This window comes from Peromyscus leucopus, chromosome X, assembly GCF_004664715.2.
Source record: "Peromyscus leucopus breed LL Stock chromosome X, UCI_PerLeu_2.1, whole genome shotgun sequence".
NCBI classification, from domain to species: Eukaryota; Metazoa; Chordata; class Mammalia; order Rodentia; family Cricetidae; genus Peromyscus; species Peromyscus leucopus.
The window spans coordinates 29,173,724-29,317,902 of NC_051083.1; the positions used below are offsets into that span (position 1 = coordinate 29,173,724).

General features: G+C 39.1%; 3 protein-coding genes across 4 annotated transcripts; 2 read left to right on the forward strand and 1 right to left on the reverse strand.

Annotated features, from left to right (window-relative positions):
* The first annotated feature begins 34,301 nt into the window (after positions 1-34,301).
* On the forward strand, positions 34,302-35,818 carry LOC114702920 (tumor susceptibility gene 101 protein-like). Its single transcript, XM_037198761.1, is given in 2 exon segments — positions 34,302-35,123; positions 35,125-35,818. Coding segments are annotated over 2 exon segments (1,266 nt in total). The 3' UTR covers positions 35,569-35,818.
* Positions 35,819-40,166: 4,348 nt separating this feature from the next.
* On the reverse strand, positions 40,167-61,166 carry Fancb (FA complementation group B). Of its 2 annotated transcripts, XM_028883527.2 has the most exons (9): positions 60,815-61,166; positions 56,894-57,901; positions 52,628-52,780; positions 51,612-51,704; positions 46,796-46,924; positions 45,692-45,855; positions 41,444-41,874; positions 41,096-41,330; positions 40,167-40,639 (listed from the first exon to the last, which is right to left on the reverse strand). In XM_028883527.2, exons 2-9 carry the CDS (start codon positions 57,830-57,832, stop codon positions 40,231-40,233), a joined length of 2,553 nt encoding a protein of 850 aa, XP_028739360.1. In that variant the 5' UTR covers positions 57,833-57,901; positions 60,815-61,166; the 3' UTR covers positions 40,167-40,230. The 2 variants fall into 2 exon arrangements, with proteins under 2 accessions (XP_028739360.1, XP_037055328.1); XM_037199433.1 differs by lacking the exon at positions 46,796-46,924.
* Positions 61,167-61,280: 114 nt separating this feature from the next.
* On the forward strand, positions 61,281-101,129 carry Mospd2 (motile sperm domain containing 2). The gene is made up of 15 exons (XM_028883528.2): positions 61,281-61,393; positions 61,543-61,612; positions 75,060-75,215; positions 77,415-77,501; positions 79,274-79,428; positions 82,565-82,625; positions 84,852-84,890; positions 87,966-88,090; positions 91,838-92,014; positions 92,715-92,827; positions 93,731-93,827; positions 94,565-94,661; positions 95,084-95,213; positions 97,830-97,932; positions 98,579-101,129. Exons 1-15 carry the CDS (start codon positions 61,385-61,387, stop codon positions 98,714-98,716), a joined length of 1,557 nt encoding a protein of 518 aa, XP_028739361.1. The 5' UTR covers positions 61,281-61,384; the 3' UTR covers positions 98,717-101,129.
* The last annotated feature ends 43,050 nt before the right edge of the window (positions 101,130-144,179 follow it).

The following is a 144,179-nucleotide window of genomic DNA, read 5'->3' on the forward strand; positions in this document are numbered from 1 at the left end:
TGCTAAGACTAATTAGGATCACTCTTCAGTCTCATTATCTCTATTTGTAGACAGCATGATTCTGTTTAAGATAAAAGACTCCACCAGAAAACTTTTAGACCAGATAAAAACTTTCAACAAACTACCAGGATACAAAAGCAACATAAAAAACTAGTAGTTATGAGTGTGGGTGTGGTAGTGTACACATTTAATTCCAGCACTGGAGAGAGACAGACAGATCTCTGTAAGTTCAAGGCCAGCCTGGTCTACGTATTGAGAACCTGTCTCAAAACAAAACCAAACAACAACAAAATCAGTAGTTGTATATGTACTAATAACGAGTATGATAAGAAAAGGAATTGAAAAAGAGAGTAAAATATGGAAATTCTTTCCAATATTTAGTGATAGAAATAATTAATATTTTGAAAATGGTCATATTACAAAGAGGCATATACAGTGTTAACACAATGTACATCACAATTGCAGTGAAATTCTTTTACTATTTTTAACTTTGCATACAAGTAGCTAAAGTATGACATTATCACACAGTTTGTTTTTATTGACTGACTTCACTGTATTCCTCTCATCTAATCCCTCCCTTCTTAGCTAGTAGGGTAACCCCTAATTCTGGGTTTATATTGTAAGAATTCTGTTACCCTCTTTTCTCCTTTTCCTGAGGACCTCCTCCCCCCTTCATGGTCCTCTCATTTTTTTAATTTATACCAATAAAATATCCTACACATGCATATATGCATATATAAAAATTTGAATCTTGGGTCTGCATATGAAAGAAAACAAGTAATATTTATCTTTCACACTTAATATTAGAATTTCCAGTTCCATTAATTTTCAGAAAAATGTTATGACTTCATTTTTTGTTAAGGCTGGAAATAATTCCATTGTGTATACCCACATTTACAAATCTTAAAATAACAATCTCAGAATTCACATATTTAAGGATTATATACATTAGTGATTAACTCTGAGTCACCAATAGTGCATTGATGTCACATTAAGGAAATAAAAACACTTGAGGGAAGAAATAATGAAAGCATTTCCCCTTGGAATTGGTAAACCAAGAGTGAGTCCAGATTTGAATTCTCTACTGTATGCTCCCTGTGTCTTCCATCCTCTGTCTGTCTTTTGGATGAGTCTGAACCTGTGCCTGCCTGAAGGCTGTCTTGTGTGGGACTGCCGTGTGAGTGGTGTCTGTCTGTGTTCCTAACAGAGGGCTTCACCCTGTGTTTATTAAACATCATAGAAAGCATCACATGGGGAAGGGATGGGACACTTTACAGACATCTTTAGCAGAGTTTTACAAGGGCTTAGTAACTGGCTCCAACTGTTCCCAACTGACCCAGACAACAAACATCATTGTTTATCATCTAATACCCATAAATGGATGCTTTCAACCTTTATGGAAGATTTTCGGATGTTGCTTTCACCTTCTGTATTTGCTGCTTTCAGTAAATAATACACATGCATTATCTGAGTCAGGGACATGGAGGGATATGTAACTTAAGACTGCAGCTACACCTTAGCTTAGGTTGTAAAAGCTGATCATATGGGAAATCCAAGGCAAGTAAGGTTGGTTGTTACATTTGTTCTCTTAAAGGCACATTAAACAAACAGAATGCACAGTAAGCTAGCCATCCTAAGTCAAGTGACCTCAGGGTGTATTATTAAATTTGGCACTGAGGTTCAAAAGTTTCAGTCTCCTAGAACGTAAGAGATAATTTCATCGTATTGCACCACCACACAACTGGAAACTAAAAAGAGCTGCAAAAGTTATAGCAATCCAGAGCAAATAAAAGTAATGCTTAACATATCACAATACCAGATTTCAAATTATACTACACAGCAACAGAAACAAAACCAGCATGAGATGGGCAGAAAACAGGCATATGGATCAATGGAATAGAATAAAGGTCCTAGAAATAAATCCCTGCAGTTACAGGCACATGATTCTTGACAGTGTTTCTAAAAATGGACACTAGTGGAAAATGGCCTCTTCAGCAAATGGCTCTGTAAGAATCAGATAGATGTCCATAAGTAGAAGAATGAAACTAGATTCTATTTCTTAGAATGTACAAAAAATTCAATTCAAAGTGGATCAAATACCTTGATGTAAGAGCTGAGATTTAGAAATTATTAGAGAAAGTATTTCAAGACATGGGCATAAGCAACAAGTTTAAGAAGATGCTAATAGTTAAGGAAATTATTACTGATAAATGGACAAATGAGGTTGTATAAAAATTAAAAAAACTTTTGCACAAGAAATGAAATAATTACCAGAGTGATGTGACAACTTACAAATCAGAAAAATTTCCCTAGCTATTCTCTTAATAAGTTATTAATACATAAAATACATAAATAAGTCTAAAATGTTAAACACTAAAAGAACACATAATCGATTCAATAAATTGGCAGATGAACTGAACAGATAATTCTCAAAAGAAGTGCAACTGGTCAATAAATTTAAAACTGTACCATATATTTGGGGACTACAGAAATTTAAATTAGAACTGTACTGAAATTCCATCACACTCTAGTTAGAATGACTATCAACAAACAGTAACAAATATTAGCAAGATTGTGGATGTGGGAAGGATAATTATTATTCAGTGTCAATGAAAATATAAATTAGTACAGATATTATAGTCATTTCCTCAAAATCTAAACTTAGAATGCCCATATGATCCAGCTACACCTTTCCTGAGTGTGATGGCTTGATTGAAAATGACCTGGTAGAACTGTTTGGGAAGAATTAGGAGGTGTGTTCTTGTTGGAGGAGATATGGCTTTGTTGGAAGCAGTATATGACTAGGGGTGGGTATTAAGTTTTCAAAGACCCAGCCGTTCCCACTGGGCTCTGCCTTGTTCCAGTGGATCAGATCTAAGTTCTCAGCTACTGCTCCAGCATCATGCTGTCATGTAGCAGTTTCCCCTGAAACTGCAACATTCATTCATCTAGGAAACTCCTTAAGACAGAAAGTAAAGGACCCAAAATAGCTGCAGAAAATCCCTGAAACTGACCAGATTCACTAAAGCGCTCTCTCTCTCTCTCTCTCTCTCTCTCTCTCTCTCTCTCTCTCTCTCTCACACACACACACACACACACACACACACACACACACACACACACACACACACACACACACGCACTAGAAGAGTAAAGAACAAATGCTACAATGGATCACTCTCGGACAAGCCAAGCTGCAAAACCAAAGCTGAGACTAGCCTGGAAAGAAGCAGAAACCAAGCTGCCTAGAAGAGGTTTAGGGCAACCGAGTCACATAGAAAGGACACTGTCCAACCTGTTGAGCGGCCTACAGGCCGAGCATTCTGCTCCAGGATCCCGGATTTTGTTAGCTGTCACCCATGCTGGGGTGGGGTTTGGTGATACAGCTGTATTTGAGTCATTTCTGGTCCCCTTCACTCATATTCCTGTAAGTAACCCTAATAAAACCCATTGGGTATTCATACATCAGTCTGTCATGGGCTCCTTATCTGAGGTGAGTAGATGTGTGTGTTGAAGCTCCACAGTAAAAGTCCTGTCACCCAACACATGCTTGCCTGTCTGCTGTCAGGCTTGCCACCATGATAGTCATGGACTCTAACCTTTTTTGAACGTAAGCCCCCCCACCCCCAAATTAAATGCTTTCTTTGATAAGTTGCCTTGGTCACGGCATTTGTTTACAGCAATAGAAAAATAACTAAGGAACTAAGGCACTGAGTATATATCAAAAAATCAGTCAGTATACAATAGAGATACCTGCATCTCAATGTTTATCGTAGCATTATTCATAATAGGCAACTTATGAAATAAGCCTATGGATGAATAGAAGAGGAAAGTGTGAGTGTGTGTGTGTGTGTGTGTGTGTGTGTGTGTGTGTGTGTGTGATCAAGAACAAAGCCATATTGTTTGCAGAAAAAATAGGCAAGACTGAAGATCTTCATGTTTAGTGAAATAAGTCATACTAAGAAAAACAAATGCCATATTCTTTTCCATATGTGTTATCTAGATTTAAAAGATATGAAAGCAGAAGAGGACTATTTGAGAAAAAGAAGGGGACCAATGTGAGGGAGTAGCAAGGACAAAAGTTGTTAATGGGGGAGCCAGTGTGATCAAATTTTATATTATATATGTATAAAAATATCATAATAAAACCTAATGGGTACAATTATTATATGCTAGTTAAAGCATTAAAAATACAGATTCCCCAAATCAGAACCTAGCTTTAATTTGTTTTATTCATGTATATGTATGTATGTGTGTGTGTCTTTGTGTGGGTATGCACATGTGAGAGTAGGTCCCACAGAGGCTAGAACAGGATGCCAGGTCCACTTGAGCTAGATTTACAGACGACTGTGAGTTGTTCAATGTGGCAACTGGAAGCCGAACTTACGTCTTCTGCAAGAGCAACAAGCACTCTTTGACTGCTGTGTCCTCTCTCTCCAGCCCCAGAAAGTAGCTTTTAAATTCAACCATATGCAACGCTGGGCGTTGGTGGCGCACACCTTTGATCCCAGCACTCGGGAGGCAGAGCCAGGCGGATCTCTGTGAGTTCGAGGCCAGCCCGGACTACCAAGTGAGTTCCAGGAAAAGGCACAAAGCTATACAGAGAAACCCTGTCTTAAAAAACAAAAGAAAAAAATTCAACCATATGCAATGCATGATGAAAGCAAATGAATATATCTAACTTCAGAAAACATGTACACTGGATTAAATTTGTCAGTGGATGTTTGTACATGGTGTGAGATAAGGATCAAATTTCATTTTTCTCCTTAGGTATATCCAGTTTTCTGAACCCATTTTTTAAAAATAAATAATACTTCCCCTGTTGTGTGTTCTTGGCACCTTTGCATATTCTATATTTCAAAATTGTTATTTAAAACTGAGATATTGGTCACAATTCTCAAGAGAAAAACGACAGAATATTAGGGGACTAGATCACAAAGGCTGTAAGGTCCCATGAGTGGCCATCTGCAAATTGGAGAACTACATACATATATACCAAAAGTGACAGAAGTTGGCAGTATTGACCCATCGAAGAAACCTGATGCCTCAGAACTAGAGGGACAGACAGTAAACTCCCTAAAGTGTGAACCCAAAGACTTCAAACCCTGAGAGGGCCACTGGTCCATCTCAGAATCTATAGTCTGATGTCCAGGAATAACAGCAAAAGAATTAAAACCTTCTCCAAAAGGAAGAGCCCTATTTTCCGTTTTCCCTTTTCTATGCAGATCCACTCTGCTCTATTGATGGAATGTGCATAACCACATTGATAGTGGACTTCTACTCTCGGATTGCTGGATGTTCTCCACTGCTTCATATATTTCAATACTTGGTCCTCAATGGGTGGTGATGTTTGGAAGAGGTTGTGTAACCTCTGTGTGTCTAGCACATGGAATGGCTGGTTTTTAGGTTTCACTTGTATTCTTGCAGGAAAAGTAAAATATTTCTAAGTATTTTCAAACATCAAAAACCATGATACTCCTTCTTCCTACTTGCCCCCCCCCCTTTTTTTTTGGTTTTTCGAGACAGGGTTTCTCTGTGTAGCTTTGAATCTTTCCTGGAACTCACTTGGTAGCCCAGGCTGGCCTCGAACTCACAGAGATCCGACTGGCTCTGCCTCCTGAGTGCTGGGATTAAAGGCGTGCGCCGCCCCTTTAAGCCGACTCATTGGAGGGACACTATGCACGTGGCTCTGGCAAGCTATGTCCTTCTCCCCCATGCCCTCTGTCTTGCTAAAATTGCTAGATGCCACCAAGGTCTGCTCCCTTGTTTTGACCACTTCCTCCTCCTGAGGCTGATTACTAAGGTCCAGCTATCAAAATAATGAAATCCAGCAATCAAAAGCCCCTTTTGGCTCACTTACTTAACATGCCCAATTAAAATTGAACACCTCATCCTAAGACATGGTTTTTCATTTTACCTTTATAAACTGCCATTTTCCTACATGCCATGTCTGTCTCCTCTCTAACCAGAGGCAATACTTTGTCCCTTGGGGACAAATACCCATTCCCCCTTTCTTTGTCCCTTTCCCCTTATCCCTAGTCCCCTATCTCCTTTTCCACAGCATCCTAGCCCATTCTAACACAGACCTCTCCTTCTTCTCCTCTTAAACATCACACTTGCAAGGTCATTTGCTGTTCTTTTTCTGCCTGAGTCAGAAAGCAGCCATTTAAACTCCCTTTCCTGCTTAAAATAAAGCATCTCTGTGAAAATGGGAATGGCTTGTGCCTAATCCTGGTCTAAGAGGAAGCCCCTGCTGTGAGGGGATATCCTTCACTCATCCCTGGGATAGTCAAATTCCCCTCTTCTTTGCAGTTATTGGTTAACTGTATTCTGTGTCTAGAGGTGGACTGAGTCAATGTTATCTCTTCTACCCTCCATGTAAGCATGGCTGTTGATTTTCCATTGTTCTGGTCTTGTTTAGGCAGCCTTTTCTAAGAGAGACTTTTTCACCACAGACTTCCTGGTAGGTATTCTGGCTCTTAAGAGTCTTTCAGCCCCTTCTTTTATGATGTTCCCTGAACCATAGACGCAGGAACTATGATATAAATGTATCTGTTGGGACTGTGTCCAATTGTCATCTTCTGTGATGGTCTCTATTTGCTGTAAAGAAAGTCTTCTTTGATGAGGGGTGGGGACTATACCAAACCTGAGGCTTTGAACCAAGGAACCACAGATGAAAGCAAACTTGTAATTAAATGATCAATTTTTGACACAAGTCAAATTTAACATTTCTGCATTGCTCTATATACCTTACATTAGAAGTCCAGAATCAGGTGAGCTAGGAAGGAGGAAGGTATTGATATGGGCAAAACCGGTATCAGTTGTAAGAAGTGACAGTGACAGATAACAGTCTGACATTAAAAGAGGAAATTAAAGGGAACACTTTAATTAGAAATAAAAGCCACATGCTCTGGAGAGGAAGTAGCTTTCCACATCACAATAGCCCCCCTTAGCTGCATTATTGTGTCAGTGAATAATTGACATTCCTAATAATGACTGTGGCATTTTTTTAAATGTTAATTTCTGTTCAGTGTGTTCTATTTAAAAATTCAGGGTGGTGTATAAGGGATTCAAGCAAGATTTACATTGTAGACTTCTAAAACATGTGATTTGCAAATGTACCTTAGGGATTATCTAGTCTGTTTTCTAGATGAAGAAAATCAGTTCAAGAAAGGGGAAATACACTTACCTAAGGTCAGGCACTCAACATGCACAATTAAAAATAAAAGCCTTCCTTTGCTGACTAGATGTCATTTTTCCACTATTGTTCATCTTTACAGACATAAATATGTAATTTGAATGTATTAGGACTGACAAGTTTAACATTTATCATTTTAATAGGGTATATTTCAACTATTTAGAATTTTCCCTCACTGACTTATTATTATCATCTAGTCCTTACTGAGTCTGTGTTGTTCAAAGAAAAACAGTAGATCCGATATATGTGTGAAAGAGATAAGAATGCCCTTGCCTCAAGTGACTTAAATTTTGAGAAGAGAGGGAAACTTTACATGTAAGAAGTCAGAATGATATAAAGTTTTATGAGTGTAAGTCAGCATGCATAGCTTTTCACACTAGGTGCTCTGGGAATCAAAAGAGGAAACAGCGAACCAGAGCAGATCAGATATGGGCACTTGGAAGTGGAAGCTCAGCTAAAATGGACTCAAATGTTTCTGTAGGCTTTATAAAAGAAAAATCAGAGGCTCCAGATACAAAGAACAATATTAGAATACATGAGGATAGACTGGGGTTATGGTCTAGAAGTAAAGTATTTACTTATCGTGAGTGAGGCCTGAGGCCCTTTGTTTAATCACTGGTATTAATAGAGAAAGGGAAAAAAAGCTAGGATAGGATAGAAATTAGGATAAGTCTTTATAAACCATGTAATCGAGCATATTATTTAAAAATATTATTCATGAAATTTGAGTACAATAAATATTAAGATTTGAGCCTTCACTGGAAAATCATAAAATTAAAGGATATGAGAATAAGGAAAATTGTCCAACTACTATAGAACAGTATTCTATTGCAGAAGTATAATGCATATCAGATATATTAGCTACTTTCTAGAAGTCCCACTAAAACAAGGAAAAATTTATATGGCCCACCCCTTTGGGGCCACCACTTCCATTGCCAGGAGCTACTGCCACCACTGGTGTTTACTCTTGTGAGCTGTCCAGATACATCTAAATTAATTACTATACCTGCCTCATCATTAGAATGGTCCCATTTCCAAATGGCTCTCAGAGATAAATGGACTGTCCTAAGCCTCTGTCACAGGCACTTAGTGAATACTCATCAATTATAACTGAAGAAGCTATAGTATATATGGTACCCAGCTGGAAACAAAATCAATAGAGCCCTACCAACTTAATGCACTAAGATACAGCTTCATCTGGGCTTTTTGTTATAGAGATTTTTCTTTTGTTATTAATTTAACCTCATAGTTCATTAATGGGCTGTTTAGACCCTGTCATTTGTTGTTGCTGTTGTTTAATTTTGGTGTTATATGTACCCAGATACTTATTAATTTCTTCTAGGACTTTGTATATGTTTATATATAGTTAATCATAAGTCTTTAGTGATTCATTCATTTAATATTAGTTGTAATATCTCTGATTTTACTGACTTATCAACTACATACTATACTATTACAAAAATTCTCAACAAAACACTAGCCTAAGCAAGTACAGCAACACATCAAGATTATTATGCACCATTATGAGTGGATTTATTCCAAAGATATTTCAACAAATGCCCATCAGTAGCACATTAAAACACATCAAATGACTAAAAGATGCAATTGATGCAGTAAGGTATTCAATACTATTCAACACAGCTTCAGGATAAAACCTCTGAAAATTAGATATTGAAGGAACATACATCAATTAAGGCTGTATATAACAAAGCTATAGCTGACATGATGTGAAATTACCTGTCAAATATAGATATGTCCACTTTTACCACTCCTAGTCAACATAATATTACTAGACTTCTTAGTCAGAGGAAATGGACAACAGAAGAAAATAAAAGTCTTCCCAGTTGGGAAAGAGGAAGTCTGTTTGCAGTTGACATGAAAAATCTAAGGACCCCCCCCCAACACTTTGAACTGATAATCAAATCAAGGAAAGTCTTAGAATGCGAAATAAAATTAAGAATATGAAATAAAAATTAAAAAGGCTACAGCAATTTTACATATGAGTGACAGATTGGTTGCAAAAGAAACTGAAAATTAATACTATTCACAATAGCCACTCAAAAATCAAATGCCTAGGAATAAAATTAACCAGGGAAGTGAAAGATTACTTATAATGCAAATTTTAAAACATTGATAAAATAAACTATAAGATACAATATGGAAACATATAATCATGCCCTTGAATTAGGATTAATATTTCTAAAATTTATCTACTACATAAAATGATATATAGACTCATGTAATGTGTATCGAAGTACCAATGACATTTTACCTGAGCTAGAAAGAACAAATGCAACATTTATATGGGACCAAAAAAGGTCTCAAAATAGCCAAAAAGAAATTCTGTGGAAGGGAGATGGAAGCATCATAATTGCTGATGTCAAAACATACTACAAAGCTATAATAATCAAAATAGCATAATACTGGTATAAAACTAAATTAATACACCAATCTGATACACCAGAAAAATCCAGAAATTAATCCATTAATAACACCTAGCTGATTTTCAGTAAATATGTCAAGAACATACATTGGAATAAGTCTTTTCTATAAACGAAACGATACTGAAAAAACTAGATAAACATAGGCAGAATTATGAAACTAGGTCCCTGCCTCTTATCACATTCAAAAATCAACTCCAGGATTAAGAACCTAAATGTGACATATAACACTGTGATATTGCTGGGCAAAAATGTAGAGGAAACAAAGTTGTTAAGACAGGCAAATATTTTCTAAATATGAGTCTAGAAGTACAGGCAACTCTAGAGAGACAGGACTATATCTAACCCAAGAAGTTTCAACCAAGCATAACAAAAACTCAACAGTAAATAGACAACATACAGAGTGGGAGAAAATTGTAGGGAGCCGCCATTCAAAGATGGCGCTGGCCTCCTGGTAGCCTAGTTGTAAACAACTCCATATATGGCTATGCTCTCGGGACTACTTGTCCTGTGACCTGCGCATGCGCGGGTATGGTAATCGACCTTATGTCCTCAGCCTATCCCGTGGCTCCCCGTGCTTGCATTCTGGTAGGACCCAATCACAGTACGGCACGTTTGCCTGATTCCCTATATAAGCAGCTGCAATTTAGTTCTCGGGGCCCCTCACCTCCCGCTCTCCCTTAACCAAGAGGCACTCCAATAAAGTGTGATCTGAGAAGAATCCTCAAGTAGTGGTCGTTCTTCCTCGCTGGCCGAGGAGCTTGCCGCAGAAAATATTTGTCAACTGTTCTGACAAGGAACCAGTATCTAGAATAGATATAAATAAAAATAAGCAAGTAGTCCTACTAAATGAGCAAACTATATAATTCTACATTTTCTAAACAATTTATATATATATATATATATATATATATATATATATATATATATATATATATAGTATTATTCCTTATCTCCCTTAAAGGCCAACCTATGCTTTGTTCTGAACGAGGCTCTCACTTGGCAGCAAAGCCTGGGCTAGAACTCACTGTACAGCCCAGGATGGCCTCAAACTTGCAGCAGTTCACCTGCGTCATCTTCCCAGTTGTTGGGATTACAGGTGTGAGCCATGACAACCAGCTTTACGGGCAACATATTACACAAAGCGCCATAGAGTTCTGCCATTTTAGATGACAAAACCTTTCGTAATTCACTAATATAACTTGCCGCTCACTTGGTTAGGCCATAGCTTTCACCCGTGTTATTGCTGCCTCCCTGGTATTCCTCCACTCCAATCCATGCTCCAAATGGTAGACACAGAGCTCTTTCCCAAACACATTTCAGAATATGTCACCTCTGTGTTGAATACAAGTCACAGGCTTCTGTACAGAAATTATGTCAATTTTGCAACTCTTCTGAAGCAACTTTAAAATAGTCCCAAATTTAAATTGCTGTTAAAATGCTTTTTTTTACATTCTCTCCTCAGCTACATAATCTCTTTTTTTTTAAAAAAAGGAAGAATTTCACAAAAATGTCAAGACAAATGAAATGAAAATCTGAATATTTTCCAAACCAAATATTAAGGATTTCAATATCAACATATACACACAGAACCTAAAATATTGTCTTCCTCATAGTACTAAATGTCATCATGAGTTTAGTTTATCACAACTTTTTCTTACTGCTATGATGATAAAAGCTACAGAAAGGACAGGTTTTGCCATAAGCACATTTCATCCTAAATATTTCATAATGATTATAATGACTAAAATAATATTTTAGTTAAGTAAGCTGCCTAGTCAACTTAGTTGAAATAGTAATTCTGCCACATTTTAGTAACAGATTGTGTCTCAATTACAGAAAATCTTTGTGAGAAAAAGATAAAATTATATGAAAAGTGAAGCCGCATAGTGAGGACAGAAGCTTGGTAAAAGGCAGTTAAGTAGGGAAAGGTCTATCTAATTTTGTGTTTTAATTATATTTGAAAATATCTGGTCAGAAAATTCTGCCCTCTAACTGCCAAATGTGCCCTCAGTCGTACAGCTGACAAATAATTGTGACATATGCCATGACAGGGAACCTAAGAGCATAAGACAAAATATGTCATACAGTTTGTGACATGTATAACCTAATTATTTAAGCAGCTGATCTTTCTGCAACTAATTCAGAGGAGGCTTTGCTTAGTGTCTTAGTTCTGCTAAGCTCCCAGGCGCGACTTCATAAAAGGCAAACCAACTGGTTCAGTGAGCACCACCTACCTCTATCATGTTTAAGAGAAAGCCAAGGAGACTTACCAAAATGAGAAGTGAAAGCATGCTTGTGTTTTGTTTTGTTTTGTTTTTCTTCCTTGTGTGGACATTCTCTTCCCTCATGTAACCCAAAGGGCAAGCCACAAATCCTTTGGAAAGAGGGATGACATTCCCCTCAAAAACGAAGGGCATTTCACTCAGCAAATGGAAGTTTGCTAGACTTGACATACCCACAGGACTGTCCTGTGATACCAGAGTAGATGCAGCGGGGTTCTTGGGGAGACCAGGAAGCAATCTCCGACTTCTGAGGAGCACCAGCCCTAATGGCTATGCTGTCCTTTGGTGACATCGGAGTAGCAAGTATGAGAAGAGTGGCACGTTTTCTGCAGGCCACCTCGATGCTCTGGAAGGGAGCCAGCTCCAACCATTTTGAAATTATCTGCCTTCCAGAACAGAAAAGTGCCCTAAGAGATGGAATGCCAGACGTTAGAAGCTGGGGGGTATCCTGAAATCACTGTGACCTTGGGCATAGACTGCACCAATACTAAGACCTCTATAAGGATATTTGAGGTTAGATAGCTATGAGATAAAGACTCTGCAGCTGAGTATTTGCTGATCAGTTGCTAGGGTCACTCAGGAATTGCTCTTTGCCTCTAATGTATGTACATTTCAGAAGCTAGCCAGAAGCACTGGGTGGAAACTAAGCTTTAGAACAATCTGATCTCTTTCTTAATTGCTGGTCAGGCCTGAGCTAAGAAGGGGCAAATGGTTGGGAGATGTCTCAGGTAAGTGCTTACATGTTTGGATACTTAGCATCTACATAACAAGACAGACATGGTGGTGCTGTTGTGGGTCATTCAAAGATTCACCAGTCTGAGTTGACTTCTGGTTTTAGTAAATTAGAGGCTTTTATTAAGAAGAGATTGGCCAGGACCAAACCAGAGAGAGTTCTCTAGGTAAGGTTCTGGCTATTGTTAGCCCAGGGATTATAAAGGAAAAAAACAACGAAGTTATAATTTGGGGAGCCAAATTAACTCATATCTTGTCTTGATGTAGGTTTGATTTTGTAACAGATGTCCAGCAGGTGCCTCAACCATCCAAGCAAGCAAACACTTCATACAGAAGCAGAACTTAGCAGTTAGCCTGTTTAATCCTGTGGTGACCCAATACCTTGTAGGAATAGCTGAGGCATGGAATCTTTTGCAACAATCAGCAGTTTTGTTTAAGAACGGCACAACTGCACAAGGAAGGGGTCCATCTTGGACTAGCTGTCAGGGTACATTGAGGGTAGGAGCAACTAAAAAGAGTTTTGTGTTTACAAGCCTAGCACAGCAAACTTATCCTCTAAATACAATGTCCACCATCATAGTGCACACCTGCAGTCCCAGCACTGGGAAGGTGGAGGTAGGAAGATCCCCGGGCTTGCTGGCCATATCAGTCCAGCCAAACCAGTGAACTCTAGATTCAGTAAGAGACCCTATCTTATAAAGTAAGGCTGAGGAAGATACCCAGTGCTGAGGTGTTTTCTATGTGCGTGTGAACATATGTGTGAACCCCTGCTGTGGATATCACTCTGTATAAATAAAATGCTGATTGGCCAGTAGCCAAGAAGAGAAGAGAATTCTGGGAAGTGGAAGGCTGAGGCGGAGAGATGCTGCCAACCACAACCATGAGAAGGTGTTAAGATACCGGTAAGCCATGAGCCACATGGCAACTTATAGACTAATAGATATGGGTTAATTTAAGATATAAAAACTAGATAACAAAAAGTCTGCTGCAGTCATACAGTTTGTAAACAATGTAAGTCTCTGTGTGTTTACTTGGTTGGGTCTGAGTAGCTGTGGGACTGGCGGATGAGAGAGATTTGTCCTGACTGTGGGCCAGGCAGAAAAACTCTAGCTACAAACCCTCCCACACACATACATACACATTTGTTTTCAATTGAATGCGATGACATCTTTAACAGTTTGAATTTGAAATGTTAAGTGCGTCTATTTTATTTGGTAAATAAGACAACACAAAAAGATAATCAATGAAAATTCCTGGTCCTGCCTCTGTGTTTCAATCCCCCATACTTCTGCCAAAGAGGTGAATATTTGTATTAGTTTCCTATGGGTGCTGTAACAAATTATAAAGGGTGGTGGCCTAAGACAATAAGGAATTTATTCTCTCAAGTTTCTGGAGGTCAGAAATTTGAACCCAGTACAACTGAGTGAAAAGCAAGGGACTGTCAGGGACATGTTCACTCTAGAGGCTTGTCTCTTTTGGCTTCTGGAAACTTGACATTCCTTGACAAATAGCTGCATGACTCCACTATGTGCATAGTCTTTCTGCCTCTCTGAGGATACTTATAATGGCACTGAGACTTCCTCCCACAATACCACATAGCATGATCAATTTAATCATCTTTTACCACATAATTTAATATTTATACATTCCCAAGAATAGGAAGTAGATACATCCTTGAAGGCTGTTATTCAGCCTACCATATTTTCTTATGCATATTTATAAATATAAGCAAATGGAAACAGATAAAAAGCATATTCATACCTTTTACTTTCTGATAAAAGTCATTAACAATACACTATTCTGTGCCTTGGATTGCTAATCTAATAATATATATTAATGATAGGCATAGTGGCTCATGACTGACAGAAAGATTCTGGTATAAGGTCAGTCTGGGTTATATAGAGAGTTCCAGGCTACCCTGGGCTACAAAGAGATGTCCAAAAACAAAAACAAAAACACAGCTTCACAACCTCATTCTCTCTCTCTCTCTCTCTCTCTCTCTCTCTCTCTCTCTCTCTCTCTCTCTCTCGTGAGTGTGCATGTGCGTGCGCTTGTGTGTGTGTGTGTGTGTGTGTGTGTGTGTGTATCAGTGCAGGAAAAACATCCTCTAGTTTTACAGGTACATAGACTACTTATCACTAAATGGGTGTTTATGGGTATTTGCATTTTGCTGATTTAGTTCCTTCCATTATTTTCAATTTTCCATTACAAACAATGACAAAACAAACAAGTGTGTATGCATGTATGTACAAATATACGTTCAAACAAATTTAACCACAATTTTCCAAAAGAAGAATCTCTTTGTGGAAGTTTATATGAATTTGTAGTTCTGTATAGATATTGCCAAATTACCTGCCTAAGGGATCTATCCATCTCTACTCCCACCTGCACAGTATGAGAATACAAGTTCCCCATGTCTTTGACAGCAGAACATATTGTTAAACAAGACTTGGATTTGTGCCAACCTTAAAGTTGAAATATATTATCTTGGTAAATTGTTTCTGTATATGTGAACAGAATTTTTAAGACTTACAGAATATTTCATCATTTGAATGGTACAAATTCTAAATATCTTTTCCTATAGTCAGACATTTCATCTTTTGTTGTTTGAAATAGTACAATATCTGACAATATATCTTTTCTTGCTTCCTCAGAATATATTTCTAGCAGTGCATTTGCTCAACAATCTTAAGAATCTAAGGTCATGGATACATACTGCAAAACAGCCTTCTAGAAAAGTTTTACCTGACTTTCACCAGTAGTATGAGCCAGATATCAAAAAGTGGATTTTGATTATTTACAAGAATTGATAGTGTTAACCCTGGGAAGATGACAAGAATACATTTATTAGGGGTTTACTGCATGCTGTTTTCATAAATGTTTTATATATGTTATTTTATTTAGGAACTCCATTTTATAGTTGAGGAACCAGAAGAATCCAGCTCTTAACCAGAAATCTATGTATATAGAGTTTTGGGGCCCAACTACACAGGATTATAAAGGCTTTAGTTGGTAGGCTTCACCAGAGAAAGGAAACCATCTTCCCCACATGCATGCTGCAAAGTCTTCACCCTTCAGGAAGTGCAGTCAAGACTCAGATGGCTTTGTCAAGGCCATGGAGAGAAGGAGAAAACCCTGGAGTTACTTTTATATTCTTAAATTTACTCCTAACTGACTTACTTCCTGCTACCCCTGACCCTTGGGACAGGAACTTCTTGTTTGGGATATCTCAATGGTGAGATTTTCTCTCCTCTTTAGTGAGGTAGCTAATCTTCCATCTGTACATCACTGATTCCACAGAGGTTGTGGTAAGTGGTGGAGAACTGGTGGGGGGGGGCGTGGAACAGGAACAGGAAGAATCTGGCTCTTTCTCTGATTTCGTCTTCTCTTGCATTATGCAGTAGGCAAGCCAATGCTTACTTAGATGTTACTTTCATTTTGCTGTGTCTTAACCAACTACTGTGAAACTAGGCAGCTCGATTCCCTCCAGGCTGAGCTCCTGAAAGAGCTAATTTAGCCTAATGAAGGTGGAATAACTAGCCAGATGTTCCTAGCTAGTCAGTGCAGGGTCCCAGATTTGAACTCTGGTTGCCTATTTTGAAACTAATATTCTTTATAATACACATGATTGTTTGAAAGCCATAAAATGAGCTATTGCATGCAAAGTTCATAAAATGCTATACTTTAAAGTAAGACTTGCTACACATTACAAATAATACATAGGTATATGTGCTGTGGAATAATCCTTCTGTACACTGGGAATATGTATTACTCTCATTGATTAATAAAGAAGCTGATTGCTTATACCAAGGCAGGATAAAGTTAGGTGGAACAATCAAACTGAGGATACTGGGATGAAGAAGGGTGGTGTCAGGGTAGATGCCAGGCAGCTCCTGAGGAAGCAGGACATTTAGAAAATGAGGTAGGAAGCCATGAGCCATGTGACAAAGCATCAATAAGAAATATGGGTTAATTTAAGTGTAGGAGTTAGCTAGTAACAAGTCTGAGCTATCAGCCAAGCATTTATAAATAATATTAAGCCTCTGTGTCAGTTATTTGGGAGCAGGTGGTTAGGAAAGGAAAACTCCTTTTACATATATGGTATCAATTTTCCATGCGAACTCACTGGAATTGAGATATGTGGTTAAGAGAAATAAATTTCTCCTGTATCTATAATCTCTAGAAAATTCCCATTAATTCTATTTATAGACTCGCTTCCCTCTAATGACTTAAAAAAAACTGCTACCTGCTCCTTTTGCCAAAAAAGATCTTTTCTCACTAATCTGAACATGGTATATTTTGATTGTAAAATAAGGTTCACATTGTTTGGCATTAATTTTATAGCCAGGCATATTTAGATGCTTATAAACAGGTTATAATATGGAAAAATGATTCACTTCTTACTGCCTACATATTAATATCACTATGCTAGGGCTTTGGAATGTATGTATGTGCACATACCTGAGTGTTAGACAGCTTACATTGCATGTGTAAGGCCCTGGGTTTGATTTTCAGAACCACAAGTAAAACACACACACACACACACACACACACACACACACACACACACACACCACTAGCCTTGATTTAAAGTTTGCATAATATATTTTGTCTATACTATTACTTTCTACCTTTCTTTATTGTACTATTTAAAGCATATCTCATGTATATAGTACAAACTAAATGAAAAATGATACAAATAATATCGATAACCTTTCTTTACATAGAATATTCATTTCTTTTACATTTAATGTAAGTATTGATATAGTAGGATTTATATTCATCATCTTGATATATGTTTTCTATTTTACTCACCTAGTCTATGTCCACTCATTCTTTGCATTTTTGATTAATAACATTTTTGCTATTTTTTAGAATTCAATACATGAATATTATATTTACATCATTTTCACCCCTTTGTCTCCCCCCTCCAATTCCTCCTGTGTCTCACACTCTGTCTCAAATCCATGGCCTCTTCAGTTATTGTTTTACACACACATACACACACACACACATACACCTTGCTGAACCTATTTAGTATTGCTCATATGTGCATATTTTACATATTTGTCTGGCAATGGTAGTTGGTCAACAATTTAGCTACAGTTTACATAAAATTATGTCCTCAAAAGCCACTTCATATATCAGTATGGAGTATCATCAAATAACCAAAAATCATTCTACAGCATGACACAGCTATACAACCCCTTAGCATATGCCAAAAGGACTTGACATCCTACTCCCCAGATACTTGCTCAGCAATGCTCATAATTGTTCTATTCACAATAGCTAGGGAGTGGAAGCAACCTAAATATCCATCAATAGAGAATAGATAATGAAAATGCAGTACATACAATACGGAATGATATTCAGATATAAAGAAAATGAAGTCATGAACTTCTCAGGTAAATAGATGAAACTAGAAAAGATCATATAGAGTGAGGTAACCCAGACCCAGAAAGACAAACATTGAATGTCCTTTCCTGTTGAAGTTTTAAATCCTCAGATGTGAGTGTAAACCAGGAAAGTGTAAAGGGATCATGGAGAGGAAGTACTTGACAGGAGAATAGCAGAATACAGGTGATATAAAGTGAAATGATGGGAGGGGGGCTACAACTGGAGAGGATGAAGGGAAGTCAATCCAGAAGGAGAAAGAGGGTAAAAGAACAAATAACACCAAGGATGTTTCTTAAAACTTCAAGGAATCCTATTATTTTGTATTTCCCTAAAACTGTTCATAATACATACACACAGAAGTCTACATTGATATGATATAAATACAGATATAGATATGTATCTTAAAAGAAGTTATGCCATCAGGGCTGACAATGCTCCCCAAAGAACTAGAGAATACTAAAATCCCTAGTACCATGCACAAGAAACCACTTTTTCAATGGTTCATAAGGGCAGTCCAAGTGACTCTCAAACAACATAGACTATCAATGTAGTCCTTGGTTTCTTCTCAGGAGTTGAGGGTGTACCCTTACTGCTGAAGACACTGCACACTTGGATGATTATAGGTGGATCTGACTCAAAAACTTTCTCAGTGCAGTCTAGCTTCTATGGTTTCAGGAAATATTATGCAAGCTGCCAAGGAAGGAAAGAAATTAAACAGGTCTCCCTGTAGCTAGAGTTTTCCTGCCTTGCCCACAGTCAGGACAAATCTTTGTCACCCACCAGTCCCACAGCCGCTCAGACCCAACCAAGTAAACACAGACTTATATTGCTTACAAACTGTATGGCCATGGCAGGCTTCTTGCTAACTGTTCTTATAGCTTAAATTAACCCATTTTTATAAATCTATACCTTGCCACGTGGCTGGTGGCTTACCAGTGTCTTTACATGCTGCTTGTCATGGCGGCAGGTGGCAGTGTCTCTCTGCCTCAGCCTTCCACTTCCCAGAATTCTCCTCTCTCCTTGTCCCACCTACTTCCTGCCTGGCCACCTACTTCCTGCCTGGCCACTGGCCAATCAGTGTTTTATTTATTGACTAATCAGAACAATTTGACATACAGACCATCCCACAGCATCTCCCCTGCTGTGACACCTATGAACTAGAACAATTATCAGCATAGCAAGATATCCATAAATTTACACTAACATGTTGGTGGTAACCAACAGCTATTTAATTGAATCTAAGGCCCACTCAACAGGAGGGCAATCATGCCTGGTACTGGAAACCTAGCCAGCTTTCCAGGACTAGTGAGGCTATAGACCTTAGAAAAGAATCTACTACAGTCACTTCACTAGACCAGGATAATCCCTTACTACCTTCTAAATCTTATAATACCTACAAATAAGTGTAGCTATCATTCCACATAAAAGAATCCTCTCCTTACATCAAATCACAGAAAACCACAAGTGTACACAATACAGGGCTGAAAGGATCATGGTGAACCCAACCCCAACAGATATCTATATCACTGCTCCTGCATCTATGGCTCAAGGAACATCATGGAAGAGAGGATAGAAAGACTGTAAGATCCAGGGGACCAGGAAGTTTGTGGTGAAACAAGATTTTCTAGATATGGCTGTACAAACAAGACTAGAACATTGGCAATATCAGTGGCCATGCTAATATGGATGGGGAAATTTTTCAGTGGATCATACCCATAGACAAGAAACTACAGACAACTAATGACTTCTGTGAAAAGGAAAATTAAACACTTCCAAAGATGAACCATGTTGGTTGATCAATTCAGAGTGGTCACCTGAAACCATATACATACAAGCAACAAAAAAGGACTAGACAAATCATATTTATATATTTGTTCATATATATGTATATACATACATATGTAACAATAATAATTAAAGAAAAAGAGACTATAAACTTGAGAGTGGGAGGGGCATAAGAAAGATTAGTCAGATAGTACTTGGGATGGGCTGGAGGAACAAAAAGTAGGTGAAAAAGTGATATAATTTTATTTCAGTTAAAAATTAAAAAATAAAAAGTTATATTGAAAATAAATACCCTATCAAAAATATTCAAACATCAAATAATATATTCATGTGCTCACTTAAAATTTATGTGCATAGATTTTAAAAATATAGTTTGGTGATCTCTGACAACTGCATACACTTTCTAAATTATTCCTATGCAAGATTTTGAATGTTCTATCATCCCAGTTTCCATGCATCTCAGTTACATACTGTTTGCTGAACATTATATAAGTAAAATTGTTTATATTCTTTTTTCTTTCACATATTATGTCTATGAGACTAATACATGTGATTGTTTCTTTTTATTTCTGAGTAGTATTTCATATATGAGTGAATAACACAATTTGTTTATATATTTTCATATTCAAAACATTCTGGTTATTTTATTCAGTAGCTATTATAAATAAAAATATCATGAACATTGATCTATAAGTGTTTCTATGGAATTTTTTTCATGTACCTTGGTAAGCACCTACCAATGCTAAGTAATCCATAGAGAATTCTGTTAACTTTTACTTAAAGATTAAACATGCATTTGTGCTTATTACATACTAATATATGACATTTACTTTTTCTGATATTTCTAAAACTTAATAAGTCTTAAACTTCATTTATCATCCTGAAGTCATTTTAGTGTTGTTACACATTTTTGTTCCACAAATAATAATGCCCTGACAATTATCTTGGAGAGAAATCATCATTTATACTTACATACAACAGTTCATTTCATATTGCAATTTCATGTTCCACTCAGTGTCATTCCATTCTTTTCTGAATAATTTCCTCTGATATTTGTAGAGCATCTTTCAAATTAAAGGAATCCCCTTAATCTTTGCCTGAAAACCCTCATTTCTGATGTACATTTTGCTAGACATAGGTTTTTTATTTCATTTATGAAAGTATTTGTATTGAGGTGTGTGCAATGGTAAATGTTGCAAAGTCAAATGATGACTTGAAGGAGTTGGTTCTCTCCTTCTATAATGTTTGTCCCAAGGATCAAATGCAGACTTTCAGGCTTGGTTGCAAGTGCCCTTTACTCACTGAGCCATCTCTCCAGTCCCCACAGACTGATGCTTTAAAAATAAGCTTAAAGCTATACTTCTATTGCTTTCTGAAAAAAGCTTCAAATGCTTTTGAAAAGCCATCGGTTGTCAGTTATATTATTCTCCTTTGGAGGTTCTGTATTTTCTCTAGCCACTTTGTTTAACCAGCTTTTTATCCTTCATGTGGATAAATGTGGTTTCTTACTATTTTCCCAATTTGGAATTTCCAAAATATAAATCTGAGTTAGTGTATTTCATGAGTTTTGAACAAATTCTCAGCCATTATCACTTGAAATATTGCTTTTGGCCCAATCTTTCCATTTCATTGAGATAAAATACATAATTGTTAAAGCATTAAATACATATCATGACTATTACATGGTAGTCTTTCTTTCACTTTTCCTTCTCTGCTTCACTTTCTCTTATATTGACCAACATCATAATTCACTGACTGCATTTTGTTGTCTGCCATATCTATTGCTAAACATATGCATTGTGTTTCATTTCAGAGGCTGCAATTTTCATTTCTAAGTGTTTTATTGATGATTAAGTGTTCTAATTGTTTTATATTTCCATCTATCCTTTTTCTTCTCTTTTGGATATATTATTTAATATATCATTTTAAAGGTACCTGCTAGTCTCAGTATCAGCTATATCTGGTCTACAACTATTTATTTTTCTCATGATTTTTAGTTTTTCCTTGTTGCATAGCCAAAAAAAATCCATTGTGTGCTAAATGGTGTATATAGATGAGCCATAGATGTATAGATATTGCAGATGATTTTATCTTTTACTAGAGTTGATTTCTCATTATTTCAGTAAGCAATAAGGATGAGTGATTAATCAACTGATCCCAATAAGAAATTGTGTGTTCTGGACTACATTGCCAATTTAGTAAGTATTGGTGAAATTATTAAGGCCACTCCATGTAGTTAAAAGGGAGGTTTATTTTGTGGGATAACTTACAAATGAAGGGATAGTTTACAGGGTCTGGAAAAGGTGTGGTGCAGTCTGGTGGTGTTCTATGGAGAACTCTGCTCTGTCTACCTCCAGCATCCAGGGTCCAGGAACCGAGAGAGCTGGGTCATCTGGAACTCGGGTCTTCAGGATCCTCCCTTGGCCCAGTCTTGTAGGCGTGACAGTTAACGAAGCCTCAATGGGAGTTGGAACTTCCAGATCAAAGCTGGAATGGCTACCTACTACATCTCCCTCTTTTGTCTAAATAAGAAGTTTCTAACCTAATACAAGACTATATACAAAGGAATGGTTATCAAATATTGTCCAAGAGTAATGAGGGATAATGACCTAGATAAGATGGAACTACAACCAATGTGAATAATATCAGGCAAGAAACATACTAAAATCCAGAGAAGTCTAGAGCATAGGTAAATGGCATGTTACAAAGATCATTCCAAAAGGTGTCCTATCCTAAAGAACCTGAATCTAATACTTAATATGTTCTATCTAAGATATTATATATATACTAAGTTGTAACTATAACTGCTGGTCTTCAATCCCATCAAAGACCTGAGAAGGAATATAATAGTACCTGAGAAATGGAAGATGGATACATGCAACTTTCGGGAAACTTGCAAAAGTAGACAGAGACAGCTGGCAGCCTGGACAGTCACCTAATGTTTCTCAGCATTGTTGGTGTATTTAAATTGGCTATAGGCCTAGAGTATCTGACAGACCATTTTTAGAAGCAGGAATTCTGAAAGACCATCTTACCCTGTCTTGGCAGACTTCAGAAGTCACTTTTCCTTGTGTCCCACTTGTCCATAAGGACAGCACTCATATTGTCAGCAGTTGAGGCAAGGGCAGTTCTTTGCCAAATAGGCCATTTTGTGCCAAGAAGACAAACTTCCAAATGGAAATATCTTAGAAGCCCAACATTCTCTCGGGATCAAATTGGTGCTGCCAGGAGCAATTGTGTCTCATGTCAACAGAATTCTAAGTTATTTAAATGCCATATCCTCTAGGTCTATGAAGTGTTTGAAGATTACCTGTCCATCCAACCTATGTATCTGTAAATCTGGATAACCTAACTAGCATAACTCTAGAGATGACAAGCATAGGTGACTATAAACCTATAAGTCATATCTACCGAAATAACCTAAGGACTATTGCTTCCTGTAAACAAGGTAAACAGTCTATAAGCAAATGAACAATAAAGGATGATGACTTCAAAATTGTTACAATACATAAGACATTTATAACACAGGTAGGAATGTATAGTGTGATATGCAATATGACAATAATTTTAAATATATATCAATATACAAAATATCCTAAACAGAAGTACAACATACATACAGTATGATGGATATAAATCTACAGTTGTAACAATATACAAACATTTCAAATAAGAGTAGAAATATATGTACATTATAACAAATATAGTTCTGTGTTTGTGTCAATATACACATTATCTTAAACAGGAATATAAAAATAGTTTACATTTTTGTCAACATATAAGAATTCATTACAGTGCAAATTACAGTGCAAATTATCTAAGGCTGCTATTTTACTAAATTTGTTTACTAGTTTATACAATAATCTACCATAATGTCTTAAGTGTTGTGGATTTTTGTTTGATAAATAAAACACTGATTGGCCAGTAGCCAGGCAGGAAGTATAGGCAGGACTAGCAGAGAGGAGAGAAAGAAAGAACAGGAAGGCAGGGGGAAGACACCAGCTGATGTCCAGGGAGCATTATGTAGAGGCAACAGCTAAAGCCACGGAACACATGGCAACATATAGATTAACAAAATTGGGCTTAGTATAAGAGTAAGAGCTAGACAATGGTAGGCCTGAGCTAATGGCCGAGCAGTTTAAATAATACAAGAGTCAGTGTGTTTATTTTACAAGTGGGCTCCAGGACTGGCAGGGCTTGGCAGGAGCTAGAGAGAAACTCTCCAGATACAAGTAAGCCTCAATCAACATCTAACATGTTACTATTCCTAGATCCTGGAGGAGACATGAGCTCTGGAAGTTAAGAAACTTTTGACTTTTAGAAGTTGACAGCTTAGCTCTTTAGCTTCCTACTTCATTCAGTTTTGAAATGTTGCAAAAGTTTTGACAGGGTAACCAGCCATGTGTTTTAAGTAGAGCTCCCCCAAAGTTCTGTCCTTCAGAAAATTGGGGGCCTGGTGACATATTCTTTGTATAGTGACAGTACTATGAAAATATTCCAAGATGAAAATTGTCTGAATGTAGGTGCTGCAATATTTTAATTTGTCATTATAATACCATACAACTGCTAAAATGCTGCTGATTGTATTCTCAAAACAGAAGTCCTTACTCTTTTCCAAAAACTAGAATGAAATCTAACCCCAAAGAAGCAAAGATCTGGCAACAAGTCATTTGGGGAACAATTCTCACTTTCCCTTTTTTTTCCCTCCCTCTTCATCTATTATTAATCCCAATATTTTTCTCTCCTGGAGAGTTACTTGTATTTCCTAAGATCATCTTTTCTTTCATTCATTTTTTGGACAGGGTTTCATGTAGCCCAGGCTGGCCTTGAATTCCATATGTAGATACAGATGACCTTGCACTATTTTTCGTTTCTCTTATATTAAAAATATTATTTTCTAATACAATATATACTGACTACAGTTTCCCCTCCTTCTGCTCCTTCCAGTTCCTCACCCTTCTCCCATCCATTCAGATATACTCCCTTTCTGTCTCATTAGAAAAGAACAGGCTTCTAAGAGATAACAACAAAACATAATGAAATAAAATATAGTAAGGTAGAGCAAAAACTTCTCATCAAAGATGGACAAGGCAAACGAACAAAAGAAAAAGAGCTCCCAAAAGAAGACACAAGAATGAGAGATCCAGTTGTACACAGACTCAGGAATCCCATAAAAAATATTAAACTGAAAGCTATAATATATATACAAGGGAACTGGGGCAGACCTGTGCAGGCCCTGAACTTGGTGCCGTGGCCTCTGTGGGTTCATATAAGCATTGCTCAGTTGACTGATGGAGTGTTATCCTGGTGTCCTCCATCCCCTCTGGCTCTGACATTCTTCCTGCCTCCTCTTTCATGAGCACTGAGGGGAGGGATTTGATGGAGACATCTCATTTAGAACTGTATGTTTCAAGGTCTGTTTGTCTCTCTGTCTTTCTGTCTCTCTGTCTTCCTCTCTGTTTCTGTCTCAGTCTCTCTCTTTCTTTCTCTGTCTGCCTAATGTATAACTGTGAGTATCCATATTTGTTCCCATCTGCTGCAATGGGAAGCTTCTCTGATAATGACCTAATAAGGCACTGATCTATGAGTATTGCATAATATCATTAGGAGTCATTTTATCAATACTGTTTGTTTTTTTAAGACTTGTAGTATTTAGTTTTACCCTAGGTCTCTGGGCTATCTAGTCTCTGGTTCTTGGTCATCTAAGCAGTGTCAGGTATGGATTCCATCTCATGAGTGGGCCTTAAGTCAAATCAGACATTGGTTGGCTATTCCCACAAGTTATGAACCACCCTACTACCTCTTGTAGGCAGGACAGATTGTAGGTCAAAGGTTTTGTGGCTGGGTTGGTGTTTACATTTTTTTGTATCCTTCAGAGCAATTTCCTATACCAAAGACACTAGAAAATGGGGGTGAAGGTTCTATGTAGACACCGACTCGACAACTCCATGTTCAATGAGTTGGGTGGGTGTTGTCTTCAGCAATGGGAGAGCTAGCTGTTGTCTAGTCTTGGTGTGATGGGAAAGTGCAGGGATTATCTGAAGTCCTGGCTAGAGTAGTCTATGAAGCTAGACCACCTTAGCTAAACACCTTGAAATTGTCCTGAGCAATTTGTAGTCCAAAGATGATCTTTGGGTGGTGTTTGTCAGCTTAGTGGCATTACCACAATCCAGGTGTTATTGTTGTTGTGGAAACCCCATTATCCTTTAAAGACATCAAAGGTCACTGTTATGAATGGTCATGGTTCACTGCAGAAAAATGTAAACATGTAACACAAATTGCCAAACGGTCTTATTAATAAGAACCCAGAGCCAGATATTGGGGTGAAAGCTGAATGATCAGAGGGATAGAACAAGCCAGCCATAAGTAGTTCTTACTGCTAGGAAATCCTCACCCCAAGAGAGCTACTTCCTGTATACTCACATCTATATACCTTTCTGTGCCCTGCCATCTCACTTCATCTCTCTGCCCAGCTACCTCACTTCCTCTTTCTACCCAGCTCTATCACTTCCTGTCTGTCTATATAGACCTCCAGACCTCTATGGTTAACTAGCACTGGGATTAAAGATGTGTGCCACTACAGCTAGCTATGCTCACAGTGTGGGCTTGAACTCACAGAAATCCAGATCAATCTCTGCCTCCCAAATGCTAGGATTAAAGGTGTGTGCTACCACTGCCTGACCTCTATGTTTAATATAGTGGCTGACTTTTTCCTCTGAACCCCAGACAAGCTTTATTTGTAAGAGTACAAATAAACATTTTAAATGTCATATTCAGCAGATCTCTGAGAGGTTAAAGGACAAGAGTCTATTAAATACATGTGGGGAACACAAGTTTAATTCCTAGTTACCTGCTTCAGACTCAAGCCTGAAATCATGTACAGGAAGCTAGATGAAATCTACTTCTAGAATTAGTTAATGTTCTATATGACCATTGATATCACACCAGAAACTTTAACTCTGTGTGTGTGTGTGTGTGTGTGTGTGTGTGTGTAAATCTTATAAATTTGAATTAGTATTTAGACCTTAAAAGTTTTAAAGTATCAAAATAAAACCAAAGTATTATGAGATTAGTGGCAATAGAATAGTCCCTTAATTTTGGTTTTTCTTCTGGTCCCATACCAAGTGGCTCTTCTGACATGAGACAGAAATTTTAGATTTTCCTTTAAGATGCATGCTTGGGTTTAGAGAAGGAAAGAGCTATGCTCCAACTACAAAGCCATCTTTAATTTTTAGTTGAATTGAGACTATAAAAGACTTATTTGTCTATAGAGAACAGCAGAAACAAACATTTGCAAAGATTCATGAAATTTTATCCTATTGGAACTGTGCTACCATTAGGGCAATTTGCTATTTTTCTTGGGGCATTTTCTCTTGATGATTTGTCCTTTGCTTCAGATGTCTCATTTTGTCCAGTGGTCTTCAGATCCCTTAGTTGGATGAATTTATTCTCCTGAACAGACAAAAACAAAACCTGGCCCCAATCCTAACCTTGGGGAGTTGCCCTTTTTGAAAGGTTATATCTGATCAAATGAAAAGCATTTGTTAGTCTTGTAAGTTATTTTAGATTGAATGGCCACACTGTTTGTTGAACTACCACCTCTCCTAATCAAGAGGTCTCTCATGGTTGAATATAATCTTTATCAATCTTTATGGCATCCATAATTTTTCTACTCCTGTGGAAACAAAAGCAAAACTTCTTCCCCAACGTAACACATATCCTAGTTTCCACTCTGAGATCAACACATCTTTAAAGTATACAGGCTGGTTTAATTCAACATTTTTTTCTATTATCCAATGTCTCTCCACATTTGTTGTTACTTTCTCATTAGCATTTAGAAAATTTAAAGTTAGTTTATAAAGTATTGTGCAATCTATCTCTGTGGGTCTTTATTACACCTTTATGCTTATTAAGCATATCTTTTAGAGTTCAATTAGATATTTCTATAACTGCTTTCTCTGTAGGATTGTGTGGTATGTGCTTCATGTTGTAATATGCAAAAAATTGTTTCATTTTACTAGACACATATGCTGGAGCTTTTCAGTTTCATTAGGTTCCATTTATTAATTGTTGCCCTTAGTACCAGTGCCAACCGCGTTCTATTCAGAAAAATCTCCTGTGTCAATGAGTTCAAGGTCATTCTCCACTTTCTCTTCTATCAAGTTCAGTATATTTTGTTTTATGTTGAAGTTTTTATCCATCTGGACTTGAATTTGGTACAAGGTGATAAGTATGGATCTATTTGAATTCTTCTACATAAGCTATTCAGTTTGAGCAGCACTGTTTGTTGAAGACATCATCTTTTTTCCCCAGTGTGTTTCTGGCCTCTTTATAAAAAAAAAATCAGATGTCTATAAGTGTGTGGGTCTTCAATTCGATTCCATTGATCAACATGTTTGTTTTTATGAAAATACCATGTAGTTTTTATTACTGTAGCTATGTAGTAGAGCTTGAAATTTGGGGTACTGATACCTCCAGAAGTTGTATTATTGTACAGGATTGTTTTAGTTATCCTGGGTTTTTTGTTTTACCATATGAGATTGTGTATTGTTCTTTCAATGTATATAAAGAATTGTGTGGGGATTTTGATGGGTATTGCATCGAATTTGTAGATTGTTTTTAATATTGTGGCCATTTTTGCTATGTTAATCCTACCGATCCATGATATCTTCTTCAATTTCTTTCTTAAAAAACTTGAAGTTTTTAATCATACAAGTCTTTCACTTGCTTGGTTAGAGTTAATCGAAGATATTTTATATTATTTGAGGCTATTGTAAAAGGAATTGCTTTTCTGGGATGAAGCCTATTTGATCACGGTGGATGATCTTTTTGATGCTATTGCATTTGGTTTGTGAGTATTTTGGTTTGTGAGTATTTTGTGGAGTATTCTTGATTCTATGTTCACAAAGGTAACTGGTCTGTAATTTTCCCAAGATATACCATTTACCAAAGTTAAATCAAGATCAGATAAGCAATTTAAACAGACCTATAAGCCCTAGTGAAATAGAAGCAGTCATTAAAAATCTCCCAACCAAAAAAAGCCCAGAGCCAGAATGTTTTAGTGCAGAATTCTACAAGACTTTCAAAGGAGAGTTAATGACAATACTCTTCAAATTATTACACAAAATAGAAGCAGAAGGAACATTGCCAAGTTCATTTTATGAGGCCACAATCACCCTGATACCCAAACTACACCAATATTCAACAAAGAAAAAGAAGCAGAGAAGGTTCAATATATGAAAATCAGTAAATATAATCCACCATATAAACAAGCCAAAAGAGAAAAAAAACCATGTGATCATCTCATTAGATGCAGAAAAGTACTTTGACTAAATCCAACAGCTTTTCATGATAAAAGTGCTGGAGAGAAGGGATATACTTAAAGATATTTTATAGCAAGACCATAGCCAACATCAACTTAAATGGAGAAAAACTCAAAGCAATTCCACTAAAATCAGGAACAAGACAAGGTTGTCCACTTTCTCCATACCTATTCAATATAGTACTTGAAGTCTTAGCTAGAGCAATAACAAAACCGGAGGAGATGAAGAGTGTAGCAGGGTCCTGTGCTGTTGTTCCTTTGGGGAAGGGGGGCAAGTAAGCACAGAGTCAAACCACACAGACTCCGGGAGAATGTCCAAACAACAAGCTCAGTTTATTCAGGAAAAGGCAAGCCTTATATACCCTCCACCTCACCCTGGGGGGAGGTCTGATGAATATGCCTCTGTTGGTGTGACATGGCTGCCTCTCATTGGTTCAGGTCATCTCCAAATCGTGTCTCAGCTGCTGTTGCTAAGGCCCTTAGGCCTACCCAGGTTGGCTGTCAGAAAGTATCTTTTTTACTGGTTTGTGCCAGCTGGCCCTCAAGCCTATTAGGGATGAGTCATTCCACCCAAGGGGACCTTGAACTTCTCATTCTCCAGGTTCTACCTCACAAGTGCTGAGATTACAAGCCTGGGCCTGCACATTTGGTTTTATGTGGTGCTGGGGGTAGAACCCAAGGCTTTGACAAATGCTAGGCAAGAACTCTAGTAATTTAGCTATGTGCTGTCTCACCAACTCCATCTTTTCTCTGCTAACGTGGAATGCCATTATTATCATGTACCAAATTGTCAAATTCGTCTGGTCCTATTTATGAACACTCTATTCTATTGCAGTATGCCCAAATGCATGACAGAAGTAAACTTTGACTTACTGATAATTTACTCTGCATGTTAGTACCCAGTAGGGAGATGCTATTCCCTCCATGTTTTTTTTTTCACAAGTTCCTATGGTCTCTCTGCATTGTAGATATTTTCCATAAGAATTTTAGAAACAGCTCGACTTGTTCCTTGTACACCCTACTGATATTTCATTAAAATTTCAAGTGTACAGAGACTGAAATTAGTTACATCTACTTTCCAATTGAGGAAAATGGTATGAACTATTGTTAAGTATTATTTGAAATCTTTTAAAGTGTGTTTTTCATTCTGATCAGAAACATGTCTTATTATGGGCACTTTCTGTTGCTACTATAATTATGATATTTGCTTTATTATATAGTCTTATTTTGAAGACAATAGACTGGATTGAGCTTTTCAATATATAAAAATGAGATTGCTCTCCAGTACAAAGCAAGTGCCAAAGAAGGTACTGAGATGAGCCAGAATTACTGTTTTGAGCATAGAGGAAAAAAGACTGCTCTCTTTGAATGCAGACCATTTAATGAAAAAGTATTCATAGAATTAGATGGATTCTCAAGGGAGTTCAAAGCACTTTTCTTTCAAAATTCTTATACCTTTAATCTAAAATATAAACTGAATTCTTCCTTGTCTAATTCATCTCCTTTCATTGACCATGTATGTTACACCAGAGCAATCATCAGAATCATATTTTTATATGCACATACATGTGGGTACATGTGTGGAACTCAGAGTTCAATCTATATAATAAAAGCATATTTTCATCATCAAGAAATACTTCGAGGCTAGGGATGAAGCTTGGTTACAGAGGGTTTGCTTAACATGTATGAGGCCCTTAAGCTTCACATAAAAATCATCCAAATATCTCAAAAGTGTGATTTATATATTAAATACCTTTATGATGCTCAAAGGCTCTAGTGTAAATTTCCTTGTAAGTGTTTGGTTTTTCTTTTGTTCTGGGATTATTCCTGAATCATGAGGTAAAACACCACCATAATATCTTTAATCTTATACCTACTTCCAACATGAACACTCTCAACTCTTAACAGATACCCAAAAGATATCCTCTTTCTCAAAATGAAGACCTCTTTTCTCAGATTATGCTTCTATTGGACATAGTCCTATAAGGTTGTCCCCTTGGAACACTAGGGATATTTGTTTAGCTTAATCTAGAGTACATCTCTGTGTGATTGTCTCTCCATTAAGAGTGTGTGCTTCTGAAAAACCAAGAAAATTATCTTTGTATCTTCAGCCTTTAGATGTGTACAAGTTATTCAATGAAATCACATGGAAACACAGGACCAAATAGACAGATCTCTTTATATTCTTCCCCTTCATGGTCCATTGGTATTTTCAAAGTTGTGAAATATTTTTTATAGGAATATCATCTGGAAGTATCACAGCAGACAGCAATCGCAAATAGAAAACAGAAATCCACCTCTTTTCCTTTTTGAAAGATATAGTACTCCCATAAAACAAAGACCTAAAGTTTCTAGAATAGACAGCTTACCCCCCCCCCAATTCCAATTTCTCAATTGTAGTGATGACCAATGAATGACAAATACTTCCAATACTGGAAGACTTAGGTGAGTCTCAAAAAGAAGCTACTTAAAGACTTAAAGGTTTGACACTCATTTAAGAAATTCCCAAATATGAACGAGCGATAGTAGTACAATAATTCTGGAAAGTGATAGTTCTAACAAAGACAACTGACAGCAAATAGGGCACTGATAGACTGCAATATAGATATTGCTCGAGGGGAAGTAGTTAAATGAAAAAAAAAAACTCACTGATTCTATCACTGGACTGAGAAAATAACCATTGCAGGATTTATACACAGTCTGCCTTTTCCCTCATATTGAAATTATATTAATAAAGTTACAGTTTTAGTAATTATGTATTTATAATTCCGTCTTTTAAAAATAATAAATAAAATTTGTTACTATAAAACTATCAGGTCATGACTGTTTTATTAATAAACTGACTGAAAGGAGAAAAGCATGCTATCAATAGAGCAAAGGTTATGGTTACTGGAGGCTTCAAATTTTGGCTCTGTTCCTTACTGGCCATGCGACCTTGGGTATATTATTTCACTTGTGTGGGTGTCTGTTTCTTTATTGGTAAACAAGTGTTGGTTAATAGTACACATCTTAAAGAGCACTGTGGAAGAAAACATTATGTGACCATGTTCTATTCTGCACTGAGCAAATGCTAGCCACTAACCCACATGGGACTATTTAAACCTTGTTAGATCAAGTAAGGAACTCAATTTAAATTTTTATTCTGTTTTAACTAATGTAAATGTAAACTGAAATAGCAACACCTTGCTAGTGGCCACTCTCCTGAAAAGCAGTTTTCGGATGAACATAGTATTTGATTCAATAAATGATATAACTACTACCCAGCAGCCCACACCACAGAAAAGTGGTAAGCAGCATGTGTTAGTTTCTGTCGATCTTATTCTACCTAAATCTTACAAATAATTTTTTCCTAATAATTTTGTTTTCTGACTGATTTCCCCCCTTGCAGGTGGCATGGGTTTCAGAAAACAACAGACTGCTCTGCACACCAACCCCCACCTTCCTTGGGAGCCAACAAATATACTACATACTTAGCCTGTTTTTCCACCAGTAATGCAACCAGATCCATTCAGATTCTAACACCATAGTGATTTTACTACTTTTATTAGAATTTTGAAAGTATAAAGCTATAGCATAAATTTCCATTTGGGATAACTTACAAGAGGATTTTTATTAATGCTCTTGACATTACATTGACTAAACAAATTACTCAACCATTCTAAACCTTAAAACATCTAATGGTCCTCAAAAATCACACTAAAACTTACCTTGTTTTATGAAGAGATTAGGAAGGGTTAATGTTTCACACACTACTATATACCTTGGAAAGGGTGTAAGCTCAACATTAATAACCCCGTGTCTATCTCAATATAGCAATGCCACTCTACTTTACAGTCCTAGGACATCAAATCAGTTTATTTTTTCCCCAGCGAAAAGACACAATGAACAATAAAAAAGGATCAAGGTTTCTTCTCTTACCACAGGACAGGAGCCAGCTGAGAATATGAGAACATTTGCTATGAGAAATAACTGAAAATCAGAATTCTTCAGATGTTTTAAGACATGCATAAGACAGAACTGTGTTAGACAGATAGTCTTTCATTTATCATTCTGTATTCTAAACCAGGAGATACAGAGATGCAACTGAATTGGCCTGGCATACAACTCTCCTCAGGGAGGATGGCAGAAAAGAAACTGGTCTGCTGTAACAGGAAGGAAGCAGAGAATATGGGGAGGGGGGGTGGCCCACACATGTGACCTCAGCACTTGGGAACCTAAAGCAGAGATTATTGCCTTTTACTTTAAGGTCACACTGGGCTATGTAGCAAGCTCCATGCCAGTTTAGACCACACAACGAGATTCTGTCCCAGAGGCGGGGAGGATGGATAATTAAACAGTTTTTGAAGTATGTGCTGGTATCAAAGCTGGTGGCTAGGAACAATCCAGCTACAACAGGACCTTTACTTTTTGTCACAAGTACTTTTTTTCTGAAGTTATTGGCAGTGCAGTTTAAAGAGCATTTTGTTTGAATCAGATGTAACAATAAAAATACTGTCTACTTTTAATCTCATTCCAAGGCCTAATTTCCTGTGATTATAACTCTTGGCTTTGAAAATTAGGACTAGCTGCTTCAAGCAGGAGCTACATAGAGTCATTTCCTCCACAGAGAACCAAGTCCCCTCTCAGTCTGATTAAGGCCACCTCCCCAATCACTTGAGCTGGGGGAAAAGGAGCTTTCTAAACAAAAGAAAGTGTGATTTGGAGAAAGGAGGAGAAGGGTATGCATGCGGTAATTAATAGAGCACATGGTACTTTTTTTTTTTTTTTTGGTTTTTCGAGACAGGGTTTCTCTGTGTAGCTTTGCGCCTTTCCTGGAACTCACTTGGTAGCCCAGGCTGGCCTCGAACTCACAGAGATCCGCCTGCCTCTGCCTCCCGAGTGCTGGGATTAAAGCCATGCACCACCACCGCCCGGCAGAGCACATGGTACTTCTAACTTCAACTGAACTTGTAATGACTAATGCTAAGCATTTTGATGACAAGTACTATGCTTTTACTGACCATAACACTATTTATGATTTGTCCAAATTGATTACTACTGTGAAGAAATGGATAATTAAAGATGAAGTTAAAGGTGCGAAAGAACTTCCTAGCTGAACTCAAGGTCATGATGTTGAACAGCCCCAAGTACTCTCTTTTTAAATGTATTCTTCTCGGGGGGCGGGGCAGCGGCGATTGTCAGGTGGCCTGGGGCAGCCCCGTGGCGCTGACCCTCTGCCTGCGGGGACGGAGGCGCGCGTGTCCAAGAGTCAGCTGAAGAAGATGATGTCCAAGTACAAATACAGAGATCTAACTGTCTGCCAAACTGTCAAAGTCATCGCCATGTACAAAGATCTCAAACCCGTATTGGATTCGTACGTTTTTAATGATGGCAGTTCCAGGGAGCTGGTGAACCTCACTGGAACAATTCCTGTGCGTTACAGAGGTAATACATATAATATTCCAATATGCCTGTGGCTGCTGGACACATACCCATATAATCCCCCTATCTGTTTTGTTAAGCCTACTAGTTCAATGACTATTAAAACAGGAAAGCATGTGGATGCAAATGGGAAAATCTACCTACCTTATCTACATGACTGGAAACATCCACGGTCAGAGTTGCTGGAGCTTATTCAGACCATGATTGTGATATTTGGAGAGGAGCCTCCGGTGTTCTCCCGTCCCACTGTTTCTGCATCCTACCCACCATACACAGCAACAGGGCCACCAAATACCTCCTACATGGCAGGCATGCCGAGTGGAATCTCTGCATATCCATCTGGATACCCTCCCAATTCCAGTGCTTATTCTGACTGTCCTTACCCACCTGCTGGCCCATACCCTGCCACAACAAGCTCCCAGTACCCTTCCCAGCCTCCTGTGACCACTGTTGGTCCCAGCAGAGATGGCACAATCAGTGAGGACACCATTCGAGCATCTCTCATTTCAGCAGTCAGTGACAAACTGAGATGGCGGATGAAGGGAGGAAATGGATGGCGCTCAGGCAGAACTCAATGCCTTGAAAGGAACAGAGGAAGATCTGAAAAAGGGCCACCAGAAACTGGAAGAAATGGTTACCTGCTTAGATCAAGAAGTAGCTGAGGTTGATAAAAACATAGAACTTTTGAAAAAGAAGGATGAAGAACTAAGTTCTGCTCTGGAGAAAATGGAAAATCAATCTGAAAATAATGACATTGATGAAGTTATCATTCCCACAGCCCCACTATATAAACAGATTCTAAATCTGTATGCAGAGGAAAATGCTATTGAACACATTATCTTTTACCTGGGAGAAGCCTTGAGGCAGGGAGTAATAGACCTGGATGTGTTCCTGAAGCATGTCCGCCTCCTCGCCTGTAAACAGTTCCAGCTGAGGGCACTTACGCAAAAAGCAAGAAAGACTGCGGGTCTTAGTGACCTCTACTGACTTCTGGTCTCAGCTGGAGATGGATCTCTTCGTAAAGCCTTCTTTTCTTCTTTTCCTTTCCCTCATCAGTAGAATCCAGAATAAGTTATTGCAGTTTATCATTCGAGTGTTAAATTTTTTGAATCAATAATATATTTTCTGTTTCCTTTGGGTAAAGAATGGCTTTTATTAATGCACTTTCTACCCTCTGCAAGCTTTCTGTGCTGTGTTGGGACTGACTGGGCTAAATAAAATTTGTTGCATAAAAAAATGTATTCTTCTCTCATACAATATATTCCAACCACAGTTTTTCCTTCCACCCACTCCTCCCAGTCCTCCCACCCCACATACCACCTCCCTAGAGCAAGTACACAAGTACATCCAGCAAAGCCACTCATAAATGTACACGGCCAATATTCAAACAGTGAGAGCACTGTGGGTGTTTGGCTTACTACCAAAAATCAATATCTAAACAGGACCTGGTCCCACTGAGTACAACGGGCAGGATAGATTCCTGAAATGAGGTCCTAAAAGGTGACCAAGAAACTGAAGCCAGAAGACTTTTGTTTCAGTGGTATAATATGTTATTAGCATCTAAAATGCAAAATACCTATGGGTATAAATTAAGGCTCTTTCTTTAATATACTAATAAAAGTCAGAGGTACTTTGAAGATATGACCAGACTATTAGCATTCCAAGAACATGGATCAAAGGGAAAAAAGTCTTTTGCTGCTGTTGAGGTAGTAAGCAACTCAAATCACAGACACAGATAACCCCAAATGGCGAAAAGAACAAGCCCTTGGAAGAACTCGATGAAGTACAGTTTGTGTGTCTTTCCACTGTACCAACTGTCCTTAAAAGCAAACGTGCTGTGTTCTTCAAATGGGAGGAGGGGACAGGAGAGAGGATGGAGAGAAGGGAAGGAAAGGGTACATGATGTAATTATATTTTAATTAAAATAGATTAGTTTTTTAAAGTAAGAGAGCTGGGTATATATACTTGAGTGGTAGAGCATTTGCTTAGCTGGTATGGGAACCTAGGCTTAATCCCTAATACTGAAAAACAAATTAACCGTCTGTATGCACAGATATGCATAGGACTGTATTTTATGTCCTTCAAAATTACTGGTAGGCATATAGCTATCTGTCAATAATATTATATTTCTTGACCCCTCACTAAATCTAGGCCCAGAGCTAAACAACTGTCACACTTAAGATGTCTTGAAAATTTTCTCTACAGGATTTGGGCAAACTGACAGTTGTCAAGAAAATAATCTGCGTTCTTTTCAAACCATTGACATGCCCAGATCCTTAGTTACCAGGAAAGCATGGGAGCAGTTAATACTTCATGCTTGCAAACATAAGGTGTCACTTTGTGCAATCAGCTTTAGCTCTTTCAGCTAAGAAGACAGTCAGCATCTTAGTCAAAGACTGTAAAATGAAAGGGACCTGCACCTGCCCCCTTCCTTTCTTTTCCAGACACTCTTGTTATTAAGAATTCTTTTTCAGTGTTAGTGAGATGGTTCCACGGATAGAGGCACTAGCCACTAAGCCTGATGACCTGAGTCCCATTCCCTAGACCCACATAGCAGAAGAATGACTCCCAAAAGTGTTCTCTGAAGTTCACATGGATACCATAGCACTTGCACACCCACACACATACTAAACACATTCTTTTACAATTCTTTTTCAGGAAGAGAAAGTAGGTCGAATTTTTATTTCTTTCAAATGTCGCTCACTAGACCTTATATATCAGTTCTTTAATGAATTTTCACTTATTTTAAATTTTCTTTTTTTCCTTCTTTTTTCTTTTTTTTCGGTTTTTTGTTTGTTTGTTTGTTTTTGTTTTGTTTTGTTTTTCGAGACAGGGTTTCTCTGTGTAGCTTTGCCCCTTTCCTGGATCTTGCTCTGTAGACCAGGCTGGCCTCGAACTCACAAAGATTCGCCTGCCTCTGCCTCCTTCTATCTCTACTGAGAGCTATATTCTTTAGTCTAGTTAGAATTTTGTATTTCAGTTTTTGCCTCCAGTTGGAATTTCAGAAGGCATCAAAAGCATTTTCATTTTTTTTTTTTTTTTTTGGCATGGAAAATGTGTGTGCGCGCACACAGGAATATGTGCTGCACACCTTCTGTCTTGTTTGAGATGGAGTCTCTTATTGTTTGCCATTATAGCTATCAAGCTACCCCCTCCCCATGAGTTTCCAGGAATTCTCCTGTCTCCACTTCTCATCTCATTGTAGGAGCACTGCATTTATAGGAGCATGCTTCTGCACCCAGCTCTCATAGGATGCCGAGATCAGAACTCAGGTCCCTAGCCTTGCAGGGCAAATTATTTTATACACTAAGCTCTCTGCTCAGCCCCACAATTTTACTTCTGAGAGTATAGTAGCTTGTGAGGTATACTTAGCCATTTGAGAGAGATGTTCTTTTAAGAAAAATGTCCCAAGTTCTTTGCATTCCTACAGTTGTATAATTTCAGAGTGGCTCTCTAATACAATATAACCAGAGCTTCACAAACTAGTCTTACTCACCACTACATTTAATTTTCCAGAAGGGCTAGGTATATCAAAAAGTGATTTCTAGCACTTTGCTTCTTCCTATTCCCATGGGGTCTTCATTGATCATGGTCTCTCTTTCCTTGTTCTCCTTCTCTGTTCTTGATCCAGCTGGGATCTCCTGCTCCCCTAAGCTCTCTTTCCACCGACCCCTTGCCCTTCCTTACCCCCCCCCTCATGTCCAGTTTTCTCATGTAGATCTCATCCACTTCTGTTGTTGGGTGATCCCTGTGTCTTTCTTAGGGTTCTCTTTACTACTAGCCTCCCTGGAGTTGTGAGTAGCAGTCTAGTCATCTAGTATCCACCTATGAGTGAGTATATACCATGTTTGTCTTTCTGAGTCTGGGTTATTTCACATAGGATGATTTTTTCTAGATCCATCCATTTGCCTGCAAACCTCATGATGTCATTGTTTTTCTCTGCTGAGTAGTTCTCCATTATGTATATGTGCCACATTTTATTTATCCATTCTTCAGTTGAAGGACATCTAGGTTGTTTCCAGGTTCTGGCTATTATAAACAATGCTGCTATGAATGTAGTTGAGCATGTGCCCTTGTGGTATGATTGAGCATTCCTTGGGTATGTGCCCAAGAGTGTCCCCAGATATCCACAAAGATACCTCCACAATAGACTACTGGCAATGGTCGAGAGAAAGCCCAAACTGATGATTGGATGGCCGAACCCCCTAACTGTCATGATAGAACTCTCATCCAATGACTGATGGAACCAGATGCAGAGATCCACAGCCAGGCCCCAGGTGGAGCTCCGGGAGTCCAATCGGCGAGAGAGAGGAGGGATTGTGTGAGCAAGAGATATTGAGACCATGATTGGAAAAAGCACAGGGACAAATAGCCAAACTAGTGGAAGCATGTGAACTATGAACCAATAGCTGAGGAGCCCATTGGAACTGGATCAGGCCCTCTCGATAATTGAGACAGTTGATTAGCTTGAACTGTTTGGGAGGCCCCCAGGCAGTGGGACCGGGACCTGTCCTTGGTGCATGAGCTGGTTTTTTGGAGCCTGGGACCTATGCTGGGACACTTTGCTCAGCCTGGGAGGAGGGGGCTGGATCTGCCTGGACTAAATCTACCAGGCTGAGCTGAATCCCCTGGGGAGTCCTTGCCCTGGAGGAGATGGGAATGGAGGGTAGATTGGAGGGAGGGGGGAGGGGGTGGGGGCGGAGGGAGGACAGAGGAATCTGTGGCTGATATGTAAAATTAAATTAATTTTAAAATTTAAAAAATAATAAATAAAATGTAAAAGAATTTTTTAAAGTGATTTATGACAATCCAATTTAGTTAGTTCATCCATTTGAAGTTGGTTTTTTTACATGCCATGTTTTACTAAGCAGAATACACAAAAAGAAGCTTTTTTAAAAAATAGAGCAAAATATTTTTTACTTAAGTGGTAAATTTAAGAAAAGATTTCTCAAACCTAAATTATTGACATTTTAGTTCTTTGGACTATTGGATTTAGTTCTTTGCTGTGTGGGCTATCCTTGAATAGCAGGTTTCATAGGATCCTGGCCTTAACTCCCTGCAATGGTAGGTTGGGAATGTTACGGGCATCTAGTGGGTAGAGGAAGTCCGAGATGCTGCTAAACTTCCTACTAACATAAAACAAAGCCCCACAGCAAATAATCATCCATTCCAAAGTGCCACTATTGGAATTCTTATTTTGTCTCAGTTCTTCTGATTATATACACATAAACCTTCCTCTACAAATTCTAACACAAAGAAGTCTCCAGGCACAGTCAAATGCCGCCTTGCAATAGAAAGCAGAAGCAAAGGGAGTCAAAATGACAATGTAAGAAACTGCTGCTCTATTGGAAATACCACATTGTGTCATCAGTATTCATCATTGAGCACACACCTCTAATTTTGCTACGCAGGAGGGTGAGGTACATAGATTTCTGCAATCCTAAGTAAGACCAGTACAGGCTCCATAATGAATTATAGGACAGCCTAAATTATAGAATGAGATCCTACATCATACACAAAAACAATAAAACAAAAACAAGTCCCTAGGGATTATAGTAAGTTTTAATCTTTATATTAACAAAGGATAACAAGTGAAACCAACACTTTATGACAGTTGAAACATTTTAAAACAAGATTTTGAAAGTATAATTACAAATTGGCCAGTTTCTCTGCAATAAGGTCTGATTTCAACTGAGTCTCAGCTAATGCCAAAGTCATCTCCGCATAGCTGGCACCATTCACTTTCAGATTCAAGTCCTGTATCAGTCTTTCTCTCTGTACTTCTTGTTTGTGCAGATGGATTTTGGCCTTTTCCTCTGAAGCACTTGTGGCACTATTACTTGTTTTGCTGGTATTATACTGATGCACCAATCCATCTCTCACATATTCAAAGGCAGAAGTAGAAAGGGAACAAAAGGTAACTAGTTCCTGCTCCAAAGTGGATGACAAATGATTCATTAGGTCATCCTCAGTTCCTAATGTCAGGTATTTGAAGAAACATTTTTCAGGGAGCACTTTGAAGAGATAGTCAAGACACTGGAATAAAACTCCTTGGTTCCTAAAAATAAAAGACAAACGTGATACAACTGCAATGGACACAAGAGTCACACATATTTATAGTAACCAATTCATATTCATTCATAAACACTAAGATCAATAATAAAAATGCATGCTTTCATTAATAAAATTCTGACTATATCAGTACACATATCCTGTACTAATTAACTTAGTAGCAGTCAAGTTACTGGCCTGATTATGTATCTTTTGCTCAGTAACAACAGCAACATAGTATTTACTGAAAATTCACTATAGAGAAGGGGTAAACTCTAAAATAGCTGCTAGAGCCTAAAATATATAAAACAAAAAACTAAAGAAAAGACATCAAATTTCTATGCATTCAAGCAATACCAGGCCATGATTGTGACATATCCTAACACAGAATTCTACACAGAGATTATTAGACTACTCAGACACACGAACTTCTCTGAATTGGTTTGAACTGGATATACATTACCTGCAGTATACTGTTAAAATTCCTTCAAATGTTGTTCTTGGCTTCCAAGAGAAGAGTGCCCCACAACTTCGTAGCTTTTTATAAAGGTATATTTCTGTAAAGTCATTGATGATTTCACATTTCATGTGTTTCAAGAGCCACATCTTCATTAGATTCGGGGCATGGGCAGGTGATGTGACAAGAAAAGAGTATTTGTGTAATACTGCAAGAAGTGAGAAAAGATCTTCCATATGTTCTATAAGAAAAGCACATCACAAATCCTATCCTTAAATTCTGTCTACTATCAACCAATTTTCAAAATCTTCCGATTCAATTAAGCATACAACAAAAAATTACCCCTCCAATTACCTAGTGATTGCTTCATTGGGAACGCCAGTAGGTGGTTCATACTAAAAAGATCTTGTAGATTAAAATCAAGGTTGTCACATACAATATAATCATGCACAGTATTTTTGTCACTATCTCTGTCACTAATGTTTAACACTAAAGTGCAACACAATTTGTTAAATACTAAAAGTGGAGAAAGAGGAGTGACAGCAGTAATGATGTATGTAGGTTCTGTCTGAGAGGACTGTTCACACAAAGAGTTTTCTTCTTCCTTGCTCCCAGAGGTCAACTTGATCCTTTTTCTCTTTGCTCCTGTTTCCACTGGCATCAAGTATTCTTCTGGGTGAGAACTCATACTCAACCTGGTCACCTGACTTTGACACTTCATAAGCTGAAAGCTGGACCTGTTGCCTTGATCCATGATCAGTGACAAAGTCATTTCATTAGGAGATCTGTGAAAATACGAGAATTTGGTTTATTCTGCACATTCTTTTAAAAGAATCAAATAAATGATTAAATATTTACAAAAAACAAGAAAATAGTTATTCTCTCCTTCCCTAGGAAAAATCATTTCAATGCAAAATTTTAAAGAGTTGGGAGTAAAAGCCACACAGACTTGAAAAAGGTCTGTGATGTCAGGTACATCAATCACACTCCTGGGTAGTTTCCACACCTAAGAGGAGCTGGATAATACAAACTAGATTTTCTAGGTTTTTAAAAAAGGGAAATAACATAAAGTTTGGTGGGTAGAGAGGTGGAGGTAGATCTGGGAGGAGCTGAGGGAGGAGGCTTAATATGATGAAAATACATTCTATGAAATTATCAGTGAATGAATCTTATTGAAATACATAAAAAGAAATTACTCATTTTTAAGTTCTGGCAATAATTTAGAATAAAATACCTCTGAAGTAAACCTTCCTCGAGTAACTTAAAATCTAACTGTTAAATATAGATTATTTCCTATCTTTCACAAAAGTTTTTGTGATTGATATTTCTCATAATTGACAAATATGACTCAGGTTTATTTAGGCACATTCCAATTCTATCACGTTATCAAGGAATGGTGATGCATACCAAAGATAGGAATTTCACTACTTACTGGGTTATATTAAAGATTAGGCAAAGGATTTTAAAGAAACAACTTGTAATAACCATACTTGTGATATTTTGATTCCATTACTATCATATACAGATTGTGTAATGAAGAAAGAGTAATTTTGTTGGTGTAACTGAGAGCTGGGGTTTTCAGCAAGAGGGGGAGAAACTGAGCTACAAGACTGGTAGTGATAAGACCGTAAAGTCTTTCCTCCAAATTGGAAATATCAGTATGGATTTATGCTAGATTTTACCACTAAGAATAAAACCCCACAGTCAACCAGCCAACCAAAGACAGCTCTTATCTCTGCATATACAAAATCCCAAGAAAGAACAATCCATTGAGCTAGAAACAAGCACCTAGTCCTGACCAGGCTTTTGTTTCTAATTACAAATCACATCATTTAAGGGCATACGTATCTAACCCCTGAAGAACTGTTCTTAACAATGTCATTCTGGCTGATAAATCCCAAAGCATTTTTACATGCTTTCTGATGGGAGAAGGCATTATCTATTCAGTATTCTTTTAATATAAATTCAAACATTTAGTCAATGACTCAGCTTTGAGATCTAACTTCTGATTTAGGGGGCATAAAGGTGACAGCAAAACGTGTTATGCTATACCATGGGATGAATTCAGCAAAGTCTAGCCCATTGAACTTTACAGGGAAAAATGCTTGGTTACTTCAAAATATACATTACAAGAAAAAAACAACATATACACAAGAAAGGAGTGTGTACAGATTATGGGGAGGTATACACAGCCAGGTCCAATTTATAAATATTATTTGGCTTATGTTTTAAAAACTTATTTTAAATTCAAGACAAGACGTAAATGTGAACATTGCCCGAGAGAATTATTGTTAGCCATACACATTTTTAATGTTCTCACTCTGTGCGTGTGTGTATGTGTGTGTTAAAATACTTACAGATGAGACATACTTTTGCTTCAAAATAATCTGGAGGGTTGTGAATAAAGAAGCATATATAACAAGATTAGTAATAATTTGATAATTATTGGACCTGAGTCATGAGAAGATGATGTCACCATGCCGTTTGGTATGTTTGAAATTTTCTATACATGAACAGCATTTAAAAAAGTAATCATGCTCACCATACTAAGGAAATAAAAGCTTGAAAATTATGAGATAATAAAACATGACCAGATGAACCTAGGAAGGGGTAAATAGAACAAATATAAATAAAAACGTGGAATAAACAGTGGACTAGAAAATTGGAGATAAAATTAGTGAATAGACTATATCAGAAGACACGACCTAGGAGCCAATGAGATGAACAGAAGGTACAGAGGTAGGCTATGAAACATGGAATACAGAAGGAACAAGTGTAACACCACTTCCTGAACTGCTTTAAAAAAAGTCAATTCTCAAAGTCTGGAAGTTTAACAGCCTAATGGAGAATATAAAGAAATCCACATCCAATCACATCATGATGAAACAGGTATAAAAGGAATAATAGTATAAGCCTAAAATAGTAAGAAAATGAAGGACTAGAAATTTTAAAAACTAGGAAACAATTCAAAAATCATAAATCATTAAAGCAAAATTATTCGACTGAAAAGTCTAATAAAATGAACAAAATTCTGGAAAATTGCTCATGAACAGACACAAGATTTGGAGCGAAAACTGCTGACAGCACAGTTGATAAATGTTTGTATGTATCACAGCATTCAATTACTAGAAAAACATAAGCAAATGGTTTTTAAGAATAAAATCTGAATTATCCACAACTTTTAGAGAAATTGATCACCAGTTAAGAATTATCTCAAAATTCACTGCTTTCCAGATCAGTACAACCAAATGGCAAAGCCCAAATAATTTGGATTTTATACAATCTTCCATAGATCAGGAAAAACAAAACAAAACAGCCTGGCTTCCTAGGAGGCTGAGCTGACAGGATGATTTAAACACAGGAACTCTGGGCTAGCCTGGGCAACAAAGCAAGACTCGACATGAATAAATGCATATGAACAAATGAGCAAACTGTCACAACATTGGGACTAAAACCAAGAAAATATTATTGAAGGAAATTTCAAGGAGACTTCACTTGTGTTCACAAATGCAAATATTCTTGACCAAACATGAGGAAACCAAATCTATTATTAATGTACCCAAACTATATAATGAATTTGGGTTTATAAAACTCAGGATTGCAAAATTAGTTTTAGACTAGAAAACAGATTCACCTAACTCACCACATGAAACAAAAAACCCCAAACCTGCATGCTCCATCACCTCTAACACCTTAGGAAGTCAGTGAACAGGCAGGCATGGTAATACACTTGGAATCCTGGGGCTGGGATGGCTGGGACACGAGGATCAAGAGCTTGAAGCCAGGCTGGGCAAAACAGAGTGCTACATCAACTTAGGCTGCAGTGAGATCCTTTGTCATGAAATAAAAAGGAACTCACTGAAACAAGATCAAGTAGAAACCCCAAATAACTAGGTAAGGTGTTTGAACTCCACACTGTTACAGTCAAATAAACTAGCAGAGTCTCTCCAACTTGTCTGTATGCACATTTGTGCTTCTCTGTTTTGGTGGAAAAGCTTTTCTCTCGGCTTCAGACAGTAGAGATATTATTTCCCTTTCCATGATTTCAACAGCCCAAGAAGAAAAATCTTCTATTATCAAACATTTAGTTATTTAACTAAACTTTCTCCAGTCCATGCTAGTTTAAAGTTTCTACATGCTCCTAATTCTTCTCAATGCTTTGATAAAATATTCTGTGTGCTCTTTAGTTATCTCCACCCTGAGAATATCATCTTCATTTTGTAAATGCCATGCTCCTCAAATAAACTCAATGCATCTGTATAAAATGGATATTTGTAGAACATTGATGGCCAAGACACATACAGCTACTAAACAGTAGAAACATGGCAAGTGGGAATTAAAACGTGTTAGACAAACCAAATTTCAAAAGCTCAATATGAAAACAAGTATCTCATTAACAGTTTTTACACTGATTATATGTTAAAATGAAACTTTGCATGGAGGGTATCCAATAAAATACTGGAACTAATTTCACTTGCTTTTATTTCAATTTTTAATAGGGCTACTAGAACAATTAAAATTACATGTGTCTTTCATTAATTTCTATTAGATAGGGTTGGTATGCAGCATTTATATAGCATTATTACATTAAAATTTACTTACAGTTTCGAAGATGTGACTTTCATTCCAACAACTAAGTCATCGTCTAGTACACGACACCAGGTCTGCTCTACAATATGTTCTGGCTCTTGAAAAGTCTCTGATGACTTCTCCTCAGGGATATGGACACTGTTTTCATCTTCATCACAGAACGGAACAAGGGAGTCCTTAAAGAAAAATGTGTCAAAACAGGTGACTACAAAAAAATGCACGGAATGAATCAAAAGGTATACAAGGAAGACCAGCTTTGTGGCTTTATAGCATGAAGAAGCATGCTCAGCCCCAAGCCCCACAGACCACAAGCTTTTCAAGATAACTATGAATGTAGCCCAACACATTTATAGATGATATCATGTTACAATATCAAAAGGCTGGACACGACAGAAGCATTTTAAAATAAATTATAATACAGTATAATAATAAATAATAAAATTATATAATAAATAAAAAGTTATAGGTTATACATAACTTATTAAAATAAAATTCATGAAACATAATTATATGCTCAGGTCAAGAATCATGACTGGAAGATGAGTTATCTGATATAGAGGCAGTGGGGACACAAAACTGGATTTTAATACAGTGTGACAATATATTCCACAAATATACTGAAAACAATCCACTCTGGAACTTGCACTGAGCTCAGATCGAATTGTGCTGAAGTTTTATTGTTACTGTCCGGGCCATTCTCATGTCATTACCATAAATATAGAATAACAACAGAAACCAGAGTTAGGGGAAATAACTGTGTTCCTTATTGAATCTTTATTTTTATGTCAAAATACCATTTGTACACCAATCTTCACAATACCCACAGCCTCCTTTGTTGGTTGTATTGTTCTCTACATTTTATAGATACAACTGAGCTACAGAGCGGTGAAGAACTTGCCTGAAGTCACACAGCTACAAAGTGGCAGAGCTGGGTTTGTACTTAAACAGACTAACATTGGCTCCTTGAACAAATGTTTTTCAATATTATGAAAGTCTACCCTGTCATTCTTCTTTTCAATCCAGTAAGCAATATTTTCTACTTTATTATAATTTAAATAACGCAAACAGATTGCACATTGTCAATTGAATAAATGATAGTCACATGATTAACTTTACCTCCTCATCACTTGACGTACTATCAACTTTCCCATAAATTGAGTTTAAAAGAGCCCTCCAAGAGTTTGCAATAAATTTATCCTTAAGTGAGATATGTTTCTGTAATTTGTTAAGAAAAACAAACGAAGCCTGTAAAATAGAAAGAAAAAGTTACCAGAGACACTTTCAAATGAAACTGGACATGTCATTAATTCAGGAAGTACTTTGTGCAAATAAGCTCTGCAGAGAACACTTTCAGAGAAAAGCTCTTTTGTTTATAGATTCTCTTTCTCTTACAAAAGAAGTGCTTTGTGTTCCCAGGAAGACATGGAAGTAAGTGCTGTGGAGTTTACGCACCAAACTGAGCATACTGATACATTAGCATCCATTTCAATGCTGAGTTCAGTAACATGTATCACTATGAATAAAGCTGAGGCCTCCAACAGAACAATGGCCACAATCTGTTTGATGCTTGTTTTTTCCTAGTCAACTCTACTGACAAAGAAATCTACTGAAAACTACTGAAGAAACTAACTTTGGCTCAGAACAGGGAATAGGGCAATTCATTTCTTTTATTGTGCTAGATAATTAGATTTCAGCTCTAAGGATGAAAAAAAATCTTGGAATATATTTTGCTACTAAAAGTATAAATAGTCTTGTTGAATTGACAGAAGTTGCTTCATTTAGATAGACATGTAAGGCTGTTTAAATATTAATCCAGCTTCTAATAAAATGTCTTTCCATATTTAAAAACCTTTTGGGTTCTTTCTTATGAACTAAAGTTTTTTTTTTTTAATCAATCACTAGAAGGTGGAGGAGGGAGACTGAATTATTTACATTACATACCTTACCTCATTACAAAGCATGTAAAGTGTAGCTACCATTTTGAACCATCTCATGGTGGCCTCCTCCTACTTGCTTCACAGTGCTCCTAGTCCATTGTCCAGGTACTTGGTGGCTCGTAATTGGGGTGGGAGTGGATGTATCTATCCAAGGTGGGCTGACTGAAAGTAAACCCTCTGAAATTAGCACTGGCCTCTGTCAGTTCTTTCTCTCTCATGTCCCCTCTGCTCCAGGACAAATTAGCAAATCGCTAGTTTCAAATATTGTGTAGTTTGGTTATTAAACCATAAAACTAAACCAAGCTCATCGGAAGAAATTTAGTCAATAAAGCATCCCCCTCCTTTTCCTATACACATAATCCTGCTTACCTTTCCAGAATTTTGCCATGTATGTTAAGGACTATTTTCGTTCATCTCCTTATAACCAGAAACCCAAGCAAAAACCCAGTATAGGGACAAACTGCCCTGCTTGACACTGAGCCTTGCTACTATACATGCCCCAAATGCCACCATTTGGAAAAGTTTGAAGACTAAAAAAGATGGCAGCACCCACAAAACTATATCCAAGTATATGGAAGCACTCTGGGAGCTGCCTGGGAGGCCTGAATAGTCACATTTTTTTTTTCTAGCCAGAAGGCAACACTACTTGGACTCTTAACAAAACTTCCTTGCTTGTCTTCTGAATTTACCATTTTTTTCTACATGTTCCTATGGAGTGTTTTTAGTCTTGTATGTTTTCTGAACACTTCTTAAATTGAATCATTCTGTGTACCTCAGATTTTAAGGTTGGTTGTGTTGTCCCTAACAGCTGGATATCTTTCCTTCTTGGTGCTTTACAGCACTTCATCTCATGAGCACAGTTCACTTCTGTTGATGAGGATCTGTGTTAATGTCCAGGTGTGGGGCATTACAAACAATGATTATCAGCATCTTGCTACATGCTCACCAGTTTCTTCAAGGTATGCGTCCTCCATTTTCTTCCCTACTAACAACTATGTTGATGCTCTAGTTTTAGCTCTAAGGCACTTAATCTTTCTAGTCTGCATATTTCATCATATATAAAATGAGGAGTAGGGAAGGAATAGTTAATATCTAAAGGACCTTCCTCTTCCCAGATGACCCTGGCTTCTATCAAGTTGAAAAAAAAACTTAAGTGCTGCATGCTGCAGGAATATATCATAAGAACTCAGCTGGTTATGGCAAAGTCACTACCTGGAGGAATCAGGGAATTCCTCCAGAGGAAGCCAAATCCCACAGAGTTTTTGGTGTTACTTGGCTTGTTATATATCAACTGTATTCTGTTATGAAAATCGTGTGTGCCTTCATAGTTTTCCCAATTGACTTTTCCCTAAGAAGGGCTAACAGTGTGGACTGATCACTCTCTGGACATACACATTCCAGGTATTTGGAGAACAGCCTCAGGAAAGGCTTTCTCTGGAATCAGATTATCTCCCCTGGCTACTTTCAAGGACTAGCAGTAATAACAGTCCACATGCAAGTCTCCTGATTTAAGACAAATTCCACAAGGAGACACCGCCTAGGTCAGCTGGACATTAGTAATAGCTTTACACAATTCAGCTCGGACCCTCCTTTCTTACAGCCTCACTAACTTTATAGACCTTTAAAGACTCCTTACCTAACCACTTCTAGGAATATTTAGATAACCCTCTGCACTGACAGCTATGCTCGGCCAGAACCCCAGTTCAAGCCTCCCTGTAATTATCATCATTGGCAGCATCCGGCCAGGTCCATGCCCAGATGGAGGAAAGTACTTTATCAGAGATACTTCTGTACTCTCTAAGAACAGACTTAAGCATCCAAGCTACCTGTTTGAGAAGGCCTGGTGGATGTACCAATTAAGCTTTACTTCCTTTCCCAAACCTTACCTCTAGTTCCAGATCTCCCTTTAACTATCACCAGAGGCATCTAGCTATACACAGGTTGCCTAGCAACTGAGCACACTTTCCCCCACCTTGCAGAAACACAGCAGATAGCTTGGACAGATAGGAGCCACAGGAAAAAAGAAGACAGTTTTATTTTCTCCCATTGACCTAGCAATGTACAGTTTCTTAACATTTTCTACTAATCATGTTTAAGTCTATAGTTGAGCACATAAGATTCCCTCTTCTTAGATATTACCCGAATTTAGCCTTTAGTTAATTCATTTCTCCATTGGTCACTTCCCTTTGGGGTTGCAAATGATAATTAATGGTTATTGCCCCTCAATGTGATTCTTATCACCCCTCCGGTTGACCCTGGAAACCTCGCTATATATACCAGGACTTCCAGGACATGTGGAGGACAGAGAAAAGAGAATGGAAGAACTAGATGGGTAAGAACTTGAGAGGAACAGGAGAGAGAAGGAGATGGGAGAAGAGATGATATGGGAAGGAACAAGATGGATGAGAACCTAGAAGGGGCAGAACTAGATGAAGGAATTAAGACAGAACCTAGAGGGGACCACAGACAAGTGTAGAGAGAAATCAGGTTAGAAATGAGCTAAATATGAGAGCAGAATATAAGCTTGTAACTGACACAGAATAATAAAGTATATGGACTAAGGAGTTTCATGTACATAGATTCATTTCTTCTCATCAAAGATTAATTATCAGCTGGTTGTAGATTCTTCCCGGACCCTGGGAGGGGACTATCGAGGGGCTGGACCCCCATAGTCCCCGATACTTAAGAGCACAGGATCTGTGAAGGTATTTGCAAAAATAATAAACTAAAGGAGACAAGACCCATTCTGGATGTGAGGCAGCATCTATCACCCCATAGACTAAGGGTATGAAAGTTAAAAGGGGAGAGGAGAAATTACATTAACACAAGCACACTCTCTGCTTTGTGGCTACCATGAGATACCTCATGGCTACCATGCGATGCACAGCTGTGCTCTACCACACTCCTGCTGTCACGACATTCTGCCTCATCTCAAGCCCTAAGCAATTGCAGCTGGCCAGCCAAGAACTGAAATATCTTAAACTGTGAGCCAAAAGAAATCCTTCCCTTAGAACAGTGGTTCTCAACCTTCCTAACGCTGCAACCCTTTAATACAGTTTCTCATGTTGTGGTGACCCCAACCACAAAATTATTTTCGTTGCTACTTTATAACTGTAATTTTGCTACTGCTCTGAATCATAGTATAAATATCTGATATGTAACCCCTCAAAAGGGTTGACTTCCCAAAGGGGTCGTGTCCCACAGGTTGAAAAATATTGCCTTAGATCCTGTGTTAGGAACTTTGTCAGTGATGAAAACTAATATAGCTGGTATATTTAACCAAAAACAATAAATCTTTTGCAGAGATTGTTTTCATGGTCTGTCTGAGAGAGTCTCATCTATGCTGGCTTGGAACATGGTATATACTGACCTTAAACTCTTGTTACCCCCAAGTGCTGGGGTTATAGGCATGTGCCACCATGCCTGGCTTTTGTAGAGAAGTTTATTAGGGAAAAATTGAGAGTAGACTGTTATATGTCTGTTAATGTGCTATAACCTATTATACTCACTGCCATTCTAAGAGAGATGCTGTGACATATTGATTCTGTAGGTCAGGATCCTTTTAAAACTGGGCTTCTGTTATTTTCATTCATATAGCTTGTTAACCCTACCAAATCCTACTGCAAAAAGTTATCATTTCTAGACAATATACTTATATGTAACAGCACAGTAGTTTGGGTTATTATTTTTGAGACAGGTCTTGCTCTGTTGCCTAGGCCATCCTGGAACTGTGTAGAGCAAAAGCTGGACTCAAACTAACAATTAGCCTGCCTCAACCTCTCAAGTGCTAAAAGCACAGGCCTGTAACATCACACTCACCTTCATAATATTAATAGTTTTTTTTACAGCAGTGCCCAAACATAGAGCTCTCTGAAATACCCTTTTTCTAAACACTGAGTTGCTGAATACTGTAACCAGCCCCTTCCAATGTTATGTACTTCAGTTAGAACTTGTCAATCACAATGCAGAAGGAAAGAGCAGATCGAGACACTAACTTCTAATTGTGCTTCCAGTCCTGGAAGCACCAAGCAATAATTTTCATGTTCCTTTTCAGTGGAAGAGTCTTCACTGCAATCCAGTGGTTTAGTCTAATAACAGAAAAGATCAAGACAAGCTGTGAAATAAATGGAAAATTCAGAGGATTAAAAAACTACAATCACTATTTATCTAAAGGGCAGTTCTTCATGAAAAACAAAGTATGTATTTTCAACATCTGGGAACTGGGCAAGTATCACTATGGGTCCTACTGCTACCACCTAAAATTTGTAGACTGTATCGCAAATTTGTATACTGTATCATTATTCTCTATAAAACCCTGGAGCAAGCACTAATCATCTTCATTTTACAAAAGAAAAAAATTAGAGAGATTCTACTTCTACTTAAATATGAAACTTCAGGGAAAATCATTTCTCTTATGAAAAAGACTTCAAGATTGTGTCACCTTTTTCTTGTATTTGAAAACATTTATTACATTTATTTTTTTTCTGGGATTGGAAGTGTTCCACAGCATGTGACCCAGCATGTATGTGGAGGTCAGAGGACAACCTGTGGAGGTCAGCTTTCTCCTTCCACCACGTGGGTTCTAGGCACACAACTCAGGTCATCAGGCTAGGCAACAAAGTACCCTTGCCACTGAGCCATTTCATAGTCACTTATTTCCTCTTCTAAGAAGTAGTTTCACTTCCTTTTAGTCCTTAATTAATGCAATATTATTTGTCAATACAAAATGGTATTTCAGAAGCAACAATAAAGTTTGCTTACAGCATTACCATCATTTGAGTGACCCTTAGATATACATATACCACAATACAAGTTTATATGAAAAGCAAGGTCAATTTATATAACGTTTGTTGAAAAGGACAGTGTATACATTTAAAGGAGTCAGTCTATATACTTTTAAAGTTAAAAGTATGAAATCATTTAGATAGAGATACACACTATTTAGATTGAGGATCAAGCTTTTTTAAGTACTAAAATGGCTCTTAAACCATATTATGTAAACAGAACTTACTGAATAGCTTATTCTGACAAAATCTGTTATTGCAAATGAAGTCAGCTGATCTGTGTTCTGAGCATCCTCAAAAATGACCAGTACTTGTTCAGTTCCAACTCCAACAAAGTCATTTATCAGGACTAAGCTAAGTTGTTCCCACTTAGCAACAACCTGAAAGAATGGGAGTGTTACAAGAGGAATACGGAAAGGTAAAATATGAACCAACTAGGAAGTCTTTTTGTTTCATGCAATTATAATCTCTTAAGTTCATTCTTGCAAATGACTGATGAAAGTTGCAAAACAAAAGCTAAAGATACAGCTACTATAGGATCCAAAACCACAAGGAACTATGACAACTTTGTAAATAGCAAGATACTTACGTCATATTTTATTAATGCTTATCTAAAGACTATCACAGTCCTGATTTTTGTGTTCCAATCTTATGATCTATGTACAAATTCAATCACTTCTCATAACTAAAACTAATATTTAGCATGAGTAAAACTCTAGTGAAGATTCTTTATCTAGCATGGATAATTTAAAGATGACCCTATTTCTCATAAGCTTCAGTGGACACGCTGTTTACAATCAAACCAATTCCCCAAGGAATTCAGTAGCACTGGATAACTGAAAGGTACCAGTACATGTTTGAAGAGTTCTCAAAGTAAAATACACTCAAGATGAACTTAACAGCCTAACCCCAGTGGTGGTGGTACAAGCATTGTTATTATCAGGGACACAAAAGGAAATGAATGGATCCTTAACAGCAGGACACCTAGAAGCATTCTAATTAAATAGAATGATCTGTTAAGTTTATAATAGAATAGGAGACATGGAGTTTAAAATAGTTTCCTTAAAGGTCCATAGAGCTAAAGGCTTTTAACACCACAAGTATCAGATCACCTACTGAGGGCAGAAGAGCTACACTTCCCACCCAGAATCCAAGGAACAAAGACACATTATCTAGATGACACAGGAAGGCAGCTTATACTTTGGAAAGAATGCAAATAAGGCGTTTCAATCTACATAATGAAATATCAATCCTGGTCCTACAGGATTAATTTCGAAAGCTGTGATTCTTCACTTGTACAGGGAGACAGCCTATCTGAAAACCTACATGTCTCTCCACAATTATGGGGCATAATGAACTATGGAAAGGAGACACTGGCAATCAAAATTGTTAACATGTTCAGAACATGTTTAGGCAATCATGTTGGTGAGATTTTTATGGGTATAGCTTTTGACATTCTTAGGACATGTAAACATCAAAGAACTATGCATGAATTTACATGCATATTTGTAATGACTATCTTTCAAACAGTGCTATTTAACACAAATACAAGTGAACCAAAAATGGGAAGCACACATACAATTTTAAGTTTTCAGTAGAAATGTAAAAGTAATATAGTCATCTCTCAATGCAAGTGGAAGATTAGCTCCTAAACCCTCTGGAGAATCAAGACTCTGTGGATGCTTATTGGTTTAGTATTTGTATATAATATATAACCAAGCATAGCGGTGAAGGCCTTTAATCCTAGCACTCAGAAGGCAGAGGCAAGCAGATCTGTGAGTTCAAGGCCAGCCTGGGCTATAGAGTGAGTTCCAGGACATCTAGGACTGTTACACAGAGAAATCCTGTCTCGAAAAAAACAAATAATAATAATAATAATTTACCCATATTTTGCCATATACTTTAAAACATCTCTAGATTATTTATAACGTCAAATACAATGAAAGTACAACATTCCATTGATTATACTGTGCTTGTTAGGGCACAGAAACAAGGAAAAAGGTTGTTCATATTCAATACAAACCCCAGATTTTGTCAGATATTTTAAATCTGCTCCTGGCAGAATCAGTGTTTGCAGAACACTTAGATAGAGAGGGCTGACTACTTACCCCAGTCTATTTAACCCAGTATGCCCAGAACATTACCATTTCAATTCGATGTCATCAATTAAGAATCAAAATATTTCACTGCATTTTCACTAACTCTTTTTTTCAAAGACAAGGTCTTACTGGCTCTGCCTTGGTTTCCCCACTGTTGGCATTACAATGTAGCACCATACCTAGCCCTTCACTAAGTCTGATATCTCAGGTCGACTTGCCATTTTTAATATATTTTAATTCAGACCACTCCTATTTCAGATACTGCACAACTTCCTGAGACTATTAAACAGGAAAACTAGAGAACATATGAATCTCTTCTATTGAAAACACAAATATCTGTGCATACCTGACAACGGCCTCAAGTTTGAATGGTCACTAAACAGATTCTTGTCAAAACATGCAGAGACAGTTTCCACTTGAGGGAAACCCTAAGTGAAAATGTAGTCCTATCACTGAATCAAATATCTCTGGGGCTTTTATGAAGAGCTGGTCTGGGAGCACGATAACTTAGATTTTCATTATTTACTTGAATTTATGCCTGTTTGTATTTCTTGTAAGCTACCTCAATTCCTTCTTGGAATGAAACAGAATGAACAGATTCACAGCTTCCACAAAGAAAGATTGTTACTTTCCACATGGGGACAAAACTGCTATTAAAGATAGTTTTATTATTTAATAAAGTATTCATTCTACTACCTAAAACCTCTCAGAGAAGGTCTTCATAGCAAAGGCTCAGTATTCAATACTAGAAATGTTCCATTCCATTTTAAATCCTACATGGTTACTGTTTTGTCTTAATTGCTAAGTATAATTGTTCAAGTATAATCACTTTACTTCCTGTAACTTAAATATTCCAATATGATTACATTAATAAAAATTACAAATATAGTAAAAGACAAATAAATATAATTGTAGGTATATATTTATGTTTCCAAACTCAAAGGCTTTACTGACTTCAAACACCAAGACCCCAAACTATTATCAGGGAGACTTCAGACCACTTCAGTAAAGAAAAACAAAAACAAAAAAATAGTGAAACAGCTACACAGACTAATGCTAAAAACTGACTGACAATATAGGGATGCTTAGAAAGACTAAAAATGGTTGGACGTGATGGTGGCACAAGGGTGTAATCCTAGGATTCAGGAAAGCAGGATGAAAAACTTAAAGCCATCTGAACTACATATTAAGACCCAGCCCTGTTTAAAAAAAAACAAAGCAAACACAGGAAAAGAAAAGCCCAAGCTACCAACTGAATTACTGTAAGATTGAGTGCTGCAGGCTGCAGGAATATATCATAAGAACTCAGCTGGTTATGGCAAAGTCACTACCTGGAGGAATCAGGGAATTCCTCCAGAGGAAGCCAAATCCCACAGAGTTTTTGGTGTTACTTGGCTTGTTATATATCAGCTGTATTCTGTTATGAAAATCATGTGTGCCTTCATAGCTTTCCCAATTGACGTTCGCCTAAGAAGGACTAACAGTGTGGACTGATCACTCTCTGGACATACACATTCCAGGTATTTGGAGAACAGCCTCAGGAAAGGCTTTCTCTGGAATCAGATTATCTCTTAGCCACTTTCAAGGACTACAGGAAACACCACCCAGGTGGGGGCCCAACTTCCAAGGATAACAATGATAACAGCCCACCTGCAAGTCTCCTGACTTAAATTCCACAAGGAGACACCGCCCGGGGTCGGGGGGCACCCAACTTCCAAGGACTAACAATGATAGCAGCCCACAGGCAAGTCACCTGACTTAAGGTAAATTCCACAAGGAGACACCGCCTAGGAGAGGTGGACGTTAAGTAACAGCTTTACACAATTTAGCTCGGACCCGCCCTTTATATACCGAGACTTCCAGGGCACAAGGGAGAGAAGAGAAAAGAGAATGGAAGAACTAGATGGGTAAGAACTTGAGATGAACAAACTGAGATGGGGGAGAAGTAGATTGAAGGGCTAGAAGAGAGTACTAGAGGAACAAGATGAAAGATGAGGAAGAGCCAGATGGGGAAGAACAAGATAAAAAAGAGCCAGATGAGAGAGAAGGAGATGGGAGAAGAGCTGATAGATGAGAAGAACTAGATAGATGAGAACCTAGAAGGGACAGAACTAGATGAAGGAATTATGATACAACCTAGAGGGGACAGTAGATAAATATAGAGAAATCAGGCAAGAAAGGAGCTAGGCATGAGAGCAGAATAGAAGCTGTGTAGAGAGAGAACTATCACAGAATAATAAACTGTATGAACTAAGGAGTCTCGTGTACATAGATTCATTTCTTTTCATCAAAGATTAATTATCAGCTGGTTGTAGATTCTTCCCGGACCCTGAGAGGGGACTATCGAGGGGCTGGACCCCCATAGTCCCCAATAATTGAGATCAAACACTGTACCTTAAATTTCTTTTCTGAAACAGCACAAGCCTTGGAGTTGAATGACACGATGAAAAATCGGTTTCTTTTACCTGAATCTAGAATTTGAACTGAACAAGGATCTAGAAATGGAAGCTGGCATACTCTTACAGGAATGCCATTTTGGAACAAAATGAGCTGATTCTTTTTCGTAAGGGCAATCAGAGACATTCTTAACTGGTTGTTGACTATCTCAGCTGCACAGACATGCACATGAGTTACTACACTACTGTAAGCAAGAGGGATAAGGTAGCGATTGCTTAATATTTCTTGACTTTTAAGAACATATGCGCAAAGGTTGGAATTGGAAAATTCATAATCTGATTCTGAAAGCTTATGGGTACATTCAGCCTCAGGTGGTTCTGCTAGACCCAAAAATACTACTCCAAAATTTTCGATCTCACCTACCCACTCAATAGAAGAAAGTTTAACTGATATATTAGTAACTTTCCCAATTTCAGAAGATATATAGAAGAATTTGTCGAGATATTGCCAAAAAACTATAGGGCCATCAAAGATCTGTAAGCTGTCATCCAATGCATGGTGAAGTTTAAAACTCAAATGCTTTTCAAATTTGTTTGGGTTGTGAAGAAACAGTATATAATATTTGAAAGCTCTACTACTGTATTGTGTATATTGTATCAAAATGCAAGGGAGGTTAACTCTAGTTCTGAAATCTGACACACATTTGCAACACAGAATTTTCATATGAGAAGCTTTCTCCTTAATGTTTAAAAAACCCGTGGATATCAGAATAAATGTTTCTGTTTCTCTGTCAAATACCATCCTTTTGACATATAATACAGATGTATCTGTGGGCACTTCACAATCTCCTTTGGACAAATGAAACACAAGGATTTCCCCATTATAACACAAGAATTTTGCTTGCTCATTAAATGGCATTGCTTGTTTGCCAGCCATTCTAATACATCAAGTCTCTGTGTTGATCCAGTTCCAAATGCAAATGGATTCCAGTTGAGGCCTTTAATCCTAAGGGGGGAAAAAGAAGGACTCAGTGGAACAGGTAGAGTAGAAAACATACTTTGTTAGAAAATTATCACAGAAGTAATCATACATTTCATTTGAAGTAAATACATTAAAACTTCTTTCACAATTGTGACAAAATTCTATGGAAAGAAGTCCTTGCTATATAAAAGACCCTTGCTGTCCCTGCCCTCATAATTCCTCTGCCTCTGTCTCTAGAGTGCTGGGATTATAGGTGCATATCATGCACCTGGTGACAATGCCATATTTCCTTAAACAACTCTAAGACTGTAAATAATAAGTCAGAAAAGATACCTGAATTGCTATCAGCATGGCAAGCTGTATTTTGAAGTTCTATTAAAAGTACCTTCCATCAGGAAGGTATACAAGTGGGAGGACCAGACTTCACAAAGGAAAAAGCAGCCTGATACAGTGGTGTGCCTTGTCATCACAGCATTCCTTTGGGGAGATGGGAAGCAGAAGCAGGAGAACTTCCTGAAAGCCCCCAGGCCATCTAAGCCTGGAGTGTGCAAAGGAGCAGCAGAAACCAGACTCTGCCTCAGCAGGGTAGAAGGTAAGAACTATTCTAGAAAACTGGAGAAACCCCGAGAACACTGAAAAAAAAAATGACTTCAGATATCTTTCTGGTTCAGGAAATTTCTTATGAGTTCTACTTCCCTCTCTGTTACAAATCTACTAAATCTAATTTGGGTTTATATTAGCTTCTTTAGGATGAGATGCATTTAATCAATGGTTTACTTGTCCTGAAACTCAGACTTCCCTAAATATGTTGATTGCTGAATTGGGTTGCTCCCCACAGACAAGGCACTTGGGCCCTGCTTCCTAAAAACAGTTTGTATAGGCTGCACGATGAAAGAAAAAAGCTCACAAATCTCTCTGGAAAAAAACAGAAATACTTCTTACTTTACAATACATTTTTATGACCTGAGGAAAACTATTAGTATTCAAAATAGGAGGAAATTGAGGGTGAATACAACTAACTAAAATGAGCAGAAGAATTAAGTAGTTGTGATCAATCACTTGTGCTTATTAGCTCTGTCAGTTACAATACATGCATTACGTCATTTCAGGTTTATGACTATTCTCTCAGAATGAACATTCTGATTGCTCCTTTATATAAATTCAGACCCTTTTACTGTAATGAAGGTAAATTGTCCCAAGGTTGCAGCATTGCTCCATGCTTACAATACTAATCAGCAATGCTGATTTAGAAAAGAGTCATTTTGCCTCTTGAGCCAACCCTGTTAATCATATTGCCATGGCATGCATGTCTCTATTAAGAACAAACTGCCAATAGGAAGGCAGTGTGAGAGAATGAGTAAAATCAATGTAATCAAAGGAACATCCTCTAAATTCAACAGACATGGAAATCTGTCCTTCTCTCTTGTTTCAGTGGCTATACATGCAGAGCCACTCTTTTAAGTAACGACAACACATGGGATGAATTAACAATGCAGAAATCACAGAATGGTACTGCTCCAGCTGAGTGGCAGCACTAAAATACATGACTGAGGAACAAAGTTCATTAATAGGAGATAATTAATAAGTCATTTATGAAAGAGAGAGGTGACTAGAGAATTTAACCTGACAATAAACTGAAATGTGTATCTTTGGCAATTGCATTTCTGACCTGACCCAAGAGAAACAGACCCACATAAGGAAGGAGACTACTACTCTAAAATATATACTGCACTACTATTTGCAATATAAAAATTACAAATTTGAATGATTACCAGTAGGAAAACAAACCAATGGAACACCACACTACAGTTAAAAGGAATGTATTGCATATCATGATGGTTAAATTTTAATAAGCAAGGGTATCGAAGTGAGAATTCAGTCTAGAGGAGATTTTAGCTATTCAATTTTTTTTTCTTTTTTTTCTTTTTTTTTTTTTTTTTTGGTTTTTCGAGACAGGGTTTCTCTGCGTAGCTTTGCGCCTTTCCTGGAGCTCACTTGGTAGCCCAGGCTGGCCTCGAACTCACAGAGATCCGTCTGGCTCTGCCTCCCGAGTGCTGGGATTAAAAGCGTGCGCCACCACCGCCCGGCCTTCAACTATTTTTATGAATATTTTCAAACAAGTTTTAAACAAAGTGTTCAATTTTTCCCATAAAGATGTAAATATAGGAAACACTGTGGGGGAAAATGCTAAATGCCTTACTGTGGTGAACCAGCTACAGATTAGGGATTTATGAGGGAAGACTTGGGTTTTCCTTTTTGGCGGAGGTAAAGGGCTGCTGGAGACTGAGCATCAGGCCTCCAACATGCATGGTACCAGTGAGCTACATCCCCAGTCCCTAGGCTAACAGTTTTGTTTTGTTTTTACAATTTATACAAGTAGTCTCCAGCATCTGTCAATTTTTTAAGAAAGGCAACATTGTTATCTTCAACTAAACCACCAAACCTAAAGTTTGTTTCAGCACTTTATAAATCTAAGCTTTTACCAGCCTTGGCAATGTTTACATTTTGCCCTGGATAAGCATTGTGACTTGTCCTGCAACTTTGGCGGCATCCCTGGCTTTTACCCATTAGAAATCAGATGCACTTCCATTCCCGAGCTGTGACAACCACAACTGTCACTTACATGGCAGAAATAATAGCCCTATCCCCACCTTGTTAAGAACAAGCACCTCAAAATAACATCTTTCTTTTTAACTTTCTATAACCACTTGAACTCGGAGTTCAAAGGTATTTGCCTTGTAAGCGTCTCACATTCCACAACCAAGAGCGGTGGCTACACCTGTAGTCTCCATCAGAGAGACCAGAAACAGGAACATGTCTGAGAGTTGAGGCCAACCCGGGCTACAAACTAAGTTCCAGGCCTGCCAGCACTATAATGCGAGACACCACAACAAAAAGTCTTAACGGAAATAATCGCCGGATATAGAGAACACTCACAGTCCAAAGTATCCGCAACGGTCAAGAGGAAAAAAACAGTTCTCCAAGGCAGCCTAATCTTCACGTCCCAGAAGCACTAAACGACTCTGAACCTCCCGCCCGCGCACTGCACGCTGGGACACCCGGCCCAATAGCAGAGTGAAAAACTCGGAAGGCGAAGCCTGATGGAGGCGGTTGCCAGGGGAGACCTGAGGGGGCGGGGCCTCCGAGTGGTGGAAGCGAATGACCTGCCGAGCTGTCAGAGGCTGTGCTTTGGGGAAAGCTTCGGAGCGCTCCAGCCTGCTGGAGGCGGGACAGCAGTGCCAGGAGGACGTCGGAGGGCGGAGTTTCTCCTTAGAGAAGCAAGTGGGAGCTGAGCAGAGAACGTATTCCCGCCTCTACCCCCGGACGACAGTATGGGATTGGACAGTATGGAGGCACTTCCTTCTACCTTCCGGTGTCACGCGACCGCCTCCTCCTCCCTCCCTTCTTGGTCTACCTTTGGGCTGGGCTGACTGGTGATGAGATACTTGGCAGCCAGCTGTGGAAGCGGCGACAGCTACAACTACGATCAAGTCCACGATCGTGACCATGGCCGAGGTGAGCAGCACTGAACCACTTCTGGGTCCCCGGACTGGGAAGCCGCCTTCCAGGCCCAGGGCCCGTGCGCTCCAGGTGCAGGTGCGCTGTGCTGAGTGATCATAGTAAAAACCATAAGCATCTAAGGTTCTGTTTTGTCTCCCATCCAGAATAACGCTCAGAATAAAGCCAAGCTAATCTCTGAGACCCGGCGGAGATTCGAAGCTGAGTATGTGACAGGTGAGCTTGCATTCTAGGGGTTGAAGTGGGGTGTTCAGTGAGCATATCCAACTTTTGTTAGAATGTTTGTGGGTGTTTTTGCTGGCAGATGTTACAGACCTTTTCAACCCTCACTGGAAAGATGCTGTAGGTATTTCAAGGGTTTTTGCCATACTGTGTGAGCTGCTTCAGTGAGGCGGATGGTGTGCTCGTTTCTTCCTTTACAAGGTTAATGTATATTAGAAATCAGAATGTGTTCATGGGCCTGTGTGCAGTTCATAGCCTTTCACCAGAAAATAAACCTGGAAACTGTCATTGTACTTTTGCTATATACTTTGTACAAAATTTGGTAATCCAGTTCCTTTTATTTTGCTTAATTCCGCTTCTCAAAACCAAAAGTGCTACTCACAAGTTCTTATTTCATCATGCTCTGTACTTGAAAGTTTCTGTAAGTGCAGAATTGATTTATTGGTTAAACATTCAATGTCTCAATGTCATAGATACTTGAGTTGTCAAGGACTTAACTGATCAGTATTTTTAAACATTTAGAATAAGTTATAAATACGGAATTTAAAAGCTCAAGTTGCCGTCTGCCTTGATTGATGCTAATCTAGACCCTTCCACTAAATAGCTAGCTTACATCTTCTGAGTTCCTGTTTCCATATCTGTGAAATGTAAATAAGGTTAAAGGATTAAGTGAAGAAACATGTATCAGATTGTCAAGTGTGGAACTAAAAACTAGTGGGTTGTCAATACAGATTTTGCCTTAGGCATTTGGTTATTGTGGATGGAATCAAACTTTGGTATTTTGATTTTAGTGCTGACTAGAAGATTCCTATACCCTTATACTGTTCTGTAGTGTACATCAGTTGGTGACCTAGAACAAATAAGGAAATCTGTTCCAAATAGCCTGGTCAGTAAATCTTTTCATACCTCCTTGCCAATTTTCTTCATGTACCAAACTTTGTACCAGAGAGTTGCAAAATCACTCCATTCCCTTTTAGCACAGAGATCTCACTCATGCCTGTTATTATAGATGGTTACAGTAAGAAGATTCTACAATAGCTTTCTATATGAATACAAGTCATAGCTATATGGCGTATAGTGTATTAAGACATAACTCGTAACTAATGAATTGATGATTCTATAATAGTCATTTACTTATGCTCAAGGGATCAAGCAGAAGATAGGTAAGTTATGCAATCTCCAAGGTTTTAAAGGTCATCTTGATTCAGTCTTCTCATTTTTAAAATGAGGGAAGTCAAGTGTAGTAAGATTAAGCAATTTGCTCAGAATCCCTGGTGTTAGAATTTTGGCCTGGCCTACCACTCAGACCTTTTGGATTTCACTATAGTAATCTTTAAGCAACATCACAGTGTCAGATTAGATCATGTCACTCCCCAGCATGAAACCTTTCAGTGTCTTCCCACTGTATGTATTTAGAATAAAGTTCCAGTTCTTTTTGGTGGCCTACAAATACGCAGTCATATATTACCTAGCTCTTGGCTACCTGTCCATCCTCATCTTTTATTTCTCTCCTTGCTTAGTGCAGAGTTGACTACCCCTAGCATTAAGAGGCATACAAATAGCAATCCAGTGCGCGCACGCGCACGCACGCGCACACACACACACACACACACACACACACACACACACACACAAAGTTAATTAAAGAATATTTAGTCTAAAAACATGTGGCTGATGTATTTTCTATTTGACTTCCTTTTTAAAAATCCAGTGACCCACAAAATTGACATCACACTCCAAAACATGACTCACAGTTTGAAAAAATATAGCTACACTGCCTCATTTGTGTTCTTCAAACAGAATGCATCTGTTTTCATCTTGGGACATTTCCATTTCTCTCAGCCTGGGATGCTTTTCCCCAGTTAGTGTGTATGGTTAGGCCTTGTTTTTGTCTTTTCAGGGTTTAAATGTATCTGAGAGGCCTTCACGGGTTATTAAGTAGCTTCCTGTCCTGCATACTTTCCCTCCTAGCCTGTAATTGTCTTGTTTGTTTATTGTTCATTTCCTCCAGTAGATGATAGATGGGTTTAGTTACTAGCAGCAGCCTATAGAAGTTGAAGGCAGAAGCTGTATGTATTTTTCTCACTCCTCAATACCTCTCACAGCATTCAGTACATAATCATTGAATGAATATAGCACTACTTAAAGATGTGCATTAGAAGAAGATTGGAAGAATTGATATTCCAAATTAAGAACTGACTTAACCAGCTCCCATTTCCTACCAAAAGTCTGGCAAAGAGCAGCCTTCACAATGTAAGCCATAAAGGCAAACTTTTTTTTTTTTTTCAGAAAAAGGCACTGTGTATGGTGGCATGGGGTGATTTTACCCTTAAATATATACACTTAGGTATAGGTGAACCATATATGAGTTATCTACACAAGAGTTGTAAAAAGACTCTGGGCAAGGAAAGCAGAAGCCATGAAAGACTTTCTCACCTGGAAGTTGCAGGTGTACCCTGGACTGTAATAAGGCTTTTTAGTTTTTATGTATTCTCCCTATAAGGTTGCTTTTTAGAAATTAACCTTGGTAACACTGGTGTGGTTCTTAATGCATGGAATCCTAGAACTCAGAGGTTAAGGCAGGAGGGCCTTTGAGTTCCAAGGTGGCATGATTTATTATAGTGGGTTCTAGGTAAGCATGTATGAAAAGTGAAATCCTGTCTTTAAAAAATATAAATAGTAGCCGGGCGATGGTGGTGCAGGCCTTTATCTCAGCACTTGGGAGGCAGAGGCAGGCAGATCTCTGAGTTCCAGGCCAGCCTGATCTGTAGAGTGAGTTCTAGGACAGTCAGGGCTACACAGAGAAACCCTATCTCAAAAAAATATAGATAGATAGATAGACAGATAGATAGATAGATAGAATAAAAAATTTTATATAGATAAAATAAGAAAAAGTTAACTTTGTGTTTAGAACATCCACTTTTGTTACAGTCTCTATTGTCATTGACAATACTTTGGTTCATAAAAGGTTTAAGGCATATAAGCCATAATGATATTTTTCCTAAAGAAAAGTGTTTATCATCCACAAGTTTATCTCTTCAAACATTCATTTGAAAACAGGTTCTTGGGAATTCCAAGCTCATTTTTTTGTGCCTATAGAAAATATTGCCAAATATGGGTAGATTTTTAAGCAGACAAAAAGAAAATAGAGGTCCACAATTATGGTACTTTTCTCCATCATTGTTACTGTGAGAAGTTCCACGCTGAGTCTCAAATGAAAACCATTTCCTGTTCTTTTCTTCTTTCTCTTTGTAACAATAATTTATTCAGCTCTGAAAGTACTCATTATCAGTTTAATTCTGTAAATCAGGTTGTCAGAGAAAGGTAAATGATAGAGCCATTTTCCAAACTTGTACAATTTAGTGACGGTGTTAGAACAAAGATAAACTGCTAAGTAAGGTGAACTGGATCACAAGGAGTAAGAACCAAAGCAGTGCCTTGGCATGGTGGTATACATCTGTAATCCCAGAAAATGGGCAGTGAAAGCAGGAGGATTGGGAGTTCAAAAAGGTTAGCCTTGACTACCTAGTGATTTGCAATCTAGCCTAAGCTTCATGAGACCTTTTCTCAAAGAAGATTGATTAAGTGCTATGACAAAGAAAGATACCTACTGCTTGGTGATCTGGTTAGTACTGGGTTAAAAGCAATGTCATGGAAAAGCTCAGCAGCTCCCAAACCTTAGGAAAGCTTGCTCTAAAGCATTGTGCTATTGGGAAATAGCAGAATCTTTAGGAGCTGTTTGCAGCCAGGCGGTGGTGGCATACGCCTTCAATTCCAGCACTCGGGAGGCAGGGGCAGGGAGATCTCTTTGATTTCCAGGCCATCCTGATCTACAGAGTGAATTCCAAGACAGCTAGGGCTACACAGAGATACCCTGTCTTGAAAAACCAAAACCAAAACCAACCAACCAAAAAAGGGCTGATCCCCTAATAAGAGTTCTTGGGAATGGTACCTTTAAAGATGATGATGGAACCCTGGTTCCTTCCTCTTCCTGTTGTTGGGCCTGATACATGCTACCCACCTGATGTCCCTCGCCACAGGTTCAAAAACAACTTGGCCAACTGGTCCCAGACTGAACCTCTAACACTCGGAGCCAAAATAAACCTTTACTCTCTTCATCTCTGATATTTGTTTGGTAACGGAAAGCTGACTAACTCAGGTGGTATTTCTTATGAACTTAGGTGGAACTTGGCCAGGTAGAGAAGGTGATCGAGGTGGTTCAGACAGTCTGAGCAAAAGCACTGGGATAAAAAGGTATGCAGCATGTTCAGGAAGCCTAGGAAGCTTGCTGTCGTAAGCCTCAAAGAGACATGTGCACATGGTTGGAAACATTAGGAATACAGTGTAGAGAACCTTGGACGTCCAGGTGATGTGTTTGTACTTCAGTACATGTGGAGAGAGAACCTGCTGTGCTCAAGGGGTTTGTCTGATCTTACAGCTATAGGAATTTCTTTAAATGAACTTAGTTGATAGCGGAAAAGTAACAAAGCCTCCATACCATCTAGAAATAGTTAACAGTGGTAGTTTTTTTCTAATCTTTTGTCTATATCCTTTTTTTTTTTTTTTTTTTTTTTTTTGGTTTTTCGAGACAGGGTTTCTCTGTGTAGCTTTGTGCCTTTCCTGGAACTTGCTTTGGAGACCAGGCTGGCCTTGAACTCACAGAGATCCGCCTGGCTCTGCCTCCCGAGTGCTGGGATTAAAGGCGTGCGCCACCACCGCCCGGCTTGTCTTTATCCTTATGAGAGCAAAATTAAAAGACGATCCTGATTATCATTTGTATGTTACATTTTTATTGACATGATCTTACTCCCCATTTTATAAAGTAGGCAACATTGTATTTTTTAAAATATTTGAATCTATTAGTAAAAGACAATTGCCATTTCATTTAGGTAATCCCTTTTTGGACATTTAGATTACTTGTTTTTGTTAGTACAACTTTATGAAGCAGTTAAGATTACTTCCTTTTAGACTCATGTCTTGGAATCAAATTATTGTTTTCACAAATAAATACTTGGTACTCATTTCATAATATATATCAAAATTCCACCATACAAGCTGCCCAAGTTCATTTCTACTGGCCCTGTGGGATAATGTTTGTCTCCCACACCTTATCCATATTTAATGTCATCATTTCTTAACTAATAGTTTTTTAGTTTGTGTTTGATTGCTAGTTTGGCTAAACTTCTTTTCATATGATTATATTCATTTATGCATACACTTTTTTTGTTAATGCCACTGTCATTGATTTTGGCAGTTTTTTAATGTATTCAAAATTACCTATTATTTTGTGGTTTCTTCAGTTGCTATTAAAGTTGATTCCTCTCACCCAAGACGTTTCTGCCCTTTTAATTTTTATTTTGTTTTGGATGAATGTTGATTTTTTAATGGACATATCTTTAAAGCATGAAAGAATATGTAACCATGCACTTAATGTTCAGCCAAAGGGTTAGATCCATTAGCTTATACGCTTCCCATATAGTATGATGTTTGGGAGATACTTTCCCTGTATTTTGGGTTACTCATTCTCTTCTTTTTCATTAGTTTTATCCCCTAAGAAATCTCCTCCACCAAAACTTTATTACATTTTTAATTCTTTTCTTACCTTGATATAAAGGCTGAACATACTTTACAATGATTTGCCTCAGTTTGGGACTCCTTCATATTGTGTAATGTAACTAATTTTGGAACTGTGTAATAGCTCATAGAATGCATAAAACAATTGATAAACTTCAGTTTTCACTAGGCTTGCTATCTTCCATACTACTGCTCTGAACATTGCCTATACATTTCTGCATACATAAAGAGATGATGGTCAAAGTATAGAAATATCAGTGAGATAGGAAAAATAAGTTCAAGAGATCTTTGTACAATATAGTGAGTAGAGTTAATAACAGTATTTTATACCTGTAAATTACTAAGGCAGACTTTAAGTACACTTACAATGGAAATGAAATGTATGGAAAAAATATCTTTTCATTAGCTTAATTTATATGTTCTATGATGTATACATAAGAATGCTATATAAATGTATATAATTATTTGTCAGTCAGTTTTTGAAAAGGATCAATTTTTATCATTATGATAGATGTAAAATGACCAAATCTCTGCTTTAGAGGACATGAAATGTGGCTTTTTTTAATTTTTTATTTTTATTATTAAGAAATTTTTTATTCATTTTACATACCAACTACAGATCTTTCTCTCCTCCCTCCTCCTGTCCCCCAGCCTTCCCCCCACCCCCGCCATCCCAACCCCCATTCCCACCTCCTCCAAGGCAAGGCCTCCCATGGGGAGTCAGTAGAGCCTGGTACATTCAGTTGATGCAGGTCCAAGCCCCTCCCTCCCTGCACCAAGGCTGTGCAAGGTATCCCACCATAGGCACTGGGCTCTAAAGAGCCAGCTCATGCACCAGGGATGGATCCCGATCCCCCTACCTCCTCCCTCCCCAAGCTCACCAATTGTCTCGTATATCCAGAGAGCCTAGTCTAGTCCCATGGGGGCTCCACAGCTGTTGGTCCACAGTTCATGAGTTCCCACTAGTTTGGCTGGCCATCTCTGTACGGTTTCCCATCATGATCTTGATGTCCCTTGCTCATAGAGTCCCTCCTCTCTCACAAAGCCTTCATAAACTTGGATGAGAGTGAAGAATTGGTAGATCTGCTTACTTTTTAATCTTCAGTCTCAGTAATGACCCTTTACATTGCCTAACAACTATTCTTTTATCTTTCAGTGGGTTTTTAAAATTCATATCTCTATGAAATTTATCCCTAGTCATATATCCTCATTTTTAATGTTTAGTGACATTTGCAGTTTGAAACCACCTGCTAATGAAATACTGCCAGTTCTAGGATGGTGGTTTTGTTTTAGTCACAGTTATTTTCATAGCTTAGACAATAAGAGTACAATCTGTTTATCTAATTCACAGTGTACTCTTCATTGTTTTGTGGTACTAGGGAGCCCAGGCCCTTACTTATGCTAGGCAAGCACTATACCAATAAACTACATCTCCAGCCCTAACATATGCTCTTAATAATGGGCTACAGAAGTGATTTTTCATTACTGAAAATTTAATGTATAACAATGATTCTGATTTGATAAGTATTTTAGTTTCTACTACTCTGATAAAACACCCTGACTCTGACCAAAAGGCAACTGAGGAGAGAAATGGATTTATTTCACTTACAATCTAGTATTATGGATAAATGGAGACCAGAATTTCAAATAGCAAGTCACACTACATCTCCAATCAAGTGAAGAGAGAAATGTGTGAATATAGGCTCATTTGCTTACTTGCATATGCACCATTCCTCCACTCTTATATAGTTCTGGACTTCTTGTCAAGGGAATGGTGCTGCCCACAGTTGGCTGGACCTTGCCACACCAATTAACTTAAGATAGTCTTCCACAGACATGCCCATAGTCCAACCCAATGAACACAATCCCTCATTGAGACTCTTCCTAGGTGGTTCTAGGTTATATCAAGATGACAATGAAAGTTAACTATCGCAGTAAAATATCAAGAAGAACCAAGTGTGGTAGCTCAGGTCTAGAATCCCAGCACTTGAGGTGAAGATATGAGGATCAGGAGTTGAAGGCCAACCTCAGCTCCGTATTGTGTCTGAGGCCCTCCTGGGCTCCATGGATCCTTGTCTCAAAAGAAAAAGAAAAGAAAAGAAAACAACAATAAAAGATCTCTAGACTTTTGAATAGAATCATAGAAATTCCTAAAGGACTTTTCCCCTCCAGTCACCATTTTACAAAGAATGAGAGAACATAAATTTGATACATTTCACTAAACAATGTAACAGTGTTACAAAATTTATGTTCATTGTAGAACTTATTATTTATATCATTTACTTTTTCTAGTTCGCCATGGTTCTTGTTTTATTATACTGCTGTATATTTCCAGTGAACATGACATTCAACAACTCAAAACTACTTAATGATGTATGTAGCCTTAAAAATGCAACTTCTCAGAGTTAGTAAAGAAACTCAAGAAATCCATAAACATGTGAAGTAATCAATTCTAGCAAATTTCTTTCACAACTAGAACAAAGCAGGTAAAAAAAAAAAAACGTCCTTAAGATTTGAGATTTTAACAGCACAGTGAACAAACTTAATTGTAGAACACAGCTGAGTACATTTGTATATTTGTATATGTGTTTGTGTGTGTTTGAGTGTATACATTTTCCTACCCAACAAATAGAGAATAGATACTTTAAAAATCTATTTTTCTACTTTTGGAGCTTTTGCAAATACTTTTCATGTGATAAGTAATAAAAGAAGTCTCAGAAAATTCTAAAGCAGCTAGATGATAAAGGCCAGGTTCTCACACCATTAGGAAACTATGTTTGGAATCATAATAAACAGATACTTAAAAACAAATTAAATTTTAGGAAGCCAAAACAACATACCTCTATGGATTAATAACCTCCCAGCTATGTGTGTAATTCTTACTTCTGCTAAATAACCCGTGGTTTAATGAGGGTGTCACAATGGAAAGTACCAAAAAATGTTAAAACTAGTTGAAAGCTTATATGGAAAGATCAAGCATAATTTTAGCTGAAGTCAGTAAGCTTGGTTGGTTTTGTGTGTGTGTGTGTGTGTGTGTGTGTGTGTGTGTGTGTGTGTGTTTCAATTCAGAGTCTTTGCTGCCTAGGTATTTGTTAACTTTATTTTCTGTTCTGTAAAATTTTAACTATTCAAAAGGGCAAGAACAATGCAATCTAGTATTGAACATCTGGACCCTGAGAAATGTCAGGGCTGGTGAGGGGTCAGACTTGCACAGGAATAATCATTCTGATTCAAAAATGGAATGTGCATGTATTGCTGGTAGGGATTAGAATGATGAAGAGGTGACTTTCCAAAGTCCCTGAGCGCTTGGAGCTCAGCAGAGTAGAGCACCATTAGCCCCCCCCTCATGCCCTCTTCCTCCTTACACGGGGGCTCTGACATTTGCAGCTGTGACTTAAGGAGCGGGTCCCTTCAAAATGAGTGCTTATCACTTATTTATCATGAACAGTATTTCCATATGGCGTGTGTGTGTGTGTGTGTGTGTGTGTGTGTGTGTGTGTGTGTGTGTGTGTGGTTTGGAGCTTGAACCCAGGGATTCATACATGCTAGGCTAGCACACTACCATTTTACCATTGAGTTGTATAACTTAGCCTTTCTCTTCTCGGGTTTTAATTTGAAGAAGTATCTTGTTGAGTCACCTGGCTGTCCTTGAATTCACCCTGTAGCTGCAGTAGGCCTTGGGCTTGTGACCTTCCTGCCTTGGCCTCCTGAGTAACTGGAATTACAGGCTTGTGTCACCAGGCCTGGATTGTTATTGAGATGGGCCCCACATCCTCCTGTTTTGACTTGGACTAAGAAGAGCAAACACCAAATTGTAGATAATGAGTCCACACCGAAGCCCTGACACAGTTCAGAATATGTAGGAATGACCAAAATCCATTAAGTCTGTTTGGCCTGGATAATTAGCTGGTGACTGTTGAAAATTTAGTCCCTGGTGCTCTTGAAGCAACTGAAGTGTAAAGTTCCACCTTCCCTGCGACTGACTAAAGATCATCCAAGACTGGTTTCCATACAGCCCTCGCCTGAGAATTATTTTTGTTCAGTTTGTATTTTAAAGGGCTTTTAAATACACATACAAGGAATCAGCCTCTGGATATCTGTGTCCCTCAAGGTTTAAGGTATTTACCATCTAACTGTACACAGGGTAGGGTGGTGGGATTACCAAACCCTGCAGTAGACCACGGGTTTACTAATATGGTCCTTACACCAGCTTGCTGATTCTTGGGTCTCCTCCAAAGTTCACTATCGAGGTACGGAACCCAAAAATGCCTGTGTGGACAGCCCTTATTGGTTCTGATGCATGCTAAAACTTGAGACTTGTTCTGTCATGGAAGATCACCTTTCCCTTAGTCTTCCAGATACGAAGAGATTCAGAGTAGACTATGGCCAACTGCTAAGGGAGGGGGGTTTTTCTTTTGTTTTGTTTTATTTTGTTTCCCATTCTTAACTCATCAATAGTCCATGCTTCTCTCCCAACCCCCTGTGAGGACTTTTATCTGATCTATACTAAAGATTCATGGAGGAATCTAAGGCCTAGATATGAAAACAAGAGATTTGGGGGCCAGCAAAATGGCTCAGTGGGTAAAGGGGCATACCACCAACCTGACAAATGGAGTTCAGTTCCCAGAACACACACGGTAGGAGAGAACTGGTTCCATAAAGTTGTCTTCCTCTCACAATCACACATGCCCTATATATGGACACTGTAAATAATACAAATAAATGCATGAATAACACAATGAATGTTAAAACAGTGGATTTTGTTGTACTAAATATAAGTAAGAATGTCCTTTAACTGTGCGATCCAAAGCCATAGAATGCTGACTGTTGACTTTCTTCTCTGTTCTTAGTCTCCTCCTTCTGTCTGCCTTTTCTGTCCCTCGTCTCTCTCGTTGTCTTTTCTCTCTGCCTTTTTCTTCCCTTGGCCCTTTCCCTATTTCCTCTTGTTCTTTATCCCTGTTTCTACGTTTCTCCTCCCTCTCTCTACTGAACCCTACCTCTTCCCCTTTCCAGCTATCTCTTTCTCATTTCTTCCCCCTGCTCTGATTTCATTTCTGCTTGTCCAGGGTCAAATGGTTAAAACAGTAACAACAGTATTTCCTGTGTAAATACATTCCTATTAATAATAACTCTAAATGGAAACTTCTGGATTCAGAGATCGGTGTCCATGAAAACTACCAAAGGAAGAGGGCTTTAAATTTCTAGTAGTGGTCAGTGTCTTGATGATAGCACGACCAGTAGTAATAATATAAATAATAATGTTTCACTGGTTTTGTTGTGGTTACTTTATACTGGCCCTGTGTCACTTCCAAATACTTTCCTAAGAAAGTACTTTTCAGTGTAGTCTGGGACCCTGGGGGATGCCCAAGACTGATCCAGAAGTCTCTAAGGTCAAACAGTTTTTATCTTAGTCCTAAGCTATCATTTTCTCTTTTCATTGTGCTGACACCTGTACTGACTATACAAAAGCAATAGCAGCAAAAACTATTACCTGACTCTGTGACCAGAGCCAAGGAAAGTAGTCACTGTAGTACTTACCGTGTTTGTGAAAGGAGAGAGAAAAGCCAGATTTATTTTAGAAAGTCTCTAATGATACAGCATTTTTTTTATTAAACTTTGACCTTTGAAGACATGTGCATTTAATATCTTATGTGAAAAATGGGGGTATACCCACAAAACATTTCTACATCAGAAGTGTGTTTGACTTGGGAGCTTACTTAGTCCCCCTTTTCACTGACCGCCATTTTTATTTGGAAGAAGGACTGATAAGTAAACTGTGCTTATGCTAAATTGGGTGTGTGGCAGACATTTTCCTGCAAGCGGATGAAGGCAGCCATAATTTTAAGGAAAATATTCTACTGGTACAATGGCCAAACAAAATGATCCCTCCTTAATGAGACAGAGGCTATGTTAACTCTTTTAAAGTCATCTTATGCTCTCAAATGTCATTTATAATTAAAGGGAAAATCTGCTTGGAATACTAATGAATTTTCAAATTACAGAGCTAAAACTGTTTCCTAAAGGTTATGTAGTATGAAGCCACTCATTTTATAGATTAGAAAAATAGAGCCCATATATTGAAATCTACACCCCAGATGACATTCCACAAATGTGTGATTTATGGTCTCATATTTTGCAGTGTTTTAAATTTCCAAGCACTTTCATATATTCTTTTTCATCTGACCCTTACACAGGCCTCTGAGTACATAAAACTGTTTGAAGATGAGAAACTGGGAGACTCAAAGAGGTTAATTGTCTCAATGCACTTTATACTTTCCTGCCCTTTCATCTATTATCTCAAGGCCCTGAACTAAAGGCAGTACAGGTGGAGAGGACGGAGACACTCTACAACTTAGCAACTAAATACTTGTGAAAGAAGAGGAAATGCAGAAGCCAGGGAAATTTCCAAAACCATTTGCTTTAGAACTTAAGAGAGAATGGGTAGTTGAGGAACCAAAAATAAAGACAGAATAGAGTCTGTCAGTAAATGTTGTGGCATCTGCTTTAGAGAACTCTTAAGACGTACAGGCTGTGGACCTGGTTTATTTAGGAAAGATGGCATGCATACCAGTAACTCTAATTCAAGATAAAGATTGTTGAATGCCTCATGAAAACCATAAATGAAAGCCTGTTGCTGCTCACCAAAGACTGACTTTGGTCACGGGAAATATTTGTGAAAGAGTGCTGCTGAATGGTTGAATTTGGATGTGTAGAGGTGATTACACGGAGACAAGAAGAATCCCCTTACAACAAACTAGTGAGAATAGCATACAAGGAGGAATATCTGGTATAGAAGTTAGTGGGGAATTTGGCATGTGTATGAAGACCACAATTATAATTGAATACAATTACTCCACCAAATGACTGGAAATGTTGGCCGCAGAGTCTGAAAGCATTATGATGCTGCATGTTATGATTTAGATGTGAAATATTTCCTGAAAAAGCTTGTGTGTTGAAGTTCTTGGTCCCCAGCTGGTAACAGATGAAAAATGACTGGATCATAAGGGTACTGACTTCATCCATGGACAGATCCATTGACGAGTTCATAGTTGAGTGTTCTATTAGGAGACAGGTCCTTGCTGGAAGAAGTTAGTCACTGGAGGAATGTGCACTTGAATAGTATACCCATTCCCTGCCCCCTTGCTGGCTGTTTCTCTACTTCCTGTCTACCATGATAGGAGAAGTTTTGTTCTCTAGTACCATTCTGCCATGACATACTATCTCATCACAGGCCAAGGAATAACAGAGACAGTTGGCACAGACTAAAACCTCTGAAACTGTGAGCCAAAATCAGTGTGTCCTTAGTTGATCTTGTTGGTCCACCCCTGTAATCCCAGTACTTGGGAGACTGAGAAAGAAGGGCCACAAGTTAGAGAACACCTTATAATCACACACACACACACACACACACACACACACACACACACACACACGCAAATCTTTTCTTCCTTTTTGGATTTTGTCACAGGAAGGAAGAATTAGCTAGTAAACTCTAGCTAATGGACAGTTTTCCATTTGACTTTTTCAAAAAATGATATTCTGTGCCATGTGCAGAAGTGCACACCTCTAATTCTAGCTACTAAGACTAGGGTAAGAAGATCACTTGAACTCCAAGAATTCAGACATCCTGGACAGCATCGTTAGACATCTTCTCAAATCTGTAGTCTTTAGATAACTTTATTCTGCTCTCACTTAGAAATCCAGTCAATTCTTTAGATTATATTTTCACCTGAAAAAACATCCCTATGTGTGTCTTAGAGAAATATGGCTTTGTCTTACAGATTTTCTTCTCCTTTGCCATTATTTTTGTTATTTTTCATAGCAGAATTAACCTGATTTAGATGTTCATTATTGTTTTTTTCCCTAGAAAAGTCAGAAAAATATGATCCACGTGATGTCGAAAGGCTTCAGCAAGATGATAATTGGGTTGAAAGTTACTTAGTTTGGAGACATAATGTTGTGGATGAAGCACTGAAGATGCTTGATGAGAGTTTTCAGTGGAGGAAAGAATTTTCTGTCAATGGTAAGCTATTGGACTTCACCTTGATAGGGTGATATCATCTGTATAAATGTTATTGTTAGATGTTTGTCTGTATTTGCAATCATCATTAACATTAGAATATTACCTTTAGGGGTCTAATCATACTTTCAAAGGGACCATTTATGACAAAATCTTAGAAGGAGAATCATTCATAAGAAAATCAGATCACAGAGAACCGGGTCACTCATTGTCACTAAAAGAATGGTTACCTAGTCTGTGTTTGGTTCAATTCCATTAAACAACGGCAAGATAGTCTTCCATATTAGACCTAGAAATAAGAAGATATTGCTGTCCTGTTTTGTTTTTTCCAGTTGTTGCCCATGCCTTTCCATATCCCCAGAGTACCTCATATTTGTGAGTGTTCCATAACTGAGTGGGGAGCCCAGAATAGCAAGCTTTTCCCCAAGGAGTCCTGTGGCAGCCTTCTCTAAACTCTTCTACTAGATTGAAATTTGTCATCAAATGGGTGTTTGAAATCTTAGAGGAAATTTTATAGTCGTTTTCAGATATATGAAGAACTTTGCAGGGAAGGTTACCTATTATCTCCTTCTAAAATGTTAACAAGAATAATTAGACAAAACTGCCCATTTCAGCTACCTATAAGCATGAACTTGGGAGTGACTGAGTCTAAAGACTTATATAAAATAGTCAACAAATCTAGAACTAATTTTCCCCCTATTCTTTATACTAGAGTCCACAAGAAAGGGCATACCTAAAATCTAAGAAGTCAAGTGATGGGAAATGTAAAAATGTAGGCAGTTTAAACAAGGAAGCAAGTATTAATCAAGAAAAAAATCACATATCTGCAATTTCTAAATCACAGACAGAATAAACTTATTTGGGATAAAGTTTGTTGTGTGTGGCTTTTTCCCCTTTCTTTCTTTCTTTCTTTCTTTCTCTCTTTCTTTCTTTCTTTCTTTCTTTCTTTCTTTCTCTTTCTTTCTTTCCTTCCTTCCTTCCTTCCTTCCTTCCTTCCTTTCTCTCTTTTTTTTTTTAGCTCATAGAGAATCTTGTACTTAATTCAACAATGTGTGTATTCTTGCATAGGTTATGTTTTGGGTGACAGAGCAAAGATCTGAGATGGGCAGAGGGGATGACAGAGAAACCTTGACTGTTCTCTGGGAAGAGCTGGTGAATTAAACAAAAGCCTTCCCTGTGCTGCCTTGCCACACTGGTCCTTAGCCTCCCTTAGAGACTAGTTAGGTCTATTTGGTTTGCCTGCTAAAGAATTTGATCTTTTTTCTTGAATTCGTTTCCACCTACTCTAAAACATTAGCATTTACTGTATAGAAAACTTAGTAGAAAAATACCATCTTGGGGGTGGGGAGGTAGCCCAGTAGGTACGATGCTTGTTGTACAAGTATGACTAAGTTTAGATCCCTAGCACTCACTTGAAAAGTTAGGCATGGCAACATGCACTTGTAATCAGAGGGCTGGGTGGAAATGGGACACCAGGGGCTTTGCTGGCCAAATCAGTTCAGCAAGCTCAAACTCCAGTGAGAGACTTTCTCACAAAAGTAAGGTGACAGTGGAAAGGAAGACAACCCACATCAATGCCTGGTCTGCATGCACACGCGCGCGCGCGCGCACACACACACACACACACACACACACACACACACGGCAGGATAGGGTGCTAGAGAGGAAGAGAGGAGATGGATAAGTGGCATCTTGTTAGACAAAACAGTGATATTTCCCCCCCTCAAATTCTTTGGTTGTGTGAATATTTTATTAATGTAGCTTTTATTTGTTTAGGAGGAACCTAGGGATAGAATCCATGTCCTTGTCTGTGCTAAACATGTACCCTCCTACCACTGAACTACACCCAGACTCCTCCTCCAGGATGAAATTGAATGGTCTCTTAGTGTTAACATGTGTTGATAAGTCAAGTCATTATTTGAAACCCAACCAGAATCTGCAGATATCCACAGAAATAAGAGAGTTTTTCCAGTTCTTTCCATCATCTGTAATTCTTTTGTGCATTGTTTCTCAGCAGGAACTAGCTTTGTATTACCAGCCACTCTTTCTAATTTTTTAACAAGTTACTTTTATTCAAGATTTAAGTTGTATATTGTTCATGTTTGAGTAAGTGATGCTACTATGTAACATTATTTTTATAGTGTGAGTTTTCTTTTTAGATACATAGGTTACTATTATTGATCAAAGTTTATCACTTTCTAGATCTTAGTGAATCCTCTATTCCAAGATGGTTATTAGAACTTGGTGGTATTTATCTCCACGGTTATGACAAAGAAGGTAACAAATTATGTAAGTATATTCAGCTCATACCCTACCTTTTTAAGATTTTGAGATGCATATCTGTGTCTCTATTAATAATCACAGAACTTTTCCATATGTATACGCAATAAATTTCCTTTAACTAGAGGTGTGTGGCTCTCTTTACCCCTGTCAAATACTATCAAAGCATAGTTTGCCTTATTATAAACTAAGCAGTAAACACAAATGCTGTGTTCCTTGTCTATTTCTGTGATAAGACATCATGACCAAGGCAACTTAATAAAAGAGTTTATTTGGGGCTTGTGGTTTCAGAGGTTTAGAGTCCATGACCATCATGGTGGAGAGTATGGTAGCTGGCAGGTAGGCATGGCACCAGAGCAGTCGTAACACAGCCAAAGTCATTTCAGTTATTCATTATCTTCTTTCTCAATTGTTGCTAGCACTCCACCTAGTATATATTTTTATGGAGAATCTTTTGACAGTTGCTAAATATGTAAAATGGACTTTTAAGTCTCTCCTGGTCTCCTCTTAGCTTTTTCTGAAATGTGTGTAGTAATGGGAAGAAGAGTAAAAAGTCATCTGTTGTTCAGATGACTTTCTTATCCTCCTTTCCACTCGCCCAAATCTAGCTTGAGTTGGTACTAAGGGTAGGAGAGCCTATGTGCATCTTCCTTGCCTTTTCGTTAGCTTGTGAACTGCACTGTATTTTGACTTTCCTCTTATCCCTGCCTCTTCTTTTTCAGTCTCCTTTTCTCATACCTCTTCTGCAGTTTGTTCCTGAAACGTGTTTCCCAAAGCCCATTCTTTTCTTGGTTTCTTATACTTTGCATCTGCTACTGTCCCATGGGGTCATCTCAGACACATCAGCTTTGGCAACCTCCCAATTCACAGTGCGGATCCCATGCAATTCCCAAGCTGCTTGTGCATACCCAGCTGCCTGCCAGCTGGTGTCTCTTGACTGTGAGCTGCCTTCAACACTCAACATGATCTACAACTCACACTTGTATCCTGCCATCATGCTCCTTCTGGATGGTCACCTCTGGCTCATTTCTTGGCTCTCCCTATAATTTTAACATCATTTTGGTTCCTGATTCATCTTTACCAGCCACTTCCTCAGTTCATCCCTGTCTACCCTGTTCTCTTATTGTCAGCTCCTTCCCAGGTTGTGACCTGATAGGTTTCCTCCCTGGCCTCTTCCACTCCAACCTCTATGGCACTGCTCAAGCTGGGTTTTGAAAAAGCAAAACCAAAATGACACTAGGACTTCAAAGTCATCTAGCCATCCCTCCCCTGCCTCTGTTCCGCTCCTCTTCTCACCATCCCATTTCAGTCTTAGCTGTCAGCACCCTAAGCTTTCCATGTCCCACTCCCCTGCACGGCTCTCCTCAGGCCTCCCCCCACCTGTCTCTGCGTCTCTTCTGGGTGGAACATATTTTCTAGTGTTTGATCAGACCAGTGGCTTTCCTCTTACGCATAGTGCAGAGCACTTCTGGGTTATTACAAAATGCTGTTTGTTCACCTGCATTCTCTCTTCAGCTCACTTAAAAGTGACGTCTGTTTATTTCCTAAAGGAGAGAAAAGTAGTTTGCCTCTCTTCTACTCTTTAATTTAAAGGTCCCAAGTGCAACTATTTCTCATTTTAAAGAGGGGGGAGATGTTTTTATTTAAAACAAGATGAATTATAAATGAATATGCCAAGGGATATTATAAATATATATGTATATATATATGTATATATATATAATGAAAATGCCACAAATAATAAACAATATGCTTATTTTCATCTGTTGTTCTGCTTAAAGTCTGGATCAGAGTGAAGTATCATATAAAAGACCAGAAAACCATAATGGACAAAAAGAAGCTCATAGCGTTCTGGTTGGAACGATACGCCAAGAGAGAAAATGGGAAGCCTATCACAGTGATGTTTGACATGTCAGAAACTGGACTCAATAGCATGGTAAGCATTCTTCATTAATCCTAAAGTGTGGTTTGTCCTGGTTTCCTCTTTATTTCCTGTCTTCTTGACGTCTAAATATTGTTGTAAGATGAGGCTAGCAGAATCTAAAATGATTATTTTTCCCCTTGCATTGCGTGTGAAGTCAAATGTGGGATAGGGTTTGCAGAGAATTAAATTTGCTTCAGTATTTGGTAGGGATGCTGTATTTCCTAGCGATGTTCCATGTCTGATGATATAGATGGAGAGGTAAGACATGGAGGCTGGCAGGACATGAGTCACTGTGATGAACACAGAACATTTTCAGCATGCTAATATCCACCAGCACCAACCCCCATGCCTAGAACAGAGCAACACAGTCACTAAATAGTGAATAAACACATGCATAACCTCTGTGACCTTATATTTTTGCCTTGTTTTGAGGGTGCAAGGTATTCATGTGAGTTTGCTTCATGCCATACTCTGCTATTGTTGGGCACTTGTTTATACTTCTTGAATTTTTTTATTTGTTTATTTTATCTAGTAAGCTTGCGGGGCCGTTTTTCTTCAGATGGTTTTACCAGCCTGAAAATTTAGTTAAATCACTAGTTACAATAGCAATATACTCTTCTATGTACACCAGTAGCCACAGCTACTTATGAAGCTGAGGTATAAAGATTATTTAAACCTGAAAGTTTATAAAGTTTGTTTAAAAAGTTCATAAAAGTTCAAGGATAGCTTGGACAACATAGTGAGACTGTCTCAAAAAATAATGAGAGATTAGGAAAAAGTCTTTGTGTCCAACATGGCAAAATGGTCAATTAAGGTATACTTCATTGATAGAGTATACATAACTATGTATGTTGGTATTTGTGAAGAACTTGTAATAATATTGGAGAATACCTGTTTAAGATAAAAAGAACTGTTTCACTACAGTTTGTTTGTGGCTATGTAGCCCAAAATAATGGTATCTTAAATTTAAACAACAACAAAACCAGGTTAGAGTAAACAATTAAAGAGAGCTTTAGGGGAAGGAGACAGCAGAATGTTTTCTCACATTAAGACTCTAATACCCTGCATATTTTTAAAAATGTAGTTTCTATTGAGTGGATTTTAAATTATAAAGCAAAACATTTTATATTCTAAATGAAACTAAAGTTACTTAGATAAGTCAACATTCAATAAAGACAGAGTATGATCCTGTTGTTCTTTAGGTACCAAAGCCACCTATTATTACTTCACCACCATGAACAATGTATGTTAATGTTTTCTGTACCAAATATAGTGAATTGATAGGAACTATCTGATGGTTTTTCAAATGACTTACAGAATGTCTTTTCCAATTTGTAAAGAAAGACTATTGGTACTATTACATATTCTAGTCACTGTTAATGTTATATAGCACCTGAATCTTTACTGGATAATTTCTTTTCTTTTTTTTTTGGTTTTTTTCGAGACAGGGTTTCTCTGCGTAGCTTTGCGCCTTTCCTGGAGCTCACTTAGTAGCCCAGGCTGGCCTCGAACTCACAGAGATCTGCCTGGCTCTGCCTCCCGAATGCTGGGATTAAAGGCGTGCGCCACCATTGCCCGGCTGGATAATTTCTTTTTTATATGACACTTTTAGGATTCACGAAGTCAGCTTATAAAGATGCATTAAAAAATGCTTTAGTAAGAGTTGAACTTCAATGTTGACTATAGCCTTTTACCTTCCTAGCTAAAAGAATGGAATCATTTAAAATTATACAAATAGATAGATTTTAAATAATCGATATTTTAGGAGAGGTTTATCCATTCTCAGCAGTTGAACTAGAAAGAAAAATCTTGCATGCATCATCACAGGGTGGACACTTTGAATGATAAAGACACCATTCTGAAAAACATCCTAAGAGATTGTACAACAAGCTGTTTCATGAAGCTATGGTATGTAGTACCCAGTGTAGACATACATCACACCCCCCAAAATTAGCAGTATTCAAGCTTTTATGAACAAGGACATTCAGTTGAATAAATGATTTTATGACTACTAGATGAAGACTAGTAAGAGTATCAGAGAGTGGTCATGGCTTTTAAATTAGGTAACCAAATGTTTGTAGAGCTAGTTTTTTAAGCCCTTTCTCTGGCTCTTACTTACCCATAGATTTTTGAAACTGTGCCCAGTGGATATAATGATTATTTATAAAGGTATTATTATATGCTAGGATTTCTCCCATATTCAATAGTTATAGCTAGGGATACTTACATTCAGTTTACTGCAATTAAAGTTGCTGCAACTCATGCTGGGAATGACTTTATAGGTTGTCCTATCTGGAATCACCAGGTTTTTAGTAGCTGTACTGGATTACAGCTTGTCTGCTTAGCTTTTCAAACTCACAGTGTTTATAAGGTGGCTAAGCAGGATTAATAAAACAACCTGCTAGCATGGAATAATATGGGGAATGAAACATGAATAATGTCCCTAATGACCTAATTTTCTGTTGTTGTATATGAATCAAGAGAACTACCCTGACAGCTGCTTAATACAGTCTCCTAACAATTGGATTGAATGAACAGCGCTTGATTATGAGCAAAAAAACAACAACAACAACAACAAAACAACATTAATCTGGGTCCTTTTAAATAAAAAGTAAACTGGCAGGTCTGATCAGTGGGATCATTGTGTAAAAAAATTAGTACAGTATTTTTATTGAAGCTCTTTTAAGGTAAAAATTAGATTTAGAAAGTAAATACTAAACCATAACCTATATATGTATAGCTACAAATGAGTACCTATATATCATTTCAGTTAGTCAGGTTATAAACAGTACCCTTTTCAATAATTCTTTAGTTGTTCAATAGAATTTTAGAGTCTCTCTGCGGGAATCACTTTTATATACATTGCATACCCCATGGCTCTTGTAGCCTGAAGCATATAACTAGTTTGAAGTAATACAAGTAATTTTTAAAATACCAATAACTGTCTGACTTCTTTCACTCAATTTTTAGAGCCAATTCTTAGCTTAATGACCTAAACCTTAATCCTTGGGGCAATAGATACTTATATTAGCTTATCTCTTAAGAAAAATAGTAATCTCACTTGTATTTAATAATTTATCACCTTTAGAAATGTGTAATTGGAAGTTCTCTAATATGGACAGCCTTAAAGCTTTAATCTTTATTTTAGGACATGGAATTTGTACGCTTTATCATCAGCTGCTTTAAGGTGTATTACCCCAAATACCTCTGTAAGTAACTTATTCCTTTATAAAAACATAATATGTTGAAATTATAGATGATGTCCAAAAATTATAAAGCTTTATATTGCAGAGTCTCATACCTGGACTATTGTTTTCTGATGGAATACTTTAAATGTATTCATAGGTAGACATGTAAATCCTCATCATGGTAGATACATAGACAATTTTTTGCAGTAATTTTCCTTTAAAGTTACTGGTGCAAGTGAAGTTCTAAACACCAAGACATCCTGTAACATCTGACACACAGCTGTGTGCAATTATACATTTATTTGCAATGTGAGCCCATTTTTACTGATCTTTGTCTAAAATTATATTTATTATGTGGAACTTGCTGCATGCAAGAACAGATAAGCAGTACTGATAAGGCACATTGTACGATAAATACATATAGTATGTTACTAATTGCCGTTTTAAAATTGGCACTAAGAAAATACTGAATCACAATACACTACATTTGACTCTGGTATTTAGAGAGTTTTGTATTATTTTGTTTTCTTATGGTGCTGGAGATTGAACCCAGAGCCTTGTACATGCCAGGCAAGTGTTCTACCACTAAACTAACATCCTCGGCCTTGTTTTGTTTGTTTTGAATGGTAACTCTCCCATTGATGACACAAATGATGGACTCCTCATAAGCCTTATATGCTCATTTTTCATATATTTCAGTTTTACAGAACTGGAGTTAAATATATTTGACTGTTTATGTGCAGTCAAATATATTTAACTCCAGTTCTGTAAAACTGAAAGGGCAGGAGAAGCAAAGGTCTATCAAAATGGAAATCCACAGAACTGCCTGTGCATATTCCTGACAGATCCCACAGTTAGGATCTCTTGGGTAACCAAAAGCACAATGGATATCTAGGATCAGCACCACCTACAGCCCTATACTGCAATCCCTTTAGAGACTGTGAATGTTGGTAAAGAGAATGACAGTGTCCAGATTGGGAAACTTGAACGATCTATTGTTCCTTGTGTATCTGGTACACCCTGACTCATTAAGTCTTGCTGAGCAGTGCCCATCAATGGATGCTATAGAATTACTACTTCATGATATTAACCTGCTTCTTTTATGGGCAAAACAAAACAAATGCTTGTTTGTTGAAGGATGTAAAGGACATTGTGGTGAGCCATGTAGAAATAATACTAATGTAACTATTACTTTATAAAATACATTCAGCCTTCCAAAATACCTGTTCACTGAAATACTTAAAAGCATTTGTGATGAGCCACTGAGAAAAAATATAACTATAGTTATTTATCAAATATGTCCAGGATTATTTTGAAAGAACGATTCATGGATTCATATAAAAGTGAATGGTAATATTGTTCATTTCAGTTAAATACAGATGATGTCTGTGTTCTACAAAATCATGTGGTTTTGCAGACATTGGATTTTATGGGCTCTTTAACTGATTGTTTTTCAAAACATGCCATGAGCTATTCTACTTTAGTTATACTCCCACTGAATAACAGGAATACTGAGCGCCAGTCTACTTCTTACTGATACCATGTTTTTTGTGCACTTTACTTTGTGCTAGTTTTGTGTAACATTCTACAGGGTTCTCTGCTCAGAGAAAAATGAAATTACATATTCGGTTCATCTGGAATAGAAGAATGAATTGGCTATCGCCATCTCCGTTGTGGTTTCTGATATTTTTCCCTCACAGTTGTTGATAGCGCTACTTAATATCCTCGGTTCTGTATGTAAAATAACCGTTCTGTCTACTTTGGAAGTATTGGCTTCCTGGAGCTCATAACATTGAAGAAAAAAGTAGTTTCTGTTTCTTAGAATCAGAAGGAAGGGACAGCTCCGTGACTAGCTTAGTAGTGTGACTCAAGAAAATAATAAGTGAAGCCATAAATTAGACGTGTAAATATTTTTAAAGCGCAGTTGCTTTCTGCACTGGTCTGACATGTCACACTCATGTCCTTTTAACCATTTTCTTGTGTACCTTTGTTCAGGCAGCAAACTCAGCAAATGAACAAAGGAAAGCATTGCTTGCCAAAGGACAATGACCGTGCATTGTTGGGACCCCTCCCTGTTGTGAGACAATGGTCTGTCCCAGCACTACTCATACTTCCCTGAATTCGAACTTGGCCAATCAGCTCAATTTTTCCTCACATGTTAGTTTTTTTTTCTAGATCGGGTCAAACTGGTAGCGTATTATAGAGGTACTAAGTCAAATTGAGTGATTCTTTTTTTCCATCTTTCAGCAAAAATAGTGATCTTTGATATGCCTTGGATAATGAATGGTGAGTGTATTATTTGTGTTTTTCTAAAGTGTTTTGACTTTCATTTGTCTTACTTGGCCCATTCAGCCATGTTTCTACAGCTGTTTAGGAAAATGTTTGTATTATACTTGTGTGCTCTTAAAAGGCTACAGCCAGGGTACTGAAAGGCTGGTTTTTAAACAAATAAGGCTGACATTCTCTCTCCTCAGACACTGAGAGTTTTTCCACTAGTCTTTTCTAATACGAGCCTCAAGATAATCTGCCATTTGGGCAAAGCAATTACAAGACGCCTCGTTCTGTTTCCCACACATAGGGTGTCTAACAAAACATGTGTCGCCTAGGTTTTCTCTTGGGGTTCAAGTGTGGAGGGACAAGGTGGGAGGAATCTGAAAGTCACTCTCAATCATTGTAGTCACATAGCCCTTTTGACAATCATAATTTTGCTCTGAGTCTTTTGAAGTGGCCATTGAAAAAAATTACCTAGTGATTTTAAAAGAAATGCTGCTTCTTCACATTCTGTTTCCATTGGTGTTTACAGAAGTTCATTGTTGCATACGCAGCAAACAATAGGATCACTCTGTAAACTGGAATTCAGTTCTAGGAAAAGTTCCTGATTGGCAAACCTTTCGTACTGGTAAAGAATAAACAAACACTTACTAAAATTTTAAATCAGAAAACAGAGGTCATTACTGACTTTGTGGAGTTAAAAAACAATTATAGCAGCAAAATTAGAAAGCTAGATGAAAATGATAAATTATTAGGAAGACCTAGACTACTAAAACTGGCTCAAGAATAATCAGAAGTAGTAGCCAACAACCCCCCCCCCCAAAAAAAAAAATCCCACAAAGAAGCATTCAGGTCCTGGTGACTTTTCTGGCTAATTCTATGAAATACTTGAAGAATTCACCCGGATCCTTTGTAAACAGTTCTAAAACAGTTCTAAAAATAGGCCACAAAGGACTGATTGTAACTCATTTATGAGTAAATACAGGCCTGATACCAACATGAGATGTAAAGAAAACTCCAGACTGCACTCCTTACAACCTGATACCAACATGAGATGTAAAGAAAACTCCAGACTGCACTCCTTACGACTGTAGATGCACCAGTCCTTTGAAGGTACTATGGCTAGGGGTATGGCTCAGTGATTGAGCCCTTGCCTAGCCTGTGAGAAGCCCTGAGTTCCACCTCTAGCACTACAGAAGGACAAAACTAACAAACTGTAGGCAAAGAAATAGAAAAAGCATTATAGGCTACAGAGATGCCTCAGTTGAGAAAGTACTTGAGAACTGAGTTGACTCCTCCAAGAACCTATGTAAAGCAGCCAGTTGTAGTAGTAGCATGTGCCTATAACCTTAACCCAAGGAGTGAGGGGTGAGGACACCAACAGGCAGAACTCTGGAGCTGTCTGGCCAGCCAGTCTGATCTAATCAATGAGCTCAGGCTGGTGAGACCCTGACAAACCATGACAAAGCAGGATTTGTCTTAAGAATGCAAACTTGGTCCAAGTGGGAAAATCAGGGTAATATACCATGTTAATAAAATGAAAAAGTGATAAAAATCTAATGCCATCTCATGATAAAACACTTTAAATAGTAGGACCAGAAAGTACTGTTTGAAAAAAGTAGATTTTAAAGGGATTCTAGCAGTCCATACAAGGCTACCTTCCACAAATTCAAGAAGTTCCCCAAATGCCTTTCACGTTTGATCACTCACTAGGACTGCTAGAACTCACTGAAAGCAATGGTGCTCACTTTGTGATTTATTGCAAAGAAAGGCTTCAGAGAGATTCTTTCAATGAGAAACAGATCTCTCTGTTGGCATCAGTGTGAGCAGCGCACGCGTAGTATTGCCAACCAAGGAAATTCATTGAAGCCTTGTGTCTGGATATTCAGAAATTGTCTTGGAGCTCCATTATGTAGGCATGATTGATTTTGCCTGTGGTTAGTTCCCACTGATACTCCATAGACCACGGCTAGCTCCTACCTTAGATCACATGTTGGCTTTCCAAGTCCCTCCCAAAATCCTAGATCATGCTGTTCTCATTAATCCAAGGCCCCCAGGCTAAAAAAGACCTCTCTTTAGGTAAGGGTAATTTTGAACTGCATAGAACAGAGCTTTTTGGCATTTGTGATAACCTACAGCCAGAATCATTTGTGAATTATTTCAATAAAGCTGGCATGAAAAAAATCAGACTTAACACTTCATTTAATTCCAATAGCATGACTTCAATCCTGTCAAATCACAAGCTGTTTTAAATTGAAAAGGAAAGTTTAAATAGTATTTGAACAAAAGCTTAAATCATAGTGAACCAGAATAAGAATAAAACATGATTTTCTGAACCACACTTTAATGTTTTTATTATTCTTATTTCGCCTTCTTTCTAATATCACTTTTGCATATTTGTTGCAGCAGTCTGCTTTTAGTTTTTTTTTTCCAAATGTGTTAAAAATGTCCCAATAGAAATATTTTTTTAAATTAAGCATAAAACAAACGACAGGACACAGGACAGAATTATAACTGTCAAATAGCTATGTTTGATAGTAGTTTATTCTTGTAGCGTCTTTCTCGTGGTTATATAAACTGTGAGGCCTGGGAAAAATGCAGAGTTTTGAGTCAGGAAGGAAGCTGGTCCTGGATCACACCCATAATGAGCAGGACCTCTTCCTCCTGTTTCTCCTTTTCCTTTGAGAAGGGTTTTCAGATTGAGGCTTTATCAGAAGAAACACAAAGTAAAAGATTCTTCACAACATCATGCAATTCCTTCCTGAATCACAGAGCAGTTTGCTTCATTGTCTAAAAGTCATAGTTGTTGAGGCCGCTGATAGATGTGGTCAGAGGTCAAAACTCTGAAAAGCTTCTCCATGAACATCAGGGTAATTTAGTCTTCCTGAATCTCTGTGGATAACTTGAAACCTGTGAGGGACATGCATACCATCAAGCCTCCCAGAATTAAAGAGTGGTAAGTGCCGTAACTCATAAGAAACACACTAACAGCTCCTAGTTGAAACTGGTCTCAGAAGTTGTGGGTTAGTACATACAGGAAAGTGCTTGACAAGTCAAATAATGCTCTGTGACGTGATTGTTTTTCTTCAGCTGCTTTCAAAATTGTGAAAAGCTGGCTTGGCCCCGAAGCAGTAAGTTTGTTGAAGTTTGCAAGTAAAAGTGAAATCCAGGAGTATGTCAGTGTGGAATACCTGCCTCCCCACATGGGTGGGACAGTAAGTACAGTCCTTGAAACTTGTAGAATAATGCTGAATAATAGCACTCTACACTATGTACTCAAAAGGAAAAAGCCGTATCTTTTAACAATGTTTTATTTATTCTTCTCTCATATAATACATTCTAGCAATAGCTTCCCCTCCCTCTACTCTTTCCAGTTCCCCTACAAACTCTCATCTCCCCCAGACCCACTCCTCCTCCATATCCCCCCAGAAAAGAGCAGGCCTACCAGGGACATCACCCAAACATGGCACAAGATACAATAAGACTAAGCACAAACCCTCATATCAAGGCTGGAGGAGGCATCCCAGTAGGAGGAAAAGGGTCCCAAGAGCAGATAAAAGAGTCAAAGACACCCCTATTCCCACTGTTAGGAGCCCCACAGAAACACCAAGCTAACAACTATAAAATATTCAAAGGACCTGGTGCAGACCCATGCAGGCCCTGTGCTTGGTGCTTCAGTCTCTGTATGCTCATATGAGCCTTGCTTAGTTGATTCTGTGGGCTGTGCTCTCCTGGTATTCTCAACACCTCTGGCTCCTACAGTCCTTCCTCCCCTCTTACACAGGGTTCCCCCAAATTCCTCCTAATGTTAGAGTATGGGTCTCTGTATCTGCTCCCATCAGCTGCCAGAAGAAGCCTCTCTGGTGATAATTGAGCTAGGCACTAGTTTATGAGTATAGCAGAATATTATTAGGAATCATTTCATTGACTTTTTTCTATTTGTGTTTGAGTCTACCCTAGGTCTCTGAGCTATCCAGCCTTCAGTTCCTGGTCATCCAGGCAGTATTGGGCATGGGCTCCCTCTCATAGCGTGGACCTCAAATTAGACATGCCATTGGTTGACCATTCCCACAAGTTCTACACCACCATTGCCCCAGCACATCTTGCAGGCAGGGCAGGCTATAGGTCACAGATTTTGTGGCTGGGTTAATGTTGTGGTCCCACCACTAGAAGCCTTGCCTTGTTACAAAGGATGGTCAGTTTAGGCTCCATAGCATCTAGGAGTCCTCGATAGGATCACCCTCATAGATTCCAGGGAATTTCCACTGCACTGGTTGCCATTGGCCCCCAGGTGCCCTCCAATTCCGGTTGTTTCTCCCATACTCTCTTCCTCCACCCCCCCACCTGATCCCTCCTGTTCCCATCCCCATCTGCCCCCAGTCCACCTGCAAAATCTGTTCTATTTCCCCTTCCCAGGGAGATCCATGCCATATCATAATGCCCAAGGAAGGATCACTGATACCCCCAGAAAAGGATGCAGTGGTGTAGATACTTTTCACTTATGCTTCAAAGTTCACTAATTTTTTGAATAGCTAATATATGTATATGATTCTAAACTAAAGTGCTGCATTTAGGATTCAGAAGTATATTCAGAAACAGGTCTTCATAAAATGTCTTCTACTCTTGTCTCAACCACCCTATTGCCTTCCATGATTGCATTTCTTATCTTAATTTCCAGGGATGTGTATTGCGCATGTAGGCAAGTGTACATAAGCCTTCCTCCTGCTCATCTTTTTTTAGTAGATAGTGTATTTGTACAGTATTATACATCTCAGTTTTTCCTTCACAACACAGCATAGAGATCATTCCAAATCTGTGTGGCAAGATTTCACCTATGTCTGCACCTATGTATGCTAACATGAGCCATAAGTTACTGAATTTTGTGTTCCCCCCCAGGCACCCCCGTCTTTCCTATTCAGTAGTCTATTTAATTTGAAATACATCCTTTAAAATGTGCTGCCAAAGTTTGGAAGGGGTGTTTGCTTTTGATTGATTTCTTCTCCTTTGTCTTGGGTGCTAAGGATCAAACCAGTGGCCCAATTCATGCTAGGCAAATTCTCTTGCCCAGCCCTCGGAACTTTTTTTTTTAACTGATTTGTATTTCTTATTAATGGAGATCAGAAACAGGTGGGTGTGTTTGAAATATTTAATGTTGTGGCCAGATGTGGTAGTGTACACCTGTAATCTCCGTATCCAAAAGGTAAAATTAGGAGGATTGCAAAGTTCTGGGACAGCCTGGACTACATGGTGACTCCCCACATCAAACAATTTTGTTAGTATTTACAAAGCTGTTAAAAAGAATATGAAAGCGATTTTTCCTAAAGTTCGAAACCTATGTAAATAATTATAGGTATATTTTGTCTGCCTGGCCAAATTGTATTTGAAGAGAACCAAAGAATAGCAGGATTAAGTTTTCAGCGGCCTTCTGTTTGTTTTCATTAATCAGAAGAGACTTGAACCAAAAAAAATTAATTTTAAGTCTGTACCTTTCTTATTCTGAAACTTTATAGTTTGTATTTTAACCTAGAAAAACTGAATATTTTGCATTTCTGATCCTATTCTTGCAATTAAAGTAAAACCATTGTTGCAATTTTCCCTTTTTTTTTTTTTTGAGGTAGGGTGTCTTGTAGACTTTACAGTACTCATATTATAGGCATAGAACTATCACATATAACTATCATGCCCACTTCTTTGTAAGCTTTGTTCACTTGTGTTTTGTTTTTTAAAGATATTCTCTCTCTCTCTCTCTCTCTCTCTCTCTCTCTCTCTCTCTCTGTGTGTGTGTGTGTGTGTGTGTGTGTGAATACATGAATGTGTAAATACCCGTGGAAGGAGGCCAAAAGGAGCTAAAAAATACCTTGGAGCTGGAGTCCCAAGTGCAGTGCTCTGAGCTACCTGATGTGGGTGCTGGGATCTGAACTCTAGTCTCCGATAGAGCAGGAAGCATTCTTCATCATTGAACCACCTCTCCAGCCCTTGTGTTTCTTTCTGCTTGCTTCTGTGTGGTGTATAAGTATGTGTGCATGTGTGTACATGCCTGCACATGTGGAGGCCAGGGGTCAACATTAGATGTCTTCCTCTATTGCTCTAGACCTTATTTTTTTGAGACAGGGTCTCTCAATGCATCAGGAACTTACCGATTACCTAGACTGAACCCTTAAGGTCCTCCTGTCTGTGCCTCCCGGTACTGGAATTACAGGCTTTTCACATGGGGTCTAAATTCAAGTCCTCATGCCAGCTCAGCAATCACTTTACCCACTGAGCCATCTTTAGCCCTCTTGATGTTTTGGTTTGGTTTTATGGGCTTTTTTTATATTTTTTAGTTGATTGAGGTTTGTTTTACTTGTAATGCTAGGCATTGAACCCAAGTTCTCAGACATGCTAGAGAAGTGCTTTACCATTGAGCCGTATCAGGAGCCAGTTGTCAGTGTTATTGCACCACCTGTGTTCTGTGTTGTGTGCAGAGAGTCTGCTCTACTCAGGTTTTTGCTGATCTCTTTTATTCCTCTTCTGTTTTAATGCATACCTTTTTGATTTAAAAACCACACAAAGATACACACACACTGCATTTAATGCTTTTGGCCATCTGAACTTCTTGCTGTGAAGTAAGCTAAAGATGTAACTTGAGCCAGGCGGTGGTGGCACATGCCTTTAATCCCAGCACTCGGGAGGCAGAGGCAGATGGATCTCTGTGAGTTTGAGGCCAGCCTGGTCTACAGAGTGAGTTCCAGGAAAGGCGCAAAGCTACACAGAGAAACCCTGTCTCGAAAAACAAAACAAAACAAAAACAAAACAAAAAAGATGTAACTTGATTTTTTTTCTTTGAAATGAATCCCATCTTTTCCTTATTTCACTAATTAAGCATATTTTCTTGGCCCAAGTAATCAATTTTTAACATAGCATGAGAGAAATATTTCTCTCCACATTACTAGCAGGCTGATAAGGCAAGTTCTCTTCTTTAGGATCCTTTCAAGTATAGCTACCCACCACTGGTAGATGATGACTTCCAGACACCACTGTGTGAAAATGGGCCGATTGCCAGCGAGGATGAAACCTCAAGTAAAGAGGATATAGAAGGTGATGGTAAAGAAAGCTTGGAGACAGTGTCTAATGAAGAACAACCAGTTCCGCCAGAAAAGGTAATTTGAGGAATAAAGTCGAACGGAATCAAAAGCTGCCGTCTAACTCTTGGGACGTAGCTCGGTGGTGGAGCACTTGTCCAGCATGCATGCTGCCCTAAGTTCAGTCCCTAGCACGTGGGGGAAAGCACTGTCACGCTTCCCCAGCTCGGCCTGCATCCTGGAGATCATCCAGTTCCCATGCTTCCGAGTCTTGAGAAAATGAAGGAGTGGGGATGAGGTCAGTTGAATTGCAGCATACTATTTTTTTCCCCTGAATAAAAAGAGCTGAGTCCATACTCTGTGCAAAACTTGGCAAAGTCCATCTGGAAGGAATTTTTTGTCAAAAATATATTTATTTATCTAAGATAAAAATAAGTGATTAATATAAAACTTCACCTGGATGAAGTTCCTTTTTATCTTGTTTTGAAGAACTTGTTAATTGTCAGTCTTTACAAAACTTAGCAAGGGCTTGCTTGATAAGTACATTATAATTTAGAATAAATATCTTCAAGAATGTCATGTTTATAAGAGAATCATATAATATTTTTTTCATGGTCATGTCAGTATATGTTAAACATGTCATTCAGACATGCTAAATATGTAAACACCTATAATTTGCATTGAATTTGATATTTACTTGTTCTCCCAGTGACTTGTCCAACTTGATCTAAAACTGCTTCCTCTTGTCTCCATTGTTTCTGTGTTTTTTAATCTATAGATCAGCCCAACTGAGTCTGCTTCCAAAGCAGATGAAACCGAAAAAGTTGATTCAAAGATGAAAACTTTTAAAAAGCCATTGAGTGTTTTTAAAGGGCCCTTATTGCACATCAGGTAACAAAGATCCTTTTCACTGCATTGCTGTAACATATCTTGATCATCTTGGGGATAGGGAGGACTGCAAGATTAAGAAAACTTCTACCTCTTGTTTAAACTGTTGAGAGTAGACAGTACAATTTGTTAAGAGTACAGTTTGCCTTCTTTTCCTGACTTAGTGACCATTTCTAACTACCCTTTTTATTATTTCTTCCACTGATTCTACCCCAAATGATACAGTTTGGTTAATGTTAAGCTACACGATTTTTTGGGAGAATTGAATCTTTTCATTTTAGGTAATAGATATTACAATACCCAATAATAGCAAACTTGGAAGCTTGAGACTTACTAGTTTTACTAGTTTAACTGCCCTCTGGTTGCTACTCCAAATTTCTTTCCGTGTCTGTCTTTTCTCCTCCATTACTCAGAAAAGCCATTGTGTAGTAAGAAATTATTCTGTTACTTAAATATATCCCTAATAATCTTTCTGTGAGATTATGTTCTTCTCTATTGGTGTAAAAAAGGTGCTCAAGTCAAATCTGTTTGTAATTAGGGAGAGCTGGAGCAGTAATACCATCTGTGTTCTTTTTATTATAATTCATAACCTCCCAAAGAGCTTACACAGATCCACCTTAGATTGTGTTGATTACAGGATTAATTCAGCATCTTCATAATTCTCTCTTCTGTTCCTTCCTGTTTTCCTTCTGACCTTAGGGAAAACCATAGTGCTTCCTAGCATGCGCAGCATCAGAAGTTTAAAGTACAAAATTCTAATAGGTAACTGTTTTTGTAGTCATCTTTTATAAGGAAGTCTCTTCGTACAAATGAGCGTGAACTATAGGCCAAACATTTTTTCAGACTAATGATTAGAATGCTATTTAGTCTGAGTGTTATAAATGCCTTATTTGTTTATCCACCTAGCCCAGCCGAAGAATTATATTTCGGAAGCTTGGAGTCTGGAGAGAAGAAAACTCTAATAGTGTTGACAAATGTCACGAAAAATATAGTGGCCTTTAAGGTAACAAACAAAATAAAAACTTGAAGCCATACTAAGTTATGAAAGTGATTGGAGGCCTATACTGATGGAAAGAGTAGTCCTCAAGCAATGGAGAGCTGTATATATCATAGTCAGCTTGTGCCCTCTTCTCATTTCTAGTACTTTGAGCCCTGTTGTATTCCCTTCTAGTAGGGCTGATAGTGACTATAGTCTCCTACACTTCATATTTGCTGCCACATTAGGATCCAATAGAAACGACACTCCAGGTTATAGCAAATGTGAGGGGAAAAGTACTTCGATTTGTTTGTTTTAGCCTGATTCACTGTTGTAAATTAGATGTTTCATATATGTGCACATATCTGCTCACATACAACAAAAGGAAAGCTAGGGCCAGGTGTGGTGGTGCATGTCTTTAATCCCAGCTCATGAGAGGCAGAGGCAGGTGGATCTCTATGAGTTTGAGGCCAGCCTGGTCTACATAGCCAGCTTCAGGCCAGCAATGGCTACAAAGTAACACCCTATCTCAAAAAAAGGGGGCGGGGCGGGGAGGAAGGCCAAGTGTCAGTAGAACTTAAAAAGTAGGTTTTTAAATAACTCAGGATGTTTTTATCTTATTGGTGAACAAAGCATTCTATACATAACAACCAAGGTGGTTGCATAGACTTCATTCATTGTTTATTAGCTGCACTTTTGTAAGGTCATTCTTAAAGCATGCCTCCCAACCAGCATGAGGTCATGTGGTAACTGTTTCTAACCAGGTGAGAACCACTGCTCCAGAGAAGTACAGAGTTAAGCCAAGCAACAGCAGCTGTGATCCTGGAGCCTCAATTGATATAATTGTTTCTCCGCATGGAGGTGAGTTGTCTTTCCTTATTTTTTTTCTTATTGTATTCTTAAATAATGCCTCATGTCTAGAAGTAGTTGATCCATATATGATGGACTACACCAGATTTTTGGGTTGCTTTTATTTGGTTACAGTTTGGTGGGTTTTTTGTTTGTTTTAGGTGGTATTTTATTTTGTTTTCTTGGTTTGGGGGGTTATTGTTGTATTGTATTGGGGTTTCCTTTTTTTTGAGAAAGAACTTACAGTTGGCTGGGTATGGAGGTAGGGAGAATCAGGAAGGACTTATAGGGGAGGGGAAGAATATGATCAAAATATATTTAAATTTAAAAATTGTTTTAAGTAATATTTTTTTAATTGTAACAATGCATTAAGCCATATATCTAGCCCCATGACAGTTGGTGTTCATATGTTACCTTATTCTTTTGGAATACAGGCTTAAGAGTCTCTGCCCAAGACCGGTTTCTGATAATGGCTGCAGAAATGGAGCAATCATCTGGCACTGGGCCAGCAGAATTGACCCAGTTCTGGAAAGAAGTTCCAAGAAGCAAAGTGATGGAACATAGGTAAGTGCTTTGACTCACAGCCTCTCAAATGAGATGGAAGACTAAGAATCAGAAATTCCTGCATGGCGGGGATGGCCCTGTCCTTTCTTGGGGTGCCTGGATTGAAATGAGGGAGCTGCTCACAGACTGACCAGTTGACAGGTGTACATCTCTGACCCTCAAGTCCACCTTCTCGGAATGCTTACTTGCTTCATAGACTGTGGCAGTGTGAAGTCGAAGGGTAAGGCAGGAGGTATAGGGCCACTGGTGGACCCTAGTTGAGATCCATTGGCGCATGCCCATGTTGGAGGACTCTGGAGCTACTCAGAGAATTCAGCCACTCTGTTCCCACATGAAGAAACCCAGTAGATAACAATTAGAAAAGCTGCTCAAAGAAACATGGAAACAGTATCCTATTTAAACAGGAGTGCACAGTTGGATACTTGTATGCACCTTTGTATGTCATCTGTGACAAATGTCTTTAAATATATACTGGAAAGTAAAGGAAACAAGAGGAGACTGCTTTCTGCTTTGTTTTGCTTTACTCCCTTTTAAAGTGGGATTACAATTTATTGAAGTGGCATCAGTTTGGCACCCCCGTCCCCACCCCACCCAAGAATATTTGCCAACATCCAGAGACATCTTTATTTTTCACAACTCAGGGGTGGGGTACAGTGGCATCTGGCAAATGCTCCTAAGCTTCCTACAGTCCAAATCATGAGCCCCGCAAACCAGTAGCGCTGAGGTAGGAAAGCCTGGTTTATAGAGTGGTTAAGGATGGTCTCTCTGCTGGCACATTGACTAGGACCTGAAGGAAATGAAAGAGGAAGGAAGTCACACTGTGACTGATTGTAACTGCACAGAGAGCTTTTGGGGTGGCAGGCGAAACAAGTTTCAAGAAAAAGCCACGTGCTTGGGCTTACAGGAAAAACCAGAGAGGAGAGTGTGGCCAGGAGACAGCTAGCAGAGCACTAGATCATTGCTTCTGAGGAGTGTTGAATTTGGCCCAGCCTGGAGGAGTATTGTTTGGTCAAAGGGCAGCTCTGGTCAGGTCAGTAAAGTCCAGGGAAGAAAGTGTGTCAACAGAGAAGAGACCAGTGGTCCCAAGTACTACCATGCAGATAAAGAAAGATGAGGTACTGGCGCCGCCCACTGATGGGCACATTGCTGAAGGTACTGCTGGCCGGAAAGAGCACTTGCAGGATGCAGGAACCACATCAGGCAGAGCCCATGCCGAAGAGATGGATGCGGACAACCGGGCTACACTAGAGGTGTGGCAGACTGGAGAGCGACTAGGAAGCTGATGAAGGGTCTTGGTTTTGTTTTTGTTTTCAGTAGTGGTTTGTTTCTTGGGTATTGGGGGTACTTATTGGCTTGGAGGGTTGTTTGTTCGTTGACACAGAGTGTCATTGTCTAGCCAAGCATTAGCCTCAAACTTGTAACAGTTCTCCTGGCCCAGCCTTTGGAGTACTGGCATTGGAAGTGCTCTTCACTATGTCCAGCCTATCTTGAGGTTTTTAACATGAGAAACTTGAGCACTGTTTAAATAAATAGCCTGGGGGAGACAATTCAGGACTGCAGTGTTTGCCCCTCATGTGCAAGGTCCTAGGTTCCATCCCCCCCCACACACACACACACCCAAAAAATGAGGAACATGGCAATAGGGACCTATAACCCAACACACAGTGCTTGCAGGTTGCAGCAGGAAGATCAAAAGTTTGAGGCTAGCATGGACTACATAGGAAGACCATGTTTCAAAGAAGAAAATAAAGCTAACAAAAAACACTGGAGAAGTTGATGCAGATCCGACTGAGTAGAGGTACCACCTGTTTTTCACGAAATAATAACAATACTTAGATTTTCAAATCATAGCCCAGGAACAAAACCTATATTCTGTCAAGCTTTGTTTGTTTTGGTTTAGTGTGGTTTGCTCTGTTCGTGAAATGGGGCTTTGCTATGCACTCCAGGGGTGACCTGGGCCTCAAGATCTTTCTGCTTTTAGTTAAAAGCATGGGAAATTTCTGCAAGGTTAAGAGCGAGTGACACAAAAAGAATTGGAGATTAACTCAAAGTGCTTATGAAACATTCAAAATGAGGGGGTTCGTTAAATGTAAGTTGCTTTACTTTCTTTGCTTTGGGGTTTTACCAGTTGCTAATGGCTGCCTTCTCCAGAGCTCTCACCTGGAAGGTAGGAGGGATCCCGGTGGCTTGAGACTAAAAGCTCTAATAAAGCACCATCCTCCATTCTAGAAATTGAAAGCTAATCTGGGTAAATTCTACTGAACAACATACAAAGAAGCCTTCTATTGAATTTCCTGGGGCAGTGGGCAGTACGCAGAGCCTCTTGTTCTTTATACACACACATTAGGTAGCTAAAAGGGGACGGGGGTTAAGCTCAGTGGTTTAGAAGCAGGCACAAAGCCTAAGCTTTCATTTTCACTGGAGAATAAAAGACCCCAGAAGATAATAGATAAATATAGACTGAGCTGCCTTCTGAATTGTGCCTAAGGAGAGGAATGAAACCTTTCGCCTCCAGTACACAACCACTTGCATTTAACTCCACACTCCCTATTTTACTTTCAGAAAAAAATATTTACTAAAGCTTTGAAGAAGTTACGTTTCCTTTGAATTTCCTAGGTTAAGGTGCCATACAGTTGAGAGCAGCAAACCAAACACTCTCATGCTGAAAGACGGTGCTTCTAACATGTCAGATAAAACCAGTGAAGATCTCTATCTACAAGTAAGTGTGCTTTCTGCCTGACTAAACAATCGCCAGTGGTAATCGACACCAGAAGGCCATCTGTGTTCCACTAATTAAGGGAACCTTTTAATAGAGACAATGAAAGTTGGTTTTTGCTCTCTTTCTTCCCTTTTTTTTTTTTTTTTTGGTTTTGGTTTTGTTTCTTTTGCAGGGTTTAGGGTTTGTTTGTTTGTTGGGGTCTCTGTTTTTTGCTTTTGGAGACAAAGACTCATCTTGAACCCAGGCTGGCCTGGAACTCCTTGTAATCCTCTTGCCTCAGCCTTCCAAGTTCTGGAGTCACTTACAGGTGTGGGCCACCATGCCTGGCTTGGAAGTGCCCTCTTCTGTGTGAAAAGGCCAGTTAGAAATGGTACATGGCAGGTAGTCCAAAGGTGTCTGTACCTCCAGGAAGTGATAACTCTATCTTGTTTCAACTAGAAAATTGGACCTTTCAGAGTAGAGCATGAAGGACATACGTGTCTACCAAACTTTACATCAGATGCCTCCTTGCATTTTTAGCCCCCAGCCTTTCAGAGTTGATGGGCCCCATCCCTTTAGTGTTTGGAGTTCTGATATTCCAGTTTGGCATGATTTATGATTGTTTCATTGATATCAATCTTTCATCCCTTTTTTTCTTCCCATTCAGCTCAATCGTTTACTAGAAAGCAATAGGAAACTTGAAGACCAACTCCAGCGCTCTATCTGGTTCCAACAGCTGCTGCTTGCCTTAACAATGGTCTTGCTTGCTTTTGTTGTGTCTTTCTTTTATTCATTATACAGTTAAAGAAGTGGTGCCTGGTCAGAAACCTAAGTCCTTCAGACATTATCTGGAGAAGGTATACAGACCCCACTCAAACTTCTCCACCCCCTTCTAGAACTACTGTACATCTGGGCTTCCTAAAAGGAAATATGTAGCATATAGGAGGGTGCCTAGCTTGAAAATCAGTTGTTTGAATAGAGAAATGTCCAAGGCATTGATTATTAGAGACTATAGCTAGTTAGGAAACTAAGTAAAGGCATATGCATTATGTAAATTAATAGCTTAGACATAATTTATTTTTTCTTTTTGATTTGAATGCTTTCAAAGCAAAGTTTTATCATGTAAATACATGAGCTGAGCTGAAAAGTCTAAGTAACATGCATTGTTGTAGCCAAAAGATGTAATCTGCTTTTTTAAAAAATACAGAATTACTAGCTGAGCTGACGTAATCGCTTTTCTATACTATGTATGTAAAATATGTATATTGAAAAGTAAACATACTTAAACAGAGTAATTTATGTAATCATGACTTTGTAACTTGAGAACTCCTTCCAGATGATAGTCAAGATTCTTTTTGGAATGTAAAGCTATTTAATGGCAAACCACCTTAGCCTTTGTTTCTCAGCATTGCTGAGCAGCCTGCCTCTTACTAATCTGGGCTCTTTAGTGAACACTCTGGTTTTGACACAATATGGAAAGCTCCATGTGGTTGAATTTTTGTTGATTTCTGATAGCAGTGCCCAGAAAGAAAGTCTACAAAACAGCTCCCCTTTCTAGTCAATTCTATGCAGTTTCATGCCGTTCACTCTGTTTGGACACTGAACCTTTTTGCCTGGTTAATATAAGGGCCTACTCTGCCATTGTTCCATCTTCTTCTTCATTCCATGGGAAAGGAGTCTCCTCTGTGGACCACAGATGATGCCCTGTGCCCCCTCATTTTTAAATGAAAGGAATTAGGTAATGTTGTTGACAGTCTAGTTGTTTTAGCTGATCGTTAGTATAGCCAACCTTGAGTTCAAAATGGTCCTTGTTAAAATTGTTGGTGAGAAGGAAGACTGGAGTATCCATGTGTGCAAATATAAAAGCAAAACAAAGAGGCTGAGAGGATGGGAACCACTACTTCCAATGGGCTCTCTGGACCACTTGATACTCTGCCTTTGGTATATTCACACGGCTCCTAAATTCCTCCAGGGATACACCTTGCAGAAGCAGAAGCTAATGAAATTAGTTTGTGTTATCATCAACATGACCAGTTTCAGTCACTTTAGGTTCAAATGTATATCTACTTTTGATGAAAGAAAAGTGGTCTGCCTAGCAAATGAATTTGTAACCATGTTTGGAGATTTATTGTTCTCTGGAGTAGAGTTGAGGGCTTTCAGCTTGAAGAAGTTGACTCCAAAACCGAGTTTTGAGGAGTGATGTAATAGAGCTCCTTCAAAAGTCGGCTGAGGAAATAAAACCTTAAAAGGACACTCGTGTAATCCTTTGTCTTAATTTGGGTTTTTCTGTTTCAGTTTGCCACCTCCAGATGTGAAACAGACTGCAGTCAGTCCACACTAAGTACTGTGCACAGTATCTATGTCCCTGTGTGTTCACAGTGACTTCCCAAGTGGTAGATTTGGGGCCTTAATATAATCTCATCCCAGAGTATTTGTCTGTGCTTTTCATTCCTCATCAGATAAATGAAGAATCAATTAGCCAAGATGAGGAATAAAATTGTCCTAACAGTGTCCCTTTAATGTTTCATAAGAAAATGGTGTTGGCACACTAAATACCCTTCCTTGCTTAATGTCTGGTCAGTTGAATTTAGTAACATACCTTGTTAGCATTCATTGTAATACATTTCATTGTAATACATGAATGTAACACATACATTGTTACATCACTCCTCAAAACTGTGGTGAATGTGACTAAACAGAACTGCAGAAAATTAACCATAATGTCAAAGGCGTCTAAACTTTTCTACTAATCTTGATTAATCTATATATTTAGATTATATTTCGTTCTGTCTTCATTTAATTTAATCACATTTGCATGATTATTTTTGGTATTCTAAATCAGTAATTTTATCTCTAATCATGTCATTGCCTTTTCATGATCAAATTGCCAGGGATTTTCATTTTGATTTTTGTTTTCACATGGGAATGGAAATTAATACATTTTCCATGAAAACATTAATAAGAGATCATTAGCTTGATCTGCAAGTAGCCTAAAATGCAATTACTGGTAAACCTAGTCTCAAATTTCATAAAACCATAACTTTTTATACCTTGCCACTAATTTTGACTGGATTTAATAGCACTTTATTGTATAATTATAAAAAATATATTCCTAGGATTGTTGTTGCCAGTGTCATTTCTCTAATGTTCTGGTGCTTTTCATATATTTTCAGTATTTTTATTACTATATTGGTATTTTCTTTGTATAAATTGATCAAAAGAACATGTTTTCTATTTTAATATGTTTTAGAAAATAATTACATTTATGAAATAAATATCATCAGGAAAAAACTCTTGTCTCTAAGTGATAAATCATTGTTTTTTAAAAAAAAAAAAAAAAAAACCAATGTTCAGACCATCTTTTCCCTTCTGAAGATCATCGTCATTCCATTTGGATCGCCTTTGCATTTTGTAAGGACACTACCTTGGGCTTCCAAAAATGAATTCCATGTCAAGAGACCCTATCCTTGAGTGCATCCAGTTTCTCCCCGTCCCTGTGCCTAGTTTAGGCTGCACACCAGTGCGGTTTGGGACATTAAACTCACAGCTTTAGATGGAAACTCTGGGACCACAGAAGTCTAGATTGCCTCATGTCTCTCCTACTTGACTCCTTGCGCAGAGGTACTTGATGGGTGACTGGGTGATGGAAGGGCACAAAGACAGCACAAACTGGTGACAGAAGAGACCTTTGAAGCTAATACCTTTGTCCCCTCACTAATAGAAGACATAACTTTCCCAAAAAGCAGCCCCTCATGGAAATCAAATAAATAACTGGTCCTCCTAATTTGAAAAGCAGCGATACAAGATTAGGGAGGAGAAGGGCCCAACACATGTGACAGAAGAAAAAGTGACTCCCAGTGACAGAACATCAGCCCGCAGAGTGGAGTACCAACCTGGACCGGGTGAGCTTTCCTAAGGAAGCTTTTCTGGGCGGCAAGTTTCTCGGGGAATCTTCGCTTAGGGAAGGGTTGATGCTGCTCTTTCTCCCTGCACTTTTCACCACCCACTGGAGGGTTCTTGACATCACTAGTACCATGGGCCCTCCCAAACACACAGGCCTTTTCCTCCCTCCAGAGTCCAAAGGAACGAACTTGAATTCTTCCCATGTATTCCATATGAGACAGTAGTTCAGGAGACTGCCTGTGTCCTAGTCACCTCCCTACTCTCCATATCTAGGGAAAGGTAGCCCATGTGCCTCTTCTCCCTGTTAGGTGAATATATCTTGTACATGGTAGGTGTGAGAGTGAGGAAATAACACATTTAACCTGTCCACTGAGGCTGGCCTCCCTCTGCCTTCCTAGAACTGTTCATGAGTGAATATCCTGAATATTGCACCTCACTGAGAGCCAAATGTCAGTTCTTCAAACTTCCATGCTTGGTATTCCCACCCATGTCCTGGCACCCCAATAAAATCACCACATCAGATCCTTTCCATTTGCCTACTGATGGTTTCTTACCTTTGAAAAAAAACAGTATTGGCTTTTAATGTCCAAAATCTCATACCTTCCCTACCCCACTTATGTGTCCTAAACTTGTGTGCATGTTAAAACATTTGTAGATAACTGGGAACTTAGTTCACTCTGAAAAATTGGTAGCCTTTTAAACACAAGGACCTGAGTTTGATCCCCAAATGACACAGAAAGAAAGAAAGAAAGAAAGAAAGAAAGAAAGAAAGAAAGAAAGAAAGAAAGAAAGAAAGAAAGATGATAGATAGATAGATAGGTAGATAGATAGATAGATAGATAGATAGATAGATAGATAGATAGATGATAGCTAGATGGCCAGGCATATTGCCATACACTTGTAATTCAAGCACTAGGAAAGCAGAAAGGAGAATATAAACACTCACTGACCAGCCAGTCTATCTACTCAGCAAGCTTCACATTTAGTAAGAGAGACCCTGTCTCAAAAAAAAGTGGTGGCTAGTGACTTAAGAAAGACACCTAAGATTGTCCTGTGGATCCCATATGTTTGCTTTAATTGACCAGCCCCTTGTCTGTAAAAAGTATATGCACACTCAAGAGCAAGTTTGGTCCTTGAAACACAAGTTGTTCATGTTTCTTTCTCCTAACAGCCTGCCTCAGTTTATCCTAAAATCTTGGTTTTTATGGGCAAGGAGAATGAGGATCCTAGAAGTCATTCTTTTCCCCAAGATTACATGAGTGTGCAACTTTGGAGCCGAGTTGAGCCACCTTCCCACTTGTAGCGCTGGTTAAAACCACCTAGAACTAGCTCGACTGTGGTGCCCACGCCTGGCACAGTGGAGTGCTTCAGCAGATGAGGAGCAGGGACGGCTCTCCCACTCTTATGACCTCAGGGCCAGCTCTCCCGCCTGCCTCAGATGTTGATTGTTGGAGGTGAGGGGGTGGGGAGCATCTCTCTCCCACTCATGCTGCCACATGACAGGTGAGTCCACCCCATCTGGGATCTGCTGGAGCATGTGAAGGGACTGGTCCTACAGACCCAAAGCTCCAGGATCTCCACTACATAGGGCAACATCAGGGTAGCCAAAAGGAGTCCCAGTGGGGGCCCAGCATTGACAGGGTAGCAGAAACCAGAGGCCTTGAACTAGACCAATGGCTCTTTGCAATGAACACCTGCAAGTAAAGATACATGGACAAAGGGGTTTACTGCGTGACTCACTGTGTCACACTGCAGCTTCCATAATGAGATTTTTTTCCTTTTTCTCTTAAATTTTATTGGGGGGCAGGGAGTGGGCTGCAAGGGCAGAGGGCATATACGAAGGGACAGAAAATGAATGGGATCGAGATGCATGATATGAAAGACACAAAGAGTAAATAAAAACAAAGTTAAAAAAAAAAACCAAAGCAGCCACATCTGAGAAACTGGTTTAAATGTAGGATAGGCAGATCCAACATTGCTTTACCTTCACTAAACCATATGAAAATAAAAAGAGAATGAACATAAAAGGTTCCAAGAAAAACAGGTGATAGAAAAGCTGAAAAACTGGTTTCTTGGAACTGGAGAGATGGTTCAGCAGTTCACTTATTGCTAAATAAGTAAGAGGAGCAGAGTTTGGATCCTAGCACCCAGCTTAAAAAGCAGGATGTGGTATTACCTGTAACTGCAGAGCTGGGAGAGACACAGCGGGGGGGATTGCTGGGGCTTGCTGGCCATCAGCCTACTCCATGTTCACTGAGTTAGCCCTATTTCAAAGGAATAAGGCAGGGAGTATAAAAGAGCAGGGCACCCAACACCCCCTGTCCTTATTGTTCACATGTGTGCATGCAGGTGTACACACACACACACACACACACACACACACACACACACACACACACACTGTAGGGAAAAAGGAACGGGCTAAAGAAACCCACCCTGACCCTGGAGCCCAGAACCTAGGAAAGAAACACAGCCTGGATCTGGGACCTGGGCCAGAGGATGAAACACTTTATCCCCAAACCCAGAACCTGAGAAACATGCCCTCATTCTGAAACCAGTGCCAAAGAAACATTCTTTGTCCCTAGAATCAGAGCCATTGAAAGAAATATGCCCTGGCCTTAGAACTAGAGTCAAAAAGGTAAGGAAGGCCAGTGAAAGAAACACAGTTTGGCTCTGAGATCAGAGCCATCTCTGCCCCTGGCCAACTGACCAGTGAAACCAACCAATCATAGAAAAAGGAAAGTAAGCACGCTGACCTGGAGCTGAGAACCAGTGAAAGAAACAGCCTGGATCTAGGACCTGAGCCAGAGAAAGGAATACTTTATTGCCAAACCCAGAACCAAAGAAACATGCCGTAACACTGAAACCAGTACAAAAGAAACACTCTTTGTCCCTAGAATCAGAGCCAGTGGAAGAAATATGCCTTAGAATTAGATTCAAAAAGCCAAGAAAGACCAGTGAAAGAAACACAGCTTGGCTCTGAAATCAGGGCCATCTCTGTTCCTAACCCACAAAATTAACCAATCCCTGAGCAGAAAAAAAAAAAAAAACTACTAACCAATCCCTGAGCAGAAAAAAAAAAAAAAAAAAAAAAAAAAAAAAAAAAAAAAAAAAAAAACTAACCAATCCCTGGTTAACTCTGCCCCCAAAAGATCCTATATAAACCGCCCTGCCTGGTCAGTTGTGGGCTGTTCTCTCCACCCTGGTAGAGGCAGCCACTCTTCCTGGACTCCTCCTTCCCAAATAAATCTCTTTCTCAAAGAGTCTTAAGTGTGAAGTTCTTCATTCATCGGTGCAGAGAAGGAGATTGCTAAAACGTCCCATAGTGGACTGAGCAGAAAAAAACTTTGCCGAGTTGTTCCCTTGGGGAAGGGGCTGAGCAAGAGGAGCTGAACAGAAGAACCTTGCCAAGACATCCCTTAGGGGCCTGAGCAAGGGGGAATAAACTAGTAACAAGTTTTGAGCTGGAGCAGGAGATTGCTACATTTCTGCAGGGTTTTCCCCTTTAACAGAGTGAAGCAAAAGAGGCAACATCTTGGGCAGGAGAAGGAGCAGAGCTCGGCTAGGAAGCCCCCTTAAGTGGGGACTGAGCAAAGCTTAGCTGTAGTGGCTCTCCAGGAGAGGAGCAGGATTGCTATAACCTGCAGGGAGACCATTCCCACCGCACCCCAACTCCAGGTATAGCCTGACTCCCGAACAGTCAGGATACCTTTCCCTGCTGAGCTGTTCTAAAAGCTCCAGGCCGGAATCTCCCAGTCAGGATACCTTTCCCTCCAGAGCTGAGCTGTCCCATTGCAGCTCCAGCTGCCAGAGCTGTCCTAGCAGCTCAAGGTGTCGCCTAACTCCTGAACAGTTAGGATACCTTTCCTCCAGAGTTGCAACACAGTTGCTTACATTTGGGTGCTGAAACCTGGGATAGACTCCCTTGGTGCCTGTGTTTTCCCCTTGTGGTCTGAGCCACACTGGGACTCTATCCCTTATCTCCAGCCCATCTACAACAGATCCAACTTCCAGTTCATCAATTGCTCATTCCATCCATTTCCCTGGGTCTGAGAAAGTGGCTGTTGTCAGATTTTTAGTTTTCTAAGCTACATGGAGACTGTTCCAGAATCCCTCAGTTCTTATCTTCTTGAATTTAGTCAAGAGCCATTGATAATTTAAGCAGATATTTAGCAAAGCTAAGCAAAGCAAACACTCCCAAGAAAGATTGGAGTGGGCTGCCTCAGGGCAAGGAGAAGCCCAGTGGGTCCTGCAGTGTGAATTTTAAAGGTGTTTATATGAATATTTTTAAGTTGGTGGCATACTCATGGAGTAAGAGGATTCCCTTTTTCCCTCCTGTTATGATGGACTGAAGCTCCTTTGGTGGGTATTTCTTCTCATGATATTCTAGAAAATTCCACAAAATATGGGGGCGGTGTCAAAACAAGTGATATTTTAATGATGTAATATTTTTTTGAGGCTACAATCCCTTCATTAGTGCACCTAGTTGCTCTAGTTTGATTTGTTGGTGGCAGAGAGTCTTACTGTTAGCTCCTATAAGCTACCCTTGGGTCTTTGTTCTCTGACCACCACCATAAGCAGAGCTGCCCTCTCTTCAAATCTTTTCTTTCCAATGGGGCCCAGTTCCCTTTAAGGGTCTGCCTAATTAGATCATTGCTGTACTCAGGGCAATCTCCTTAAAGATTAACTCAAAACTAGTTCTTCTGGAACCTTAATTAAGCCTAAGCCTGCAACATCTCTGCCATATAGCATAGCTTAATTAGGAAAGTGATGTAACATCACATTCTCAAGCCCCACCCCCACAGACAAGAAGGTAGTTTATAGAAGGCTGTGTTGGGCGGGACCTACCTGAAAGTTTTCCCAGTTCAGTACTCCAAGAAACAGGGTCAGAGCTCAACCTTGCCTCTGACGGATGGCTTTGAAGATGTTCCTCACTTGAAAGAATGTTAACTAGAACTTCTGTGATAGGCACTAAGTGACAGGCTCTGGGATAGTTTATCTCTAGCCTAGTCACAGCTTCAGTCCACACAAATGATCTTTCATGATTAAAATCTCAAGAGAAAGTACGTGGTCCCTGTCTTGAACATTAATCCCATCATAAAAGAACTCAAAAAAGATCCTGACAATGAGTTAATTTCCTAGGACAAAGGGTATTTCCAGGAATTGGGTGCTTTTCTAAATGATGCTCTAGTGAAACCAACTCACTTTAAAAAAAAAAAAATGTCTCTTTCCTTTAGGAATAATTCATTCACTTCAATGGATTTAAGCTAATTTTCTTAGACATGAGAATTCTCTATGAAAGTGTTAAAACTATAAAGGGGAAAAATAGGAAGAAAGAAAAGGAGAGCACATACCCTCTTTTTTCCCATGACCTGCATGCAGTTCCTAACATTTAAGCTATCTAATTTGTTTTGAACCGAATTCCAATGCCTTACAATCTCTTTATTTTCCAGCAAAGCCTCTGTGCATTTTCAAGTGGTTGTATGCATGTTGAAAATCTCACTAATTTCCTGATACATGGAATTTGTATGTGTATAAATTGCTGACTATGAGAAACTTCCCCAAATTTTGATATTGTGCCTGCTCCCTTTCCTTGATGGATCTGGGGTTATAATAAATTAAGAAATAATTTGTCTTTCCCGAATGCAATAGTCACCTGTCACTTTTATGAAATAGGCGCTCTTATACTGCCACACAGATTCACTGAGGAAAATTTGTTTACAGTTAAATTTGTACTGAAATGTTCTCATCCAGGAACATGTACATGGGGTAGAGCAATATGAATAGAAGCCGGGGGGGGGGGCACGACAACTGCTGTCAACTGTCAACTAAATGTCCAAACAAAGGTGATTTCACTATTCTAACCCTGTGACCCCAAATATTTCCTTCTAGTGGTGGTGGAGACTACAGGAGGTTATTATTAAGAGACAAGAAAAACAGCATGACACAATTTGAAAAATGCACCTTTTTAATGTGGCTGAATTGGTAGGTGATCAAAAGGGAATTGATATAAAAAACAAGTCTTCTTTACAAATCCAGTACTTCTCTGAGATTTCTAAAAAAAGACTTAAGACCATAGGCATTAAAGGCAGAGAGGCTCATCTCACACAAGTTACATTTTTAAAGTCAACGCTTAGGGCAGAATTTGTTATAGTCTGAATTTTCCTTAAACATTTGGAAAGACATTATTATAGCAGAGACAGGCATAGAAATCTCTAAAGTGATGAATGTGAACTTTCTGTGTAATAGCACAAAAATATTTGTTTTAATTTTATTGTTTTAGTGAGAGGACAGAGGTCCTATATCATAATAAATATATAATGGCTCTTTATTTATTATTTATTCACTTGTTTATTTGGTGCTGAGATACAAAATCAGGGCTTCCTGCATGCTACACAGATACTCTGTCTTTAAGAATATCCCTAGTACAGTAGTATGTCTTTAAAACTAGACAGCAGGGACCTGGAGAGCTGGGTCAGCAGTGAAGAGCGCTTGCAGCTCTTCCAGAGGACCCAGGTTGGATTCCCAGCAACCACATGATGACTCACAACTGTCTGTAACTACAATTCCTGGTAATCTGGTAATTCCTTTGTGGCCCACATACTACATACATGCAGGCAAAACATTCATACAACATAAAATAAAAAATAAATAAAAATATTTTAAAAAATGAGTAAATAAAACTTGATATTAGAAAGATTTTCTTACTTTGAGGGCCATAAAGGAATTGAGAGTGAATAAAAAATCATCTATTTATCATCCTCTGAAGAGCTGGATCAGACATTTGTCTTAGTTTCATTTCCAGTGACTGACAAAAGCCACTTAGTGAGCCGGGCGGTGGTGGCGCACGCCTTTAATCCCAGCACTCGGGAGGCAGAGCCAGGCGGATCTCTGTGAGTTCGAGGCCAGCCTGGGCTACCAAGTGAGCTCCAGGAAAGGCGCAAAGCTACGCAGAGAAACCCTGTCTCGAAAAACCAAAAAAAAAAAAAAAAAAAAAAAAAAAAAAAAAAACCAAAAAAAAAAAAAAAAAAAAGCCACTTAGTGGATGAGGGGCTTTATTTTTGCTCACAGTTACAGGTTATAGTCCATCATCCAGGGAAGTCACTGCTGAAGGAGCTGAGAGAAACTGCTTACACTACAACCACAGTCAAAGAGAGCAATAGATGCATACTAGTGGTTAGCTGGCTTCTTTCTTCTTATCAGTCCGGGGCACAGCCCACGAAATGGTGCCACACACATTCAGGGGCCTCCACTTCAATAAACAAAATGAAGAAAAGTCCTCACAGGCATGCCCAAAAGCCAACCTAATCTAGACAATTTTTCATTGAGACTCCCTTCCCAGGTGACACTAGATTGTATCAAGTTGGCGATTAAAACCAACCATCACAACTTCTGCATTCTAAGTGGTGAGGGCCAAATACAAGTGAGGTTGCTTACATACTTATGGCCAAAGTCAGTCTGACTATTGATCTTCCTTTAGTCCTTGAAAAAAATAATCATCTCACTCAATTCTAGAATCTAGTCTTATCATTCCAGCTACAGTACTTGTCAAAGATCAGCAATAACCGCCTTGTTGCTTCATCCAATGGATTTGCTATGACCCAAACTTGAAGTGAGCTCTTGTTATAATATGTGGCTATATCAATAACACTAGGTTTCTGACATAACAGACTCCCCCTTCTACTGTTAGCATCTTTCAATTTCCTTTACTGGCACCTATCTATGAACCCTTTAAGATGCTAAAGTTAGAACAGTACTCTCCTCCCTCTCTTTAACTGAACTTCTCCACAGCCATGGTAGCAAATACCATTGGCAAGCCATTACTCCCTGTATATTTGCAGCCCAGATACACTGTTGGAGTTGACACACATGTACGAACTGTTAACTTAGGAGTTGCAAGGGTCTATAACCAATGAGATAATTCGTGATCACACACTTGGGTTTGCCAACTGTGGTGATACTTTATTTGTGCTGAAATGTGATATTTTATTTGAATGTTAATAAATGAGGTTTGCCTGGAGATCAGAGGTCAGAGAGCCATAAATAGAAGTCAGGCAGTGGTAGCCTATGCCCTTAATGTGATCACATGGCATGCAGAGTCTCTGTGTGGTCAAAAACACAGCCAAGCATGGTGATATGAGCCTTTAATCCCAGTACCAACCATAGAGACCTGGAGGTCTGTATAGACAGGCAGTGACAAGGAAGTCATGTGGCTGGGCTTAGAGCCAATGAGAAGACAGAATGGGAAGGCAATAAAAGCACAGATCAGATGGGAAGAAGTTTTCTCTGTGGAATAAGCTTGGTAAGCTAAGGCTAGTTGTGGCTATTTGCTCTGATCTCTTTGACTGTTACCTCTGTATTTGGCTCTGTGTTATTATTTAATAGGACTATTTAAAAATCTGTCTACAGCCGTCCAATTTCTATTTCAATGCATTGTAGTTAGAGTTTTCCTGCCTGGCCCATAGTCAGGACAAATCTCTGTCACTCGCCAGTCCCACAGCCACTCAGACACAACCAAGTAAACACAGAGACTTATATTGCTTTCAAACAGTATGGCCATGGCAGGCTTCTTGCTAACTGTTCTTATATCTTATATTAATCCATTTCTATAAATCTATACCTTGCCACATGGCTCATGGCTTACCAGCATCTTCACATGCTGCTTGTCATGGCGGCAGCTGGCAGTGTCTCTTTCTGCCTCCTGTTCTCTCAATTCTCCTCTCTGTTAGTCCCGCCTATACTTCCTGCCTGGCTACTGGCCAATCAGTGTTTTATTTATTGACCAATCAGAGCAATACCTTTGACATACAGACCATCCCACAGCAATGCATGCTCCATTTTAATGGATGATACCACACTCCCTCCATTTATACCACCAAGGAATTTGACTTTCATCCTTGACACCCTTTATCTATCTATCTATCTATCTATCTATCTATCTATCTATCTATCTATCTATCTATAATCTATCCATATTTCTATTTCCCTCTCTCCCCTTTTACCATCCCTAAACACATCATAGCTTCTCTCACCTAGACTCCTACCAGAGTCTCAAGAGATCTGGGCAACTTCTACATATTGATCCAGAAATACTCAGGATGTAAGAAACTATAGACCTGGTGAGATTTGATGAAAACCCTCAAAATAGAGCCAGCAAGATGGCCCAGTAAGTGAAAGTGTTTGCTACACAAGGCTGATGACCTGGGTTTGGACCTATATTGGAGAAAACCAATTCCCAAAAGTTGTCCTATGACTTTCACATGTACAGTGTAGCACATGTAGGCCTGGATTCATACATATACATTGGACATATACAAAAGAAAACATCAAATGACTCTAATGTCTTTTAGCCCATGAATGACTATAACTTTCCTTCCAACTCCCTGAAGAATCAAGGCTTTGTGTACCTTCCTAGCCCCTCTCTCAAAACCTCAAGTGTCTTTATGGCTCAGGCCCATTTCTCTGCCTGACATTTCCTCTGTCCTAACTTCCCTCTCTCACCCCTTTCCCATTGGCTCTCAACTCATCATTGGCTCAGAACATTAAATGTCCCCTCAATTGACAGTACTAGGTTTTTCTTCATAGCACACTCATAATATCTTGCATTTTAAAATCTTTATAATTTCTATTAACACTTCTCTCTCTACTAGATTCTAAATTCTGTAAGTGAAGAGATGTTCATCATGGAGTCCTGGCATGAAGGGGAAAAAATGGCTACAATTTTAAAACGAAAATTCTTAAGTTCTGTACTTGCCTTCTCCCTGTTCATTCCTGACTCTTCTCCTCATGTGCATAAATTTACATCCATTAGCACAGCTTTAGGCAAAGGATATAACAGTACTATAGGACCTAGATTAACTGGTCTGGGGCCTTACTGGTAAGTGGAGGTAAGTGGGGCCATTATTTTTCTAGAACATGCAAAGATATTTCTTCCATCCTGGCCTCACTAGAGTGGAAAAGTATTGGGCTTACCCAAAGCTTTGATGAGCAGGCAGTTTTCTCAGTCTTTAAACATTGTTTATATCCTGGCAGCAAGTACTATGACGCCTGTAATACTGCATTAGAATACATCCTTATGTTCTATTTTCTAGCTCTAGAAATCATCATTTCCTCAAGTAGATCCCTCCTAACATTACTTCCCCCATAGCTCACACTGGGACAAAAAGTTATTTCATATAATGTTAAGAAACATGGCATTGGATAAAATTGTTTCTCCCCCATAGGATTTCTCAGAATCTCTTTCTGTTTTGTTGTGGTGGTAGGGATGGAATACAGTGTCTTTTGTATGCTGGTAAACTGCCCTGCCACTTGAGCTACAACTCCAGCTCAAATGTGCTAGAATCTGTATGTGGTAACGTGCATAATGATTTTTTTTTAGAATAAAACATATTCCACAAATTTGCAGACCTCGTGTTAAATAAAAAATTTTAGGTGAATCTCTCTTTTGAACTAATCTCCTGCATTAGGCCCCAACAGACCAATTTTAAAAAATCAAAATAGAATCATTCATGTCAAAATTCCCTTTTACCGATCTGAGACTAAGCTTTTACTGACCTGAGAAATCAAAATTAGAAAAACACCACTGAAATATCCCAAGCAAAAAATCGCACACAGCAATAATGTTCTTTCTGCTTCAAAGTGCAGGCAAAAGAAGCAACTTACAAGCTAGATGTTAATTGATCAGTTACCTCCTGCTGCTCTGTCACCCTGTCCCCACTCCCACCATTAACAAAAGTAACTTCCTGGCAATTTCCCTAGCCCTGGATTTCTCTCTGTCCCCATGATATCTCCCTCTATCATGGTATCTCCTTCATTGCTTTCCCCCTCCATTGCTATTCCAGCTCAACTATCCCATTCCCTTATGTTCTCAATCCCCTATCCCTTAACCTCCATTGTCCTCCCCTCATCCCCAGTTTACTCATGGAGATCTCATCTATTTCCCCTTCCCAGGGCAATCCACAAATCCCTCTTTGGTTCTTTCTTGTTAGTTAGCTTCTCTGGAGTTGTGAGTTGTTGTCTGATTATCCTTTGCTTTACATCTAGTATCCACTTATGAGTGAGTACATACCATGTTCTTCCTTCTTAGTCTGGCTTATCTCACTCAGGATGATATTTTCTAGTTACATCCATTTGCCTGCAAATTTCATGATGTCATTGTTTTTCTCTGCTGAGTCATACTCCATTGTGCACATGTACCACATTTTCTTTATCCATTCTTCGGTTGAGGGGCATCTAGGTTGTTTCTAGGTTCTGGCTATTATGAATAATGCTGCTATGAACATAGTTGAGCATGTGTCCTTGTGGAGCATGTGTCCTTGTGAACATTCCTTGGTGTATGCCCAAGAGTGGTATAGCTGGGTCTTGAGGTAGATTGATTCCCAATTTTCTGAGAAACTATCATATTGATTTCCAAAGTGGCTGTACAAATTTGCACTCCCACCAACAGTGTAGGAGTGTTCCCCTTGCTCTGCATCCTCTCTAACATAAGCTGTCCTCAGTGTTTTTTATCTTAGTCATTCCGACAGGTGTAAGATGGTATCTCAGAGTCATTTTGATTTTCATCTCCCTGATGATTAAGGATGTTGAGCAATTCCCTAAATGTCTTTTGGCCATTTGAAATTATTCCAGCTTGGGCTACTAGAAATAGTGGAGTGGGTGCCTGAACTAAACTGGCTTACCCCAGTGATCAGACCATTGAATACCCTAACTGTCATCACAGAGCATTTCTCCAGTAACTGATGGAAGCAAATGCAGAGATCCACGGCTAAACACCAGGCCATGCTCCAAGAGTCCAGTCGGGGGGAGAGAGGAGGGATTCTATGAGCAAGTGCATCTGGATCATCATGGGGAAACATGCAGAGATGACCAAACCAAACTAGTGGGAAATCAGGAAAGTTGGATCAATGTCTGTAGAGCCTACATGGGACTGGACTAGGCCCTTTGCATGGTGAGACAGTTGTGTAGCTTGGTCTGCTTGGGGGGGGGGAGCGGTGCCTGGCAGTAGAATCAGAATCCATCTCTGGTGCATGAGCAGGCGTTTTGGAACCCACTACCTATGATGAGACACCTTGTGCAGCCTTGAGGCAGGGGGAAGGGCTTGGACTTGTCTCTACTGGATGTGGCTCTCCATGGTAGGCCCTGCCTTCTTGTGGGTGGAAGTGGGGGGTGAGTTGGGAGGGCGAGGCTGGGGGTATGGGAGGAGAGGAGGATCTTTGATTGTTGTGTAAAATGAATGAAAAGTTTTCTAAATAAATAAATAAAAAGAAAAGTAACTTCAAAATGGCCATTCCAACTGGGCCCACCATGCACAAGAGTGAAGCTGGAGAAAGGCAGTCTTGGCAACATATCAAGACTCAGTCTCAAACCAAAGCAGAATACAGGGAAATTTTGGTTCTTCTTTATTCAAGTATTTCTCTATAAAGCCAATGTCATTCACTCAGACTATCAGAATACTAAGATGGTCCAAATCAAAATGTCATGACAATTGTAAATAAAGGAGAAGAGGGAAAGATCTTTCTTTTCTAATTTTCTCAATGTCATTTGTAAAATGAGTCAGTTTGGCCAAAGTGTAGGTTTTACCAACAAGGACAACAACAAAACCCACATGTAATCTTCAAGACCGTTCAGTGGATTTGCATTCCTGTTTTTCATTTTCTTCTACAGTAGTCTATAGTTTAGTCCCAGCCAGAGTCCAATCTGTGTGTGTGGCTCTCCCTTCCTTCCTATTCTGGTCTTTCTCAACCGGTTTTATGTTTGTTAGCTCTCAGTGGATTGGTTGAGCATGGAAAGGGTATCTGAGACTCACTGAAATGCAAGGTCATCATGAAAGCCACTGTTGCTCTCTGCTTGCTGCTCTGCTGGACTCTAGACAACCCACACAGAGCTTGGGGCCCAAATTCCTGGCTGTTAGGAAGGTATTAGCAGCAAATATTCACTCAGGGTAAAGCCAAGTAGACCTCAGAGGCATTATGAAACCTAACGTTAGGGAACCTCATTTCAAATACAACATGTAAGCATCCACATAACAAGTTTGTTTCAAGTTTGTGCCTTTCTCTAGACTGAACTTTCATGAAAGTCTGACTCATCATGTGTCTGTGACATTTCTTTATGTGTCTTCTTGCTAATTTATGTTCCTCTGAGCTCTTCTTTTCCTTCCAGCAGTGTTTTCTTCTTCATTGACATTTTGAATTTCAATGATTCTGACACTGATCTCTGGCTAATTGTTCCTATTAACCCTTCCATTTTATGGCTTAAAATCAATATACATTTTTATTAAAGGCTCAGGGAAAAGAAAAGACTCTATGAACTTGTTATATACCAATGCATTTTTCTTTACCCCAGGCACATCTTTCAGCTACTTACTGAATCTAATGTTCTTTAACTCGATTATAGGTGAAATTTCCACATCCTTTTTCTTGCCCATGGGACTCATTATTCAATATTGTATTTTCCTGCCCTCCAGTAAACAGAATATATAATAGTATTAAACTGTTTGCAAAGCAGTCCATAAGCAAGCAGTGTTTGAATAAAATGGATTGAAAGTTCAACATTTTGTAGGTTCAGAAAAGTATGAGAGATAGAAAACTGGTTTGTCCTCTCTTAGTTCTAAGCCTGGGAAAGCCAACCAATCATAATGGGGATATATAAGCATCAAAGAAAGTATCACTTCTTAAGCAGGGTCAGATAACCTCAAAGACAGATCAATAAGGAATCCTTAGACCTTTTCCAGGAGTGTGTCTGAAGGACTCATTGAATGAGGAGCCAGAGTATGACTTTGAAGGGTTGGCACTGGGTTGAAGATTATGCATTTCTAATATGCCAGCAATTCTGAGGTCATAGTACCTGGATTATGCTTTGAGGAAGACTTTGGAAATGTTAGAAAAGACTAAGGAATCACTAACTACCAGCTGGGCAGGTGCTCAGTGAGTAGAGCACTTGATGAACAAGCATGAAGATCGGAGTCTGGATCCCCCAAACCCACATGAAGCTGAACACTCTAGTGTGTGTCTGGAATCCCAGCATTCCTTTGGCTATGTGAGAGATGGTGTCTGGAGAATCTCTGGCATGGAGAGCAGGAAACGAGAGGTCGTGTGTCAAACAATGAGGACAGAGAGGACTGACACTAGAGGATGTCCTCTCTGCTCCACAAGTGCACTACAGCATACATGCCTACATTCATACACATGAACATGTTCTCTACACACACATACAACACATAGACACACAACGAGAGAGAGAATCTGCACGTTCATGTGCATACTGTTCCCAAGTTCCCAGGTGGTCACATGTAAATAGTTTCTCATTTTACTTGATTATTAAGCATTCCCCCAATGTCAAGGGTTGTGGTTAGAAGCTATTTTTTCTGCTTTTCCATGAGTTTCATAATCCACATAGTTTATGTCCATTTAAAAGTAACCTGCATTGTGTATGGATATTGTTCTAAATGACTTAAACATGTATTGAACATTTTCTACACGTCAAGTACTATGCTTGGCACAGTGTCCCAAAGATAAACAAGATACAGTCCCTGTTTTCAGGAACTTATAGAATTAGAGTAGGGTGATTGGTCCCAGTCCAGATTTAACATACAAACTACTAAATTGTTGTTTGGAGTATGTGGGAGGGTATCAAAAAACAATTTTTTTTTGTCATGAAACATCTTCATTTTACAGTTGGATATTAGAAGTGTAGTATTTTTCAGCTGGCCATGTTCCAGAAATCTACAGATACCTGGCGGGATTATCATAACTAATAATAGTCAAACTTAGTATATCATAATGAGGGCATTGTGTAGGTAAGGACTCCCCATGAGGAAATACCATCAGGTAGCTCAATTAACAAATCTACAGGGAGAGCTGACAGCTTCATTTCTCCTAATTTTACTAGGAAGGGAAAGGCTAGAATGCAAACCAGAATTCAACCTTTCTTTTCAACATGCATAGGTGTGTCTTGCTAGGAGCTAGTTGATAATATGCACAGTTTCCAAAGTGGGTGTTCCAGAGGAGAGTGTGTGGGTAAAAATGTGCTTGAATGGAAAATAGTTCACCCTAGTCCCACAAATATATCCTGGAAATGAAGCATCTGAAATAAGGAACAGAATAATATATTCATTACTTGTCTGCTTGCTATAACAAAAAACACCTGACCAAAGCAACTTATGGAAGAAAGGGATCATTTTGGCTTATAGTTCCAGGGTATAGAAACCATCATGGTGTGAAGGCATGGAGGCAGGAAAGGGAGGCAGCAAGCAAAATAGCATCCACAGTGGGGGAACAGAGAGGAATGAATGGTGATGCTCAACTAGCCTTTGCTTTTTTATTCAGTCAAAGACCTCAACCCATAGGATGATGTCAGCCACATTTAAGGTGTGCTTTCTGACCTTCATTAACTCAATCTAGAAAATCCTTCAGAGATATATCCATAGTTTTTCCCCACCATGGGACTCTAAATTTCATCAAAATGACAATCAAGATTAACAATCACAAATGAAAATGTAAATGTCCTAGGGCATATTACTTGGAAGACTGTCTGATGCATAATACATTCCTGTGTTATCTTGAAGACATTAATGATTAACCAAGTGTCACACTGTGATTTGGGGGACATATCACTATGCACATTAACTTAACATTTAAAAAAATAGAGGGCATATGGTGACCTGTATTGGGTGAAGTCTAGGAGTTACAACTGCTTATATGATCACTAGTAGAAAATGACATTTTGACATTCAGCTCTGAAAAATTAATTCACATGTTTAATGCAAATTAGCAGAATTGTTTAATCTTTTAAACCCATGATTCAAACATAGCTTATTCTACAGACCAATTATTCAACATTGGAATCTCTCCAGGGAGAAAGAGAGGGGGAGGGGGGAGGGGAGAGGGAGGGGGAGGGAGAGGGAGAGGGAGAGGGAGAGAGAGAGGGAGAGGGAGAGGGAGAGTCCTAAACAGGTATTGTTCAGTTTCTTTTTACATTATTTCTATCTTTACACATAAGATGGTCCTTGGAAATAGGAAATATTTCCCAAACTCTCCCCTAAAAACCACTTCTATTGGGTGAATTGATTTCATTTGTGTGCTCATTAAATGGATTTTGCTTTAGTGGATCTGTGAAATCAATCCATTTCTTACTTAGCTCCTCTAGATAATGTATCTACTAACTTGTTTCCATTTACTTTCATCCTATGGGGAAAATGGTTCTCCCCTCTAAGGCTAGCTACCAAACATCCTCAGGATGGGAGAGAAGGGGTTGTTTTTTGATGATGATTATTTCCAAAGAAATGTCACTGAAAGGTAGATGGGAATACAGAGGGCTTTTTTGTTTGTTTCTTTGGCACAACATCTCTGCCTGCCACTCTTAAGGTGAGAATAAAAGGGCAAGTCTGCATCTACAAATAGATTCTACAAATAGCCACCGAATTAAATCAGCAACTCTTCTGGGCTTTGCTGCCAATGAAGAGATTAGATTTCTTTTGCTCCCAAATGAGATAAGTGGTGGGCTGTACCAAAAGAGGACTCCTGGATTAAAAACTTCTTTGAATAGGTGGTAGGGTCCTCAGGATTTTCTATGAGGTATTTATCTGAATAATTATGAAATATGAGACCTGTGAAACTCGCATACATTCAAATTCAACCATTTTTCACAAATCATTAGGATGATTTTATACCCAAACTGATACAAAGATCATAACATGACAAAATTTGTTATGAGAAGGGTTGGAGAGGTTGCTTTGTGGTTACCAGCACTTTTTGCTCTTTCAGAGGACCCACATTCAGTACCTAGCACCCACACCAGTCCACTCACTAACTGTGGTGGTAATCTAATTGTACTGAAATATTATTTTGATTGTATGTTAATAAATAAAGTTGTCCGGGGGTCAGAGCTATTAGAGCCATAGCAAGAGTGTGGCGGTGGTGGCACACGCCTTTAATCCCATAAGATCTCTGTGTGTTCAGGGATACAGCCAGCATTGGAGACATATGCCTTTAAGACCTAGGGGGCTGTACATTCAGACAGTGACGAGGCAGTCATGTGTTTGGGTTTACAACCAATGAGAAGGCAGAACAACATACTATAAAAAAAACGAACCGACAGGAAGTAGCTCTCTTTTCGCAAAGCTGGGACAGCAGGAGGAAGGGTGAGATTTTAGCTCTGAGCTCTGACCTCTCGGCTTTCTCTTTTACATTGTTTCTGTGTTTCTTATTTAATAAGACGGTTGGTTACATCTATAACTAACAACCTGTAACTCCAGTTCCCAGGTATTGATGCCCTTTTCTGGCCACCATGGGCACTCACACACATGTACTCATAACCACACACAGAGAGAAATAAATAAAATTAAAAACAAAATCTTTAAAAGCTTAAAATTTTATTTCACTTGTATAAATATTTGTCTGCATGTATGAGAATGCACCATGTGAATGCAGTGCCCCAAGAGGCCAGAAGAGGATGTTGAAACCCCTGAAACTGGAGTTGCAGATGGTTGTGAACCACCAGGTGAATACCGGGATCCAAACTGGGTCCTCTGCAAAAGTAGCAAGTGACCTTAACCACTAAGCCATCTCTATGTTCCCTAAAATAAAATCTTAAAATAGATTGTGATAAAATGTATATGAAGAAAGCAGACAGTGTGCATATGTATGTATCTATAATTACTCAGAAAATATAGTTCAAAAAAAATGTTTAATCTTTCCAGAAAGATGCAACACTGAAAATGTATTTAACAGTAATTTTTTTTCATGGTAAAATGCAGTTTCCTCCATATTTTATTAATTTTTTTAATTTTATGCGCATTTTGGTGTCTCTGTGAGGGTGTCAGATTCCTGGAAATGGAGTTACAGACAGTTGTGAGCTGCCATGTGGATGCTGGGACTTGAACCCGGGTCCTCCAGAAGAGCATCCAGTGCTCTTAACCACTGAGGCATCTCTCCAGCCTCTCCTTATTTTTTTTAAATGAGATTATTACAACCCTGCTTTTTATAATTGAAATTTGAGGAAAGATATTAAAAATTAATTAAGAAAACAAATTTAATTATGACCTATACTAGTTAACTAATTTCATTTGATACAACAAGATTGTTTTAAACCAATATCAAAAATAAAGTGATAAAGCATTGCCATGGAGTGCAACAGGAAAAATGCTTTTCCTATCATGGTGTCTTTCCTGTCATAGACACTCCATGTCTCTGTGCTTGGTCTCTCCCCTTTTCAAACAGATATCCAGGCTCATTCCTTAAAGCGAAGATCTCAAAATCAGAGTTCTTTTTCTTGTTTGGCTGATGGGCCATGAATAAATGATAGCCTTAGTTCTCCCCCAAACAGCCCTATGGTAACTTGTTTGACACTAACCTACATATTGCTTAGGATTCTTGGAGGAGCTCTACCCACAGCTTTACTCTCTGTCTTGAAGGCACCCCACTCCCTGCATCCAACTTGCTGGAATTTATCTTTTCTATCTCCACAAAGTCTTAAGACAGTCCCCATTTTATCCAACACTACTTGGTTCATAAGGCAAAGGAATGTGAGAACAGTTAGAGATAGACATGGTTTAGCCAATCTTCAGTGTTCAGACATCTTGTAATAGTTATCTATATCTGTGATAGCTGATACTGATGTTCAACATATTAGAATTATTATGGAAATAAATATCTGTACATGTCTATGAGGGAGTTATTGCACTGGTTTAACTGAGGTGAGAAGATCCACCCTAAATGTGCATGGTACCGTTCCACAGGTTCAGGTTCTGGACTGAATAAAAAGGAGAATGTGAGATGAGCACCAGCATTCATTTTTCTGTGCTTCCTGATTGTGGATACAATACAATCGGCCACTTTAAACTCCTTCCACTATAACTTCTCTTCCATGACAGACTGCACCCTTGTACTTGGAGTCCAAATAAATTGTGTGTTCCTTGATTTTGTCACCATATTTGATTACAGTAACAGGAAATGATATTACCACAATATCCCTCTGGAAAAATAGTATAGAATTTAGTCTTTCTATTGTCTTACAGCAATGCTTCTAGTTCCTACTAAACCAATAGATTCCCTGGAGCTTTTGTGAAAATGCAGATTATGACTCAGTAGGTCTGAAGTGAGGCTTCAGATTCTCTATTTGCATAAAGCACCCAGGTAATGGTGATGCTGCACTACAGTGGTTGCCCCAGTGTGGTGGTGTTGCTATAACAGGACATCTCAAATGGGTAATTCATAAAGGAAGGACATTGACTCTGTTTGTGGGTCTGAGAACTAGAAATCCAAAATCAGGAAGCTGCATTTGGTGAAGGCCCTTGATAGATTATAACATGATGGAAAGTAAAAGGCAAGTGGATGTGGTGTGTATGGAAGAGGTTAAACATAAAGGGCAGCCCATTCTCATGTAACTAGTCCTGTCCCTTAAGGAAGACATTAAGGACCAGTGATATGCCTCAGTGGGTAAGGACACTTTCCTCCAAGCTGAGGACCTGAGTTTGATCTTTGGGACCCACATGGCAGAAAGAAAAAAAATGCCTGCAAGTTGTCTTTTGACCACATGAGTGCCATATACAACCTTATAGGCAACTACATAGAGAGTTTAGGGCCAAACACTGTATAAAAAACAATGACCTGTGATAAAGCATGGTTACTCCTACAAGTCATGAAATAGAGAATATTTGACTTTTGCAGACCTATGTGTTGATGTAACCAACCGTCTTATTAAATAAGAAATACAGAAACAATGTAAAAGAGAAAGCCAAGAGGTCAGAGCTCAGAGCTAAAATCTCACCCTTCCTCCTGCTGTGTCCCAGCTTCCCGAAAGAGAGCTATTTCCTTGTGTGTCAGTCGTTTCAAAGTCATTCTGCCTTCTCATTGGTTGTAAACCCAAACATGTGACTGCCTCGTCACTGTCTGTATGTACAGCCCTCTAGGTCTTAAAGGCGTATGTCTCCAGTGCTGGCTGTATCCCTGAACACACAGAGATCTATGGGATTAAAGGCGTGTGCCACCACTGCCACACTCTGTCTATGGCTCTAATAGCTCTGACCCCTGGGCAACTTTATTTATTAACATACAATCAAAATCACATTTCAGTACAATTAGAATACTACCACACCTATGACTTGATACTTTTATGATACCTTTATGTTACTATAGAATATAATTTAAAGGTATCATTTGAAACTTGATTTACTTTTCCAGCACAGGACCTAAAGGATGGTATGGCACAGCTCTTTAGAGAAATGCACTTTCTTAGATAGGCTTTCCTGTTATGGGAGGAACCATTCTAAGTACTCATTCTATTTTTGAATATCAAGGAAAAATTGTTCTATTGCTGTGAAGAGACGCCATGACCATGGCAACTCATATAAAGGAAAACATTTAATTGGGGCTGGCTTACAGCTTCAGAGGTTTAGTACATTATTGTTATGACAGGAAACATGGCAGAGTGCAGGCAGACATGGTGCTGGAGAAGGAGCTAAGAGTTCTACATCTGCATGGTTAGGCAGTGAAGGTCACACTTGAGCTTTGAGACCTCAAAGCCCAGCCCCTAGTGACTCCAACAAAGCCACACCTATCCCAACAAGGCCACACCCACTAATAGCACCACTCCCTATGAGCCTATGGGGGCCATTTTCTTTCAAACCACCACACCCACAAAAACAAAAAAAAAACCCAACCAAGCAAGTAAACAAAAAACAACAACAACAAAACAACCATTTCATTTATACAAAGATGGCAGAATGGAGGCAAGCAAGACTGAGTCTAGCTAGTATTTTAGTGAGTCTGTCATTGAAAGAGAACCTCTCCAAAGACAAAGGGGACATGCCAAGTAGGGCTTCAAAGCTATAAAGCACATTGCTTTGAGCAAAAGTAGTCAACAAATATTGCATATTTGGATGTATTTAAGGACTGTGACTTCCATGGTTTCTCATCTGCCTACTCATCCATGAAAAAGGGGAGTTCAGTTACTATTGAACTTCCATTGGGTTCAGCCTGCTCACCATGTTCCAAATCTCTGTTGTGATAGTGAAAAGAAATAAGGCTCCTGTATCCAGCTCTAGTTCACCACCAACACTACGAATGTCAAGGTCAGAATGTCAAGGTCATATCCAAAGATCTTAAAGGGACAAAATAGCCTCAGCTGACATATTAGCTGACACTGCCCCACTGTTTGTCCATTTTCCTCTGAGTTCTGGTGCTTTCTCTAATCAGAAAGATCTTTGTGCCTAACCTGCGTGCAGTTAAGTATAAACTCTGATTGAAGATGCATATGGTCATCAACTGAGCCAACTTTATTCACTATGTATAAGTTTGCAAAGCCTCATTCTAACTAGTGCAGCAGATGTGTCCTTGTCTTACTCTATTTTTAAATAACAATGCTTATTTAAGATACAATTTTACCATAAGGTGATTATTACACAATGATACAATTTTATTATGTTTCAAAGATACTTAGGCTCATAACAGATTAGAAAAATCTTTAAAAATTCATTGGTGGGGGGGGCTGAGGAGATGGCTCAGTGGGTGAGGCACTTGCTGCACATGTATGGGGGAACTGAGTTTGAATCGTAAGAATCCACAGAAATCTGGATACAGGAGCATGAGTGTCTGTGACCCCAGTGCTGCTATGAAGAAATAGGGTGCAGAAACAAGAGGCTCCTCAGAGGCATCACCCAGCTAGCAGTCAACAACAAAGAGACTGTGTCCCAAGCAAGGTGAAAGGCAAGGACTGACTCCCAAGTTTGTTGTCTGACCTCCATACAACAACCATAGCATTGTACTTGTACTCAAATACACGGACACACACGAATACATATCACACACACACATACACGCACAAACTGGTTTTCTCTACTGATAATTTCCCAATCCGGGTCAGATCACCTGAAGCAGTGGTGGTCAATTGGTGGTTGGATCAGGAGTTGCTTGCCCCTGGTAGGTATTTGACAATGGCTGGAGACATTTTTAATTTTCTTACCTGGGAAGGTATGTGCTGTCTGGCTGGAAAAGGGCAGCGATGTTGTGAAATGTCACCCAATGAACAGAGCAGCTCCTCAAACAAAGACTGCCCTACTGTCAAAAAGTCAGTGGTCTGAGATTGAGCAGATTCATCGGAGCACAGAAACTTACACCCAACTCTTCCCCTCCCCCACCCTTCCCCATCCATCTCCCGACCCCTTTTCTCCCTCCCCCATCCTATCCTCCCTCTCTGAATTGTCTCAGCTGATAAGTTGCTTCTTCTCATCAGAACCACAAACAAAAAGCCACACACGCATATACGTTCACTGTTAGGTTTGATAAGAACTTTCTGTTCTTGACACCCTTGGTTTCTTCATGGAAGAGCAGAAAGCAAGACCAGTATGATAATTTCAGGGCGTTTTCCTCTGTCATCCACTTCTTCTGTCATCTGATGGTTCTTGTTTGGTTTCCCAGGCCTGTATTTCGAAGGAAGGTCAGCACTAATTTGGAAATAATGTTGAGGAATTCCCATGACACTTTTCTGTCCTTGCTCCTTTCTTGCTGGCCTTGAAGTAGCAGTTCAAGATCCTTGAAAAATAAGTTTTCAAATACATGTTCAATGGGCTCTAAAAAGAGCTGCTAAACAAAAATATGTTGGATGAGATGGTTGGTTGTCATTGTCAGTTTGATTAGATTAAGAAACACCTGGCTCAGTTGGGAAGGTGCTAGCTATGCCATCTTGAAGACCTGAATTTGGGCATGCTTGTATTGGAAGGAGGCAGAGACAAGCAAATCCCTGGAGCTCACAGTCCAGTCAGCCTAGCCAATCAGTGAGTTCCATGGTCAGTGAGTGACTCAGTCTCAAAGAATAAGATGGATAAAAGTTGAGAAAAACACTCAACACCACCCTCTGTCCTCCAAATGCACATACATGCATGTGCACATATACAGGCACATATACCAACCATACAGAAACACAAAATAGGACATTAATAAAGTACAGTTTGAGTATTCCATGAAAATATTTCCAGATCAGATAAGCTAAGAGGAAGAGATCTGCCCGGAGGGTGTGTGGCACCATTCTGAGGGTTGTGGTCCTGATTGAATACAAATAGAACAAGGAAATCCACCACCATTACCTCATTCTACCTCCTAGTTTGCCCAGAAGAGAACAGATTCCCATCACCACAGCTGTGAACTGCTTCTGCTACCATGCTTTTCCTTATCATAATGGCCTCTATTCCTTTAACCTTTGAGCTAAGATAAACCTTTGCTCCCTCCAGTTGCTTTAGGCAGGTATTTCATCAGAACAATGAGAAAAGCTGCTGTTACATAGGGGCTGGGGATGTAGCTTAGTTACAGGACTCATGATTAGCATACATGTGGCTCTGAGTTCAATTCCCTGCTCTCCCTTCAGCCACCCCAGAGAGAAAATTACTGACCAGAATAAAATAAGTTTGTCACATCGACTCTAGTTTACTGAAGGGTCCAAGCAACATCCTCAGGGCACTGCACCATTGAGCTGTATCCTCAGCCCCATCAGCTCCTGTTTCCACCTTATAGACAAAGTGCCTTTGATATGGCCAGTCTACTTCGGCTGTTTGGTTTCTGCTTTCTCCTATTCTGCCATACTTATGAACTCACCTCTTCTTGGCCCATCAGAACATTTATCCTATCACACTGAATGAAGGATTGCCTTGTTCTACAAGAATAGAGATTGCTAAATTAAAGTGCTATATTTTCTCATATGACTGCAACTCCTGAAAACACCCTGTAAGTCAGTCACACATCTGTTCAAGGTACTTTAAATCCCCAAAGTTCAATGAAGATTAAATCCCTAAATCTGGATCTGTCTTGCTGGCCATCACTAGGATGGGGAGTCACAGGTTCCCCCTTTCAGAAGAAACTGAGATGGACACTGAAAGCTTTCATGCTGGCAATCTTCTTTCTTTACTTCCAAATGTTTTTTGATTTGTTTGAACTGTGCTTCAAGCACACCACCGCTAACTAATCCCTTTTGTTCTGCTCATTGTCTCTGGATACAGTAAACCCGTTTCTTGGTTCAGTCCTATGCTTCAATCCCCAGCTTCTACCTGCAACGCCACTTGTAATCCTGCATCTGTTCATTCATGCAATGTGCAGGAGCAACCATAATACTGAATAAAGTCTCTTTGAAGGGCTCTGGCAAAGAAGAGGAAGACTTCTGACTCCAGTGTCATTTTCTTGGCTGGAGAAATAGGCAAACTCTTTCCGTATGTGTGGGAAATCAAGCTGTCCTTCCAGGATGAGAAGAGAATCATTGGGCAGTGAATAATCTTGAAATTGGCAGAAATAAACCCAGACCTGTGTGGAAGAGTCTACAAAGCTTACTGATAGCATAGAACTCTGGGCTGATGAGACAGTTCGGGGGGCGGGGGGGGGGAAGCAGAGTTTGATCCTCATAACCCACATTTAAAAACCAGGCATGGTAACTATTAAATTCCTTCTCAGGGGAAGACATAAGCAATGCCTATTCCTTCTCCTAAAGTCCCAATACCAAAGTCCTAAAGGCAAACTGAGTCTCGATTCTGCCAAAGTTCACTCTGGGGAACCAATGAGTGTATTGGGCTTCCTCACAGAGCATAGGGGGAGGGTGCCAGTGCTCTCTTCCAACAGGCTGCAGGGCCTGAAAAGCCTTACCCAGTGGGGCAGAAGGCCACCTAGACAGACAACCCTGCTTCCCCTAGGCTTCTCAGGTCGAGGTATTCTAACCTCTCCTCCGGGCCATTGGCAATTTAGGCACAGTTGCTTACAATAGGCAGTAAGGAGCAGCTGGATACTCAGGTGAGGGTCTGCTGACACTCCCCACCCCTCTATTGGAGGTACAAACTGTCAACAAGCCCAAGTAAAGTGCTGTTTTGCACAGGGGCACAGCTGCATGCCCCAAGATGGCAATTGCCTGCCTCAGGGTACAAAGACTCATGACAGCTGAATACACATGTAATCCCAGTGATGAGGACACAGAAATAGGTAGATTCCTGAGGTTTACCAGCCTGCCAGCCTAGCCTAATTGGCAAGCTCCAGGTCAATGAAAGACCCTGTCTCAAAATAATCTAGATGACTCTTGAGTAACAATACTTGAGGTTTTCCTCTAGTCTCCTCCATATGTACCCAAATCAGGCATTCTTACCCACATATTAACATACACACATGCACACACAAAGAACTTCATAACTGTGTGTAGTAGGAATATTGCAGATCTAGAGCAAAATTATTTTTGGACTACCTTTATTAATATTATTATTGTTGTTGTTGTTGTTATTGAAACAAGATCTCACACTGTAGCTCAGGCTGCCCTGGAACTCAGCATATAGACCCAACTGGCCCCAAACTTGTGGTAATCCTCCTGTCTTTGCCTTGTGAATGCTAGGAAAAGAGGTGTTAGCCATTATGCCTGGCTTTTGGACTATCTTCAGTCTTCTTAATAGCCATTCTTATGGATCTCTGTGTCTGACCTAACATGCTTTTTTTAGTCAGGTAAAATCTTTGAATGTATTTACAAGCTTCCACCAACCAAAAAGCTAACAATGCCATCTGATAACATCTGAGATGCATAACAGAGATTCCCCACATCGGATGAAATGCCTATCTGCAGTTCCCATCAGTGTGGTCGTAAATACCTTGATTTATGACTTTCTTTTGTTCTGTGACTATGAAAGTTCCACATTGGAACATGTTATTCAGGGTCATTTGAATCTGTGTTCCCAGGCCATGGTCACTCATTCTTTGTTCAGAACAATTGCTCTCATTCCTTTTGAGGTAAGTGCAGCTGCATTTTGTTTGCATCAGTATAAGAATCTATCCCACTTCTCCATGTTAAGATATCCACAATACTGTGACCTGAAAAACAGGTAACATTTTCTCAATGACTAACAAATCTCACAAGTAGTTTGAGAAAGCATCATTTCTCTCCAGAGACAAAAATAAATTGGAGTGGTCCATAATATTAAAGGAATTCTGTTAGTTATGTGAAGTTTCAAATTGGGCAAAGAATCCAAGAAGCAAGGAAGGAAAGAAGGCAGAAAGGATGGGAGCAAGCAAGCAAGCAAGCAAGGAAGGAAGATTGCTCAATTGGTTAATGAAACCCTAGGTTGGATCTCCAGCAACACATAAGCCCGGCGTGTTTGCATAGGTTTATGATCCTAGCACTGGGAGGTGGAGGCAAGAGGATCAAAAGGTTAGGGTTAGCCTGAGCCATAAGGTGAGTCTGAGGTCAGCCTGAGATGCAGGAGGTCCTGTCTTAAAAAAATTAAGAAAAGAAAAAAGGAAAGGAGAAAGGAGAAGAAACTATGCATACTTTAGAAATTCATTTCAGTGTGGTCCAGTGAGTCTCAGTTCGGTGTGACCTCTAGGATTCATTCAGCAATGTCTAGAGATAATATTTGACACGGACATTGGAGATCACAGATGATGCCACATATCCTAACAGTGCACAGGACAGCCCCTCAGCAAGAAAATTTTTTTAAAAAATTAAAAGTAACAAATGTCAGCAGCATTGAGGTTGAGAAGTCATTCTCGTTGGTGCTGGGTGTGTAAAGGTGCATTTATTTAAATCTGCGTGCATTCATTTGTAGAATGGAAATCAATTCTGCTCAGCATTTTGTTCCTTAGACAGTTTAAGTGATGACATGGAAGATTTACCTTGTCCCACCTTCACTGCAATACAGTTCCATCTATAAACAAGGCTCTCATGAATTTAGAACACTGTGCAAGCTCATGTGAATTTAATAACTTTAGTTGAGGGAAAATAAGATAAGATCCAAGCATGGGGAGAAGACATCATGGCTCTCAGGCTGTGGGGCCATCACTGTCAGACCGATATAAATATTTATAGCAGCACATTCCACCATGAATGCATTTGTCTAGAACAAGATTGTTTCATCCTGCTCTAATCAGAAGCAAGGCTTTCTAAAACAGCTGCTATTATTTGAAGTGAGTAGGCCCCACATTGGCTTCAGGTAGAAACAGTACATGAATTTAATATTCAGTTAACAAACATGAGAAAGATAGGGATAAAGAATAAGACTTCCTTTGCCTGAAACTCTAATTTCCAAAACACTAGGCATTAACTATTTGTGTTTATTGAGCACTTGAAATGTGGTAGTACAAACTGAGATGTGATGTAAATGTCAGATACAGATGAGTTACATTTCTTGTTACATTTTGTTTGTTTGGGAAAGAAGCACATACATGTGTTGAGGTCAGAGGACAACTTGCAGAAGTCACTCTCTCCTTCCACCACAAGGATCCCAGGGACTGAACTCAAGTTGTCAGGCTTCAGACTTAGTGCAAAAGCCTGGGACCACTGAGCCATTTTGGCGGACTCAAACTGGGTCACAGGGATTGAACTCAGGTTGTCATGTTTGGTGGCATGTGCCTTTACCTAGTGAGCCATCTCACTAGATCTGAGGAGCTTTTTAAAAATACTGATGTGGGGCTGGAGAGATGGCTTAGTGCTTAAGAGGATCTGTTGCTATTGCCGAGGATCCGGATTCAGTTCCCAGAACCCACATGGTTGCTATCTGTAACATCAGTTACAGGAGATCAGATTCTTCTTTTGACCTCCTTGGGCACCAGGTATGTGCATAGTACACATATATGCATGTGAGTAAAACGCTTATGCACATAAAATAAAAAAATAAATTTTAAAATGCCAACTTGTGGACAGACATAGAAATAAAGGCAATAGACATATACCTTGACTCTTATAAAAAAAAATTTACTCAAAGCAGATATACTTAAATGTGAAATGTGCCTTGCTATGAAGATGACATACTGAAAATGAAGAAAAGTTGTACTTCTAAAGAAAGCCAAAGCCATGGCTTGGAAAGCCCTATTGCAGTGTTGAAAGGAGTATACAACCTCTACACCCAACCCCTGGCCAAAAAAAAAAAAAAATGTCTGTCATCTTCTGGTGACCAACATTACTAAATCTAGACACAACCTAAATATCTTCAGAAGAGAGCTGCTCCAGGAGAAATAGGTTTGGCCAATTTACTATTATCAACTGCACTGTGAATCCTGAGTCTGAGTTCATTGTGCATGTCAAAGCCAACAAGCACCAGACACCAGAGCAAACAGGCTGTGGAACTCTGTGACATGGATGCAGTCAAGGTCAATACTGTGATCTGGCCTGATGGCAAGAAGCCATCTGTTCTACTGGTTACTATTTGTGATACTTGGGATTTCAAAAAAAAAATTAGATTACCTAAACTGAGTCCAGTTGACTAATTCTAAACGTGTACTATTTAATTATAAAAAATAAAATGTGAAACTATAAAGCCTGTAAAATCTTTATTCTTTGAGAATTTCATACCTGTATAGAATGCATTTTGATTCTATCTAATCCCACTCCCTCTACCAACTTCCTATCTTTTATTCTCTTTTAAAAATCTTTATAACCCACTGAATCCAATTACTACTGCTATAGAGCCACCTACTGAAAGGAAAACACAGGGAGGGGGGGCTTCAGGATCAGAGGCCGAATTCTTTGACTTTGTACTAAAAGCATTATCCATTAGGAGAGAAATCAGTAAGCTGGACTTTGTCAAGACTGAAAACTCATGTTCCATGGGAGCCCATGTACAAAGGGGGAAAAGACAAGCTATAGTGTGGGAAAACGTATTTATATCAGTTTTCCCATCGCTATGACAAAATACCTATTAAAAAGCAGCTTAACAGTACGTAGTACTTAACAGTAGTAGCTTAAGGTGGGTTTTGATTTTTTTCTTTTTGTTTTAGGCTCACAGTACCAGAGATAGTGTTCATTACAGTGGGGAAGACATGGGGGCAGGACAGAAGGCATCTGGTCACTTTGTTTCCATAGGCAGGAAGCAGAGACTAATGTTTGCGCTCAGAGAGAGTGATGAATGCTGCGCTCAGCTAACTTTTCCCTTTATATGTTATGCAGTATGGGAATCTCAGCCCAGAGAATGGCAGATCCTACATCTAGGGCAGGTGTGTCCACCTCAGTTGACTTAATGTAGAAAATCCTTCACATGCATGCTCAGAAGCCTGTTTCCATGGTGATTCTAGATCTTATCAAGGTGACAAGATGAACCAACACAGTATCTGACAAAGTATCAAGAAGATCTACAGAACCCTGAAGCTCAACAGCAAAACTACAAAAATTGATTAGAATATGGGCAAAAGACTCAAACAAATATCTCACCAAAGAGGATTTGTGGCCAGCAAATAAGCATGTGAGAAGATGTTGGATATCATCCATTAGAGAAATGCACATCAAAGCTGCTGCATGAGAATCTAAAATTATCTGAATACATTTTCTGGTTTAAAAACACACTGGAGCTGGTGGTGGAACTTGTGGCAGAGTATTCAGTTACCACACAGGAGGCCTAGTTCTCAGCACCAAAATACACACACACACACACACACACACACACACACACACACACACACTGTTAGTATGAACTCCACCCCTCCCTCTTCTCCCCCAGACTCTGCTTTCACTGACCTGGAGAGAGACCTGAGCAGTGAAAACTTGCAATCTCTTCTTGTGATTTTAATATGCAGCTGAGGTGAAGGAATGGTTCTCCCTAGATAAAGCAGATCTCGTAATAGGAATTTATAAACTGGAGCCTGAAGGCAGGTGAGGGAAAATGCTGATCTGTGGCTTTCTGAATAAGGGTGATCTTCGCCTTCAATACATAAAGTAAGAGAATGGATACAGCCTCTTCTGGGGATACTTTATACCTCAGCATAATGTCAAGCCAGAGAGCAAGCTGTTGGATTTACTGGACTTGCTCCAGTACCGAAAAACAAAATCATTTATAAGAACAGAATTTGAGCAGTTGACAAAAGAGACAAAATTATTAGTGATGTCTTCTTATATCCTCTGTTCTCCATTAGCTACTTTTTCACCTGTCAGAGGACTAGTTCTCAGGTCAGTTTGCAAATTGAACTTACCTGAGGAGGTTATGAAACATCCATAACTGAGCCACACCCCGAGGACTCTCAGGTCACTTGTGTGGATAATAGCTTGTGATCTATTTATTTTTTTAGGAGCTAGACTCCTAACTCCCAATGGGGGAATTCTGGCACGCACCCAAATTTGAAGAGCACTGTTTCAGACCACTGGCTCTCAACCTTACGGGCAAATTGAAATTACCTGAGGATGGTTTTTGTTTTGTTTTGTTTTGTCTGGTCTTGTTTTTCTAACATCCAGTGCAGATATCCAACAATTTTGACATTTGCCAAGTCTTGGGAATTTTTAAAGGCCCCTAAATGATAGAGGCAAAAAGGGATGGGTGTGGGCACAGGTACTTTGATATTCTGTATTTTAAAGACACACTTGTACTTCATACTGTACAAAGAAATCTGCATATGCATGCTATTAAGAGGGTAACATGTACACACTGACACTGATTTGCTTGTTATGAGTTAACCACTCTCCAACCCAGATGCCCCCTGGAGTAGAACAAGATTGACACCAGCAGACACTGACTTGAATGCTTTACCAGTTAGAAACAGACAAGTTGAGGGTGAGTAGTATCCCTGACTGCTCCAGTTTTACTGACTATTCTAACATTTATAAGGCTGAGAAACCTTTTGGCCTTATCCTATTTCCAGTGCATAGTACCATATGTTCGTTTCCTTACAAATAGAATGTCTATCCCAAGCTCACAAGACCCCTCAACTAACTGTCATGAAATTGTTCAAGTAGTAGTCTCTCTCTCTCTCTCTCTCTCTCTCTCTCTCTCTCTCTCTCTCTCTCTCTCTCTCTCTCTTTCTCTCTCTCTCTGCAATAGGAGGTCCTGGAAAGCTTTTAAATATGTTGTTATTTCTGTCCCACCCCCATTCAGTCTGATGTCATTGGTCTGGGGTGCACCCTACTTGTAAGTATGAAAAAAATGTTCTTTCTCCTCCATTGAGGTCCATTATTTGAGAAATGAGAACAAACAGACAATAGGCAGATTAACAGAAGAAATGGCATACATGTAAGTTTCCTGTGCATGAAGATGTCACAAGAAAGTCAGTATCTAATAACCAAATGAGATTTGGAAATGTATATGCTCCCTTTTAAAAAACATTCAATTTATTTTTAACCATGTATTGGGGGAGGGCTGGTATCTACATGTGAATGCAAGTAACCCTGAAAGCCAGAAATGTCAGATCCTCTGAAACCGGAGTTATGGATAGTTATTTGTGAGCCTCCTGACATGGGTGTTGGGAGTCAAACTTGGGTCCTCTGAAAAAGTACTGTGTGCTCTTAACTACTGAACTATGTCTGCAGTTCCCCTATGACTTGTTTATAAGGAAGTGGATGATGTAGGCATTTTTTGAGGAAGTGTAAATGATTTTGAGAGAGATAACTGGGCTCAAAGAGCAGACAATAGTCTGGAACAAAGTTCCTCTGGGCTTTGAGTGTTCCTTGGACTCTAGCTCTTGGGTCTTCCTTCCTGTAACATGTATCAGTCTTGCCCGGGTGGTAAGAACATCAGGGAAATCTTCTCTGTATTTTGAGACTATCATTTCCTGATCATTGGGATTTTTTTAATTGCATTTATTCATTTAAGTGTGTGGGGTGGGGTGGGGTGGGAGAGTGGGATACGATCATGCACACGGAGGTCAGAGGACAGCCCATGGGACTCAGATTTCTCCCTCCACCATGTGGAATCTTGGAAACCAAACCCAGGTCATCAGGCTTGGTGGCAGGTACACTGGGATTTTTTTGAAATAATCTTTAGTGATTCTAATATTCAGCTAAGTCTGAAAACACTGACTAAAATGCTATTTCAGTGATATAAAACTGACTTTGATGTCATGAAATTTTTAACAAAAACAGTTAACAAAATAGGAAATAAATTTATAAAATATGCCTAATGGTCAAACGAGGTCCTTTCTACATACACTGAAGCATTTGAAAGTGCAAAAGACAATGTTTATAGAAGCATCATTACTGTGAACACCAGATCCCGAACTCAAAGCATTGCCTCCTCCAGCTAGGAGTCTCTTATACATCAGAATCTCTTGTATGAACTAAGCAGAGTTCATAGGCAATGCCAAGTCTCCAGATGTGCTGAAGGGAGAGCAGCTCATCAACTTGCTCCCACCTGGTGGTCCAACATCAAATGCAAATTAAAGATAAACTAATTTAAGCACTAACTGCCTTTACCTCATCTCCCAAGGAGGCTGGTGTTTGTGATCACACCTCCAAAGTGATGTGCCACCTGCAGACTGTCATTTTCATCAGACGTGCATAATTACAGAGCCTCGTTTTGAAGATAGTTGTCTACATTCACTTCCAGATTCTATAATACTGGAAGACATCCTCCCAAGTGAAAACATCCTCTCCACCCCCATTCAGAAGACACTTTCGAGATGAGCATCTGAGAGGAGGCAGCACCTCTGGCAGCGATCTTTAGGGAGATTTGGAAGAGAAAAGAAGTTTAAATAAATCGGATGAGAGAGAATTGCATGCTTTGCACTATGACTAAAAGTCTCATCTCTTGCCAAAAGAAACAGATGCCAAAATATGAGTCACACTAGCAAGGGGAGTGGGATGTTAATGGCATAGAACGGCATGTAACAGAGGTCCTCTGAACTGTGGCTAAAAATTCAGGCAAACAAGTCTGTTGAAAGCTTGTTGCCCCAGATTTTCTTGGGCCAAGCACTCTGGAAGCAAATGTTTAAGCATTTGGAAGATTCAGTGATGGGTTTGTACAGCTGAGCCTATTGGAAAGTTTCTCCACAAGCAGATGAAGATGTGTAGTTAGAACATAAATGCGGGATAGGATGAATGTTGGAATTTTAAACTTCCCATTGGATTTGTATAGCTCTTTTCCTACATGAGGAACAGTATGACATTGGGGTAAATACGTGGCTATCATGGAGTAGTGTGACTCTGTTATGTTTGTCTTCAACGCTCTGAAGATTCTGCCTGCAAAGCTATATAACCAGGTCATGGTGAGAGACACAGGCAGAAAGCACTTGCATTTCATTATGCATACTGGCTTCTGTTCACCATTTGGATCTCCAAATACAAAATTTAAAAATCTATACAACAGCCTGTCGAAACACATCCCACTATTTCTGGTTCTAAAAGTCTGGAGTGGGGGAAGGGGGCTTGAGAATTTGGATCTCCAAAACTTCTCAAGAGATGTGGGATCAGCCTCAGAGAGCCACTGCTGAGAGAATACCTTAAACATTACCCTAAATTAATTTATGGGTACCTTATGTTTATCTAAAGGAAAATTTGCACACAATGCTGGCACTTGTACCTGAGTAACTTTTTCATATTGATAGCTATTTGAATGTTTAGCATGTTAAGTTAGCATGGGATTTGAAGTCACATGAAAGGTGCTGCCTTTTGATAGTCCTCATATGACTTGCAACACAGGAACTTTTGGTTTCACACACAAAGCAACAGCTAAATGCAATACAGGACAGCAATGCAAGGAAAAGTCAGAGGCATAAAGGGAAATATCAAACCCAAAATACAGAAAGCAAAGCTGGTCAATGGGGAGACAGGAGAGATAGAGAAATACTACTTTGTGGACAAGATGCTCATGTTTTATTATGGAAGACAGAACAGCCTTTAGAAAACAAACAGGAGGGTTTTGGTTATTTATTTACTGATTTCATGATTATTAATGTCCACAGGGTGAATGAAGTTGTGCTGGGTTGCACATCTGAAGGACTTTCCCAGTTGGGAGGCTTGTGATCATAGGATATGTGCCAGCGGAAGTGAAGTTCAGCTTGTCCGAATGTTTAAGTTGGGATCTTGCGTGTTGTTTACTGGTCAGCCAGTATTGTTTCCATAGAGATTCTCCTTAGATACTGGAGGATGAATTCAAAGCCCTCCCAGGTCCCATTTCTTTCTCATGTAAAACAAGTATATCCAGAAAAATTGAAGTTTCATGGGAAACTGTCGATAGTTTATTCTGACCTATTACTCCGTTTGGAATTGGTAAAAGCTATTTCGTGACTTTGAAAGCTGTTGATAGCCACTAGAAAGAGCATTCTTTAAATTTTTTCCTTTTAGATTTATTTTATTTTGTTTGTGTGGTGGTTTGAAAGAAAATGGCCCCCATAGGGAGTGACACTTATTACAGTAGGTGTGGTCTTGTTGGAGGAAGTGCGTCATTGTGGGAGTAGGCTTTGAGGTCTTATATATGCTCAAGCTGCACCAAGTGTGGTAGCTAGATTGCTTCTTGATACCTATGGATCAAGATATAGAACTCTTAGCTCCTTCTCCAGCATCATGTCTGCCTGCATACTGTCATGTTTATCACCATGACAATAATGGACTAAACCTCTGAAATGTAAGCCAGCCTCAATTAAATGTTTTCCTCTGTGAAAGCTGCCATGGCCATGGTGTCTCTTCATGGTAATAGAAACCCTAAGACAGTTTGTAGGAGTGTTTTGTGCACAGGCATGTATATGCACCATGTTTGTGCCGGTACCCTCAGGCCAGATGAGGGAGTTGAAATCTCTGGAACTGGAATCATGAATGGTTGTGAGCCACCATGTGCATTCTAGGAACTGAAATTGAATCTTGTGCAAGAGCAACAAGTGCTCTTAAGCACTGAGTAATCTCTCCAGTCTCAGAAATTCTTGTGTATAGACTCATAAATCATGTTCTGTGTAGGTTCATTCTTTCTTCTCCCATTAAGGATATAGTTGGTTTGGTTTCTACAGTACCATAAGACAATTCTGATGTTAGCATCTGAGTTAATGCAGACTCCACAGGCTAAAGGCACTCTCCCAACAAAAATGACCCTAACTACAAAAGCCTCATACAAATGTGACATTCTTTAGCACACATGCAATTCTGACAGACTACTGTTAATTACTAGGCACATAACATGAACTTCCAGATAATTTTAGCTAGAAATCCTGACTCTTCATTTTGCCATGCAAATGTCTAATGGGTAACTAAAATTAGGATCAAAACCTGGCATCTCTGTCTCTATTTTGCACCTGCCTCCTTTGCTCTGAGTCACTTCCCTTGGCTTTCAGGAGCAATAAATCTGACAGGAGAATATCTTGTGACAATAGTGGGACCTACCTTGCAAGCAGCAATCATAAGGTTTTCTAATCATAAGGGATGGGAACACAACTGACAATTCCGAAGATAGGGATCAGCCAGACCGCAGTGTGACCAAGATGAACTATACATACTTTTGCCCAGTTCCATGTTTGCTCCCTCTCTGTCATGTCTAGGAGCTCCTGACAGTATCTCCAAACACAGGGCAAAGGCCATCTGTCCTCCTGTTTTCCTGGTATTGTAGCTATACTAACTGACGTTCCTTTCCTGTTTTTGTCCATTGGTATTTTCAGCTTTCATTTGGTTGAGTGATTGGACCTGGTTTATTGGGGCTCTTAGGGTCAGGCCTCTGGACTAAGACTATGGTAATAGGCAAACACTTTTAACAGTCAGCTCCTCCGTGTACAGGAAATGCTGCTGCCTCTTAAGAAGAATGTTAGTATGACTTCACAGTTATTTGTTGTTGTCCTTGCTAAAGGACTTCAGAAAACTAGCAAAAAGTAGCTAACAATGTCACATCATACTGACTCATTCTTTGAAATTATAATGTTCAATTATTTACCCAGGTGCATGAGTATGCTCAGGAATGTGTCCCCTCTACATGTAATGTTGTATTTCCTAGATGGATATGAATAAATTTCCCAATAGAAGCTCCATTCTCTTTTTGGCCAGAGGGCACCACTGATTTGGGAATTGCCTCCAGTGCACTCCTTAGTAGCTTCGAGTAAGAAATCTCTCTTCACTCTTTTTATCCTGTGACTATAGTTATCAGTTTCCGCACTCACCAAAAGGTGAATCTATTGCATTCACTTACATTACAAATTCAGGAGTTTCTATTACTTTCTCTGGTTTGGTAATGTACTGAAATGACCCCTAGATGCACAAAGGTCATGAAAGCACTAGACTTATGATCACCACAAGTCAAATGAAGGGGTACATAGGGCTAAACACACAACTCCAGTGACTTTCACCCCTAGATTAGGGTATGTCACGTCATTCTTCCAGTAAAGCCAAGTGTTCACCCACCAAGAAATTCATCCTCATGTCAAGAATTTGACTAGGACTATGTTGTACAGATGTGATTGACTAAGCTTTGCCTATATGACTGAACTCAATACCCAGCTTCCCTTTTCTCTCCAGAGATCAGGTAAGTAGCATGTGATGCAAAGCTCCAATTGTCCATTCACATGATTGCTTTTCCTTGAATGGTTAACACCCATCCTGAGATATCTTCTTAACCTGAAGCCAAGTGTGCTCTATGGGAGCACACTAAATAGTAGACACTGCAGTCACTCGGGAAATTCCTAAGATTCCTAAGCAGTCCCTTCCAAGAGCTAGTGAAAACAAATACCTAACAAGTTATTAGACATTAGCTCCCATTTATATATACATTTTCATATATTCCTTTTTTGAGGGAGGAACTCATGTAACCCAGGCTATACTCAAACTCACTGTATAGCTAAGGGTCACCTTGAACTCCTGATTTTCCTACTTCCCCTTGCCCAATACTGGGATTATAGGCATATGATACCGTACCTGGATTGCATTTTGATATTCTTGGTCTATAAACATGTCTGTATGTTTTCATGATTTTTAACATGTTTGATTCCTTAGTTACATGGATGTACAAAACACCTTAGTCCCCCAATATTTCCCTTTGGCATATTGATTTTGAAGATTTTCATAACACAGGAGCAACTGCAAAAAGCTGTTGTTTTGTAAAAGAAATTTCAATCCCATTAATAGGTTCAATTAATATGTGCTAATAAAAATCAATTTCCATCTATTAAGTCAATTTTCATTAATAAAGATATCTGTTTCAAAAATAACTGCTAGATCATCTTCATCACTTGAGAGATACTCATCTGCATAATAAAGCATTAGAGTTTAAATATAAAATGTCTCCCACAGGCACATGTCCTGAATGGCTGGTCCCCAGCTGATAACATTAATTTGGGAGGTTCTGGAGACTTCAGGAGGAAGAGCCTGACAGTAGATTTTTGAAGAGGCCTTGTCACTGTAAACACACACATGCACACAGAGGTGGGAGACAAAGATGATCAGAGACAGGCTCAGACAGACAGAAAGAGGATCTGTTTACTGTGTGATGTGTAATGTGTGACCTGAGAGTATCAGTGGTTAAGACTGGCATAACAGGCCGGGCGGTGGTGGCGCACGCCTTTAATCCCGGCACTTGGGAGGCAGAGCCAGGCGGATCTCTGTGAGTTCGAGGCCAGCCTGGGCTACAGAGCGAGAGATCCAGGAAAGGCACAAAGCTACACAGAGAAACCCTGTCTCGAAAAACCAAAAAAAAAAAAAAAAAAAAAAAAAAGACTGTCATGAAAGAATCTGCTTGCTTTGGTCAGGGCTATTTAGCAAATTACTACCATTAAAACTGCTGTACCTTGTGACTTTATTGTTAATCAATTTTGGCATTGTCAAAAGACAAAACATGGTTGTGTTTGATGTTTTTTTCTGACATAGCATGCTCATGACGCAGAGTCACAGAGAAAGAATGTGGCAGAATTTGGTCAATTTTCCACCTTGATATGAACTCTTAACCAGCAAGCCAGCATTTCTTAAACGGGAAAGTACATGAAAGTCACCTGCAGCCCTTTATCCAACACCAGGGGGTGGTACATGGAACCTGCATTTCTAGTAAGTTCTCAGATAACACTACTACCACTTCTTCTTGCACTGACAACCTGCTGGATAACGTACGAAGCAGTGAGGGTGCAGCTCAAGATTTGATGGAGATTCCAGGATGCTGGAAACACCAGGAACATCGCTCACTTGCTGGAGAAATGCTCTGATAAGGAACAGAGCCCACCCAAGAGGGAAGCCTGTGGGCTGTAAACGGTGGGGCTGTAAGGGGTGTCCAAGCCTTTTGGAGCTTTCATCACGCCACATGTGCCTCATATCCCAAACATGGCACTATAGCATTTAATATTTTCCCTATAGAGTTTCCATCTTGTTTTGGTCCCATTTCAACTTGATGTCCCTTCACTACTCCTTTTTGGAACAAAAACACCTCCTTTGCCATCATGTGTTGGAAGTATGTAACTTAAAAGGTTTTTTTTTTTATTTTTATTTTTATTTTTATGGAGATTCATACCTCAAAGTTGGACTTAATTCTCATAGGAGATTTTAAACTTCATTTCTTTTTTTTTTTACATTTATTTATTTATGTGTAATGTGTGTCTGTGTGTACATATATACATGATGGGGGAGGGCATGCATGTACCACAGAGCACTTGTGGAAGTCAGAGGACAATTTATAGGAATCAGTTTTCTCCCTCTACCATGTGGGTTTCAGGGACTGAACTCAGGTAGTCAGGGTTCGTGATCACTGCAGTGGCCCTACCTGACAGGCCATGTCTTTGACCTGAACATGAACTTTTTAACAATGGTGGAAATGTTGACTTATGGGCTTTACCTGTGTGCCATTACATGCTGCTCCCTGGACGGCGGACTGGCATCTCCTGACTCAGCCTTCTTCTTCCCAGAATTCTCCTTGTCTGCTTATCCCACCTACACTTCCTGCCTTGCTACTGGCTAATCAGTGTTTCATTAAACCAGTGTACAAAAGCATTATCCCACAGCAACTCTCAAATGCATTTTTCATTGTGAGATAGTCATAAGCCCTTGGACACACGGATCATAAGGTTTTGACTTGAATATGTAATGTCTCTACACATGATCACATTTCCCAGTTTTTGACACTATTTGGGGTAGTTTGGGAAACTTTAGGAGGTCATGCTAGATGTATAAAGTAGGTCAGTTGGAATGAGTCCTTTGGGATATCTTGTCCCTGGTCCTTCCAGCCTGTCTCTCTATTTCACACTTACTCTGTGGCAAAAATAAAAATTAATAATAATAGTAATAGTAATAATATACTCTAATATCAGGCACATGGAGCCAAGCAACTGTGTACTGAATGCCCAGAAACAATGGGCCAAAGTAAACATCTCACCTTTTTAGTTGTGATGTCAGGTATTCTGTCACAGTGATACATCTGTCTAATACACCATGTAACCATATATTTCCATACATTCACAATGCATTCCCCTCAGCCTTCTAGAACTTGCCATTTCTAACTTCCAGAAGTCTCAAGCCCCATTTCTTTCTGTAGCTAAGGATGCTATATGAGAACCAATGCCCTGTCACTCTGTGTGTGTGTGTGTGTGTGTGTGTGTGTGTGTGTGTGTGTGTGTGTATGGGGGTGCTAAAAATTGAGCTAAAGGCTTCATATATGTCAGGCATGGAATCCCCCCTCCATTCTCCCAGTCTTGGCCTTATTTTATGAATCTCATATTTGTACAGGACTCCCATGAAAATAGATATAATTAAACTTTTTGGTTGTTGTTGTTAATCCATTTTATGTCACTTTTCATCCACAGTCTAACCAAACAACATAGAATAACAGAGAAAATGGACCCCCCATTGTTATTTGTGGCAGACAGAATGTTAGAAATTATCTTGATGTATCTTTCCAATTTGTAGGTAGGAACCCAGTGTTTTGATGCAATAAATGAAGTGCCCTTGGGCATAACAGTTAGGTATGGATGACCTAGGTATGGGATTTCACTTTCAGAAACTAGCTTATCTAATACAACACCATGCAACCTACATGGTCAGTCCATTTGTTCCTCTCCCTGCTTATTCCTGAACATACCTGGCTCCCTGAAGAGAAAGTCATTCAAGCATTTATTTTGATTCCTGTGAGTAATCCCCCTGTCTTTCCTGACTGATTCTTTGCATCTGTGGCATGCATAACTATTCCACTGATATCTGGGATGTGCTCAATAGAACATTTCATGGAAAGACCTGAAGGATGTTTAAACTTTCTCTCTGAAGACTCAATAATAGAGTCTGCTGAAACAACAGGGAGAAAAGGCACACAAATGTATTTAACTTTAATGTGCATAGGGAAAAAATCACAGGAAAATGATTACTCAATAACCCAGCGAGGTTTAGAGGCTTCTTCTTAGCAAAGAGGGATATGTGGGAATGTAATTTTGCAGTGTACTAGATGGTCTGGAGGGAGATGAATGAATCCAGGAGACAGAAATTACCTTGTAAATGACTCCCTTTCTAATTTGGAAGAGCCTAGAGAGACAGACATTACCTTGATACAAAGCCTATCCAGGTGTGGATTCATTCTATCTTCCTTTGGGAAAGGGATGAAAAGTAATTACTAATAACACTTTAGCAAGCCTTAAGACAAAAAGGAAGTTCAGAGTAAGGTTCCTTGAGAATTTTCTGATCTCCAAGGGCTTTTGGTTTTAAACAATCAGGATACTAGAGTACTGTATTTTGTGATGACATTACTAGTTCTTCAAGGAATGTGTTAGTGAATCATAGCATGTAGCAAGGCTTACTGTTAAGATCAGGGAGTGCTCTGTTCTACGTTACTCCACATTGTGTAAAACAGTGATTTTTTTTCAGACTGAGCCCTGCCCTGAGAGATTTCACTGTAGTTTTTTTTTTAACTCTTTGATCTTTGGGGGCCCACCACCCAGCTCCCAAATAATTGCATGGAGACTTATTTATTATTACTTATAAATGCCCAGATTTAGCTTGGCTTGTTTCTAGCCAGCTTTTCTTAACTTAAATTATCTCATATACCTTTTGCCTCAGGGCTTTTACCTTTTTCTATTTCTGTATATCTTTTCTTTGCTTGGGTGGCTGGCCCCTGGCATCCTCCTCCTCTTTTTCTCAATACTCCTTATTCTCTTTTTCTCCATGTACTTATTCTCTCTGCCTTACAGCCCCACCTATCCCTCTCCTACCTAGCTTTTGGCCATTCAGCTCATTATTAGACCAATCAGGTGTTTTGGGCAGTCAAAGAAACACAGCTTCACAGAGTTAAACAAATGTAAGATAAAAATAAATGCAACACATCTTTGCATCATTCAACAAATATTCCACAGCATAAATGAATGTAAAACATCTTCAACCAATATTCCACAACACTCAACTCCATTTTGAGGATAGAGAATGACTGTGCGCTTGCATAGACATGAAAACAGCACCCACCATTGCCTGGCATTATACCATGTGGCACTGACTGATCAAAGACTTGTTCCTGTGAGTAGAAAAAGTACTTGTAGCTAAAGGTTTTCCTGTGTCCCATCTGGCCCATGGTTGGGACAAATCTCTCTCACCCACAAGTCCTGCAGCCACTCAGACCTAACTAAACACACTGAGACTTATATTTATTAAAACTGCTCACTAATTAGCTCAAGTCAATTAATTAATTAGCTCAGGCTTCCTACTGACTAGCTCTTACACTTTAACTCAGCCCATTTCTATTAAGCTATATGTTGCCATGTTTTCCATGGCTTTACCTGTGTGCCATTACATGCTGCTCCCTCGATGGCAGGCAGACTGGCGTCTCCTGACTTAGCCTTCCTCTTCCTAGAATTCCCCTTCTCTGCTTATCCTGCCTATTCATCCTGCCTGGCTACTGGCCAATCAGTGTTTTATTTGTCAACCAATCAGAGCAACACATTCACAGCATGCATAACATCCCACAGCAAGTGCTACCCTAGAAATTTATTTGGGTAAACTGAGACATGAAAGCACATAAGTATATTAAAATCACATCAGAGAAACCATGTCTAGGAACTTGCCGAACATACTAGACTTAGGGGAGGGTTTAACTCCTTTACATGGATCTGGTAAACAGGAAGATATCTAAAGCTGTATTGGCAATGCCTTCTATCTGTCACCTAATCACCTGGTGTATGTGTCAAGGACTCATAGATAGAGAACTTCCTACTATTCCTGGTGCTTTAGCTTTGCTCTGTTTTGTTGTTGATATAGCCTACTCAACTGTTGTCTGTCTATCCTCATGTTCTCCCATCTGGACCTGCTCTTCATGCATCTGTTTCTTCATCCACACTTCATTTTACCCTTTTGCCTCTATAGATGCACTAAACTCTTCAGTTTCCTTCTCCAATTTATGCCCCAACGCTCCCTGACTCACAACAGCAGCCTCTTCCTTGCTTCCCTTTGAGTTCATTATCTATCAACAAAATCACTCTCACATCTTTATTGGTTTCCCAGTTTTTGCTACTCCAACTTCTTTAAACTCTTTGCCTCTTTAACCCTTTGTAATCACTCTGTAACACACACACACACACACACACACACACACACACACACACACACACACACATTGATGTACCGTGTGATGTATAGTTTAATCTTAGAGTTAGTATCAGTGCTTAAGATTGCCATAAAAGAATCTATGATTTCTTTGGACAGGGCTTTCAAAGGGGCTGTCTGGCAAATGCTGTCATTGAAACTGCCTTACCACCTTACCTTGTGAATTTATTGTTACCCAATAAATTCTGGCATTGTGGAAGACACAA

Bases quoted from the DNA above. Each gene is read 5' to 3' on its own strand.
- Mospd2 (XM_028883528.2), top strand. The intron at 79,429-82,564 runs GTAAGCATTCTT...TCTTTATTTTAG, and splicing joins AAACTGGACTCAATAGCATG to GACATGGAATTTGTACGCTT. The intron at 93,828-94,564 runs GTAACAAACAAA...GTTTCTAACCAG, and splicing joins AAAATATAGTGGCCTTTAAG to GTGAGAACCACTGCTCCAGA.
- Fancb (XM_028883527.2), bottom strand. From the start codon at position 57,832: ATGGCTGGCAAACAAGCAATGCCATTTAATGAGCAAGCAAAATTCTTG. The intron at 41,875-45,691 runs GTAAGTAAATTT...GTATTTTCACAG, and splicing joins AAAGTCACATCTTCGAAACT to ATCTCCTAATGAAATGACTT. The intron at 40,640-41,095 runs GTAATGTATATC...TTTTATTTTTAG, and splicing joins ATTTTAACAGTATACTGCAG to GAACCAAGGAGTTTTATTCC.